Genomic DNA, 110,016 nt, shown 5'->3' with positions numbered 1-110,016 from the left:
CCCGCTACTTTACAAAACCAGTTTGACTTGTATTATCAACTTGGAAAACACAGATGTATGGGACATCAGACAACATGATTCCTGAAAAAAAGTTTTTTTTATTTTTGTTTATTTAAGCCCACGGGAGCCCTCCGAATTTACCTTTGAATTGAACCTTTTTTGATTTTCATATTTACATCAATAAATTTTACAGGCAAATAAAAAAAAAGGATTGCACTACAAAATGAAGTTTTTTGGGTAACGTTTCTTTTTTTGGTCACATCTGCAGGAATTCCAGGGGGTGCCTTCTATCGAGAATAATACACGCAGCACCCCCTCTCCCCTCTTCCGGAAAATCTTGCGGGTGCTTCAGCCTCCGCTTCCAAGTACCAGGGCCTCCTCTATATAATGTAGATGCTGCCTTTAATAAGTGCCCTTTTCCAGATGAGGGCTTCATTTAGACGATATTCTAAATATATATTGTCAAAACAAAATAAAGGGTTGGGCAACTTCGACAGGCCACCGTCATGTACACGAATTTATTTTATGCGATATAAAACAATGCTTTCTATGTTTTTTTTTTCAAGAGGAGAAAGTAAAGAGGCTTTACTGTGTGTAGTATAGAAATGTATCTTTCTTCCGAATGGGCTCTGAAAATATTTAAATTTAACATAGAGTGGAAGCAATAACGGGGTTTGGGTATTATAGAGCTTACGTGTGGCTTCTTTTTTTCAATGTACTACAGCTCTTCTACATGTCAATTGTAGATTATTTTCTCCTCAATCTATTCCAAGATATCAATACAAACAAAAGTAATCTTTTAAGAGTTCTAAAGACAATAAACTATTTTTGAATACATAAAACCAAAAGGGAAAAGGATATCCTAGACATGCTCCTGTTGGGTATAGCCTTTACTGTGCTAGAACATTATTACAAACTGCGGAACAATAATAATGATAAAAATAATAACAATAATAATATTAATATAGATAAATATGAAATATAGATATAAAGTTGCTTTATCATACCAAAAACGCAACTTGCCTTGCCGGTGGCTTTTAAACACGATATTTTTTTTTTATTTAGTGTCGAAATACAGAGAGGGGATGGAGTAATTTCGGAGGGCTCCCGTGGACGTAGGCTTAAATAAAAAAAAAACTATCTTCAGGAAACATGTTAACTGATGTCTCATACATCTGTCTTTTCCAAGTCGATAATACAAGTCAAACTGGTTTTGTAAAGTAGCGGGAATGCCGCGGGGGAATGCAGTTTCGCCACTTCGGGATCTCCAAAAGACATATATTTTAACAAAGTTAATATATGGATTGAGGTGGGGTACATTCGTCATGATTCGTGTGCCAGAGCTTCATTTAAGCAGTAACCTGCAAAGCAATTTTCCTGTAAATTTTCCAAGAGAAACAAATTAGAAACAAAACAAAATTAATAGTGTTTTACCGATACAGAAATGCATTTTGCCCGTATGTATCATAGATTACGGTGTGGCAGACACACCAACAAAAGCGATACGAGAAGCCGATTGAAGCTATTGTGTTGAGATTGTGTTTTCTCGAATGACATACCATTGATCGCTTTATTGTCCGATTCGTGAGTGTGACTGTGACATAGAGGTTGTTTTGGTCTCGTTTTAGCGCAATATCACGTCATACATTTTAACATATTTGCCGTCTTTCTAAGCAAATTAAGACACTAATACTGTCATGAAGCATATCGATGTTTTCGCTATTATATTCTCTTTCATGTAGAATGTTCACATTTTGTATTAATTGCAGTTATTTATAAAACAGTTCAGGATTTTTGAAAAAAATACTCTGTTTTAAATTATAATTTGCATAATTTATGTAAATTAGGTAATAATAAACAAGGATATCCCAATTATTTTATGACAATTTTCTTCCCTGTCTTACCCTAAGTCTTTATTTTCCAATTTTAGGGCAGTTCTGGTGAAATATATATTCTGAATTACTTGTTTTTACATATCGACATAATATGCAAATTTATGCAAATTACTTGCTTATTTACATAGATACAGCGTGTCTCTTTGGATGAATCTTTTTCTTTTGACTCAAGGAACATTTGTGCCAAGTGGGACATTTGTACTCAAAAATGCAGCGTTCACCCCTTTTTTTGCAGTTAACAAGTCTACTAATATAGCAAAATGGATATTTATTATTCAGCTGGCATGTAAATGAGCACTCGCAACGCACTCTGAATAAACTCTTACGAAACTCGCTGTAACTCGGGGTGCTCGAGCTAAAGTCGCGTTAATCTCGTGGGCACCTCCACTTGACTCGTAAAAACGATCGCAATGCTCGTATCTCGCTCTAGAGAACTCGGAACGCACTCGCGTATACTCAGATGTGGCGAGTTATTACGAGTTATTACGAGTTTATCTCGAGTTTTTTACGAGTAATTGCGAGTTCTGCGAGTATATAACGAGTTTAGGTGAGTTCAGCACGAGTTACAGCCTGTTAGCAAAATTTTTGAACATATTCAAAAATTTTGAAACTGCTCACGACTTCAAGGAGAGTTGTCCCGAGCTTGAACGAGCTCCGCCGAGCCATGCCGAGTTGTTGCGAGTTATCCCGAGTTTTATGCGAGTTATCGCGAGTGCCTCATTTTGGCAACTCGCTATAACTCGCCATAACTCGCGATGTTAACTCGCCAAAGTGGAAACCTTGCTTTTCGTCGTGAACTTGTCGTGAACTATGCGTGAACAAGTCGTAAACAGTGCGGGAGCCTCCCAGTTCGTGCCCCAAAATGGCACGACTTGCCACGACAAAATCGTGGCCAAAAGTCGTGCAAGTGTCAGCCTGGCTTTAGAAAGAAGTGTCTGCACTCCCTTCTAGTGATATTAGCGATCTCCGACCTTAACGGAGGAAGGATACAAGAGAGAATGACTTGAAAGAGGTTCCACCTCAAAAAAGGCGACGGCCCTGAATATACAGAGTATAATATTATGCGAAAATTATACAAAACTAGGCCATACGAATAAAAATTGTTGAATAGAATCCTTGTCCACTGTGTATGGTTTAGCTAGATCAGTAGAATGTGCTGTATTAAATGTATTTTATGTATTTTATGTCCACCATGTCCTTGCCTACTATTTCAAATATAATAGACATTTCAAAACTAATATAAAGGCGATTTCCTAAATTTCCCAATTTGTATGCTTTTCGAATCATTGATCATCTAATATCGTGTAATTCTTTCGTGACTGTCCATATTGTATAGACATATAGGCACTTTTCCAGAAAGATATTGTCACGAAATGGGTTTTATTTCGTGTTAAGAAATTCTCTTTGGTTGATTTATAAGGTTTTTGTCGTAGCTGGCGATATTACATGCATGTTTCTACACTAATAATGACGTAGATATGAACATGAAAGTTATGCATGTTTTGAACCGTTTTTGTAGAATAACAATTTCCTGGAGATGTTTAACTGATTATTATGGTTATCACTAGCTTGATCTAAATAAATTCTTTAATTTGATATGTCATTCATGCATATCCGGTTTTGGTGAGCAAAGTTATAGCTGTTCTAAGATTGTAACAGAGGTTAATTATAACAGATATTGTATAATTAATGGATAAGTACAGTAAGTTGGCAGACATTGGCGCAACTAGTCCATATCGACTGAGGAGCCCTACTCAAATCTCCTCCTCCATTGGCGATCCCGAAAAAATACTTAGGCTCCTAAATTCTTGATACCCTGGCGTCCAAAATGCACTGGTCCGTTTCGTTCAAAGAACGAAACGCTTCCAAAAAGAATAATTCGATAGCAGGTTTTTCTTTTATCCGTGACGGAAAGAGAGAAGTATATATATCTGATTAGTATCTAATTACTTATTTGTACATGTAGATACATATGTTTGTATACATATCATTTATATGAGTATGATGACCACATAAGATGATGGTCTTTGTTCAGTTTAGTTTTAGAATAAGATATATCTCTCTTCTCTCTAGGTTATATGCCTTGTATTCAGTAGAGTTTATTATCCATTTTGAGAAAGAAAAAAAAGAAAGACAAAGGAAAGAAAGAGAAAAGGAAAAGGAGAGGAAGGATGAAAAAGGAAAAGCAAAAAAAAAGAATGGGGGGGCAAAAGCCGCAAAATCATTAACGTTCCAAAGGCGCTCGATCGTACAAGACACCCATCCACACACACCCTCACACACACACCCACACACACATACATATATATATATATATACATATATATAGGCCTATATATATATAAGACTCATGAGACACGCATCTCACCAACAAATTAATGCGAGCGCGAAGCGCGAACTGATTCTTTTTTTTAGCATACTGACAGGAAAAGCATGCCTGTTTAGGGCTGTTTGTAACTCATGAGGAGGATATACATATCTCACTACACAGATAGTACGAATGCCGAGAGTGAACTGAGATTTCTTTATAATATATTTTATTCTGACCTGAAAGCTTGATATTCTAAGCATTTTGGTATTAATGATTAAGATTGGTATCTAAAAGAAGAATAAATGCGAGTGCGAAGCGCGAGCTGAAAATTTTGATATTTCGATCTGAAAAAATGACAGTTTAATGGAAGTTTTTGATAAAGAACAAGATATATATCCAAGAAAAAATTATTGCAAATCGAAGTAGGAGTTCTTTGGAAGCTTAAAACTGAAAATGGGACATTTACATTCACCTATTTAATCATGAAAAGTATGGGTTCTTACTACAGAAATGATGCGAGCGCGAAGCGCGAGCTACAAAATTTTTAAATTCCAATCTGAAAAGCGGACATTTTGAACACGATTTTAAATAAAGAACGAGTTGTGTATCTTACTCTCGCTTGCTGAACATTACAATCTTCTTTTTTTTTGGTATATCCGGAATTATTGGGGGGGGGCAAAATGATATGTTTGCCCCCCCAATATTTTCATTGGTGGGGCGATCGCCCCCCCCCCCGATCGACGCTTCTGGGTATATATGATTCTTTTTCTTTATCGTGGACTCCACAGTTTTCACGGATCTATCGAGATTAATCAATATCGAATTTGTTGAAATCATAAAAGCTCTCGGATTAATGGGATTGGATTATCTATACGGATTCATTAAAATGTACTGAAACAGATATTGGATTGAATTTACTGATATCGGATCTATAAGAACAAACACACTGAATCATGTAGAAGCCTTTGTTTCACGTGTTTTTGTTTGTCGACCTATTAAAGCAACATGGTGTAAACAAGTTCAGAGTGGTGTTGAATGTTGATAAAGTACACGTCCCTATTCAGATTCTGAATATACCAGATTTTGATTGTAAGCAATTTGAAAAGGAAAAACATTCTCACGCCAAATAAAGCCAGATTCAATACCCTTCTAATGTAAATTCTCTATCACAAAACTTCTTGTTTTGACTCGGGTAACTATTCCTGAATAATAGGTGTTTGTTACGCATTTGGCATTCTAAAGAAATCAGACTCATGAAATCTCTCAAAGCTACTGGTCTGTGACCGTCTTAGAGTTCATGATAGGCACATCCCTTTCAAGAACAATGTCACATTCACTAGTCACATTGGCGTACATAGCCCCAAGTTTGGGTCTCCTTTCCAAATTTGGTGTATTCGACTGAACTCCAGCAGCATTGATATATCACGAAGTGGAATTTTGTTGGATCAAATATGGGTAAGAGAACTGTCTGATATATTCATGCCATTAACATATTATAAAAGACTGTTCCATTTGTCGACCAAATCTGTGAAACCCTCAAAATTGCACCCCACAATGATAATAATAATAATAGTAATAATAATAATGATGATGCACCATTATTATTATTATTATTATTACTATTATTATTATTATTATGATAATAATAATAAAAGAGCATTTATATTGCGCAGCTAAATAGTAAAATAATATATCCTGCCGCGCATAACAAAATGAATGATACAAATTATAATGCTAAAATTTGTCCTGAAAATTGAACATTCTTGACATTGTTTGTGATCCTGAACATGATTTGTATGTAACTAAATACTTATATGAGCGCGAAGCGCGAGCAGAAATTTTTAATATACGTTCTAGTTCTGATCGAAATGGGACCTGTCAAGGACAGTTTGCCGTTAGCCATAAAGATGATGCATATTTAAACAGTCAAATAATGCGAGCGTGAAGCGCGAGCTGAAATGTTTGACAGACCCGACCTGAAATAATGGACATTCTAGGCACTTATTATAATCATGAACAGAATCGGTATATGCTAGGGCGAAGCGCGAACGGAACATAAATGAGAGCTAGACCTATAAACAGACATTTTGTAAATCATGAAAAGGATGAGTAAAAGGATACTTTTCTCATGGCCGATTTCAACACCGATATATCTATGCCTTACACTACACTGGGCCAACAGTTTATCAATATATTTTTATCATTTTCTTTGAAATCTTTCGAATGACAAGTACAATACACACACAATTCTTGATAATATATTTTCCAATGTATGTCTTTTAAATAATAACAATAACGACGGAATAATTTCCTGTGACATTTCAGATCATTTACCCATATATCTAGATGATAAACTTTTACCAAAACAACAAAAAGAAGCTAAACGTAACAAAGTATCTCTGAAAACTAAAATGAGTAGAAGAGGGCTGGGAAGATGTTTACAGAGAAGACAAAGTCAATCGTATGAAATAATTTTAAATAAACTTTTTCCCTACTATGGCAAAAATGTACTTCTGACAAGAATCAACCCCCCCCCCCCCCTCCCCCCAGAAAAACCAACCATGGACCTTGCATCCAAAATTCCATCTAATGCTAATGACGTTTCAAATTATTTGGGTATAACCTTAATGTGCATTACGCTAAAGTCCATGGCCCGTATTCTGAAGTCAGGTTTAACTTAGACCATGGTCTAACTCTATGCTAAAATTATGGGGAGCCAAATATTCAAAAATTCTTTTCACATTGTATATTTCTTATGTTAAATATTTTATTTCCTTTTGTATTGATATTGAAGAAAAATACCTCAATATAGTTCATTTATCATTCCCAGGTAGTTTGAGTGTCGTCTGAGTTAATTAATTGGATGTGTACTGTTAGGGATTTGTGTCCAAATCGGCTTTTCATAGTTAAACCACAACTTTAAACCAGGAATTAATTTAAACCCGACTTCAGAAGATTTTGGTTATATTAAACAGTGTTAAATTCGTGGGCAGTGTAATATCTACATGTGGATCCGATGTAACACACTGCGTTATTCAAAATGTCATCCAGATTCAAAGTAGGCCGTAGAAACAGCCGTCCAAACCAATTTGGGTAAAAGGTGCGTGCAGGCATTGGCGGCGGAAGCAAAAAATTTTAGGAGGGGACAAGAAAAAAAAAATTGACAAGCAAAAAAAAAAAAGGTTCTCAACCCAAAAATTCTTAGGGGGGACGTAGGAAAATAAATTGACAAGCAAAAAAAAAAAAAAAAGGTCATCATCAACAAATTTAGTTCTGATCGAAATGGGACGATGCATATTTAAACAGTCAGATAATGCGAGCGTGAAGCGCGAGCTGAAATGTTTGACAGACCCAACCTAAAATAATGGACATTCTAGGCACTTATTATAATCCTGAACAGAATCGGTATATGCTAGGGCGAAGTGCGAACAGAACATAAATGAGAGCTAGACCTATAAACGAGACATTTTGTAAATCATGAAAAGGATGAGTAATTGGTATCTTCCTACATTGATAATGCGAGCGCGAAGCGTGAGCAAAAAAATGTCCGATCTGAAACTGGATGATTTAAGCATGTTTTGAATAAAGAATATGCTGCGTATATCCATAAACATGAGTGCGCGTGTTTTAGGTTCTAAATCACTCTTAATACATTCTTTTTATCATGGAAATAAAAAAAACGAGCGCGAACCGCGAACTGAAAATATTTTATATTCCATTCTGAAAAAGGGTCAATTTAAACAATATTTTAAAAACCCTGTGTAAGAAAATTGTGAAGTGAAGATGGGTCGCACCTAATAAATGATGCGAAGTGCAAGCTGATACTTTTTTTTATCATTTAGACCTAGGACCGAGACATTCTACGGACATTTTGTCATCATATGAAAATGGTGACTATCTTCCTATTCCTCTTCCTAAGCGAATGATGAAAGTAGACGAGATTCCATTCAGAATTAGACACATTTTAAATATAAGCAATTTAGGAAAATGTTATTATCTTCTTTATTAATCTAATGAGCCAAATGAGAGCGCGAAATTTGTTGATTAAGGCCTGAAAATTTGAAGTTTCAAGCACTTTTGCTCGTATGCATAGGATGCATGGGTTAGTATCTTTTTAACAATACGAGCGCAATTTTTGATCAACTTTTATTAAAAGGGATTTTAAGTAGTAGTTTTTGTTTTGTTTTTTTTTGAGAGCGATATACATATCTCGCCAATCAAAATGCGCACGCGCCGTGCTAGCAGTTACGTTTTGACAATCAAACCCTTTGATCAAACCTGAAAATGGATATTTTGAGAACTTTATGGAATACATGATAGGAATATGTACTTGACAAATCAAATAATGCGGAGCGCGAGCCGACACTGTTGATAGGCCTACTCATACCTGACTCAGACGGAATATTTACAGAGCACTTTTGTAAAATCAATTTGTAATTCAAACAAAATAATGAACGCTCGATGTCCGAGCTGAAATATTTTTTGTATATTGACTTCAAGACTTGATATTTTAAGCTCCATATCAGCCTATTGAGCAAGATATGTATCTCATCGAACATGCTATGTGAGCGCGAAGCGCGAGTGAAAATTTTAAATAGTGACAGAAAATATTTTTTTCCAAGTCTTCCCCTCACCTTTTTTATTAACCCGTCTTCCTCGTTTTTTCTTTCCCCTCTTTTTCTTTATGCTTAGCAAATAGGCAGGGCGGGCCCCTGGGGCCTCCTGGATATCTTTTACATTTGCTGTATAGGATTTCGTAAAAAAAAAAAACATACTGCATACCACTTTGATATTTATTTATAAAGTGACATCTACAATTGACAATTTTTATTTACAAAAAAATCAAATATTTTCTTATAAATCTCCAACGCCTTATTTTTGCAAGATTTTCTGCATTTATTGGATTTAATATACAAGATAAATTTACAATGCACGAACATATATCATAAAGTACATATTACAAAGTGACAATAGAGTTAAACATAAATACACAGTAGTGGCGAGCCACCTTAGTGTAAAGGGGGGAAATGCAGTGTCAAACTATATGAGCAAAATTTTGCTTGAACTTATAGCAGCCAAAAATGGAACGGCTACATGGAAACCTTTCAAAGTTGTTGGGTCTGAAAGAAAAACAAAAATTTAATGTCACAAATCATCAAAAGAGTAATAAAACTATAGATTGAAAAATGAAGTGTGTGCTAGTAGGTGCGAGAGATTATAAATATCTGAATACAAGCGGGTTTTTTTCAAAGAAGCTATAAAAGTAAAGATAGAAGCAGCGATTTTAATATGATTGGGTAAACCGTTCTATATATACATACATATTATGATATATTGGCCATGTGTCTTATTGTTTTCTGTTCTAACATTATTTTCGAGTTTGTTTAATGAAAATCTGAGGAGTGACGTGTAGGATATGAATGAATGTCGCTTTTGTAAGTAAAAATGTTTTGGAAGGATGTAGGTATAGTATCAGTGGGGAATTTGTACACTGTTTAAAAAAAAACGTGATTTTACAGAAAATAAACAGAAGATTTTGCAGAAAGCAATACCAGAATCATTCTGTAAATTCATAAAACAGGAATTTTTCTGCAATTTAACAGAACAAGTCTGTTTAAAAAGGGGAAAAGGGTGTTTTATTCAAGGAAATTTGTAAAATTCCATACACCAAATACCAATTTCCTGTAAGATTAAGCAATTCGGTAAGATTACAGGTGTTCGCGAGACTCTGCTGCAGGAACTTCCTTTATTTTAAGGATAAATTTTCTTACAGTGTACATGAAGGCGGCAGTTTGGAGAGTAGAATATCGTTTCCTTTAACCATATCTAGGCCGGGGTATTTTGGGAGTTCCTATGGCCGTCGACCGCGCGATCGCGCCGAAAATTGGCACACGGGTTGCCTGGGACATAATCTACAAGATTGTATAGAAATTTATTTCATGCGAATCGCTATTAAGTGATTATGCTAATTTATGCGTAATTAGTATGCGAAATCATACTTTTTCCTCTAACTCCCTAAATAAAGCTCCAAATGTACTAATTTTTGGTATAGAAACTCTTTGTGGTGTCCTTAGCAAGAGTACATGAAAAAAATTGTGATATCAAATCATTTTCTTATGTATTATATTGTATTTTGCAATTTCTTATGTATTTCTTTGTTGTTTTTTTTACCTTTTGTTTTTCATTGTTTTTTCAATGAAATTTTTTGGGGACTCTTCTGTGATCATAAGAAGCAAAAAAATGAATACATTTAATAGACTAGCAAAACTAGAAATAATCATACATTTATGAAATTTGGTTGAAAACACAATTTGCATTGACTTTGTACACGAAATCACGTTTTTGAGCAATTTTCGGTCTGACATGCACTTACATAATGTTGCGTAATTTCGGAACCACATACCCGGGTGACGCAAAATTGGTCTCAAAAGTTGCGCACGACTTGAAAGTAAAAACTCAGCGAGCGGCGCGGTAAAAAAAATTCGCACGGCGAAAATATCGCGCGATTCGTTGAGGGAGGGCCTCCGAGGCCCCCCGGCCTAGATAGGGTTAAATGTTTTGAAGTTCTGAAAATAGGATCAGTACGCGCTAGATATTGTAAGTGAGAGCAAATATGGACAGCCTTTTTTTTGGGAGGCGCAAAATAGAGTCCATTTTCATTTCATTGCTATTACCCCACGAAATATTGCAATATGATATATGTAATAAAATAAAAGAATTATTCAACATAAATGGTGATCTTTAGGGAAGACAATATTTCAGTTTATATAATATAATTACCAATACCTCTGGCAACTAGTGTGTCAACATTATGAATGTGGCTGTTCCAAGTTAAATTAGAATAAATTAATACCCCTAAAAATGTTGTTTCTTGTTTTTCAACGAGACGTTTGTTATTGATGGTAATGGAAACACGAAATATATGTTTAGAATTAATGTGTTGAACGTATCTAAAATTTGTTTTGTTAATGTTTGAGGAGAGTTTATTCGATTTAAACCACATGAACAGTTTTTTAATTCGTGATTGGGTATTGTTACAAGCAAGTCTAAGTTTTTTGTGAGAATGAAATGCATTAGTTTCATCTGCAAAATAAACATATGTAAATAAAGGTGATGCATTAATAATATTATTCATATGAATAAAGAATAACAAAGGACCTACGATGAAGCCCTGTAGTACTCCACACTTAACGGTAAAAGCTTTGGATGATTTAGAATTACAACACACGTATTGCCATTAGTTGGATAAATAAAAAAAAAACTCTGATTCCAAAGTCTTTAAAGGACTTGTCCACCCCCAACAAAAAGTTGATTTGAAAAAAGGAGAAAAATCCAACAACCAAAACACTGAAAACTTCATCAAAATCGGATGTAAAATAAGAAAGTTATGACATTTTAAAGTTTCGCTTTATTTCACAAAAAAGTTATATACACATCCTGGTCGGTATGCAAATTGGCAGACTGATGACATCACCTCCTCGCCATTTATTTTTTTTTTATTATATGAAATATGAAATATTCTAATTTTCTCCTCCTTGTCAAGTGCAACAAATTTTTATTTCTCCCTAAACATGTGGAATTACCATTATTTTAACAGTTTATGTTTAAGTTAAGTTCATCCTTATTTACAAATCTGTAAAAATTCTTATATTGTATTATTCAAACAATAAAAGAAAACAAAAGAAATAGTGAGTGATGGACATCATCGACTCTCTCATTTGCATATAACTGTTTTGTGAAAAATAAGCGAAACTTTAAAAATGTCATAACTTTCTTATTTTACATCCGAGTTCGATGAAATTTGCAGCCTTATGTTTGTTTGATTTTTCTCTATCGATTCAAAATCAACAATTGTCTGGGATGGACTTGACCTTTAATTTACCCAATATGATATGGTGATCCACAGTATCAAAAGCCTTCGATAGATCCATAGAACCCCCAAACGTGTGCTCTTTTTTGGAAAGTGAATCTGATTTTTTCCTTTAATTGTAAGATTGCATAGTCAGATCAATGTTTTTTTCTAATTAAAGTCGTATTGATTGGGAATCAATAGTTTATTTGTGTAAAGAAAGGAATACAGTCTGTTATAAACGATTTTTATTCAAGTATTTTGGATATGCTGGGTAGTAATGAAATGGGACGGTAGATAGAAATTAGGCAAGGGTCTTCTTTTTTGTAAATAGGAATCATTTTGCAAGTTTGAAATGATCAGGGAAAATTCTATTTGAGAGAGATAAATTGAAAATATATAATAGCGGAGAAGCCAAAAAAACTTTTAAAGTAAATGTATGCTGATACCGACATGGCCACTATATTTAGTATATTTAAAAGATCGAACAATTTCCAAAATTTCATGAATAGAAGTAGGATTATAAAATAAAGAATGTTCGGCAAGGTTATACTTACCCAAATAATTTGAAACGTCATTAGCATTAGATGGAATTTCGGATGCAAGGTCCATGGTTGGTTTTTCTGGGGGTGATTCTTGTCAAAAGTACATTTTTACCATAGTAGGGAAGAAGTTTATTTAAAATTATTTCATACGATTGACTTTGTCTTCTCTGTAAACATCTTCCCAGCCCTCTTTTACTCATTTCGGTTTTCATAGATTCTATGTTACGTTTGGCTTCTTTTTGTTGTTTTGGTAAATGTTTATCATCTCGATATATGGGTAAATGATCTGAAATGTCATAGGAAATTATTCCGTCGTTATTGTTATTATTTAAAAGACATACATTGGAAAATATATTATCAAGAGTTGTGTGTGTATTGTTCTTGTTATTCGAAAGATTTAAAAGAAAATGATGAAAATATATTGATAAACTGTTGGCCCAGTGTAGTGTAAGGCATAGATATATCGATGTTGAAATCGGCCATGAAAAAAGTATCCTTGTTTCCATTGGAAATAATTTGGAGGCAAGATTCCAATTTATCAACAAACAAGTTGGCATTGCTATTACACCGACCATTTCATTTTTTTTATTATCGATTATTTCTATGAAAATAGATTCTATACCTTGAAGTTGAATATCACTTCTTATTTCGAAATGTAAATCACTGTGAATGCAAAAAGCTTCCACCTCCCATTTCACGTTTGCGATCACTAAATTTGAATGTATAATTATCAATATTGAAAATGCTATGCGAAATGTGAACAGTGTCACCATGTTTCTGACATGGCGATTACAGAAAAGGGAAATGCATTGAGTACGGAATAAAACTCACTGAATGTGTCAAAACTCCTTTGCAAGCTTTTGATGTTAATGTGCATTACGCTAAAGTCCATGGCCCGTATTCTGAAGTCAGGTTTAACTTAGACCATGGTCTAACTCTATGCTAAAATTATGGGGAGCCAAAAATTCAAAAATTCTTTTCACATTGTATATTTCTTATGTTAAATATTTTATATCCTTTTGTATTGATATTGAAGAAAAATACCTCTATATAGTTCATTTATCATTCCCAGGTAGTTTGAGTGTCGTCTGCGTTAATAAATTGGATGTGTACTGTTAGGGATTTGTGTCCAAATCGGCTCTCCATAGTTAAACCACAACTTTAAACCAGGAATTAATTTAAACCCGACTTCAGAAGTTATTGGTTATATTAAACAGTGTGTTAAATTCGTGGGCAGTGTAATATCTACATGTGGATCCGATGTAACACACTGCGTTATTCAAAATGTCATCCAGGTTCATAGTAGGCCGTAGAATTAGCCGTCCAAACCGATTTGGGTAAAAGGTGCGTGCAGGTGCGAGTGTATGTTCATAGTGGGTGTGTCTGATGGCGTGCGCGTACAAGTGTGACGAACGGACTCCGGGCTCATTTATTTTTTTTTTGTTACAAAAAAGGGGGTCACCCGGGATTTGTTATTCATGCACATTGGGTACAGATACTAATCGAAACCATTGGTCTTTGTGCATCAGCTTTGACTAACAAAAACATGAAATCAAAGTGCCGGGCAAATAAAGGAAATCCTCATACTGAGCATGTAAATGAAACTTAGCCTAATTGGATTCAATAAATGCATTGGATCGTAACATCATACCGGTAATTGAAATTTACATCTGAACAAGAGTATTGTGGAATGTAAGAGCCTGGAGAGTGAAATTGCTAACGACTTTTGGATATTCTGACGATAATAGACCTCATTAGAAAAGGTATTTGCGGCAAGGGTCATGTATCCAGGTTAAAACCTCGGTCACATTTGCTCTACGGCGACCGTACGGCGAGTCGGAAACAATAATTTTATTCATTTTATCCAAACCAATTATGTAGCTCACACAAAAATGTTAAAACAGCTGTTTTTGACTCGCCATACGGCCACTGTAGAGCAAATGTGACCGAGGTATAACCTGTTTTGGAAACTGCGATAACAGACATGTACGATTACAAAAATGTTAAAGGGGAATCCAACCCAAATAAAGACTTGTTTTTATAAAAAAAAGAAGAATCAGACAAGTTAATAGGTAAAAGTTTGAACAATATTGGACAGACAACAGGAAAGTTATGAATTTTTAAAAGTTGTAAATATTGGTAATCACTATACCCATGGAGACTTCAAATTGGCCGCATATGGGATGTCATAGTGATGTAAGGCAAGGACTACTCTTCCATGTACTCCAATACATATTATAGCTAAAATGTCATTTTTCCCTAAAGTTTTATTTCAAATTATATTTTTCTTTCATGAGGACATAAAACAATATACTACCAGGATTATATTTAGATTACTGCCCCAGGGACAAGGGCGCCGGAAGCGGGGGGGGGGGCAGGGGGGGCACTTGCCCCCCAAAGAAAATTTTTGGGGGGCAAAACGAGATTTTGCCCCCCCCCCCCCCCCAATGTGCCCCCCTAAAAGTAGAAAAATGATATTATTTAAGGACAAAAGTAAACGATGAAGGCACTTTTCTGCTTAAGAATTGTCATTTCTTTTGTCAAAAATGAAAAAAATTTCGCCCCTAACGGGGCAATTACACATCATAACAAGCCTTGCGTCTTTTGACGAACATGTCCCTCTGTGAAACATACCTTTGATAAGCCCTTTTCCATCTTATTACAGTGTGATAAACCCCCATTCCACAGAGAACAAGACCGCTGAAAGACCTTTGAAAGACCATGAATTTTGGTTGATCTTTCAGAGGTCTCTCAATGAACCTACAATGGTCTTTGAGGTCTTACACGAGTCCTGACCTATCTTTCAGTGGTCTTCGTGGTCTTCATGGGCTCCAAAACTTTTTGAAACGGTTCAAAACAGTCTTACAACGGTCTTACAGGAAAATTGTCTTTCAGTGGTCTTTCGATGAACTTTCAAAGGTCTTCATAGTCTTTCATTGATCTTTCAGCAGTCTCTCAAGATTTTTGAGGAGATCACTGTAAGACTCCGGAGAGATCATTGAAAGACCAGGCAAAGTCCATGGAAAGAATTCTGAAAGATCACTTATTGCATAAAAATCTCTGAAAGATCTCGAGAGGACTAGTCTAAGACCAGTACGACAAGAAATATCCAACATTCTTTCAGAGTTCTTTGAGGGGTCTTTCTGAGCCATTCCACAGAGACGACAAATTTCACTGATCTTGAAGACCGCTGTAAGACCTCACCAATTTTAAGTCTTTCAGTGGTCTTTCAATGGTCTCCGTTCTGTGGAATGGGGGCCTATTAGTATTAATGAATACATTTCAGACTAAAACCGAATGGCAAATTTGCATGCTGGCTGTGTCGGCTAACAAACGCGCGGTCGCCCAGAAACGCTCAGACCGGGGTGGTGTTTCATCAATATTTTCGTCCGACAAGTTGTAAGATCTAACAACTTTCCTGTATTCTGATTGGTTGAGAAGCATTGTTACCATAGTAACTGTCGGATAAAACGTCCTACAAGTCCTTTCATGAAACGCTCCCCGGCCTTTCATGAAAGCCCCCCCCCCCCCCCCCCCCGATATCACCAACGCGCGTGAACGCTAGTTACTCGAGCAACATATGGAATCTGAAAATGTAAAACTAAAAAGGTTAAAGAGTTATAGAGGATTGAGTAGTTGCTTATTGGATAAATGAGAAGATGCTAGCTTGATTCGGCGAATGGAGTGCAGAGCAGGAGTACTCATCTATCAACTAATCAAGCCTCTTCTTCAATCTTTTCTGGTATACTGTCTTTATCAGGACTACGCTCATTTGAACAAAACATTACTCGACTATCAACTGTCTACTTTCTCCTATCAATTTCACTTCTTCCTCTATCCACTTTTTTTTTCGAAAACTCCACATGGTGTACCGTCAACCACATCCGCTGTTGGAATGTAATTGTTTTCTTCTTAATAATGTTACATAATGTACATTATGAACTGCCGTAGTTTGTTAGTTCATGATTATTTACCAATGAATATTTCCAGGAATTTGATATTCATCATTTCCTAGTTATGGTCACATTTTCCCCAGAAAATATGTAAAGAAAAAAGAAGATTTTGAAGGGGTCATCCAAAAGTGCTTCCCAGCCATAAAAAACATGCCAAAGGAAACACATAAATCGAGTAATGTTTTAAATTTTCAGAAAAGTTTTAAATTGTTAGACAATAATTAAGCAGGTCATATTTCTTTTTCCTCCAGTTACAAAATATGAAACGTTTTGCCTATGTATGGATAATCAGGGACTCTCTCCAATGCTGAGGTCAGAAATGATTTAAATAGAAAGGGTATTTAAGCGCTTATCGTCGTCTGCCACGTCAGAACAGCCGCCATTTTGAATTTAAGAAGACATTCATTAGAATGTATTTTGTTTCTGTTGTTACGCTTCTTCTGCGTAATGCACTCCTTGAAACTTATGATAATTGTGCTCTCTCGCGTCGTCCGTGTATGTAAATGTACATAAGTAAATATTTATGAAAGGATATTGCATGAAAAATGCAATTTCTGGTATTTTGAGTCAATATAAGCGTATTACGTAATTTAATTGATCAGACACGAAAACCACATTCCGAATTAAGCGATCGTTTTGCGCGTAGATTTCATAGGTTCTCATAAACTCTGAGAATAGTCTTTCGTAGTGAATTCTATGTTTAATTCTCAAGAAATTTATTTTTGAATTTTCTTAGAAACGTAACTTTTAAACTCCATTTTTACACAAAGTCCTTACCGTGGGGGGGAGGTCCCACGCCCTCTCCCGCTTAATCGTTTCGGTAACTCACGCTGTCAAAAATATTGTGCCCCCTTCGGGATTTTGCCCCCCCCAAAAAAAAAAAAAAAAAAACTGAAAGTGTTCCGGCGCGCCTGCCCAGGGAAATAGGTACTTAGGAGAAAACCACAAATCCCTGATAATAAAGTACATGGCCTATGGGAAAGTTGTCCTTGCCCCTTGTCATAATTTACTTACCCAGTTGCCAATTTGAAATCTACATACTATTAGTGATCTCAATTTTAAAGCAGCTATAATCTTATCGCTTGTCCGATTTCTTTCAAACTTTCGCCATTCTGTTTAATTCATTTTTCTTCTTCCCAACACAACATTTTTATGGCCAAGGCTGGATTCCCCTTTAAGGTTGAAATCAAATTGTGTAGCTCACACAATCCAGCGGGTTCAGGCTAATCCCAACACCAAGCAGTTTGGACCATGCTTTGAATCTACCCCTGCTCTTTTTGTAGAGTCGGTCCTTTTTCTACCTCCGGGGCGTATTAGCAGCAACATAAAAGCCCAATTACATACGCTTATTCTATACTACTTACGCAACCTCCACACAACTCGTCAAAACGTACTTCATCAGTGGCGGATCCAGAGGGGGGCGCCCCGGGCGCGCGCCCCCCCCCCCCCCCCCCCTATTTTCGCCGGATTTTTTTTTTTTTTTGATGGATATATTTACTGGATTGGTACAATGTAGTCAATTTCAAGGGCTAGATCTAGTCAAAACTATATTTTAACTTACGCTCATGGCCTTTGTGTTCGCACAAATGCACCTCTGTCATACTGTATTGCAATATGTAAATTCCGGAATTCCAGGGAGCGCAAGTCGATTGGTTGGAAAGTTGCACCACTTGTAATCGGGAGTTGCAGTGCGGTGACCAGTGTGAAGATGTTGGATTGGATATCATTTTTTCCCGAAATTTTGTGTTTTTTGTAACATGCGTTTGTCCGTCTTTATGGCAAATACATGTAAATTGTAAGTAACAGATCGCGAGAGAAAGTGTCAACGATGCGAATGATAATGTCTATCCCCGAGATTATTCTTCACTCAAAGATGAAGCCCTATCTCGGGCGCCACGTGCGCAGCATTATCATTCTGCCTTGGTCATGTACGTTTTCACTGAAATGTATAGGTCAGACATATTTGTATTTAATGTAAACTAACTTTTGCATTTTCTGGTAGATTCAGAGGCATATTATCCAGGGCGCCCCAACTAAGTTTCGCCGAAGCAATCATTCCAACGAATTATCAAGGAGCAAAATTGTATATTCTCAATCACCATTTGACCCCACTCCGCGTTTGCTGTGTATAGGCAGCTATATGTCAGCGTAAGGAGCGAAAATTTATGTGCCGGGGGGGGGGGTTGGGGGTTGGGGGAGAATAAAAATACTTTCGTGCTGGGGAAAAACGTCCCGAGGACACATTGCGTATTGTTAAAAAGTAGAAATTGTGACATTAACCCCCCCCCCCCTTATCCCATTTTTAATGTTTGATAATCTATAGGTTTGCTGATTACAATATATCTTTAAAAAAATTGCCAGCAAAATCGAAAAAATATAGTTTTAATACATAAAGTGCACCAGAAACATCAAAACATTGGTCATCGGGCATGGTTCATTGGTTTGTTGACAGTTGGCGCTTAGTACACATTCAGTGGTCCTTCTTCATGTTTTACAAGCGTAAAATCCCCCATTTTCCTAAACCCACGGGCCGATTTGTAAGTCCTAAACGTTATTCCTATTCCGTAACCCTAATGCAAAACCATTATCTTGCAACCCAGACCAAAAAAAGTCACAATTTTCTCTAAGATGGTATGAATAAATGAAATAGAAGTCTGCAGACTAAATAACTATTTACCGCTACACCATATGAAAAAAAAATCATTATCTCTTTTTCAGAAACTAAATTTGTACCAGCGATTACGCAAAAAAAAAATCACCACTGAACAGACACAAACCTAGCTGAAAGCAATCACAACATTGTAATGATGATGAACTAGTTAAGTATGCAGTATCTTAACACAATATAATTATGACAAAATGGGAGGATACGGTATTAAATCTAAAGCGGGACATTCTCATAACATTCCTCCAATCGCGCTTTATACGTGATAATGCATTGTACGGCAAAACTTCCTTGAATTAATCATGCATGTCATAGAAATACATTTGGGTGTGATATTCGTTATTAAATTATTTACTGAAGTATTTCACTTACGAAAAACGTATATAATATTTTGTGGCTATGCCCACAGAACCTCGAGACTTGCACAGGCAGCAAACGGGATCTATAGTGCAGAGCTTTAAAAGTATATCCCTTTTTATTATAGTGTGAGTAATTAAATTCCACTATTTCGTCTGTTCTTCGTTTGTCTTGCCATAAATAAACTTTCCATATTTTCATCTTAAAAAAATAAAAGTCATAATTAAGCTCAAACTTGGCAGGAATAGCTTTGCCCAACAGAAGGCAATCAATACAGTTTACAACATTTACTTTGTTGGTTGGAAAGCTAGTATACATTGATTCAACATGTAGAAAAAACATCAAATTGGAAGCCTATATGAATTCATGGTCTAAACAAGTTGTAATTTCATAAATGAAAAGCTTACAAAATGCCTTCTGAACTCTGTATACCGAAGACGACCTCGGTTTATTTTACATTTTCTGCCACTGATAGTTATAACTTATACAATTATGGACTGGATATCAAAGCTCCTTACATGTATTTTCTAGCATTTTATCATTGACCTTATTTAATCATTTGTGGCATAGTTTTAACAAGTGCTTCGTAAAAATTGATTATCTTATGTTAAAATAAATATAAATACAATTTCATCCTGGCTGGTCATAAGTTAAGATGGCAACGCGATGAGAGACTTTGAACGTAAACAATAAAAATGATGAGAATCCCCTTAAGAAGCATTATATTACTTTGAGGTTGTGCAGAATGACTGGATTATTGAAGATGATTTGAAAATAATACATGGGAAAAGGTTCATTACCAGAAGATGATGTCGTTTTTTCTGTAGTTTGTAACAATTTACTGTGCATTTTGGGGAAAAAAGAACCAAATTTTATGCATGTTGCCATACGACTAAACAATTCTCGTTTGAAACACACAATTTAAATACACAAATGACAATAAACAGAATGGATTATTCGGAACTTATCGATTACAAGTCTCAGTTTCGTATCATTTAAATTTGACGTTTCAATCACACGATGCAAGCAAGTGAAGAGCCTTTGCCGAATGTATGTTTTGAATGACCGCTTATACGGTGTGTGCCTGGAAACCAGCTCCTAAATGAGTCAGTATGTGTCTTTTATTCATGAAGTTACAGTGATTTAAGTGTGCATTTTTCTTCTAAAGGTGCTCTCAAAATACGACTTTTGGACATGATTTTTTGAAAAAGTCCTTGCCGTCGGAGGGGGGTATCCCCCCTCCCACACCCTCCCCCCGCTCGGTCGCTTCGCTCCCTCGCCGCTGGCCCCCCCCCCCCCTATTTCAAAATCCTGGATCCGCCCCTGTTCATGATTGCATCTACTAGAGCCTTAAATGAATAGCGGCCCTTCCAACGGCGCCGTTGATCTCCGACCTTAGCGGAGGAAAGAGAGAGAGAGGTTGATGGAAACAACACAAATGGACGAGTGGAAACCATCCGCGACCCCCAAAAACCACGTAAAAAGGATGTCTTTTTCAAGATAGGGCACGTTACGTACTTACTGTAATAAAGGGCGTCAAAAACAATAAAATTATGAAAAAGGGGTATCTATTTCGCTAGGAAAGCTATGTGTTTAGGGTTAAATTTGCGAGGCTATAAAAAGACTTAAAATTCTTATAAAAAGATGTACTTTCTGCCCCAATAGTCAACACTACGTGTTTAGAGTACGAATTGCGCGAGGTGTGGGAAGTGGGGCCGTACTATTGATGTAGGCAAAAGGTAAAACCGACGACCGACGTCGGTGACATAACAATTAAAATATCGCTGTACTTGTTTAGGAGTTCAATTCAGGGGATATTTCCAGTAGTATCGTTTTGTTTCCAATATTTGATAAGATTAGTGTTTCATATGCCAATACCTGTTAAGATGTGCATTTTCAGAATATGGAAAATACTTCTTTAAGGTGCTTTTTCGCGTGGTCGCGCATGGCATCCACTCGTCAATGGAAGTGGCCCCCGGGGAGAAGGCAAATTTGACAATGAAAACCTCCCATATTATCGCAACAGTAATTTTAACAAAAGTTGAACAAACGGTGATGCAAACACCCAACATTGAGTGTATGCAGACGATTAAAACAGTGAGGGAAAGACACCCTAGTGCAAAGCATTGATACGATCAGACTAGTTATTAAAGTTATTTAGCAACAAGATTACGACTGTACCAAAAGATGTAATTTCAAATGATACTGTCATTCAAAGAGTGCGATCTACTAAATTTTTGGGACTGATCATTGACGAAAAACTTTCTTGGAAAGCACATATTGATAATATTTGTAAAATCATTGCTCGCAACATTGGTGTCATTAGAAAATTAAGTTCCTTCTTACCCCATTATATTTTGTTATCATTGTATTCAACCTTAATTTTACCTTACTTGAATTATGGAGTTGTTGCATGGGGTAACGCAGCGAATTCTCAAATTAATAGACTTTTTATTCTACAAAAAAGAGTAATTCGTATTATTAATCATGCAGAATTCAGGGCACATACAAATATTCTGTTTTTGAGAAATAAAGTCTTGAAGGTTAAAGATTTATATTCTTTTCAACTCGGACAGTTAATGTGCAAGTTTATCAATAAACAATTACTATTACCTTTTAATGATATGTTTGTAAAAAAGGATACAATCCATAAGCACTTCACTCGCCAGGCGAGTTCCTTTCATTTACCTCTAACTAGAACATCTTTTGCACAGAAGACATTTGTTTTTATTGTTCTAAAATTATGGAATTCTTTTTTCAAATGATATTATACAATGTAATTCAATACAAAATTTCAAAGGAAAGCTTAAAAAATATCTTCTGAATTCATATTAGATTATCGGTTCTTCATAAAGTAATGTAATTCAGAACTTAACATGTAAATATGTTTATTAATTTCTTCTTGTATATATGTTTAATCGTTTTATGATTTCTGTATACAGTGTATACTTATTCATTTATTTTTATTATTTATTTATTTTTATTTGTTCATTTCTTATTACATATATATAGAAATTGTTTATTCTCTTTTTTATCTTATTCTTATTCATAAAATGTACTTATGAAAGGGGACCTTCACCCTACAAGCTCTGCTTTTTAGTTGGTCTCCTTCTCTTTCGATTTCATAGTATTATTGTATTATAAAAACTGATTTAAATGTTATATTTTGTAAATATGTATATTGAACTATCATTGTCAATGTAAAAAGATTGAAAGAGAAAATAAATGAATTGAATTGAATTGAAATGTAGCTTCAAAAGGCGGTTATACATCTCCAATGAAGTGAGATCATTTTGTAGGTCAGCAATTCGAGACTGGTTGGTCGTAAATTTCAAGATAATAACCTTCTCGATCTTGATAACTTTTTCCCCATTGAACTCAACAGCTACTTCTATGTCATTTAAGGCATGGTCACACCGCCCGAGCGTTGTTGGAGCGGTCATGGAGCGGTAGGGAAAGAGGGCCGATTTTCGCTCACAAAATTGGGGGAAAAAATCGAAAACAAAAAAAGAACAATAGAAATCGAAAATGGTGAACGGGAACGAGCGGTGATGTTTTTTTCCGCTCCGCTCCACGACCGCTCCAACAACGCTCGGGCGGTTTGACCATGCCTTTACCTTCGTTTTGATACCCACAATATCCGCTGTAAGATAGCCCAGCTTTTTTTTGAACGATTCCATGTTTTTGTTCACATCCATAGGTGATACCCATGGGCATTATAGGAACTATCAGTCGCTGTTCTTTTTTTGCGGGTACCAGGAGCGTGGCTTCGCTATTTTTTTAACAAGTGCACACCTAATTTCCAATAATGTACATAGCATTTCCATTTATTTGAAAGCAGGATGAAAGAGCAATGTAGATTAAATGCCTTGCTCACGGGCATAGGTGCCGCCACCGGGGATCGAACCTCGGACTTTGCATGTATAGCGAGGTGCCTTAGACCACTCGGCCACGGCGCTAAAGGCTCATTGGTCTTAGGGTTCGATTGCGAGTGTAGGTCACGAGGCATTATACATTATGCTGGTCTCTCCAATGTCCTCAAAAAACAGAAAATGAATGAGGACTGGAATACCAAGGCAAAGTTCATGAACTGTTAAAATCCGGAATATAATTAAGATACAGGTGATATTGGAAGTAAAATAAAACAAATCAGCCCAGAGCTGTCGAAGTAGTTGTTCACACATTCAACGCCATCCATGTATCGTTCTATACAATATGGCTTTGAAAAGAAAAGGATATCTTATACTTGACATCTTCTTTGGGTTATTTCAAGATTTGTTTCGATATTTTTGATACAAGTTTGTCTCTTTTAGCACTTATTTTTCTTCGATGCGAAATCCTGAGTATATGGAGAATGCGAGGTTGTTTTTTCCGATTTAATTACTTTTTTTCATTTCCCCACTTATGTCTTCATATAACTAATGAACGTTTTCATGCATTGTACGTTTTCATCAAGGTTCTATCATACACTGCAAAAAACGCTGGTGTTATTTTAACACCAACCTTGTATCTATATCGGTCCACACCAGAGAGGTGGAGAAACAACACCGGCTTGGCGATAGGCCAACACCAATTTGACATTAAAGCAACACCAATTAGTGTTCAACCAATATCTGTTTGATTTTTTCAACGCCTCTGTGGTATGCCAGGCTGGTGTGAACACCGGCGTTTTCGCAGTATATATATATATATATATATGTGTGTGTGTGTGTGTGTGTGTGTGTGTGTGAGGCTATACATGTACAACAGCTTTCAGCTTTGTCAACTCTTTTATTTTAAATATTGTGTAAAGAAATGGATGAAGAGAACAATGGTAGGCGTAGCTTCAATCAAGGTTCCCCAGAGCTATCTACCCTTTTGGAAAAATTGGTGATGCCGAAAAAATGTCTCTGCCGGGAATCGAACCCGGGACCCCAGCTTTGAACGCCGGTGCCTTAACCACTAGACCACAGAGACGGGTTAATGGTTAGGGCGAGCCTGATCCAATTGACCGTCAGATAGACAGATTTTCGACACCAATTAAAATTTCCTTTGTCGGCATCACCAATTTTTCCAAAAGGGTAGATAGCTCTGGGGAACCTTGATTGAAGCTACGCCTACCATTGTTCTCTTCATCCATTTCTTTACACTATATATATATGATTATTACGAAAATCAACAAGTTTCCATATTTGTTTGTTTTTCACTCTCTAGATCAACCAGCTCATGATAATTCTGACATCCCAGGACATGGACACCAGAAGCGCAAGCGCACTAAAGACATCACCAAAGGTTCAAAGCGATGGGTCATCCTGGTTGCTGTATTTTTTGTCTCCTTCTTCGAAAACGGTATAGTGAGAGCGGTCTCACTAATTATCAACGATCTCACCAGAGAATTTGATGTCAGTGCTGCCTACATAGGCTCCAATCTAGGACTATCCTTCAGTCTTGCATATTTCTGTGGTAACCAAAATATCTCTTTTTAAAACAACCTCAGCTTTCTCATGGAGGGGGCAAATTGATAAACACTCACCGTTTTTTATTGATATTTAGTGATCCTTTGATAGAATTAGACATATTTGACAAAAGTTAGTTACCAATTAGATTTGATACCCCTTAAACATCAGTAGGCTTAAACAGTGGATTTTCACAGCGCTTGTTGGAACTGATTTTTTTCCGTTTCGCCAGCTTACCGGTCTTGGCTTAAACACCACAAGCGGGCAAAGCACAATTTAAAAAAAACTATGACTCTAGCTAGTCAGGGTTGCAGTATACTGATCACTTTAATTTCGAAATAAATTGATAAATCATGATAATTTAATTTTATTGTATATCCATGCAGGATTTTTCAATATCCTTCTGCTTCGGCGATTCTCGGTTCGACAGCTGGTTATGTTTGGTGGAACGATTTCGAGCATGGGACTTCTAATTTCATCCCTTGCTCAAACAAGTTTCCAGTTTTCGGCTGCCTATGTAACGTATGGTAAGTATAATTACCAGATCTAGGATCTGTGGAATTCGACTTTATTAATAGCAAGCGACTTCTTTTTTCTTTTTAATAGAGCCCGCCCCAACCCCCTTATTTCATGTAGAGTTGGGCTTATCTGGTCGGCAGCAATCTCGACATCGGCAATATCTTTTGTTACCTGATAAAACACATAACCTATTTTAACCAAATAACACTAAACAGACAATCATTCTTCAAATCATGTTTTCTAGTCATGGCGAGTGCCATGACCGCAGAAAATATGAATACAAAACATTTCCGATTTTCGACAGTAGGCCTCAGTATTCGATCATGATTGTTTGGGCCTGTAATAGGTCATTACATATGAAGCAAGTGTTCGATCATAATTGTTTGGGCTTGTAGTGGGTCATTACATTTGAGAAAAAATGTTGGATCATAATTGTTTTATGTTTGTAATGGGTTATTGCCTGTGCTACACGTGTTCAGTCGCAATCGATTGGCCTTATAATGATTCCTTACCAATGTATTACATTAAATTGTTTCAACAGGTATAGGCAAAATCTTCGTCATTCTTCCAACAAGCACATGCCCCAAGGATTATTTTCCCGATCGTCTACCAATAGCTACAGGAACGATTCTCTCAGGAGGAAGCGCTGGGATCATCACGGTACCCTGGTTATTTGAGAACCTCCTCCGTTGGTACGGCTGGAGGGGTTCTCTCTTAATCCTAGCTGGGTTGAACTGCCATATAGTGGCCATTGGTGCCCTTTTGGAACCATTACGGAGCAAGGTTGATGATGGCAAGAATGTATCTGAAGGTGAAGACGTGGTTCTAACTAATGTTGATTTGGAAATCGACGACGAAGAATATGCAAGCGTTAATGATCAGGAAGGCGGAAAAGGACGCTCGGACGCAGACGGGCAGGACCAATTTACGGTGATCCAAGACGATTCATATAGCTATACCGAATCTCAAGCTTCTGTTGTGACTGGATACATTGTGGAGAGCGGGTCTGAAACCGAAATCAAGTCAGCAACATGTCCAAACTGCCTTTTTAAAACCCTGCGTTTACTGGGGTTCAGCGTCTTTAAAGATCGGCCATTAATGGTCCTTTGCTTTATCGAAGGGTTTTTGTTCTTCTATTCTTACAACACTTGGATTTCATACGAGATCCCAAACGCATTAGCCAAGGGTCTTTCCCCACAAGAAGCAGTGCTTGTGTCTGTCACAGGTGGTGTCGCCAACTTCATCGGTCGTCTAGGAATAGGCTTCCTTTGGTCATTGCCAGGGATCAGGTTTGATCTCTGGTACTCACTTATCTTTCTCCTCTCGGCAGCTGCATTCTGGACCAATTACGTCGCGGAAACCTTTAATTTTGTTGTGACACTATCCGCCTGTTTTGGCTTATTAATGGGAGCCAAAGTGACGTCACAGATACAGTCGATATACCTTGTTGTGGGCGAAAGCTATTATAAGGCTGGTGTGTCCATGTTTTTCATTGGTGTGGGACTAAGCTTTCCGATATCAGGAGCAGTCATTGGTAAGTTCCAATTGTCTAAACACAAACTTAAATGCAAAAACTTAAGAATATAGCTTACGTTTTATTTCAAAATGGGTCGATTTGATTATCATTCATATTCATGGCTGAAAATACCCTTTATTTCGTTTTCATATTAATCTACAATTTTCTTTTTATAAAGGGGGTACGTGTCAGTGCTTGGTGTTTTCACGTAAATGTGTTACAAAAATAAAATCCTTGATATTCTGATGAACGATTCTAGTTTAATTTATTTTCTAGATATTACAGTAAAGCTGTTGCCCATCTTTATAATCATTTTATTTCAAAAAAATAACAAAATGGTCTTTTTTTTAAATAAAGTAAGTTATCCGTGCGCAGGGACCTGGCTATGGAGGATTATTCTATTGTTAGTGGGGGTGTTAAGCATTGTCACAGCACATCCAGTAACAATAGACAATCCTCCGTGACCAGGTCTATTTCTGTGCAGTCTCGTCAGGTTTTTTTGTTTGGAAACTGACCTTAATTCTAACATTTTTGAAATATAATGAATATTCCTTCTATTCTGCAGGGCGTCTGTACGACCTCACAGAGTCTTACGATATAGCATTTGTGATTATTGCGGCTGTAGATGTCACGGTTGTTCTCCTCAACGGTGCCAAACTTTGCTGGAATCGATATCGAAGGAGCCCACCAGGAGAATGAGCACGTCAACAAATGAATGTACAATATGGAATTAATTTATAATATGTCATGTTAAATAATAACAATTATTGCATTAAAGCACAATCAGCACAATAACTTGAAAGAGGACGCGCCTAAAAAAAAGCTACGGTCATGAATATATAGGCCCGTATTCTGAAGTCAGGTTTAACTTAAACTCAGGTTTAACGTTGTGGTTTAAGTATGGGAAGGCAAAAGTATCAATTTTTATTTAAGTTGTACGTTTCTTATGTTTACTGTGCTCTTTTCTGATTCATTGATGGTGAAGACAATAATCTATATATATTTCCTAGACAATTATGAATGATTTGAGAGCCTAATGAGCTGAGATATAATATCTCTACCGTTAGTGATTTATGTAACAATTGGCTTCCCATACTTAAACCACAACTTAAACCTGAGTTTAAGTAAAACCCGACTTCAGAATACGGGCCAGTGAGTATACTATTTATACGAAAATTATTCAAAAGCAAGGCCACAAGAATGAAAATTGTGAACTGATGATAATGCTGTCATTGTTGAATAGAATCCTTTTTTTGTCCACCTGTAGTAGGCGTATCCCGCCACAAGCATGTGCTTCTAGGGACATACGCCTTCCTCTGTACACATAAATTGTTTATATTTATATTCTTTATAGAAATTGATTTGAAATAAATTCTTGTTAACCAAAATGAAGCAATTTTGTAAAATGGAGGAAAGTAAATGTTTATTTGAATTGAATAGAATCCTTGACCACTGTGTATGACTTAGATCAGTAGAATGTGCTGTATTGAATGTATTTTATGTCCACCATTTTATGTCCTTGCTTTTAGAATGATCAGCAGAGCGTGCTGTATGAAAAAATGCTGAACATGCCTAGTTGCCTACTATTTCGAATATAATAGACATTTCAAAACTAATATAAAGGCGATTTCCTAACTTTCTCAATTTGTATACGTTTTAGAATCATTGATCATCTAATATCGTGTAATTCTTTCGTGACTGTATAGACATATAGGCCCTAGTCCAGAAAGATATTTATCATCTGATTTCAAGAAACCCGTATCTGATGATTGATAAATCAGTGAAATAACTCTTAAATTTTTTAGATGGGACATGGCCAATTAAGGCTAATGTGGTTTCAGTTATTGTATATATTTTTTAGTCTTTTTGTTTAATTCAGGAAACAAAATGAATACTTAGCCTATCAAAATATTTATCTATATAGTTAACAGATAGATGAGTTATGCTGTGTCCCAATTAAACATTGATATATTCGGGTTCTAGAAGTGTAAGTTTTCATACTTTATCACAAGCAATTGCACAGATGCAACTAATCAAAGTTGTTTGATTCTTACATTGTATAATTTTGACGTGTACATGACCTTTCAGCACACACACAAAAAAAAAGTATTGATACTGTCATGAAAGAGTCGCTCTGTATAAAATAAAGAAATTTATGAAAATTAAACGCAGCCGTGAAATGGACCAGTTCGTAGTTACCTCATGTACAATTTCAGTCAAATGACCTTTCATTTATTTCATTATGATAGGCAGATTTCAAAGCAAGATATTACGTTATTACGTAAGCATACCTCACATAGCAGGATGAAGAAATTGAATAGACCAGGTGACTAGAATAGCACATCAAAGAACACTCTATGAAGATATTTGTTGCATTTCTACTTTGAATGCATATTATAGCATGTTGTACAATTTGCAAAGTGTGAAATTCCAGTCGTTCGACGACGCATTGTTGTTTTTGTGGATGTAAATGAATTATACAATTAAAAAAATATAAGAATAATAAAGACATCGAAGTTGGCGCTTGTCTCATTAAATTTTAAACCACCATGTCACTTTAGTACCAATCATCTTCCTCTGATCATACACACAGTGGAACTACGAACTGGTGTATTCTGAAAGAATACTTTCTTTCAGAATTTGATGAAAACTTCAAACCAAGAAAGGGGACCTTTCCCTCTGAGTGGCTCTCACCCGGTCCTACTTCCTTAGGTTTGTATTCTGAATGTTGATCTATATATTCTATACTTCGAATGTCTTCCGACTTGTTAAACGTTCGGGTCGTGTGGTCCAGCGGTTAGAGCATTGGACTTATAATCGCAAGGTTGTGAGATTGAATCCCCACTCTGCCATTGTCTCCACTTTGATAAAAGGCCCGAGAGTAATACCTCGGTCACATTTGCTCTACGGCGGCCGTACGGAGAGTCGAAAACAGCCATTTTATTCATTTTTATTCAAACCACCTATATGTACCCGGTACAAAAACAAAATTTAAACTGCTATTGTCGACTCGCCGTAGAGCAAATGTGACCAAGGTATTACAACTGTCGTCTTTAAGGTCAGCCATTATGACTGATTAACCTAGAGATAAAATGTTTCCTAGGTAAATGGTTATATACCAGCTTGTTGTTTACCAGCAACATGCTGTCCTGCTGAGTTCCTATACGGGAGTAACCATAAACAGAATGTAAAATCGCAACAAGAACGGAAAGACTACAGAGTTTCAAACCTCGATCCCAACTGCGGGACACTCTCTTTATCCTTTGACTCTACAGCAAGAAAAGAACAAAAGAAGCCGGTAATTCAAATGAATACAAAATTCAAAGCTCTATAAATCAATAATTATATTTAATCGGCAGATTATTCATATTCAAACGAATATTCGTTATTCAAAGTGTACTTCTTAAATACAATTGCGTTGTGTTGAATCAAATGTCCGATTTCTGTAGTCATAGCACGTGTCAAATCTGGGGGGGGGGTTCAGGTGTCCTTTTCTTGAAGCTTGTTCTCATTGAAAGAATCACGTGACTTCAAACCAATCAAATGAAAGCTGTGGATAACCTTTCTGATATTTCTTGGAGATTATCACGAGGCACATATCCGGGGCACGTAATATATGGATGGATCTATCCAACATCCTATCGTTCATATACATTATGTTTTGATTTTATCAATTCCTATGCATTATTGCAGTCATCGTCTGAGTCAAAATTGTCTTTTAAAATTATTTAGATTGGCAGAATCACTTAGATCCGACGGATTTCCAGATCCGACCAATCATCGATAGCTGTGGATAACCGTTTCATTCTCGTTGGCGAGTATCGCGAATCGCATAACCGGGAACCGCATTGGATCGATGTATTCGTATCTGTGTTCGTCGTCCCCTTGCGCATGCGTAGTCGTCCTTATTGGTTTGGGCTTTCGGCATGATTTCGTCAAGCTGGCGGTGGCGATAGGCATCAGATAGCCATCATCCTGCTGTTAAAGGAAAATTATGGATATTTGATTTAAATATAAAAAAAAATGTTTGGCTATCCAGAGCCCTTAAACATCGGGACGTCTCCTGGTTAGCTTTAGAGCGGGATTGGGCATGATGACCAAAAGTGAACATTTTCTAATGTTTAATAACATACATGTTAATGGTAAAGTATGTATTTATTTAGGTGATAGTTAGGCATTAAAGCAATTAATGTCTCTCTCATTTCTGTCCATTTTCCAACTTTTTTTTTGTTCGTCTGCCTTGAGTATTTTTGTCATGTTTGTATAAAGGTATATGAAGAACTGACAAGTATACAGGCTTGTACACAATTTTAGGCGGTTTTTATCATTTCTGAGTTAAAATTACCAGGACTCGAGTATCTGTTGGATCCAAACTCCTATGTTGGTTAACTTTAGACCCTGAATATTCAAGAGGTGACACTGAAAAGAGTAATTATAACCACAAATTGGGTCATTTTCACCCTTTGTTTGGGGCCATTTATTAACACTATATTCGGTTCAAAACTAACCCAGATATTCAAAAGTGCGTTAACATGGTTAAGCAATCCTATTTATAATGAAACTGTACTCATATTGTGTTTTATAGGAATTACCAATAACTTGGTGCCATTTCCTTTGAGATCACTGACGCGCGCTGACGGGCGAGAGAAAGCCACAGTATCCCTCAGCGTTGATAACTCATCAGTCTTCTGCGCACGCGCTCTTCTGCGGAATCGTGCCACGCCCACAAATAGACCCGCCAATAGGAGAAGCCCGACGAACACACCCATGATGCTCAGGCCGACCTTTGGTCCGTGGATATCGTTCCGGCCGGAAAGGAGAGCTGAAAACCGACAGAAAAAGCGGAATGCCTCATATATTTTGCAGGAATGATAAAATAATGAGACGAAAATACAGCGCAGGTATTTAAATCAATGGTAATTTGGATCCATAGTGACTGTAAAGAAACGTGGGTATTTTTTTATTCAAGCTAATAAACAGAACGAATTTATTAGAGGCGTTTAATTAGGACAAACTTATTGGATGTTTTTAATTACTTGTGAGGAAATAACTAAGCTTTATGATTCATGAATCGTTTGTAAAAAAATAGTTCAATTACATCAATACACTCATTTATTCTAGAGTCTATTTAACACACTGTAAGATTATTATGAGTATTCCATTATGATTTGGATGGTGATGATGATGATGATGATAGTAATGATGATGATGAGGATGAGGAGGATGATGGTGATGAAAGTGATGATGAGGAGGAGGATGATATTGATAGTGATGATAATGATGATTGTAATGATGATGATAATGATGACAATGGTGATGAGGATAACATAATCATTTCTTATGATAATGAATTATGTATTTACCATGACAACTAGTTATGATTATTCAAATCATCAAACATCTTAGATCAGCTGAATTCGATCGCTACTTTGTGTTTAATTCGGTCATGTCAGAAGGCATTATTAAAACCGGGGAGCGTTTCATTAAATTACTTTCTCTGTCATATCCAAAAGTTACCTACCCGCCCTTTCAAACAGTAAAAATAATCGTAATTTAAATGGTGATTCCAGTGAAAAATAATTCTCATGACGAATTTTTAGCACGTGTGAAACCGAACTACAGTGCGTATCAAAAAAAAGTTTACACTTAGAAAAAATCCTGTAAAATTATATATTTGTAATATCCTAAAGATTTTTCCTCATTTTAGCATTGGTACAGATCCATTTAAGCAAATGACGATATAACTGTGGAAAAATATTTCCGCTTGAGTGAGCACCACTTACTTTTGAAAAGTTGGTGAAAAATGATTTGCGCAGAACTTTGAAATAGTTATGCGAATAAAAGTAGACCTTAATCATGAAGAACACGTGGAAATTAGTTAGTAAAATTGATTTGAAGATATCTTTTACCTTTTAAACTTGTTTCCCAGCCCAAAACACTTCGAAGAGTGCATTGCGCCTCGCCCCACTCCCCCACACACCGAGGCCATCGTGACGATATTTGCTTTACACTGAGCTGTGATTTACATGAAATGGCTTAGGCTTGATTTTCATTTCGTTAATCATTGTCAAGCTGGGGAAAGTGTGGAGAAACAAGTATTAAATGAAAAACGAAATGTAAACCAACTTTAAATGATAAAAACTTAGTGAAAAATGCTGGAGATGTCTGATATAAACTTTTGTTCAGATTCAGTTATGTCCTCAGATCCAGCTGGCACAAAAAGGGTAAAGGTTGTGCTTACTAAGTGTTGAAATTTCAAATTTGGGCGGCAAAATGGTTACAAAATGCTTGAATGCATCCGTTTTATGTCAATTGGCTAAAAGTGCTAGGAAAATTTATGAGAAATGCTTCGCAGGGTAAGTTTGATTTCGCCCTTTCCCCTTGACACAGCGTGAAAACAAGCATTTCTGCGCAAACAGATTTCTGCGAGCTTTACAAAAATGGACAGTGCTCACTCAAGTGTAACATTCTGTCAAAATTTTTACTTTCATTGGATAGATGAGACCCAAAATTATAATTATGTGTGAAAAAAATTGCCCACATGTTGTATATTTGTTAATTCCCATGGCTTTTTAAAAGTGTAAACTTTTTTTGATACGCACTGTAGAATCACAAATGCTAATCACAATCACGAATTCATATTCTTCTCCAGAGGTGAATTCTATGGTGGCCCTGAAGGACATCGTAAATAGACAAAATCGCGAATATTGGCGACGAAATTCAAGATGTCGTGAATTTCGTCGCCAATTTCGTCGTCAATATTCAAATTGGCGACGTCGTGAATAATCCGGGGTCAATGATTTTAGACCATGTTGGGGGAATCAACATCAAAATCTTAACCTACGGTTAAGTTTTTGAAATGTCATCATAACTTTAAAAATATATGGACCTAGTTGATGAAACTTAAACATAAGGTTAATCAAGTATCACTTAACATCCTGCATGAGTTTCTCGTCACATGACCAAGGTCAAAGGTCATTTAGGGTCAATGACCTTTGGCCGAATTGGGGGTATCTGTTGAATTACCATCATAACTTTGAAAGTTTATGGATCTGATTCATGAAACTTAGACATAAAAGTAATCAAGTATCACTCAACATCCTGTGCAAATTTCAGTTCACATGATTAAGGTCAAAGGTTATGTTAGGTCAATGAACTTTGGCCACTTTTGGGGGTATTTGTTGAATTACCATCATATCTCTGTAAGTGTATTGGTCTAGTTCATAAAACGTGGAAATAAGAGTAACCAAGTATCACTGAACATCTTTTGCAAGTTATAGTAGTTTTCAAAGTCAGCACTGCTGCTATATTGAATCGCGTGATGCAGGTGAGACCGCCAGAGTCATTCCACTTGTTTAATATTATGACATTGATAATAGTTATGATGATAAACATATTTTGATCACATTATGGTATAATGATTACAATTAAGTAAATCAATTCACATCATACAGGAATGATAATAGCAATGCACAGCAAAAACTGTGGTGTTAACAGGTGTACATAGAGGACCACACCAGTTATTTTACACCGGTGTTAAATTGGTGGTGTTAGTTTTACCCCTGTAGGTGTTATTACAACGCCTTTTGTTGTTACATTTACACTCTTTGGTGTTATGTTTAATCTCTAGGGTGTAATTTTAACACCTCAGGATGTGGTCCTCTATTAACACCAATTGGTGTCAGTTTTAACACCGCAGTTATGACAGTGTGGTAATAATGCTGATGATGGTGGTGGTGATGTTAGTGCTGCTAATGGAAAATAAAATAATGATGATGATAATGATCAATAAAATAATGATGATAATAACGATGATGATGACGATGATATATTGCATATATACTACCTGGTGGATCCTCTTGTGTTGAGAGAATAACTGGATCGCACCAATCACCAGCTCCTACATCGTTGACCGTTCTAACCTATAACCAATACAATAATATGATAGAATTTAAATCTAGCGCGCGTTTCACGAAAACTTACACTTATAACTTTGACATTATTCTATCATGGAAGCCTTGATTTTGATTGGCTGCCGAGCCTTGTTACCATGGTAGTTGCCACGATGGCATGTTTAACATAGTTGAACGTCGTTAAGAAACGGAACCCTGTACTGCAAAAACTAAGCGTTATAAATATGCAACCGGTGTTAAAACTTTACCTTCGGTGTTTAACCATACAGAGCATTTTACACGGGTGTTACATCCACGGTGTTAGCGAACACGTTTTGGGTTCGGGTTTTTATTTCACTCCTAACATCCACCTTTTCACCTGTGTACTTTATTTCTTTTTACTTTTTTTTACCTGCATATTTCTGAATTTCACTATGCTACCTTATTTGGAGAAAGGAATTTTATTTTGTACTTTTTAAGGGCTATGGAACGAAATTTGCCCTTGAATTCGAATTTGAATTTTTAAAAGAACGTCTCACCTTGAACGAATATGAACGGTTGGCCACAAGACCGTTTAATTCGTATTTCATCTCTTTCGATGAATTGTTGATTTGGATGGAGTAAGGTTTAGCAGTATCATCGTTTCCGGTTGCCCAAGACTTATACTGAAGGTCAAAAAATCTATTTCAAGGAAAAATCAAAACAAAGTTGTGAATAATGACATTGCTTTACAGGGCGCTGTGTAAGAGCACGTTAAATTACAAATGAGCGTAAGTGCCGAAATGAGGCGTAATCCTTTGATTAAACGCAAATTTGTGGAATATTTTTGGTTCCACTTCAACTGAACTTTCTTTAACCGCCTCATTACACTTAACTTCACGACTCGCGCTGGGTTTTGCAATTGAACGGAAGTAACGTGTAGCGCCCCCCTAAGATGAGAAGAATTAGAGTTTGCAATTGGTTCAACGCAAAATTTAGATGACAAATTTTGTAGATCAGCCAATAATCAAGACTAATGCATAATGATCTTGCAGAGGCTTTTATAGCTGTTCGCCACTTACACATCTTTTTTATTCATTATAAAAACTAACCTTATTTTCCCATTAATGTTTGCTGGCGAAGGAGTTTCCCAAGAGATCAGGGCGATTTCTTTGGTCGGTCGTTGAACGGTCAAATGGATAGGTGGAGGAGGAACTGAATAAAAAAAGAACAGTAGATAATAGGCACTGAAATAAAACAATTACTCACTTTTATCATAAGAGAACTATTGCTGGGCATGCGTAGGCCTTACGAGCGTCTTTTGATGGTTTGTGCCATCAGTATATTACTATTTTAATCGTAAATTTTGTCATCCCTATTTATTAGCAGAAGTAGTTGTAGGTTTTTTATCAACGTCCGTGGCTCTTATCTTGAATCACACCAATGAAAATGCTCTATGCATAAGTGGAAAAAATGTGTGCTTATTTTATTTTTAAGAAACGACCGAAAATTCCAAATTTGAATTCTAATGGCTGAAAAAAAAAATTAATGGCAACTTCACTTTAACAATGTTGGAGTATTATATGAGATCGAGTCTAATTCAAATCACTGATTCTTGGAAAAGGCCCTCTACTGGCCATAAGTTAACCCCTGATGTTAGACCACGTTATAATGGAGTGCCTGCTCCCAAAATATTCACCAAATGATGAATGTGCTCATACTACACTAATAGGACTCAAAAATTGCAATAAAACGAGGAGAAAATAACTTTTAAGCATTCTTTGATATGTCAAATAATGTTATGATATATGATATATACAATGGGAAGTTCAACAAAATGACCGTTAGAATTGTTTGGCTCAGACTCTATGATCTGATTAACTCATTTGTGGAACTCAAAACTCCATAACTCAAATGTGGAATTACAGATTCCCTGAACACAATTAATGACTCACTTTCTTGTGGAGAGTAAATTGTTACTTCTTCGCTTCTTTCCCCCTCCCCTGCTTCATTTGATAAACTTATGCTGAGAAGGTAGTTTGTGTAGACGTGTAGTCCAGTCACCACTTGATTGGTGACTGTGGGATCGAATATACGAAGTGTCCCCGTTTCGCTGTGTGCCGAGTCTATATCTCGATAATAGATATTGAATCCTACCACACCAGATGGACAGCGTATGACTGATTGGTCTGGAATCTGCACATAGCAAAATAATATTAAACCGTTTTCATATAAGTTTTGGATGAAAAAAGAAATCGGAAAAGTAAATATTGAAGAGTGAAGAAAAAGCATATTTGGAAAATATTCATCCATACAAACTGATAACACCTTTTAAACTAGGATTTGAAACACGAACCATTTCACAAGAGCAATTTAAAGCCTGTAAGTACATCATAAGTGATATTGATGTATCATAGGCTTGCTCGTAATTTAGGTTCCCGCACTTTGTTGTCCGCGTCTTGTCTACTGGAGTTACCCCGGTCAAACAATTAAATCATTTTACTTTTCTTTTATTTCATATACTATTTGCATTATTATACAGTTTGTTCTTCTTTTCGTTGTAAAATTACCGATTGTGTAATTCAAATCAAATTAATTTATACCTGCCATGCGACCGAGAGCTGTCGAGGAAACTTAATATCGCTGGATGGTAGGGGAGTTGTCGATCGACTCGGCACTGTATTAAAAAGTAAACCCAAAATTCACATCAAGTCTTTATTCATTGAGCAGAAGCCTGCAACTAAGACGCTTATCACTGTGTTTTTTCTTTTTATTTTTATGATTTCGTATCAGTTCATTTTCTTTTTAGTCAATATTTTCGTTTGCATTTCAAATGACTCATAACGAGGACAAATCTGGTTCGTTGCAATTTCAATATCTGAAAAGAAAGAAAGAATGAATGAATCAAAGAAAGAAAGAAAGAAAGAAAGAAGGAAAAAACGATGAAGACAGACACAGTAAGAAAGAGGAATAGAAGGACAAAGCATGCGCAAATTTTTCTATGCGATTAAAAAACTTTTAGCTCTAAAACTTTGTAGTTTAATGTTATAAGAAATTTTCGACATGACCCTTTTTCAATTGTGACCGTTTGGGTGCATAATACACTCACCCTGACAGAGAGTCCGCACAGTAGTCCAAGGGCTGGGTAACCCTTCACCTCCTAACCCCTCCCTTATTCCCGCCACACTGACGTCATACCATGTGTGGGGTCGAAGGTCAAGCTGCGTTGCCGATGTGCGCGTCGCCGGGACGCGATCACCCTTCATCCACGCGCGGCTTCCGTTCTGGCGGTAGAGCACGACGTATGCGACGATGGGAGGTTCTCCGATCCGATCCTGCCCAGCGTCACCCCATGATTGCCATCGCAGAGATATGCTGGTGGCTGTTTGCTCCGTTATAACAGGCGGGTTCTTCATCTCTGGTAGAACTGTAATATTATTGAAAGTGAAATTAAAGTTATTAGTTTTCTGTGTATTTGATTCATGTCCACTAAATATGTTTCAAATTATACAAGACCAAGTATAAGACAGGATAACTACCGACTCGAAATCAAACTACGGTAAACATTTATTTCAGGGGAGTTAGTTCAAGCCAAATGTATCTGCCCTATTATGGAATACTGGTCGGGGGCATTTCGTGAAAGAATATGTCGGACATTTTATGCAACAAGTCCTGTTTTATCCGACAATTACCATACTAACATTGCCTCTCAGCCAATCAAAATGTAAGAAAGTGGTCAGATCTGACGAATTGTCAGAGAAATATGAAGATGAAATGCTCCGTAACACAAAGATTAGCGATCAATCACCAAATAAACTGACCAATCATTATCAATGTTACACACGCATTAGGTTTAACATATTGACAATGGACCAATCAGTGCGGTTCTTTCATATTTGCGATTCATCGCAAACTTTTGTGTTACGGAGCTCTGGAGTTTACATTCAAGAAAATGTAGTCAAATTATAGGACGTTGGCTTCATCGAACACACAAATCCAAGCATATTGTAGTTCTGGGCAGTGGGATACCAATCCCAACCCATTGTAATGTTTTTCATGACATAACATTTAAAAAAATAGCGTCTGCTCCGTAAATGTGACAGAAATGTGCTCTCTACAGAATCATTGCCTGATTTTGCATCGCGACGCAGAACGCTTTCAGAAAGATAGAAATGTATTTTCAAATGCCCTTCACGGGCAACCAAGAAGTCTTCGTCGAAAATTTGTGAAACAAAACAGGAGTTTCTTCCCGGACTCTGTGATTTTGATAGATTTTCTTTTGTGAAATTCATATGCTTTGACTTACTGTATGCCTCCGCAGGAATCTCTCTTTGTGCCAGAACCTCTCCATTGGCACCGCTAACAACGCATCGAATTGTCTCGTCGGGGCGTATCCCATCCACACCGAACATGACAGTCTCACTGCCGGGCTCCACCACGGTTCCTAGCCGGAGCACCCCCGTCGTCTGTGTCTCGCCACCGGAGATACGGTAGAGGAGGACGGTGGATGCTGATGGAAGAATGGCAGATGGGTTTCTCGTCAACGACGCCGACGACGATGACGACGAGGATGCCAAGGGTGATTTTGACGATGTGATGGTGCAGTTGAAGGTGGCCGTTTGTCCCGTGTTCACTCTGGTTGTCGTCAAGCTCGAGATACCTTGAGTATAATCAAAATAAATGATGTTGGGAAGGCATATACCTTATAAGAAGGTCTAAAAACAATAAATGCTATTAATAATCATTTGCGCCAGTAAAATGTTTGAAACGAAATGATCTAGAATATCACCGTTTTCAACTACTAAGTATATGGTTTTATATATTTCATGTATCTATAAGTTTTAGTCCTTTGAGCCAATACAAGAGTTCTACTTTTACGGAATTAAAATCTTATTTATTCATCGTATGGTACTCAAGGGTGGCATTGTTGTTACTTTTCTAGGAGAAGAGGCAAAATGACCTTAATTTGGTTGTGAATTCCTTTTCTCAATCATACAACTGTATACTAGGGATATTAGATTAAACTCATTGGTTTCTCTTTTCAATTCTCTTCTTTCCTCTTTTCTTCCCCTTTTCTTTGTTTTCCATTCTCTCTTTATTTGTAGCACTTGGAAATTATAAGGGCGGTCAACCCTGCCCCCCTCCCTCCCATAGCAACACCCCTGATATAAAGTAGAAAGCCCTGATCTTCCCCTTTGTAAGGCTTGTAAAGGAAACAGCATGCCAATTACTAATGGAGCTACCCTACTAAAGAAAGACTTATGAATAAATAAATGAATAAATACCTGCTTGGCATGTAGGCTTAATGAACTGATCAAAACATCTCCCATTGCATTCCCCCGTCTCCGGGTGACATGCATCGTCATGGCATGGACAGCTCTCTGAGCAATCGATCCCAAATGCACCAGGGCGGCAACCTATTTCAGAATAATGATTTCATGACGTTTACGTTACATAACGTTACATGTTTCTTTAATCGATACAATTTCTTTTGTTACTCTTGGTGTTTATCCTAGTTTATGCCACTTTCGTCATTCTTTCAATGAGGAATTTTATTTCCATTAACGAAGTCTTCTACAACACCGGCTTCCGCGAAATAACCACCACCCTGCAAAATGAACACATTCATGTCTAATCGAATGACTGAAATACTCTTGTAATTATAACATCGAAGATCATAGGTTAATACCCGATGGCTAGAGATCCGGGGATGTACATTTTACTTTCAAGGAACACAGTTCAAATTTGCTATTCCCTTTGCACTCGCTTCAAACACTCGCTTTTTTATCTTCAAATATATTTGCACCCCTCCTCTTTCTCTCTCTCTCTCTCTCTCACGCACACACATACGCACACCCTCACACACATTACATACACACAACATACATGTAGAAGAGTGTGGGAAATAGAATGGGCCTTACCCGAGCAATGCTGACCACCGTCATACACAGTATACCCAAGGGCGCATTTACTCTGAGGACATTTTCCGTTTACCTTGTCACAAGCCGCGTTGTCTTTACAGTAACACTTACTGAGGCATGCTGGTCCATAATATCCATGTGGACAGTTATCAGGAACTAAAAGTAGTGATAAAAACGAAACAAACGAAATGGTAGATTTAGTTATATTCTAACCGAATGAAAATGTAGATAATATTTTTGCGAATAAAGTAACGTGGCTTCCTTTCTACTGTTCTATTTTGACATAATATTAAAGAATTGCTATTGCTGCTGCTACTACTAATTCTATTACCATTACTAGTTCTCATCCTCTTCTTCCAATTTGTCCTACTCCTGCTGATATTATTTTTCTCCTGCAACATCTATACCAAGGCATCACACCACCTTTAGCTATTGTGCGATGTGCTCGCGAACAAGAGCCTATCACCGGATTCGCTCTTGAGCACGCTGACAACGTTATTGTAAAATCTGTCCTTATTTCGCGAGTTATCTGTTCGATATAAATTATGAAATTTTAAAGGTAAGTCCACAGTGACGCCATCTTTCTCCCTGTGTAAAGTAAAATGGACTGTTTACTCTTACGAACCTTGACAATTCACTCCTGACCAACCACGAGAGCAACCGGAAGGTAATCCGAGACATTGACCAGTGAAACGGTCACACTGACCAGAGGCACAATGGCATGTTTGGAGACATCCTGCGCCATATTGACCAGCATCACAATCTGAGAAAAAGAAAATAGATAAAAACGGGGAGAGAGTCAAAATTCTTGTTTGAATACATTCATAGAATGGTGTTTTTTCGTCACTACTCATCCGATTTGATCACGTCTCAATCCAAGTCTATTTGAGTAGGATTATTTCTATAGCATTGTCTTTTATGTATGAGACTCTTTTCAGTGAGCTTATTATGTCAACACCCTCTCGACTAATGTACAAATGTCATGTTCAACACCCAGCCTTGTTGTGATATCTCCTCACTCACCCTCTCTTGTTACAATAGTATCATCTTTGTTAAACTGTCTTGTGGTAGTGATATTCTTTCGCAACCCGCTTTTGTTGTAGAGGCATCTTCTTCGTCACCCTTTCTTGTTGAAATTTTTATCACCCGCGTCACCCTGAGTTGTTGCAGTTACTAGTATTTTACATTTGTCACCCCTCCTGCAGTGGTATCAACTTTCGCACCCTGTATTTATGTATATGACTCCGTCACACTGTCTTGTTGTAAAGATATCATCTTCGTCACACTCTCTTATCTTATGCATATCGGTATAGCCACTCTGTCTTGTTGTAGTGATATCACCTTCGTCATTCTGTCTTGTGGTAGTGATATCACCTTCGTCATCATGTCTTGTTGTAGTGATATCACCTTCGTCACCCTGTCTTGTTGTAGTGATATCACCTTCGTCACCCTGTCTTGTTGTAGTGATATCACCTTCGTCACCCTGTCTTGTTGTAGTGATATCACTTTCGTCACCCTGTCTTGTTGTAGTGATATCACCTTCGTCACCCTGTCTTGTTGTAGTGATATCACTTTCGTCACCCTGTCTCGTAGTAGTGATATCACCTTCGTCACCCTGTCTTGTTGGAGTGATATCACCTTCGTCACCCTGTCTTGTTGTAGTGATATCACCTTCGTCACCCTGTCTTGTTGGAGTGATATCACCTTCGTCACCCTGTCTTGTTGTAGTGATATCACTTTCGTCACCCTGTCTTGTTGTAGTGATATCACCTTCGTCACCCTGTCTTGTTGGAGTGATATCACCTTCGTCACCCTGTCTCGTTGTAGTGATATCACCTTTGTCACCTTGTCCTGTTGGAGGGATATCACCTTCGGCACCCTGTCTTGATAGAGGGATATCACCTTCGTCACCCTGCCTTCGTCTAGTGATATCACCTTCGTCACCTTGTCTTGTTATAGTCCCTTTCGTCACCCTGTCTTGTTGTAGTGATATCACCTTCGTCACCATGTCTGGTTTGAGTGATATCATCTTCGTCACCATGTCTGGTTGGAGTGATATCACCTTCGTCACCCTGTATTGTTGTAGAGATATCACCTTCGTCACCTGTCTTGTTGTAGTGATATCACTTTCGTCACCATGTCTTGTTTTAGTAGTATCATCTTCGTCATCCGGTCTTGTTGTAGTGATATCACCTTGTCACCCTGTCTTGTTGTAGAGAAATCACCTTCGTCACCCTGTCTTGTTGTAGTGATATCACTTTCGTCACCTTGTCTTGTTAGGATATCACCTTCGGCACCCTGTCTTGATGGAGGGATATCACTTTCGTCACCCAGTCTTGTTGTAGTCCCTTTCGTCACCATGTCTTGTTGTAGTGATATCACCTTCGTCACCCAGTCTTGTTGGAGTGATTTTACCTTCGTCACCCTGTCTTGTTGTAGTGATATCACTTTCGTCACCCTGTCTTGTTGTAGTGATATCGCCTTCGGCACCCTGTCTTGATGGAGGGATCTCACCTTCGTCACCCTGCCTTCGTGTAGTGATATAACCTTCGTCACCCAGTCTTGTTGGGTGATATTACCTTCGTCACCCTCTCTTGTTGTAGTGATATCACCTTCGTCACCTGTCTTGTTGAAGTGATATTACCTTCGTCACCCTGTCTCGTTGTAGTGATATCACCTTCGTCACCTTGTCTTGTTGGAGGGATATCACCTTCGGCACCCTGTCTTGACGGAGGGATATCACCTTCGTCACCCTGCCTTCGTGTAGTGATATCACCTTCGTCACCCTGTCTTGTTGTAGTGATATCACCTTCGTCACCCTGTCTTGTTGTAGTGATATCACCTTCGTCACCCTGTCTTGTTGGAGCGATATCACCTTCGGCACCCTGTCTTGACGGAGGGATATCACCTTCGTCACCCTGCCTTCGTGTAGTGATATCACCCTCGTCACCCTGTCTTGTTGTAGTGATATCACCTTCGTCACCCTGTCTTGTTGAAGTGATATCATCTTCGTCCCCTGTCTTGTTGTAGTGATACCACCTTCGTCACCCTGTCTTGTTGTTGCAAACATCCTCCGTATTCCTTAAAAAATTCGAGTAATTCCATCTTTGTCATTAATTTTTATCAGAAACCGATTTTCTGCCAAACCTTACCTTTACAAAATTATAGCAATAATATATATCCCTTTCTAATGCGAGCAAACATATCCTTTTTAGTATACGGATCTGACTTACCAGTTTCACATCGAAGCCCCTTAAATCCAGCATTACAGGTGCATCCAAAAGGATCTGGAAGACAAAACTGAACACCTCGGCATGAGGCAGACTCGTCCACCGATGATGTGCACCGATAATCACAAGAATATCCAAATCGATTGAAACCGCATGCTGAAAATTTGAATATTTAGTATACAAATTGATAAGCCTAGCATGAAACTCTTGTTTAAACTGATTAGATAAAATTTCATCTTAATTAAATTTACTTTTTAATGTCAATCTGGTTATTCGAATGCAGAAAAGGCATTTTATTTCCTAAGAATAAAGACAAATTGTAGCACCAGATTATATGAATGCCCCATCATGCCTATCCCTTATCAGCACGTATCATTCAGATCAAAACAGAATGATGGCTAGTTGAATGTTTTCGGGAAGATTTGGAAAGGTATTCAAATTGAAAGGATGCTTGTGATGTTAACGCGATACTGACTGACCTCCCAACAAAATACGATACTGTTGAAGGACACTTGCAACCTCACCCCCCCCCCACGAAAAAAAATGTTTTAGATGATGTTGGACCCCTTACGGATATTTGACAGTACATCCTACGTACACTCATTCGATACCATTACACATTTTCCCGTTCCGAGTTAATGGTTGATTATAACAGTATCACCAAAAATAAAAAGACAGTCCTGACAAAGTTGAGATATGTGTCACTCGATGCTGATACTAATTTTCACCACAGTATAAGTACAATCCATTTGTGTTTCGTTTTGATAAATGATTACAGAATGTTAAACTGAAAAGCCAAACATCTGCCCGTAAATATATCTTATTTCTTGTTCGGGGTAAAATTCATGTATGCCTAAGTGGTGAGAAATGATGACCTTCTTCACAGTGATCTCCAGAGAAACCTGGTGGGCAGAAACACCTTCCCGTCACATGGTCACACAAACCACCGTTATAGCAAGCATCACATATCCCAGTACAACGAGGAGGGTTCCACCGACCGGCCGGGCAATCTGGAGAGTGTATTCCATGAAATGAATTGTTACAAGCTACTAGAAACCCTTGCATCTGATTGGTCGAGAGCAAATTAGGTAGTGAGTATCACTGACTAAACTTTTAATAATAATGATAATAGTAATAATAATAACAATAATAATAATAATAATACTTATGACGCCGGGTACTCATTTACTACACATGGGGGCCTGTTCCATATAGAGTTGCAACTGTTGCAATTTTGTCATTATGGCAGCTACCATGGTAACCTTGATTTTGATTTGCTGCTGAGACCTGTTGCCATGGTTGTCGCTATAATCGCAAAGTTACAATAGTTGCAACTCTTTATGAAATAGGCCTCTGGTTGGAGAGTGGCAAATTTAGATAACCGCCTTGCCAAAGGACGAGAGTGCTGCTGTGGGATTTGAGCCCCTTGTGGTTCGAAGACTTATCCACTGAGCCACACTACCTCTACACGACACTCTTCATTAAAAGCTTTTCTTTGGGTTCGGGGGATAGTATTTGGGATCAGTAATATTCTTTAGAGAACAGACTTAACACTTATTAACATCATAAATTCCTTTTTTATAATGGTTATCTCGAGAGAGAAATCCAGAAGAAAAAAAAAATGGCTTGTAAAAAATGTTTAAATAATATACCTAAAACTTTACATGGTTTTCAACTACAGTAGATGATCGAGTGATATAAGTACAATGATGATGATTTTTAATTGCGTAAGTAAGCGTTCGTGTTGATATTCTGAATCAATCTAGTTCCCTTACGTAGGCTATAAACACAGATCGCATACAGCAGCTCTGCTAAAGGTAGGACGTCTTATAAATCACGAGCTTCAAAAAGTGGTAAATTGCCATGTAAAATGAAATTAAATTGACGTGACATCAAATGCCATACAATCTGTCCGTCATGTATATTTGTGATCACGACACAGGTATTTTGTCAGCTTGTGGATGTGACTAGATGGGTTACTGTTAGTACCAAGTCAATAACGCGGGGGGCAGGCCAGAATGAAAAACAAAATGGTGATCTAAAATCAGTGTCATGTATGGGACCTGTATTTTTTCTCCTTATAATCAATACTTTATGTTAAACCGGAAACATATTGGTTTTCTTTTTGACGTTAATGCGTAAAGTGTTTACAAAGAAAAAAATCAAAGTGAAGAAAATAGTTGTTTATGATTAAGACTAAGAATATAGTGTCTCAATTGTCTTTAATTAAAATATTCGTCTTCCCTACATCGTAAAGTGTAAATCTGCATAATCATACCTCGCACGATGAGCCTCATTATACCATGACGAGCTTGATTCCTCTCATTAGCATAGTAGCATTCGTACACGCCAGCAACCGCATCGGTGATTGGTCGTCTGAATGTTACACTGGCCAATCCCGACATGTGTTCTAAAGCCTCTTGGCCATTCTTCCTCCATTGAATCTGATTGGTCGATACGTCGGCAGAGCTGCGAAGGGTCATTGCTATGGTAACATCAACGTCGCCAATGCTCACCGTTTTCGTAAATCTTCCATCAGTGGGAATTATTTTAGCTGAAAGAAAAAAAAGAAATGGATACCTATATGATTAAATTGTATATCCTAATCAATTTTGGATCCACCATGAAATTGAAATGTATCTGTTTAATATTTTTGAATCTATTTCTATTCAATTATTTTATATTCCACTCTCGAATCGAATTTTTATACTTGCAATGGTGATAGCGTCCTCATAGCAAAATAAATGCACATTTGATTTGATTTGATTTGATTTATTGTTTTCTTCTGCATCCATAACATTTTTATAATACATTTTTCATAACATAATAAACATAATATGTTAGCATTTTTGGTATAAATTTTAAATAAAGATTACTAAAAAGATAATTCCAGACAAAAATGATTAACTATATGATGTTCACAATTTGCAGGAGAAGGATTGTCATCATAAGCAGATTGCTTGAAAAAAATGACAAATTATAAATTTCATTTATAAAGAATTAATAATTACTTTTTTATGAATTTTTAATGAATTTGCACGATTGCATGCTTTATACAATTAATTAATGAGTAGAGAGAACGAAACGATAGTAGGCCTAACGCAATTTATTGCGGGACGCATCATCTAATATCATGTACATCATGTAGTGTTTTAGGAGAAAATATGCATTTTTTTCAGTTTGAGAAATCAATCATAAATCACTCTTAAAGCTTCCCCGTGAACAGTGTACTGAAACAGTTTGCTAACATTGATCAGACTGTGGGCCTTTTCACACGTGAATCTTGAATCATCATTGTAATGATGATTGTAATGATTGCAATTCGTCTTTAGGATCATCGGACCTTTCACACGGAAATTTCGTTCCGCAATTTAAGTGAAACTGAAGTGGAATTCACCTCCGGAGTAGAATTTGAATTTCGTGATTGTGCTAAGCGTTCGTGATTTTTGTTTGGTTTTACACGCGCTAAAAATTCGTCACTAGCCGTACATTTTTACTGGAATCATCATTCAATTACAATTTCTTTTTATCGTGTGAAAGGGCAGTAAAAGTCATCAAGAATTCATGGAATGTGACGCTGCAGTAATGGTTTTAGATGGGTGGAAATTTTCAGCATGAAAGAATGAAGGCATAGGCAGAACTATGGGTCTCATGATACTCAAATTGGAAGCTTGGAAAATTATTTATTGGACAGGAATCCATCTGAGTATGAATAAGCTTTCTCAACATTTAGGAAAAAACAAGCTTGTCTTTTTTCTCTCTCAATCATAAAATCTCAAAATATTCAATAAAAGGTGGGATATTGAACATAGGAACTAACAGGACAACACTTTTAGTAAAGAGTTACCTATTGTGTTTTTAAATTCTAACCTATTTTACTTGTTCAAATCAAAAGCAATAATATTATTGTCACATTTTTTGCTAAATCATTGAAATAAACGGGAAAAATTCCATATCGAGGGCCTGAATATCGTGATTATTTTTTTAATCTCATGTTTGAGCATTTATTTAATTAGGTGATTTATTCTGGAAATCTGAATCTTTGCTTTATATCTTGACATATTTGAGGTCGTAAATAGATTTATTGCTGAATGTATATTCCTTGCCAATTTCGATCAGTCATCAAGTAAGGTAATTGAATAATTGGTTACTTTTGGGGTGTATTAGATATCATATTTTAAGAAAAATCTTCCACAGTCGTTCATCTTTTTCTTTCTAACCGATTGAGTATAATTTTATTGGATGTTAATTTTATCGGTATTTTCCAGTTTTTTCTTCAGATTTTAATTATCTCCAAAGAAGTACAAATACTTCTGCTCCTTCTCTTTCAATCAGGTGTTGCTCTAATTTGAAAACGAAGAATAACTTTGAACTTTCGTTACCTCCTACACACTGCCTTTAAAAGGTTAGCTCCACTTTTATCATAGTGTTTCATGTTCAGAGGTGCAGCAAGGACTTAGATAGAATAAGGGTGTTGCTCATGCTGGAATGTTCCCCAGGGAGTGGGGAATGTGGACTGATCTTATGTGGGGAAACCAGTATACTATGTTCAAGCCTATAATATGTCCGTAAACTCTTAGGCACTGCCAGCGTATTAACTGCAGATTATCATTATTATCAAATTTGTTATATTTATTATTATTGCAACAATCTCGTTATCATCATTGTCTTTTCTATTGATAAGTAATTGATTCTACTATCAATATTATCATTGTTATTATTATCATTATTGTTATCGTTATCATATTCATTTAGGGCTAGGCATCCTTACTCTGCTCTTGGCGAACAGATATCGTTTTATAAGAATGATTAACGAGCTATGTTTGGAAATGAGAATACAATAATACAATATTTTGACAATCATGCAATGCCCGGATACGGAAATGAAAATCCTCCGAAAACAGAAAGGCAAATATTACTTCCTTTAACGTCAACGAAATATGAACCTGAGGGTGAACTTTAAGCAAAACAATTTATTTCTACAAGTGCAGTGCACCATTTACATCGTGACAGATATTTTTCAATGTCTTTTTTTTTTTTAATTTGATTTCAATTAACATGTAAATACCTCCATATAATTAAATCAAAAGAAACCTCTTTTAATCATATTTTATACATAATATAAAACAAAAACAAAGAAAGTCGATACATGCTGATATACAGAGAGGTATACACGTATGCATCCACAACCCAACATACACATCACCCCCCACACACACACACACACACACACACACACACAAACACACGCACATATACATACACATACACCCCACACTTTCGCACCCACCACACTTTTTTTACAAGTGCACACCTAGTTACCAATAATGCATATAGCATTTCCATTTATTTGAAAGCAGGATAAAAGAGCATTGTAGATTAAATGCCTTGCTCACGGGCATAGGCGCCGCGGCCGGGGATCGAACCCTGGACTTTCAATGTATAGCCAGGCGCCTTAGGCCACTCGGCCACGGCACATACATCTTCAACATTCAACATCCACACACACATACAAAGGTCAACTATCCGCTGGTTGACAGAAGACTGACGACAATAATGTTCACTTTTAATTTAAAAAAAATAATATGTCCACTTTATCACGATGTGTTTATAGTCCCTCTAGTTTCTATCGTGAAAATTCCATTAATCATCGTTTCACGAAAGTCCTTATTCGTCATGGAAAATGTTACTAAATTTATAAAAAGTCAATGTATTGTTAAACAGACCAATGTGTGGCAAAGGGAAAGGGAAAGGAAAGGGAATTTCGAGAATAAAAAAATGGGTTGATAGAATTCACTGAGCCTCAAATACAGGAATGGAAATTTCATAGTTTTATTGTTGGTGTCAAGAGGCACTGTATTAGTACTTCTGCTGCTAATGCTGATGAAGATGATGATGGCGACGGTGGTGGTGGAGGTGGTGATGGTGATGATGTTGATGATGATCATGATGATGATGATCATGATGATGATGATAATGATGATGATCATCATCATCATCATGATCATGATCATGGTGGTGGTTATGATGATGATGATGATGATGGTGATGATGATGATGATGGTGATGATGGTGTTGATGATGATGATGATGATGATGAAGATGACGATGATGACGATGATGATGATGATGGTGATGATGGTGATGATGGTGATGATGGTGATGATGATGATGATGATGGTGATGATGGTGATGATGGTGATGATGACGATGATGATAATGATGATGATGACGATGATGATGGTGATGGTGGTGATGGTTATGATGGTGATGATGATGGTGATGATAATGATGATGATGAAATTAATGATGATTAGATTATGATGGTAATAAATCTGCAAAATTGGGGTGTGCCCCCCCAAAAAAAAAATATATATATATATAATATATTTTTAATAGATATCATTTTCCAGATTTTCTTTTCAGAACATGACATTCATGTACTCATGTGATACATGAAAACATAATGGTCACACGATAGATTTTAGAAACAATTTTTTATAAAAATGCACCGTCTTTGGGTCTTATTGAACCATTACTCTACCGATAGCCAGAAGTTTCCCACAACATTAGAGGAGTGGGCGCAAGTCGACACCAGTTTTAGGAGCCAGAAAGGGGTTTTAGTTAACACTTTCAACATTTTTATGACTCAATTGTAAGTTTTAACAGCTGGAAATCGTAGTTACATTCAATATTTGAATTGTTCAAAATGTTTATGAAGGCTGTAAATGCTTATAAACACAGGAAAGGAAATGAATAGATTAGAAAGCTCGATATGATTCAAGGCTTTGGATGACGTACAGGTAAGATGATAGATCATGGCCCACGCATTATGTATACAAGGGGTGGTTGGAAGCGTTCAAGATGATGCGATTATTTCATAGTTGTGATTTGAAGGGAGGAAAATCAGAATTAGGTATACCCGAAGAGGTTTGGTTAATACCTCGCTCCCACTGTCGTACGATACGTTGTAAACGCCACGATTGATCTTCCGTAGCTGATCGCCAAAAATTGTAAACTGTTCAGTACTTCGTTCCCGCTGTCGTGCGATCCTCTACGAAAGCCCCGATTGGCCTTTCCTAATTAATCGCAAAAAGCAATGAATTGAACCATTCAAAAATTTTCCACGATCAATGCGATTGCCTCGATTGAACTTGTATGATCTGATGCGATCTGATAAAGTTATTACGATTACTCCGAACGCCCCGATTGGCCTTTCTTTACTGATCGCGAAAATTTTGGAGCCATTCAAATTTTTTCTACGTCCAATGCAATTGCCGCGATTAATCTGATATGATCTTATACGATCTGATAAGATCACTACGATTACTCTACGATTAAGTACGCCGTTTGAATCATGGCTTAAATCGTGACAGTGGGAACCAGGTATAAATTCAATTGCCACGACAGATTTTATAAAGTCCGATACGATCTGATACGATCACTACAATCATTCCACGATTAAAACCACAGTTTCAATCGTGACAAGAATGATGACTTTGAGAAGGTATAAAGATGTATTAAGACCTCAATATAAGGAGATTGCATGAATATGTGGCTTTATTCTTGATGTGTTTTTGTTATCTCTCTTTCTCTCAGCAGGGGGGGTTGGCGGCCGCATCAGACCAAAATACGATAAAAGATGGGAGTTGCTGCTGCCCTGTTTGGCGTGAATGAAATGCTACCGTAGTTTCAGACATATTTAATTAAATCCACTGCTTTTTGTTAATGTTAGTTAACAGTTATACACAAAGCTAGAGACTACAAGGAATTTGGGCTTGTTTAAACGCTGAAATTGGGTAAAAGTATAATTTTGACTCACGATTGGATGTCAGAAAGACCCCGATCACTGTGGTGAGATCCTTGCCGGGCTGCGAACCCTGGCAGTAGTAGGTCCCAAATCCACCTGTCCCGCTGGAATTCAAGTTCACTGCCATCCCATGACCTCCTAGATGACGCCCTTCTGGGGGAGACCACTCCCCTGCCGCGCCCCCGTCTCTGGTCTGGGAATATCTGCCTGCAAGCAAAGGAGCCATTATGATAAATTAAGTAAGTTGTTTCAATCGGATGTACAATCTCATATTTTTGTTGACGGAATCGACCCCCAAAGATAAATAATACGATCACAAAAACATGAAAAATTTGATTGAAATCGGAATCATTATGAAGTTTGTAATAGTATTTAATAAAATAGTGATATTTAATGATGTCATAAAAATATTTATTATTAATCACAAGAAGAAAAGGAAATACTAAAAGCAAATGGAAGAAAAGAGAAAATAAAGTAGTAGCGAGGTATAGCTTATCAATCAGAAAAAGACAATTTCGAAAGGCAGGAAAGAGAATTTTAAAGAGATAGATTCAAAAAAAGAAATAGCACAATTGGTGATACCTATTGATAGAGATGATCTTCCCACATCAGGCTGGCTAAGATAACAACCAAATGATGAGTGGCCTTGGTCCACGCCAATAGGGTTCACCAACGTCATCGTCATACGAACATAATGATCCGGGCTTAGAGTGGGACTCAACGTAGTCAAGACAGGTTCTTTTCCTTATAATTAATTATGATTTATTGACAAGTTATTATATTGTTCGACTATTTGGGAGATGTGAGAAACAATTAACACGAACAATTGGGAATCAAGCCTTAATCACAAGGATTGAGTGTAATTTGATCAGTTGCAACCGAACGCAAATCAACTAGAAATTCGCGTTTAATCATAGGGTTTGTACATACTTTTGGAACTAAAGCTTTATTTGTAATTAAATGTTAGTTTCCTGTAACGCCCCATATATAAGTTGTTTATTAATCGAATGAGTACGTTATTGATTCAGACATGCAAGAGAGGAAAGAGTGAAACCTAAATGGTAATTTTATCGTGAGATCAGGTTGATTCGAATTTAAGCAAAACATTGAGAGAAACATACTTAAAGGTCAAGTCCGCCGCAGAAAAATGTTGACTTGGATAAATAGAGAAAAATAAAACTAGCATAGTGCTGAAAAATTCATCAAAATCGGATGTAAAATAAGAAAGTTATGACATTTTAAAGTTTCGCTTATTTTTCACAAAACAGTGATATGCAAAACTATAGGTGAGACAGTAGATGATGTCCATCACTCACTATTTCTTTTGTTTTTTATTGTTTGAATTATAGAATATTTCATTTCTTATAGATTTGACAGTAAGGACCAACTTGACTGAACCATATAGTATTAAACAATGCTAATTCCACATGTCCAGGGAGGAATTAATCATTGCATCACTTGGCAATGAGGAGAAAATTAGAATATTTCATATAACAAAATACAAAAGGAATAGTTAGTGGATGACGTCATCGTCACCTCATTTGCATACTAGCAAGGATGTGCATATAACTGTTTTGTGAAATTAAGTGAAACTTTAAAATGTCATAACTTTCTTATTTTACATCCGATTTTGATGAAATTTTCAGTGTTGGGCTTGTTGAATTTTTCTATTTTTATTCAAATCAAGTTTTTGCTGGGGTGGACTTGTCCTTTAAATTACAATTTTAGGTAAATCCGTTATGATTTGTTTTTTAAATTTTGCATATGTCATATCATATACCTGACATGCGAATATATCCTTCGTGATGTAGATTAAAGTGATCATTTCACTTTGGTATTTAAAAACGGGCTAAACAAGAGGCTTATAGTGTAAAAATACCATCCCAAAAGTTTATAGTTTCATATATACAGGAATTTTTTTAAAACTTTGGAGATGTAAACCAAAGTTTGAAATTAATTTGGGGTTGGTTTCAATAACTATGTGTATACATGACCTTCGTATAGTGTTCAATGTGGACACTAACTGTACAGTACAGCTAATAGTAGTGTGTGACTGTGTGTAGATGAGATACACACAGCAAAAGGCAGTCAACACAGCCAATTCACTTTTTGAATTGGAGAAAACTGGAGACATAAGCTGAACCCGTCTACCAGACGGTTCTCAAAATCAGGCTAATAAATTGCTTCTAGTATCTAAAAGGCCACCGCACACCTTACGACCGTTCGTGATCCGATTTTGGAACAAATCGCATTTTGCTCATTTTCTGAAAATGTGAATTGAACATATCATTTTATTTGAGGTTAAAATTAATTGAAAGAGTACTAGTATAACCGTTTTGAAAGATCGCTAGCCTTTATTTTGGAGTAAAGGCCAAATTGGTTTCAAATCGTAGCCAATCGTTCGACTGCTATGACGTCATTGCGACTAGATAATATATTCGCTTTTATTCTAATAAGGATGAGAGCATAGTCACAGATTTGAACATATGAATTCGTACGATTATTTAGAACATTACACAGTAAGATATTCCAAGTCTCAATATTACCATCGAATTCTACTACATTTTATTCTGAAATCGGGTCGCAGACCGTGAATCGCAAGGTGTGCGGTCGCCTTAAATGGTCTGCTTCAAGGTTTAAGGTCAAATACAGGCACTCATCCATATGTTTCATCTCAGTTTGATATTTTTTTAATCAGCTGCTTACAAAGTGAAACGATTCCTTTCATATACGTTTATCTGCTAATATTTACAACCTTTCATGAATGAATAAACAGAGAAAATATAATAAAGAAATACAACTATAATTACGAAGATATAACTCTGCCGTTCTAATCAACCAAATCTGACACAAATATAGCCTAGATGCGTTTGATAATAGAATTAACGTCCACGTGGTTATAATTGAAATGTAGGAAATGGCAATGAGCCATTATGGTGCAGCTCACTAAAATCAATTTCGATTGTTTTGAGAGATCAGAGATTCCCACAATAATAGATGACGAATGATTATGTTTTCAAGCTTATATGTGAGATCGAAACTTGGAATATAACTCCAATGACTCACTCGACTTCACATGGGTAACAGTGACTCCACCAGTTGGCCCTACCGGAAGAAGAACCTGGCGTTGTGTTGGCTGGACCGGAAGTGCAACCTCTGTATGCGTCTCGTCAACGGCAGGTTGTGGGATGACGTAGGGAGAGTTGGGGAACGGGAAAACGGGTTCGGGGTTCGCTGGTTCCGGAAATACATAGCTTTGAATGTAGTCATGACTGGGCATAGGGTCAGGCTCAGCGAAAGATGAACCCTGGGCCCATGGAAAGTCTGTGACCAATCAGTGAGAGATAAACATATGTAATGTTATGTAATCTATCTGCTTTAGTTATTACTGTTGTCAATTTGTATTTGTATCGTATATGCAAACTCATGATTTTTATTGCGCTTTCTCGAATACCTAGCTATTTTACATCGAAATAATCTGTGAAATTTTTTAGCTGGGAATTTCTTTCCCTGTAAAAATCCTATCACCCCACCAAGCCCCACCCCCACCTCCTTCGGTGGTTTCCTTTTTATTTCCGTTCGCATGTTTTCATATAATTTCCGTTTTCCGTTTATTGATTTGCTAAAAGCAACCCCGGCTTAACTGATTAAACAATTTTTTTAAGTCTTTGTATTTTTTGTTTGCTCTTCAGAATTATAAGAAAATCATTTGAAAAATCCAAAGAACTTAGCTTTCGGATCGCTTACAGAATAAACGAAGTCGAACTTGAGGTTCCTCGATCAAAGTTAAAAAAACTTTTTTATTATGTTCAGTGTAAACTTTTTCACCATCTCATTAGCAATATCAATTCTTCGCTTTCTCCAACGACGAACGAAATGAGAAAGATTTCAATTTTGGGTTTTTTTTTCTTTATTTTCGCACAATATCACTTGACTTTGAAAAAACATTTTTTCTAAAACCTATACACGGAGAAATGAGTCACGAAATTTCAATCTGGTGGGAAAACTCTCGGAGAGTCCAAAACAAAGAAAGAAGAATTTCACATGGTTAATAAGGTTTCGAGGTCATTCGACAGTTAAATTCATCCGAAACCAATCCGTCGTTTCCTTGATTTCCTTCAGGTTTGATAATGACTTTCTCTAAAAAGATTTCCGGTGTGCCTTTCACGAAAAGTTTTGTCAGTGTTTTTTTACTGACCACTTTGCTCTCAGCCAATCAGACACTATGATTTACAGTAGCTTATAACAATTGTCAGTACAGTTCACCGAGTATTTTGTTACATGAATGCTCCCCAGGTCTCTATATGGTATGGCATCTATTTGAATGGAGCAGAAATAAAAACTGAATCAAAGATTGAAATACTTGGTGCTAGCTAAAAGTGAAATCTACACCTAACGAAATTTAAAAGTCAAAGAAGCGTTTAGCTGAAAAATGTGACATTCATGATATTTTTTTAAATAGTTAGGGTTTTATTATATGCACAACACAGGCAACGCCTGAATGTGGGGGCCGATGACATAACTCACCTTTCCTTTTGTAAAAATATGGCTTATTTGATTTTTTGACGTTATGCTGTGAACAAGGTGGACATTCCCAGCGGGGAGGGGGAGCGCTCCCCCCTCCCCCTATTTCTAACTTTGTACAACAATATAAAATAATCCAACAAAATCATCGCGCATGGTATGAGACATGGTTTTATTCATCTTGGGAATATGTGGAATCTACATTTTTGCGACATGTGATTAATACTTTGAATCACTGATGTCCCTGATGACGACGGATAACTTTACGGGTAGATGGTATACACAAGCAATATATATTTTAATAATAAATAACTAATATAGTATTTGTACAGCGCATGTATCCACCTTGTTAGGTGCTCAAGGCGCTCCTACATTGCCCCGGCTAGCTATAGCTAGTCTACCGATTCTGGTGCGCACAGCTTTTTGAGGAATTACTTCCTGCCGGTACCCATTTACATCACCTGGGTCGAGTGCAGCACAGTGTGGATAAATTTCTTGCTGAAGGAAAACACGCCATGGCTAGGATTCGAACTCACGACCCTCTGTTTGAAAGGCGAGAGTTAAAACCATAAGACCACGACGCGCCCATAAATAATATCAATTAATCTTGAATAAAGATGAGGATTACCATTACCATCAATATCATTACTATCAACATGTACTTTGATTAATACATTTAGGGAATACAAAAATAATTTTCAAGGGGATGTATAATTACTCATTCGTAAATTTTACAGAGGTCTAGACCTGATTTGATAGTTGCTTTTAAAATTATATCACCCCATCTAAACATTTCACTTAGCTTATAATTGCCTCATCAAATACAAAGTTTTATTGGCAATATATTTGAAAATATGTTTCCTTCTGGACTATTAAAGCAAATAAAGGTACCTACCCTGTGCCTGAGCGTGTTGGCTCCCCATCGAAATGAGACAAAAGAATATTATCATTCCCGATGGCGTCATATCTAGCTGATCTTTCAAACAATCAAGGAGTTCTCTTCTTTATGAAGTTACAGCACGAGACTATGTCACGAGAGATTGGGCGAAAATTGCCTCTTGAAACGCGAAAATAAAAAAGTAAGTTCCGCAACACCGAGACCGATGGAATGAACTTGAGTCGCGTGTCAAAGTCACGAGGTCATATACTGCCTCTCGAAGTGGAAGGAGGATAAACTACTTCTCAAAAATTTGGTATCACGAGTAAAGTCTCAAAGTGCTGGGATATTTCGTCTCCTACCTGGAATAGTTAAGTTTGTCAAATGCTGAGACGCAATGACGCTTCTAAGTTTCGAAATGGAAAATAGGCTATTTGACTGTTAATGTCAAAGCGGTCACATCTATAAAAATTTAAGATAATGAATTTAATCCGTGCATGATTGAGAATATAAAAAAAACTCGGTGATCTCGCTTGTCATCAATCTGTGCTGAAACTCCGGGAGCATCGAAAGTGTAATTAATAAGCGTCCAATTAGCATATCTATACCCACTGTCACGGACGAGAGTTGAAAAACACACAGTTGACGGACGGATAATGTGTGACTATACCTTGAGATACACCGAGCAGATACATAATCGGTTTACACCGTGCGGTTTATAATAATGACTATTGACTGTCAAGGGCAGTCACACCAACGACAGTGCTCTATACCGACCGATGGTCTGCCATTGGTTATAAGGGGATATCCTTTGTCGGTTTGATATCGGTCTTGTCAGTATGACTTTAATCAGAATACCTGTTCGGTTGGTCTCTTCGCTGGCTTGTTGGGAGAACCGGGGACTATCGCGATTGGATCTTGGAGTTTTATCTTCAGTGCGTGCAAGCCCAGTCAATAAAGAGTTCTCGATTCCAGAACACACGACAAATTCAAGAACATAGAAAATGTATTGTCGAATGTCCTTCATGACAAAGCACAACCAATTGCGAAAACTCACTATTATGAGAATGAGATCGTTCAAAGGGGGTATATAGCCAGGATACGCCACACTGAACTAAACAACTGGTTATCATCAGGATGTATCAGGGGTCGTAGAGTGTGTCACAATGTGATATTAAACATATAACAATAGAAAAGCAATTCAACAAAAAAGAGAGAGGGAGAGAGAAACGTTGAGAGAGATAGAAACGGAGAGCGAAGGAGAGAGAGATCGGTAGACAAAATAACAGAGGTGGAAAGAGAGAGATGGAGATTGGGAGAGAGAAAAGAGAGAAAGATTAAAGGTATTGTTTAACTTTATGAGCAGTCGATTTAAAAAATTCTCAAACCAAGATGAAACATGTGTACAAGTGCATGTATTAGAACTAATAAACCCTGAAAACAACCATTATTGAGAATGAAAAGCTAAAACTACGAGGCAAACCCCGATTTTGTAAATAGGCGTCTTATAGACACCTAAATAGTACACATAAGTGTATGGTTCGAAATTAAGATGGTGTTTCCGGTCACTTTATATTTCAATTTTTGAAGCACTAAATTATTATTTTCTAACGCAATTTTTTCTGGGCTTCATTTTTGTAACATATCACAGACACGACACAGGTGACAAGTATGACCTTCTAGCTCATATTTTTAAAAAGTCAAACCAATGTTAACCAATCACTTTAAGATTAAAGCAACATAAAAAGAATACGTCTTTATTGAATGAAGTCAGAGTAATAATTAAAACACTTCAATAACATTAAGCTGGGATTATTTGAATAAAGTCAACTGTTCAAACGGTTTCAGGAAAGCATTCAACAAAGTTATTCAAAAGACTCATTTTTGAAACAATTTAATTATTATCTTTTATCTTATAAAGTTACTGAGGAAATTATTGCAAAAAAAGAAAAACAAACTCAATAAACACAATGTAAAATGGCAAAACATAAACAATTATTTTTACATTGCATAAATTGTAACCACTGTAGATTCATAATTTGTGTTAATCGTCTTTTTGTGAGTTTGTTTTGTCGTCTGTTCATGTTGTAGTGGTGTTTCTTATGTCATACTTTTGGTCATTAAAATATCATATATTTTGGGGGTTGCGCTGTACCCCGGCGATACCGCCAAGACGACAGTGGACCGATGGGTATTACCGTACATTTTTCTTTTTCGGTTAATGAGTCGTCCTGTCGGCAGGACTTGGGTACAAGTTGCTATTCTGAGTACACAATTTATTTAGGATATGTTGTATGTACTTATACACAGTTTGTATCAATGCTCTGTTTATTGAAGACATTGCAACGATATGTTTTGTATACTTTGATTGTTTTTGTGACGAATAAAAACTGCAAAGATAAAAAAAAAGACTCATTCCATTAGATTTTACAAAAAAAAAAGAGAAAGAACAAACAAGAGTAAGGCTGAAAATTTCGCCAAAACAAATGTAAGATAAGAAACTTTTGACATTTTAAAAATTTGATTATTTTTCAAAACACAGTGACATGCACAACACAGTGGCATGCAATGAGAGCGTAGATGGCGTGTGTGACACAATTTCACTATCTATTTTCTACTTTTAACTATGAAACAGTTAACAGTTCTTTTATAGCGCATTTTACATTATGATTATAATGAATTACATAATATTTCAATATTCACAGATTTGACAGTAAGGGAACTCTAAATTGAATCACAATAGGTTATAACAATGTTAATTTCATTTAGGGAGGAATCCAACTGTGATTCACTGTTCAGTGAGGGAAAATAGTTGAGTATCATCTATTTTTGATGATTTAGTAAAACAAATTTCTGGAAAACAATCATAAACTATCTTGATAAAATTGAATAGAGACTCTGGATAAACACTGGATAAACAGACCACCACAGGCAGCAAACTTTGTGACTGATCATTTGGCTTGAGAAAGTCCACAGGAGTGGACGAAAGCTCATCCCATATAAAGTAGAGGTTGGTTAAAGGTTAACATTTATTTAATTAATCATCCTAACTAATACAAGTTTTCTGTACTATCTTAATATCACTATATTTACAACACGCGAGTGTTGTAAATTTTTCTTTCTTACACACCCCAATTTTTCTTCATTTGCGCTTACAAAATTTATATATATATATATATAAACCCAACTTCACCTGACAAAGGATATTATAATTTGTATGGTGTCGAAAATCTATCTATCTGACGGTCAATTGGATCAGGGTCGCCCTAGCCACTAACCCGTCTCTGTGGTCTAATGGTTAAGGCACCGGCGTTCAAAGCTGGGGGGCCGGGTTCGATTCCCGGCAGAGACATTTTTTCGGCATCACCAATTTTTCCAAAGGGTAGATAGCTCTGGGAACCTTGATTTAAGCTACGCCTACCATTGTTCTCTTCAACCATTTCTTTACACAATATATATATATATATATATATATATATACAGATCAATTCCCTTTTTTATTATTATTCAGTGGTGATCAAGCATTGAATAAATAGACATAACAAGGACACAATATTTTTATGGCAGCTGATGGGACGAATAGCTAGAATAGAGATTATATATCATCACTTGGAAATTTAAAGAACGAAAACCAATTTGTTTATTCTCTGAAAAAAGAAATTAGGAGGAAAGATAGAAGAATAAAACAAGGAAGCGAAATAAGGAAACAAGATGTATCAGATGACGGGGGAAATGAATAGTGTCAAGTTAATACATGTACGTCTTTTTCTTCTATGGGATATGTTTAGAATAAAAAATAACATCGTTATATTTTGTTGGTGATCAAGAAGATTAATAGAAAATAATAAGAAGAAAATTAGGAGAAAAGGCGAGGAAACGAACTTGTGGCACTCAAGGATTCGAATAAAGACATACTTAACATGTGTAAAAATTACTTTTAAACATTGCGGAGGCAAATGTGACAAATGTGTTACGTTTCCTTGTTAAAGCTGCACTCACTCAAAAATAACATCCACAAAGGATAGTTCGTTAAAGGACAAGTCCACCCCAACAAAAACTTGATTTGAATAAAAAGAGAAAAATTCAACAAGCATAACACTGAAAATTTCATCAAAATCGGATGTAAATAAGAAAGTTATGACATTTCAAAGTTTCGCTTCATTTCACAAAAACAGTTATATGAACGAGCCAGCTACATCCAAATGAGAGAGTCGATGATGTCATTCACTCACTATTTCTTTTGTTTTTTATTGTTTGAAATATGAAATATTTTGATTTTATCGTCATTGTCATGTGAAATGAAGTTTCATTCCTCCCTGAACACGTGGAATTCAATTATTTTAACATTTTGTGCTTCAGGCAAGGAGGTCCCAATCTTCAAATTCGTAAAAATTGAAATATTGTATAATTCAAATAATAAAAAAACAAAAGAAATAGTGAGTGAGTGACATCATCAACTCTCTCATTTGGATGTAACTGGCTCGTTCATATAACTATTTTGTTAAAAATAAGCGAAACTTTGAAATGTCATAACTTTCTTATTTTACATCCGATTTTGATGAAATCTTCAGCATTGTGCTTGTCTGATTTTTCTCTATGGATTCAAATCAACATTTTTCTGAGGTGGACTTGACCTTTAAAGCACAAGAATTCCTTTTAGATTAAAATGTTTTAGGTTTACATATTATTTTGATAATACGTTATGATGTAATGCTGCTTTGTTTGTATTCATGTTTTGTGATGCATGCAATCTAAGAAAAAGGGTTTACCCAACATTGGGTAAAATGGGAACATGCATGTTTTGTACATTTTACCAAATGTTACGTTGAAATTACCCTTAAAACATGCATTTTATTGCCCAATGTGAGTTAAAAAAAATACCCCAAAAAACATGCATGATCCCTTTTACCAAATATTGAGTAAAATTTTACTCAGTGTTTTTAGAGTGTGGTTTGTATGATTCATGAGGTCTCACGGGCCTAATCACTAGTGGCAGGCCCTAGATATTCATTCGAGCCAACCCATTGCTATTTTTTTTTATTTTGATATGGCTGATTGACAAAGTGTATGCATATGATTGTCCATCTAACACTGATTCTATTTTTGGTAATTACTGAACTTCCTTTTCCCTAATTGGGAAGAAATATCACCAATTTTGGACTATATTTTGACTGGCGGAAGGATTACGGCTATTTTGCTGTTTGAGTTGATGGAATCTGCTCCCCCCGACGGTGTCTTCAAACACGCCAATTTATTTTTAAAATGAGCCGATCGAGGTACCCTTTTCTGGTCAGATATGGATTGCCAGATATAAATCCTATCCACTGGTAGTAAACATTCGACCCCCGAATTTCATCCTTATTTTTTATGAATTTTTTAAAGTGCAAATTTAACACATGAGTCTATATGGGGAATGAATTAGGCCTGTGAGACCATGAATGAAAATGAATAAAAGAACAGAGCAAACAGCGCCACCAACGCCCCCTCCATCCGATCGGTGCGCTGTCCTCTATACTGTGGGTCAAATGACGAAAAGTTGAAAATTTTGGTCTCAAAAGAAAGAGTGAGTTCTCCTGAAGAGATTGATACCTTGCATTCAATACCTAATCTGACTAAACGTGTAAAAGAAAAGAAAACGTCTCATTAGACACCCCTCAATTTAATGTAAAAAATGCAGTGTTCCATTCATATATTTTGTGCGCTTCCTATGGTATTGCAGCTACAAGTTCTACTTGCTTGATGTCCATCAATGGGCTAAATATGTATTGTGTGGATTTACAACTTCTTGTTTACATGTTTAATTTCGTTCGAGGTGATTTATTACCTATGTATTCGCATAAGAATAAACAAAGTAAATAAAAGAAAATTGATAACAAACAAAGATTGTAAGCATTTCTTTTGCTCATTTCGCCTCTCTTCCCTATTATAACCGTTAATTTGGAGGAAGAAAGGGGGGGGGGGTGTTATAGGCATCAACCCCGCCCTGCTTACAAGCCAGGAGGATGGGGGTATGTACCCCGACTCAGCACCCCCCCCCCTCCTGTAGCTTTCAACGAAGTGAATAGTATTCAAGTGCGCAATCTATGATGTTTTACATCTGACTGAGACAAGTTTATGTATTTTAATATTTTGTTCATCTTTCTTTCTCTGCGTGCTCTAAATATTGAAAATAGGAATCCTGATGATAATTAGAAGTTATTTACCATTTTGAAGTTACTACTAGTACTTGTTTCATTTCACACTCTCAAACCAACCAGATCTCCTATTGGCAGTAGAAACTCGCATTTCTGCATGATAAATGATAAGCATTGAATATACATTTGAAAGCGTCATTTAAGCAGCGTAGTCGATAAATGCATGCACTAAATGCCGAGTTACATACTTATCAAATGTTGTTAAACATAACCTATCACTTTGCATGAAACTGTTTGAAGCATTCTCACCACCGATTTCTAGCAGACGACGCCCAGCCATAGCAACGACAGTGTAGAAGTGTAGTCGCGATATAGGGCACACATGAGTATTACAGACCCCCATTCACTCACGTGTTATATCATAGCTCATCAAAAAATCATTAAAAATCAATCCCTCGATAGATCTTGCTTTAATTCACTGACTTTAGTCACAATTAACAGTACATAAAGACTTGATATGTTAATCAGGTACTTGTCCAGCTCAATCAAAAGTTAAATGGCCTGAAATAAGACTAACCATAATTTCGGCCAGTTCATCGCCAGAAAAAACAGAACTGCATTGTGGGTAATAATGATTAAAATGAAATACAAAAATGCAGTCTAGCCTTCCCAAACGCCTTGATTATGAAAGAGTATGAACATAGCATTATGTCTATCGTTTTTCTTTTGATATACAAACATTTGATCTATTTTTAATGAATTATTTTAATCAATAAAGTCATGTGATCTTTACTTACGCCTGTCCGGCATGCTTTGCGCGCGGTTGAATTACTCTCATGTGCCCTATAGGGCACACATGAGTATTACAGACCCCCATTCACTCACGTGTTATATCATAGCTCATCAAAAAATCATTAAAAATCAATCCCTCGATAGATTTTGCTTTAATTCACTGACATTAGTCACAATTAACAGTACATTAAGACTTGATATGTTAATCAGGTACTTGACCAGCTCAATCAAAAGTTAAATGGCCTGAAATAAGACTAACCATAATTTCGGCCAGTTCATTGCCACAAAAACCAGAACTGCATTGTGGGTAATAATAATTAAAATGAAATACAAAAATGCAGTCTAGCCTCCCCAAACGCCTTGATTATGAAAGAGTATGAACATAGCATTTTCTCTATCGTTTTTCTTTTGATATACAAACATTTAATCTATTTTTAATGAATTATTTTAATCAATAAAGTCATGTGATCTTTACTTACGCCTGTCCGGCATGCTTTGCGCGCGGTTGAATTACTCTCATGTGCCCTATAGAAACTAAAAGTATTTGTTTGGAAATACACCGCTGATGGAGAGATGCGAGTGGATCACCAATATTACGGGAATAGTTTTCTTCATTATATCAAACTGCCACAACCACAATGACCATGAACAACTTTTTTTTACTTTGAAAGTTCTCAACCATATCCAGATTCTCACTTTCGAGCACAGGAGTGAGGGACAAATAGTTAAGAATTAAGATTAGTAAATTAATTACTGAAGTTTTTTTTTTTACTTATACATGTAGTCCATATAGTGTTTCAAAGTACGGAAATAATCTCTCTCAGGCCTGTGATATTCGGCAGAAGGGAAAATATTAACCAATGAAAATGAAGCTTCTTTAAACCATGCGTATAATGCTCCAATGGGAGAACTCGATTGATTGTAAGGTAACACTGATTGGTTGTTCCACTTGTTAAAGTAGCGATAAATAAGGGGGAACTTTGAGAAATCATACTCATTCTAAGGTGCTTCATGTTCCTTTACTAACCAGCAGAAGGTATTAAATGCAAGTTTTTTTGCGTTCTACATTGCTGACAGAAGAGTTTGGACAGCACCAACGAACGTTGTAAGTCATCGTACACTCTTTATACTCTAAAAAATATAGTGGGTAAAAGTGCTCCATGGGGGTAATTATGCGGTGTCCAGGCAACATTGGGCATTTAAATTTAACCGGTGTGATGAAAATTTCGCCCATTCCAAAGTAATTGCTGCCTTTTTGTAACCTTACTGGACAATATGCTTCCTGCATGGGATAAAATACTGCCTCAACTTGGTTGGACACATAATTACCCTCATGGTGGTAAAAATGTTACCCAATATTTTTACAGTGTATGCTTTGTCTTAATTGTACATTATGATCCAATTCATTAATGTTCTTTATCAGAAGTGAATAGATATATAACTTTTTTGAGAAAGTGTATTGTTGAAAGTCGTGAGAAGCTAGGCTTGTACTTTCGTATTTTTTTTTCATTTCCTTCTTCCTCCCTTACACCAACATTAAAACAGTAAATAATACTCTGCTAAAACTTCACATTTTCTGATTAATATTAATTTCAGACATCATGATTCCTGCACACATCAAGGCGAGACAAGCCGTCTATCCCAGATCGAAGGTGGAGAGGTTCCCGGTACCAGACGATAAGGTTTCATGGGGTGTTGAATGGCCGGAGTACAGCCCTGTCAGATATACAGCGGATAAACTCAAAGCTGGCCCTGCCTGGGCAGATCCTGATATCATGTAAGGATTATTTGATCTCTATTTCATCTATATATATTTTCTTTTACTTATTCAGCTATATTTATCCACCTATTCAGCTATCAATTTATGCATTCATTCCATCTTTCTTACATTCATTCACTCATTCACAACCGCGGAGCGAGGATTCAATTTGCCAATACTTTATGTCTACATGCGCGAAGCGCGCCGCTGTCTAGGGGTGGGTGTAGGAGCGGGGCTTTAGTGTCTTAGTGCGTGTTTCATTAAGACTGAGGAAGGAAGAGGATTCCTGTTCCCTCGTGAAGCGACGAAAGTTTTGGGATTTGCAGAATTAAATTAAAAAAGAGACATTCTAGTCTAGAATTAGACGAGCAAAAGAGTGGAAGGAATGTATGTGGGTGGGTCCAATACTTGCAGGAACAATGTTTATTTTTAAATTCAAAGCGATTTTAACATGATAAAATGTTAATCTAAAGCGTTTTTTTTTATTTGTTGCATTATTTTCAGGCAAAAGAATTGTCCCTCGTTGAAGTTTAACTGCGTGGATGGGAATGTGAATTGCATAAGCTACACAGGAGATTATGATGTAGTGAAGGTATACCAAGGTATGTATTCACTTAAAAGGAAATGAAACTGAACAACAATACTTTTCCTAGAATTTTCTAGCCGGCATCATGATGGCTTTTTTTTGTAGGTCTGTCCATGGGTTCATGGTCTATCCAACTCTCAGACGCTTTCTCTTATACCTCGGTCACATTTGCTTGCTCTATGGCGGCCATGATTAATATTGATTTTTATTGTAATAGCTATATACTAGGTGGTTTGAACAAAAATGAATAAAACGACTGTTTTCGACTCGCGTACGTCCACCGTTGAGCAAATGTGGCTGAGGTATTATACTCTTGTAAATTATAACACGACACTCTCTCCGTGCTTTATTTCGTCTAAGATATAAGGTTATGGTTGCAATATGGTTTAGTGTTAGGTTTAGAATAGGGTACATCGTGAAATCCAGCACTGAAGTTAGTCATTCCATTGGTGTGTGGTATTCACGGCGGAGCAATTGTCACAGAATCCTTGTAAATGCATTCATGTCGATTCGTAGATAGTGTTCAGTTTTGTAATTCTCTTTTGTTTATTACTGGTATATTCAGGAGAAAAATCTCTTTAACATATCTAGGCCTAGAATTCGTTGGTGGTTGTTTTCTTTTAAACATAAAATTTGAATTTTGGGGTTAAGGCATAATTCCTCACTACTAGCACTAGGTCCCTCGGAGAGGACCTTAAGCCGTCGGTCTTCTGGTTGCTTGCTCACAAGCATTCGTGCTTTGGGGTCCAAACCATGCAGCTGATCCGATAGTTACCAGGTAATGTCAATGCAAGTACCAATATTGGTCGTTATTGAGATCAAAATGTCCCCATTTCTGAATGCACCGTAAAGCGAGCCCGACGGCGGCGGAGATCAACATCAAATTTTAACCAAGGTTAAGATTTTGAAATAATCTTCATAACTTTGAAAGTTTAAGGACCTATTTCGCGAAATGGATATGAGGTTGTCAGTAATCATTTGGCAGGAGCATCAGGTCATTAATTAAGGCCAAATTTCAAAGACAGTTTTAGCATTTAAATCCTCATTACCAGGTCCGTCAGAGAGGACATTACGTCATGTACGTGTTCGCTCCTCTGGTTACTTGCATACAAGCATTCACTCATCCTTAATAATTAAGTGATAATGACCACCATTACATTAAAATTAATCGATGAGATTTGTAACGCGTCACTCATCAGAGTGGTCAAGGTCATTTTACATAAATTGACCTGGATGAAAGTTTGTATTTTTTTCATCATTTTTTAACATTTTTAATCAAATGTAACCGTTCTGTGATGTCTTTTTTGGATATTATAATTTTATTATTAACTTTTAGATGGAAGAGAGGTCAATCCGGAGAGAAATTACTGCACTCTTGCTCAGGCAAACCGATACTTCAATTCATTTCAATCAGGAGGGCAGATTCAGGAGAGTAGGCCATTCCAGGTGTAAATTGTTGGTCCATTTATTTTTCTTTCTCCCTCTACTTATCCTCCTCCTCATCAACATCATCCTGCTTCGTCTCCTTAAATAAGAATAAAAGGAAGTAGTAAAAGAAGAAAAAGAATTATGAAGAAGAAGAAAAATTTTCTTCTTCTTCATAATTCTTTTTCTTCTTTTACTACTTCCTCTTATTCATATTTTAATTCTTCTTCTTTTGTTTTTTTTCTTCTTATTATTATTATTTTCTTTTTCCTCCTACCCCTCCTCCTCCTTCTTCTTCTTCAATCTTCTTCTTTCCTCATCTTCCTTCTTACTCTTCTTTCCTTCGTCGTTCCTTCTTCTGCTTTTTCTTCCTTTTCTCTTCTAGCTTTTAACTCGCCACAGTTGTTCTTTCAAAACACTGAGTAATTTTTTCACCCAAGAAAGGGAACATGCATGTTTGCTGGGTATTATTTTTACCCTATATTGGGCAACATGCATGTTTAAGGGGTTAATTTCAACGTAGCATTGGGCAAAATTTACACAATATTTGGTATCTTTTTCCCCAACCAACATGCATGTTCCCATTTTACCGAATATTGGGTAAACCTTTTGGGGCGGTTAAGGGGATGCTTCGACCTTTGATCCGCCTATGCATTTTGCTATCTATTATTCTTCAAAGAGAATGTAGAATTATATATTGCTTTATACATTGTTGTACTCTTTTACTAGTTCAACCACTGCTGTCAAATAACCATCTTTATGATTCTTGCGAAAGCTCATGCAGAGAAGCCCTTAGACGATGCTGAGAAAAGAAATGTATTATTTTGTCTATATAATGTGTGTGGTTTTTTTTTTACAGGGAATGGTAGATGCCGGAGAGAAAGTGTCGCAAGCGTTAAAAAGAGAGTTTGGTGAAGAAGCCATGAACTCATTAGCACTAGAGGGTGAAGAACTGAGAGCTGTAGAGAAAGCAGTAGCTGATCTCTTCGAACACGGTGTTGAGGTGAGCGAGTGTACACTCTGGTGTTGACCGGTATACATACCGGACAACAGCATACATAATACTCTGGTGTTGTATTTGTGGCCATACGCATGGGTGATATTACAACACATTTTGGCTGTGTAATAAAATGATATTGAGTTTTCGTGGATGGCTATCTTGTATTTACATGACATTCATTTGTTAATTGATGGATCAAATATATTTTTGCACAAAAGTAAGTCGATGAATGTAAAGAAACCCTCCGCTGCTTTTTTTTAATTTGTTATTTTTTTGTTCAAACTTATTTCGCTGTAGTATATTCAGAGATAGCCTTTATTATGCAAGCAGATGACATATTTCAACGATTTAAGGCGCACAATCGTCGTTCGGCAAGATAAAGACAATTGTGGCAGATACAGTCGAAAATGTCACTTTGCGATTTGGGGTTTTCTTGTGTGTTTTTGTTTTTCTTTTACATTCGCTGTTAGAGTATTTTACTAAAGAAAAATGTAATCGACAGTGTTATATTGCCTTTTTGCTTGCCGAACGATGGGGGTAATGGGGTGAGGAATATGAAATAAAGACCAAATAATGTCAGGCAAAAAAGCGAACAGAACAATTCATGATTTACTGATTTGAAGAGTAAATGGTAATAACACTTATTTAGGCCTACCCAGTGTAGCCACTTCAGCTGTAAGCTGTTCTTCCAGGGGGCCCTGCATAACATAATAATTATGTTATTGTTACCCTCCTCCATTCCCATACGTCGAGCGCCTGACAAGAAGGCAGAAGGTGCCATGTTTAAAGTCTTTGGAATGGCTCGGCCGGGGATCGAACCCACGACCTCCCGTTCATGAGACGGGCGCTCTACCACTGAGCCACCATGCCCGGTTAATAATAATGATAATAATCCGCTTTTTTATATAGCGCTTAATACATCGAAACGATGTGTCTAAGCGCTTTACAGATATATTATTACCCCGGTCATCGGATTCAATCAGTCATTCCCCGGGGGGGGGGGCACTCAGTATATAATGCATAGTGGGTAGGTGCCGCGGAGGGGACCCCCATTTTACACTCAAATTTCCGTTCCAAGTCATAGCATTTTTGCCTTGTTGAGAAAAAGAACAAAGAAAGGTGCTCCAAGGCATAGCATTTTCTTCTTATCGAGAAAAAAGAAGAGAGAAATCCTCTCCAAAGCTTCGCATATTTTTCGTCACGCCGCGCCGCTCCGATCGCGTTGAATGAGCTGCAATTTTGGTGAAAAGCGGCCGCAGAGCTCCCCGGCGCCGGAGGCCGCGCTAGCTGCATCATGCACGCATGACCGTTTCGTAGGGATGCATACCACTGATCTCTATAAAAAAATCACGCGCTCACACGCTGGCGATCCGTTCCAAGGACCCCCGTTTTCACAAACATTTGTCGTCCCGAAGCCCGTTCCGAGGACCCTCCTTTTTACAATAAGCCCGCTCCAAGGCCCCCTTTTTTTGTCTCGCCCGCGGCACACCCCCACCACTTTTTTGGTCGAGTGCCCCCCCCCCCGGGTCATTCCCGCACACCATGTGTGCACATCCTCCACTCCCTGGGGAGTATTCCAGTCAGTCGCCGATGAGGCGCACACATTACTGCATGGACAAGCTACAATGACTTTCACATCCTACCGGGTACCCATTTGGCACCTGGGTCGAGAGTGGCAAAGTGTACATTAACGCCTTGCCAAAGGACGCCAGACAGCGGTGGGATTCGAACACACGACCCTCTGTTTACAAGGCGAGAGTCAGAACCACTACACCAGTCAGTCGCCGATGAGGCGCACACAGTAGTGCATGGACAAGCTACAATGACTTTCACATCCTACCGGGTACCCATTTAGCACCTGGGTCGAGAGTGGCAAAGTGTGGATTAACGCCTTGCCAAAGGACGCCAGACAGCGGTGGGATTCGAACACACGACCCTCTGTTTACAAGGCGAGAGTCAGAACCACTACACCACGGCTCCTCCGGTTAATCATGACCATTCTCATTTTTTGTTTTGAAGGTATTCCGAGGCTACGTCGACGACCCGAGAAAAACAGACAATGCTTGGATGGAAACTATGGCCGTTAATTTCCATGACGACGATGGTAACAGCGTCGCTAAGTTCCCTCTTCACGCCGGTGACGATGCCGCCGCCGTCCATTGGCACGACGTGGGATCCGACATCAAACTCTATGCCAGTCACTCCTCTTTCATTCAATTGGTTGCAGGGAGATTGGGGGCTCACTGGCATCTTTGCTACGGAAGCTTTTAGGTGCTATCGACTTGTACACATAGGCGGCGGAAGCGGTGGGACGAGGGGACGTGCCCCCCTAAATTTGAGGTGAGGGGCGATCCCCCCTAAATTTTTAGTTGATAACATTTTTTTTTTTGCTTTTCAATTTTGTTTCCTGCGTCCCCCCTAAATTTTTGGGTTGATGATTTTTTTTTTTGCTTGTCAAAAAATGTTGGTGGTCCCCCCCCCCCTTACTTTTTTGGCTTCCGCCGCCCATGCTTGTACAAGTCCACATACAAAACGTTGTATGCCAAGTTGTTATACTATACGAAAAGCTTTAAAGTACGGAAGCTTAAAAGTGCCTTCGACTTGTAGAGATGGCGAGATGTATATTTAATCAAGCCGACAGTATGTCCGTGGACCTACTACTAGGTCCATGTTATATCAACATGGCGAGACACCAAGGCCCCGTCTTACAAAGAGTTACAATGATTCAATCAATCACAGCTCTGGAAAGCCAGCAACGTCACATCTAAAATGCATGTTTATTAAAAATATTTTCAAGATATGATGTAAAGTCATATATTCCTATTTATTTCTCTGAAAATTCAGGTTGCTTTTTTTTTGCTTACAAAGAACATTGTGCAAATTTCCTGGATAAAAAAATAAGACATTGTTGGATTTCCATAAAGTTTATGTTGAAGGTATCGATCGTAACTCTTTGTAAGACGTGACCCTAATCTCACCAATACGATGGCACTTTAAAGCTTTCTTGCTTTGCATTAATGCAATGATCACAATAATTCATTTCAAGGGTGCATATGGCGGATAGAGCAGAGGTTACTAAAGCATACGGGCGAGCAAAGCAAGAGCAACAACAACAAAAAAAGCTTGGGTCCCCTTTTCATACAAAAATCTTACTTTTTAAAGATATTTAAATAATATTCAGAAAATTATATAATATTTCAGTCTTTCCCATTCCTTTTGTTTCCCTTTCTCCGTTTCTTTTTTATTTTCGTGAAAATATATATTTTTTTTCTTGGGAGGGGGGGTCACGACCCACTAGACCCCCACCATCTGTATATACGCCAGTTGATTTTCGTCTACTTTTAAAAGATGTGTAGAGGATATTGTCAAAGGACTTTATCCGTTGAGTTAAATCGTGTTTAGTTATGTTTCATAAACAACTCTAAATTAAAAATTCAATGACTTCGTAATTTATTATCAGAATTTGATGTTATTCTTATTGCTTTACTCAATGAATTTTAATCTTTTCATTTAGATGTAAATATTATCAATCCGAAGTATCCCTTTCAGCTAGTGTTCATTACTCAGTACCTTCACAGAATGTAGTAATCATGATAATGGTGTCTGCTCTGTATATGACAAATGAATTCTCACAATTATGTAGTTATGTTAGATAGTTAAGTTAGTTAAGTAGGTTTTATATTGTGAAGTGCTAAGGCTCTATATAAATATCGAATATTACAGATTTATTTATTTATCTATCTATTTATTATATACTTGGTATATTTCATTGCCTTGTTAGTATGTGTCTTTTGTACAATATAAAATGCTGTTTATAATTTCAAGCACGTTGTTTAAGTCCGTCACTCTAACAACTATTTTTTGAAGTTACAAACAAGTTGTTTAAAAGTTTGAACAACCTGTTGTTATAGCATGGACCTGTGACGTGCTTAAACAAAATGATGTTTCTTTCTTCCGAAAATCATTTAATAAACAGACGGCTCAAAGTCGTCGGGCAAACTCTATCGTATCCCATTGAATAATAATGATGTGTGTTTCTTTTCTTATGTCTATAAAAAGGGGTGGGTCACCCTAAAAAATGCCCAAATAATGATGAATAATGGGTACCGTCTGCCGCTGGCTGTATAGCAGGAAGCACAAATTGTATTATATTACCCTACTGGTAAAGCGAAGAAAAACCAGTGATAAAGCCCCCATCACACTTATTCGGAATCAGCAGGAATCAAGCAGAAGCTGGAACAAAAAAAATATTCAAAAAATCTAGAAATTTTTTAAAGGAACTTATTTATTCACCAAAGTGGAGTTGAAATTCAGTAAATTGACCAGGTGAATCATCATACACTAGTCAAAATGAACCGCAATGGAGTCGGATTGATAATTCATGCTACATTCTTGGACATTCTAGGCTCATTCTAAATATTCTGACTGCAGTCTGTGTCCATTCGAAATATTTTTGTCATTTCTTTTGGCCGTCCCGAAGGTTTTGGTCATGTTCAAAACATTCGAGGGGTAATTTCAAACGGTGTTCGAAGTAGATTTAATGACCAACTGTTGTTCAAACAATAGTCCTTTCAATTTCAATTTCAATTCAATTTTATTTATTTCACTTCCATAAAACAAAAACAAATTGTATACCATATATATAAAAAATAAGTATTTGTATCCATTGCAAAGAAACAAAAATAATAATACATATGTTGTGAAAAAAAAACTTACACGATTTGGGCAACACATTGGAGGTTTTAATTTAGGAATACTATTTTTCAATAGAAATTAAATTAAGATGGAAATTCATTCCGGCCAATTCTGCTTGATTCGGAAAAGGTGTGATAGGGGCTAAGTTTGGTCAAGAGGGTACGATACATGCAGGTAAAGTGTTGACAATAGACCGAGATTTTTTTATTTAGTTTGAAAGTTCGTTTGACTTCTTGCCCTTGATATGTTTTCTGGGTCAAACTCAGAGTCCTGGGCCCCGTCTTACAAAGAGTTATGATTGATCCGATCAATCGTAACTCTGTGGAAATCCATCAGTGTCATAATTTTTTCTACAGGAAATTTGCAAAATGTCCTTTGTAAACAAAGGAGAACACACCAAATTGTCCAGAAATCAATGAATCTATATATAGATATGCATTCATATCTAGATTTTTTTTTAACAAACATGCATTTTTTATGTTGACTTTGCTGGCTTTCCATAGTTGTGATTGATTGGATCAATCGTATCTCTTTGTAAGACGCGACCCTGGTGTGAATGGGTGACAATGTGAACGTTTGTTGCATGCTTGGAGCAAGAGGCGAAGATTCGGGGGCAGCGGGCGATCGATTCCCCCCCCCCAAAAAAAAAAAAAAAAAAAAAAAACGAAATATGTTTAATATACAGTGCAACTAAAAGAGCGGTGGTAAGAGATAAATTCATCGAACTTGGCATTAATCATGTTAATAACATATCGATGTTTCGAAGTTCTATATTATGATTTGGCGTAGACGTTTTTTTTTTTACTTTTGCCCCCCCCCCCCCCCCCCCCCGTCCAAAAAAATGGATAAACGAACCTGGATATAGCCAGTGTATATCGACTATGCATGCCGACGTGTAGTATGACAAGCAATGTTCTTATGTAACAGTTTAATACCATGTTAAAAAATGTAATGTGTTAACAGCATAAAATTATTGTTTGATATAAAGGATTTTCTTTCATAATATTTTGTATTGTTAATAAAAGGCAATTCTTCTTATCAAGAATTGCATGTTATTATCAATAAATGGTATTGATTGAGAAAACGGAGAAAAACTATGCGTCGGCAAATACGCTGACTGCAAATGTCGGTAAATTGCCAATTCGTCTTCTGCCAACTCGTCCACTCACCACATGGTCTATAATTTCACTTAGTCTAATGCCATTCTATCCATCAACATTTCGTCTAACAACCATTTGCTCCAATCATTACTTCGTCTAATCACCATTTCATCTATGACCATTTCTTCTTAATGGTCTAATATCCATTTCATTTTCATTCATTTTGCACAAATAAAACTTGGTCCACTTAGACCAAATTGCATATGGACTAAATGGCTATTGGACCAACTGGTTATAATATAATTCAGTAATGAAAAAATATTTTCACTCCCGCTAGAATTAAGCAGTTAAATTACCAAAGCACCGCCTCTTCCGGTACAAACTTTACTATTCAAATCAACCTAAGCTAAACATATAATTGGATTATATAATAATGATTAATATAGTGATCACTGTATTTTTTTCACTCTAAAACTATTCCTCATTAACTCCTTGGCTCTATCCGCTTGATATAAAAGCACATCGTCTAACACCATGATTACTAAAAACCATCTGGTCTTCTTTTTAAGTTGATCTTGGTTCAGAGTAAGAGGTCCATGTTCCAAACATCACTTGGTCTGGCTGCTATGCCTCGATGGTTCAATTTCCTCTTGCATCTGATAATATTTTGCACTTTGTCAAATGAAAATTGGGTATATAGGCCCTAACTAGTTCACCTGTAAAAGAAAAAATAAGTAAAGTAACAAGATTGCCCTCTGGCTGTGACTTGTTTTGGCATGATCACCCGCCCCTCCCACCCCCCCCCCCCACACACACGCACTTTCGGCATAGCACCACACCCCCTCACTCACATACACACACTCACCCACCAACACACACACACACTTTAAAAACCCTCTGCCTCGTCCCCTGGTGTAAAGATGCAATTTTCCGTAATACAAAGATAAGTCTTGCTTGACTGATCTCAGTCAATAAAGCCTGGGTAGAATGGAATTAATGACTCCGAGCTCACAACAAATAATCGGACAGAACTTACTAATCATTTTAGAAGTTAGTCGCAAACACCTGTTCCAGCCACCGAGTACTGTAAGTACATACGACATTTTACTTATATTTCACACAATATTGACTTCCGTGTAAGGATTTAAGCTATAAAAATATTAATATTTGTATTGCATAATGGGAGTTAGATATCTATTTTAGATTTGTTACGTGGTGTCTTTGGTAGTGCATTACAATGGTTGTTCGTACTATGTGTGGTATCGTTGCGTAATTTTAAACCCATGCCGAGCCAAAAATAATGATAATAATAGTGTATATTTGTAGAGCGCACACACCGTCAGTAGACGCTCATGGCGCTAGCCGAGCAACAGTTCTCTTTTACAATGTAAAAATTTGATTTTATAGAAATTTATTTAAATACTACACAAGAACCATGGACAAGTACAATGTAAGAATAATAATTTCACATCTGCTTCATTCACCCCAACCCATCCATCAGCCCATCATCATGCGGAACCCAGTGCCCTCTAGCTGCCCCGTTCACTGACAATTTAAGGGGTAAACCCAGTCAGTACATAACTCACAGGAGCTCTAGCAATCTGAGGACACCGGGTCCCACATGAACAGCCAGTGAACGGGAAGGGATGAATCATCTTTCTTTTAAATAATCATAAATTATGATGATCAGCCGAAAAAGGGATTAGTAAAAAAACTAACTTTGTACAATTGATTTTAACATATATTCTAATCGATGTCCTTTTCCCTTAAATACAGCAGTTTATGTATTTGATATGGAGTCACCTTTATTATAAATCACTACCCCCACCAAAAAAAGAAAATTATTGGCGCCTGCATTAAAAACAAAACAAAGGATGTTTTGCGTTTAATACTAATAGGCTATGATCAGTGCAAAAAAAAATAATTTTTCGATATTGTGTTTCCCCCCAAAAAAATCCAATTCCAATTTTCAATAAGACAAGAATTTACACCGAAAACGTAATGACCCAATTTATTTGAAGAGAAAAGAGCGGGAATTTGCAAGATATTCAACCTATTCATAATGTTAAAATTAAATGCAACTCAAGTTATGTTAATTGTATCACTGATCATGTCAGCTTTGAAATAAATCATCAAGTCCACTGGATCGATATTTTTTATTTCTTGCTATCTCGTCAGTACAGAGGAATGTATTTATTTCATATTAGTTGATGTATCTCGAATGCCGCAAAATCTATACAAAATAATCTCGTCTATGATTGGACAAGATTTGATTTTAACTGCATTTATCGAGAGGACTTTAGCCTTTAACTATTTGATCTATTGGCCCTATAAAATATAATTATCACTCTATATATGACCAGGTGGGTGTTTCATAAAGCTGTTTGTAAGTTAAGAGCGACTTTAAGAACGACTGGTGATCCTTCTTGCGGTAAGTGGTATATTTAATTGGCGATGGTTTAGCGCGTAAGTAAGGATCACCAGTCGTTCTTAAAGTCGCTCTTAACTTATGAACAGCTTTATGAAACGGCTCCCATCACAAACCGACTGCGTTTACACATTTCATTACACTTATCTAAATAAGATATTCGATCTTTGACGATATTTGACGATTGTTATGGGGTAATAAAAAAATCGATAAAAAATGTATGTTTGTTAATGGAAGCATGCCGAGACAGTCTTGTTATTGGAAATATTCTGTCGACAAAAATATTGCCGACAAAATATTGCCGACAAAAGATGGAGTCTTTCAATATACTGTGTATTCAAGCAAATTCAAAGAAACTATTTATGTAAATCGAAGATAATTTGGAGTTGTAAGCCTGGGAATATATTTTTTTCACATACCGAAAAGGAAATACCCTAGTTACTCATTTGGTGGTTAATTCTATTCGAGGGACCGTGATCCTGTTTTGTATTTAAAACAAAGTATGCACTTGTCTGGTAATTTTTATATATAAAAAAGTATATAATTATTTAGGGGATAAAAACATTATTAGCCCAAATGTGGCACAATACTGGTCACTCACTTTAAAAGAAAGCTCGATTTGGTAAAATATCAGGAAAGATATTGTTCTACTTTTGATAAATTTCGCTGAATCAAACTTACAATTTTGCTCTGAACTATTGAAGTCAAATCTGCTCGGAATAAAATTGGCAAACTTACCACTTTTCGTTTAAGTGTTAAATGTAAAAATTATTTATCATTTATTTTGCGACTGCCATTATTACATACCTTTTGGGGTTAAATTCCGTATATTTTTTATGAAATTGTTATCAATATGGAAAATGGTTATATACGTTGTAGAGACGTTGAGACTGGTAGAAAAAAAGTAAAATGGACAAAATCATTCTTCATTTTATATATTGCTTCATATATCTTTATATCATTTTCTCTTTACCAACCAATTTCCCTTTACTTCGTACTCCCCTCTATCTTTCTCTCTCCTCGCTTACCCCCCCCCCCTTCTCTCTGCGCTCTCTCTCTCTTCTTTAATATGTCTCTTCAGTTTCACTTTATTATTAATTTCTTGACCTCATGGCGACAAGCAACAACATTCCTGATTTAGAATTTGAACCTGACGTTCTATCCAGCGAAGTCCTTCGACATCGGCCTGTGTACGAAGGTGTTACCTTCCCGCCAGCAGTAAGGATCGAAGCCCTCAAAGAACTCAAAACTTTCCAGATTCGACAAGATGATATCTTCATCGTTACTTTTCCTAAAAGTGGTAACTGTTCCGTGCTCTCGTCCTTTTCTGGTTTAGGTTAGATTATTAAGTGGCATTATATTTTGGGTTTTCAACAAATTGATTTTAAAAAGTAAACTCGGTTAGCAAATTGTACTGCAGCTGCACGATGTGGGAGGGAGGGAGGGCTAAATGAAGAAACGAATGTATGATTAAATAAATACATTAATAAATGTATGTGATATTGACATAATTATCAAATAAATGAATAAATAAATAAATAAATGAATGAATAAATACATAAATGAATGAATAAATAAATAAATAAATAAATAGATAAATAAATAAATAAATGAATAAATAAACGAACGAATGAATGAATGAATGAATGAATGAATAAATAAATAAATAAATAAATAAATAAATAAATAAATATGTTATATGCAGGTACCCACTGGGTGAATGAGATCGTCAGTCTCCTAGTAGCTGAAGGAGACTTAGAGAGGGTAAATAGACGCACAACTCTCGCTCATCTTGAGTTCGCTCTTATTGATGACGTAGGCAAGGATGGCTCCAGGTACTGTTACATGTACAAGGTAAATAATAACATTTCAGGGAAAGGGTATGAAACAGGGGGGTGCTCATACTGCCCCTACGATTTTTTTTAAATAGTGCGAGGGGAAGGGAAGGGAGAAAACAAAAAGAAGAATATGAAAATATACGAAAAGGATATTTCTGAGCAGAACTATGAAAATTGCCACCATGCCACCCCAACACCCATAAAGAAACATAGTCATTTTTTTAATAAAACATCTAAATTATTTTTAAGTTCAGACATCACCCTATAAAAGAATCTATCATTTTTATCGGGACTATGTTGCCTTATGTCATAACTTTCAACAGATTTATTTATATTTTCGTATATTGACCCTTTCAGCTTGTGCTGCTGGTAAATTTTTATGTGCATATATACCAATAAATAAATAAATATTTTAATTTATTCAATTTCCTGTTCTCTCCCTGATGAAGATGTTACAAAAGGCCGATTCCCCACGTGTCATTTCAACTCATCTACCATATAGATTCCTCCCTGAACAGATGGATGAGAAAAAACCAAAGGTTTGTTTGTTTGTTTTAATCATCGTTGATATTATTGTGATATTTCGGAATAAGTATGATAATCTGGTCATTTTATAAGGGTTCCATGAAATTTACTCTTGCGACAATTGCTCCGATGAAAATAATAACAATAACAATTCTATACCGCAAATTCGCAAATTGCCTCTAAGCAGTTAAGAGAAAAGAAATGTGAAGTATAAAGGAAATAGAAATACTTTGCACAACAAAATGTATAAAAACTAATATTACAATTTACAACTTTTTCTGACACGATCATGAATAAAGAAAGACCATCAATGGGCCAACAAACATATGATATGATCAATTTAAGATTTAAAAAGATGAGTTTTAATCATAAATTTAAATGTGTTAACACAGCATTGTGAATTTGCAGGGGGAGGTTGTTCCAAGGAAATGAAGCTGCGTAAGAGAAAGAACGCTGACCGCAGTGGCGCACCTATAGGATTTTCAACAGGGGAGGGCAATATCGGTTGCCAAAAAATTGACAAAAAAGTTGTGACTCGTCAGCATGGTCAGGGAGGTAGTCTGCCCCCCCCCCCTGCCCCTCCCCCCCCCGTAGGTACGCTAGTGGTTGACCGTATTGTTTGTAAGAAGTATGGGATCGAGAAAGAAGAGATTGAGAACTGGAGCCAAACGAAAACCTAACCTCACAACAAAATAACCCTTTATCCTTATAGTTATATCTTTGCATCATCCTGAACCAAAACACCTTATTGCACTCCTAACTCTAATAACCCTTTGCCCTATAATGACCGGAGCAAATGTAACAGGAGCTAATGCATCATGTCACACAAGGAGGCACTAAAGAAATAAATTGTAGCGTGTGTTTTTTTTTACATGGGCTCACATGAGTATTGCAGACCCCCATTCACTCACGTGTTATATCATAGCTCATCAAAAAAATCATTAATGCCTTGGTCACATTTGTTTTACGGCGAGTCGAAAACAGCCGTTTTAACAATTTTTGGTACCAGCTACATATAGGCGGTTTGAATAAAAATGAATAAAACGCCTGTTTTCGACTCGCCGTACGGCCGCCGTAGAACAAATGTGACCAAGGTATTAGAATCAATCCCTCGATAGATTTTGCTTTAATTCACTGACATTAGTCACAATTAACAGTATATTAAGACTTGATATGTTTATCAGGTACTTGCCCAGCTCAATCAAAAGTTAAATGGCCTGAAATAAGACTAACCATACATGACAAAACTAGACAAAACAAAATATATCATATGACTGTTTGTTTAATTTGGGTTTAATTTAAAGGAATCACTTGTAAGTGGCAAGAAGATGGTGTTTAATTTTAGCCTTAAATGAGATAACGGTGGTCATTATTTTAAGCAGTGGGTTAAGACTGTTCCAAAATAGAGCCCCTTTGTGTTTAATAGAGATTGTCTGTCGTTATTTTAAGCGTGAATATGGCACAAATATATTGTTTTTCTGTCTTCACTATGTATTTTATCAACCGTAAGAAAATAATTTTTGAAAATAGCTGGTAACATGTTATTCATATATCGGAACATAAAAAGTGCTGCCTTTATTTTTATAGTATCAGTTAAATTGGCAGTGTTGAACGTTTTAAATAGAGGTGGAGTATAGGCAAGATAATGCGTGTTAGACCATAGACGAATTGCTTTCTTTTGAAGTACAATCAATCTGTTTAAATAACATGAGCTGGCCCCTCCCCAGACAAGACTACAATAATCCAAATGGGGCAAGAAAATGGCATTATACAAAGTAAAGAGGGTTTTAAGTGGGAGCATATTACGTAATTTATACCAACGCACATACCAACTTTTCCATGGATGTGATCTATATGGTTCACCCAAGAGAGCTTGTCATCTATCTCTACGCCTAAAAAGTTTATAGTATTTACCTTGTCTATTGCATCATTGTCTAGTTTTATTGAAACATTTAACTGAGATCGATAACTGTGATTAGAACAGAAGAACATGTATTTGGTCTTATCAGTGTTAATAAAAAGTTTATTCGCTTTGAACCAGGTAGAAACCTTTTTTTAATTTAGTGTTTGCATAATTTTGATGGTGTGTTTTATCAGAATGTGAAATAAATGTTTTAGTATCATCTGCATATACAGTGCGTATCAAAAAGTTTACACTTTGAAAAAATCCTGTAAAATTATACATTTCTAATATCCTGAAGATTGTTCCACATTTTAACATTGGTACAGGTCCATTAAAGCAAATGATGATATAACTGTCGAAAAATATTTCTGCTTGAGTGAGCACCACTTACTTTTCAAAAGTTAGTGAAAATTGATTTGCGCAGAAATTTGAAATAGTTATGCGAATAAAAGTAGACCTTAATCATGAAGAACACATGGAATTTAGCTAGTAAAATTGATTTGAAGATATCTTCTACATTGTTTGACTTGTTACCTTGCCCAAAACACTTCGAAGAGTGCATTTCGCCCCACCCCACTCCCCCACACACCGAGGCCATCGTGACGAAATTTGCTTTACATTGAGCTGTGATTTGCATGGAATGGCTTAAGCTTGATTTTCATTTTGTTAATCATTGCTAAGCTTGGGAAAAGTGTGCAGAAACAAGTATTAAATGAAGAATGAAATGTAAACCAACTTTCAATGATAAAAACTGAGTAAAAAATGCTGGAGATCTGATATAAACTTTTTTTCAGATTCAGTTATGTCCTCAGATCCAGCTGGCACAAATAGGGAAAAGGTTGTGCTTATTAAGTGTTGAAATTTCAATTTGGGTGGCAAAATCGTCACAAAATGCTTGAATTTATCCGTTTTATTCCAATTGACTAAAAATGCAAGGGAAATGTATGAAAAATCTTCCGTAGTGTAAGTTTGATTTCGTCCTTTTCCCTTGACACAGCATGAAAACGAGCATTTCTGCGCAAACAGATTTCTGCGAGCTTTACAGAAATGGACAGTGCTCACTCAAGTGTAGCATTCTGACAAAACTTTTACTTTCATTGGATAGATGAGACCCGAACCAAAGATTATATGTGAAAAAATTACCCGCATGTTGTATATTTTTTAATTCCCAGGGCTTTTTCAAAGTGTAAACTTTTTTTTGATACACACTGTAGAATGAAATGTAATATTTTTGAAGTATTTAATATATCATTTACATATATAAAGAAAAGCAAGGGACCAATTATGCTACCTTGCGCAATTCCACAGGTCACAGGCATGGTTTCAATTGTATCAATATGAGCTTTTATTTTATCACGGGATATATTGTCAAAATCATGATGGAATGTAGTCCAGATTGGACCTTGTTGCTTGGAAATGCCCTTTCCCAAAAGCTAACATAGAGGGCACATGTCTCCCAATCTCTAATCAGCGCCAATCCACTCATCTTCGCTCCCCAGATGGATTGGCGCTGATTAGAGATTGGGAGACATGTGCCCTCTATGTTAGCTTTTGGGAAAGGGCATTTCCAAACAACAAGGTCCAATCTGGACTAGATGGAATGAGGATGAGAATCCAAACGGAACATTGATGCCCCATCCACCGCTTGAGATTAGGACACTCTACTTAAAGGGAAAGTTTAGCCTGAAGAAAACTTTGTTGTAAAAATAGCAGAAAAAATAATAAACTATATTGGTGAAGGTTTGAGGAAAATCCGTTATTTTAAGAGTAAGAAAGTTATTAGAGTTCAAAATTTTGGATTTGTGACGTCATAAACGAGCAGCTGCCCCATGTGTTTTGTGATATAAAATGTATGAATTTCAAATTTTGTATGGTTCCTGATGACTTAATTTTGTTTTCTTTTCATGATCTGGTGTGAAATGATTTGTCTATTGATATACAACAGTTACAGTGAAACCATTTTCAATTTTCTGAGAAAATGACATTTCATTGATTTTTTTACCATTCGCTATGTAGGAATGCTGCTCGCATATGACGTCACAAATCAAATAATTGAAATTCTAATAACTTTTTAATTATTTGATGATTTTTTTCTCAAACCTTCGGCAATATTTTTTATTATTTTTTCTGCTATTTTTACAATAAACTTTTTGTCAGGGTAAACTTCCCCTTTAAAGTTGATAGATCACACGGCCTCAATATTAATATTACATTAATAATAAATAATATAAAAATAATTCGTGAAAATGGAAAAAAAATCATTTGAAGAAAAAGAAAGAATCTATCATTTTTGACAAGATGTAGTAATGTAGGAACCTTGAAATATTTCTCGTGTTATAAAGAAATTGGAAAGTAATGATTAGAAGGCTTTAGATTGACGAAATGGGGAATTTCAAGTATAATGTGAAGAAAAAATTCTTAGATCTCTGTTTTTAACCAACATTTTTTTAATAGATCATCTACGTCGCACGAAATCCAAAGGACGTGTTCACATCTTGGTTTCATTTCAGAAAACGTGACCCTCGGTTTGGAGACCTACCCTGGGAAGAATACTTTAATGGTGCAATATCGGGCAAATGTAAGTATATTTTGTGCTATTCACTGACAGTAGAGGAACGCTGTCCTTAGCATGGGCGCGCCCGGGCGGTGCTATACGGTCATGGAATGGGGCAGGGGGGTAACTACCCCTCTGATGATTTTATTTTTTTTTAGTAATGAAGAGACGGGAGAAAAGCTCGATGATTTCTTTTATTCGTTTATTTAATCAAAATATACGAAATCGGGTGTCGTCGAGTCTGCTGTGCAAACCCGTCACTCGAGTAAAGGGTCTGAATTTGCAGCCTACTTATGCCTTGTGTACTGAAGGCCCTCTCGAATTGAAACAGAAAGTTTTGTATGTGCTAGTCTTTGTGTGGAGACACACTTGTTGATCAAAGTTTCAATTAGGGTCTGCCTGCAGACTAGGTGTCGTCAGACGAAATCGGGTGTCGTCAGAAAATAGCTGGAATCAAACTAACCAACGTCTTGTTCGTTCTAGCGCCATCTCTCGATCTATCTGAACACTCATATTGATCGATTTTTTTCATTTTAAAAATGCAAGTTCACCGTGCATGTTGTAGGGATTCCTTTCGTTAATCTTCCTCTGGCTTTATTTATTATTTCTCTCCAAGTATACGTGAAGCTGGTGCTATAGGGGGAAAGGACGGATATTTCACGTCGTCAGTGAAAATTAGGAGTTTTTTTCAAAAGGGACAAGAGGAAGATTATCAACGAGAGAGTTAATTTAGGCTCTTTCTATAATTTATCCATGTTATTCGATTGAGAAAAAAATAGCTACTCTCACTGGCGTACAGATGGGACGGGATTTCAGGGACCATTACCCCCCCCCCCTCCTCTCCCATGTTTAAAGACCAAGCACAAAAGAAAAAAAAGAAGAAAGGGAAAGAGAAAAGGGCGAAATTATAATAATAATTTTTAGTGTTATGTCAAAATCTATCACAAAAATATAAATTTTTGTATAAAAAATAATTGCTCGCTCGCTTCGCTGATTTATTGCTTTCGTCCCATATAGCCCCCTCAAAAAATTGTTTGTATCACACCTCTGGGTCCTTCTATTCCCCCATTTAAAATACCCTTGCGTCGCCCTTGTATGTACATAAAATTATATTCACGTCCTCCTGTACATTTCCATTCTTTATCTAAATTTCATTTGTTTTGTTTTTTTTTTTTTTTAAAGATGTTTATGGATCATGGTTTGATCATGTCTTGGAGTACTGGAATAAGAGGGAGAAAGGAAATGTTCTTTTCTTGAAATATGAAGACATCAAAATGGTGAGCTTTCTTTTCAGAAAACATTATTTTTCAGTTCGAGATGGAAGTTGTACCATCATATGTGTTATTCTTGTGTTTGATACTATATAGAATAAGTTCCTCTTTTTCTTCTTCCATCTCCTCCTCCTCTTCTTCTTTTTTTTCTTCTTCTTCTCCTTCTTCTCCTTTTCCTTCTTATTTTCTCCTTCTTCTCCTCATCCTCCTCCTTCTTCTTCTTCTTGATCATTTAATCAGAACGCCCGAGAGACTGTTGTTTCCATCGCCAAGCATCTCAATCTAACCCCCAGTGATGACGTCATTGATAGAGTGGTCCATAGTAGTAGTTTAGATGAAATGAAGAAGATGTATCAACGAATCAAAACAGACAACCAAGGTCCTTTCAATAATCATTATGGGAACGCTTATGGATCCAACAGTTACATCAGGAAGGGTAGGCTTTATCTATTTCATCAGTTCTGAACAAGCACGGAAAAGGTGGTGGTGGGCTTAAATAAATTAGACTGAAATTGTCATATTGCCCTGTAAAAAAGTATTTATTTGGTACAAAGCGTTAGTGTTCTAATGTCAGCAAAATGTCTCATGTCAGGTCCGTGATGCCTTACCCCTGGTTGGTTTGAACATGGACCTATCGGTCCATGGTTTGAATAATCATGTATTGTGTTGTTTTATTTTCCCTTTTTAATCCGTCACTCACACTGGCGGATCCAGGGGGGGGGCACGAGCCAGCTGTGCCCCTGTGAGAGGCACAATTAAAATTTGTAATGTAAAAATGCCGTTAAAACACAAGTGCGCCTCACCCCCTGAAAGTGAAGACCTTCTTTTTTTTTGCTGCTTGTCAATTTTTTTCCTCTGGGAAAATGACCCCCCCCCCCCCTCTTCGTAAACATCCTGGATCCGCCCCTGTTCACTCATCCATCGACTTCTTCTGTTGTTGAATTTCGAATGAATTCACGCACAGTGTCAGCAAAGTTCCAGACTCGAGAACAACTTTAATCTTACATGGTGTAAAATTACAGAAAATTGGTGTCTGGGTATTAAGCCCAAATAATTCCTATGATATAAAAATTATATTCCGTAAGAAAATTTCCCTAAAAGCAAAAAAAAATATGATCTTCAATAGATTTTATTAATTTGCATTTTTCCCCCTTATTTGTTTTACTTTTTAGGAAAGATTGGAGATTGGAGGGATCATTTCTCAGTGGCGGAAAACGAGGAATTTGACCGAGTATTCCAGGAGAAAATGAAGGACAGTGGACTAACATTTGCATTTGAATAATACATATTGCTCAAATATAACATTTATAGGTCTTCAAAGGGATGGTCCAGGCTGGAGATATTCATATCTCAATACATTGAGAACAATTCACAATTTAAACAAAATGCTGAAAATGGGATCAAAATCGGATAATAAATATCAAAGTAATTGTGTTTAATTAAACATTTGCATTATTCCGATGAAACAGAATTTTTTCTACCAAGAACTAAAACAATCGGATTGACAACTGATTAAGTGCATTAGTTATTTACTTCCGCAATTTATTCATCATAATGGAGACACATCATTTACACATGTATGAAAAAAATGAAACATTTATGATTTCATGTAATAACATAAGAAAAGGAAAGAGGGGATGTGACATCATCAGCCCACCTAATGAATATTCATGACGACGTGGATGTTTTTACAAAATATTGATTAACTTTAAAATTCAATTACTTTGTTTTAGTTTTCCGATTTGATGAAATTTTAAGCATTTTTCTCTGTGAATTTAACTCTATTTATTTAATATTTTCAGCTCGGACCATCCCTCCAATAATAATAATATTATTCTTATTAAAAACATAGATATTTTTTCATGATAAAGATAGCAGCTATCCCTCACTGAAGTTATGTTATTTTCACCTAAAACAATAAAAGCTACTCTATAATTTCTAATTAAGAGGTAATTTAATCACGCCTTTATAATACTTTGTAATGGAAATTAATGAAAATATCGTATGATGAATTTACATGCGATCTATTCCACTTTGCCTGATTAAAAAAAGGAACGAGACATATATATATATATATATATATATATATATATATATATATATATATATATATATATATATATTATATGATAAACAAAACATATATATATAATGTAACTTTGTAAATATTATCATCTTTATTTTCAGATTGTTTTTCATAATGAAATCTACTTAAGACCTCCTATATGCTTCATCTAGTAAATTACAAGTGTCTTTACCCGTCTTTATTAGTTATTTGCAGGCGCGGATCCAGGGGGAGGGCGCACAGGGGGCACGTGTCCCCCCCCCCCCCTTTGAGAAAAGCTGAATTGAAAATTTGTAAATGTAAAAATGCCATTAAAACAGAAATGTGTCCGCTCTTTTTTTTTTTGCTTGCCAATTTTTTTCAGGTACGAAATATCCTTAATTTGTGGTTGAAAACCTTTTTGAGGAGGCTTGTCAAAATTTTCCTCCGAAAAATTTGAAAATTCCTGGATCCGCCCCTGGTTATTTGCTCATTCTCCTCCAAGAATTTTCAAATGAGATTAATAGACTTGAATGAGAAATCAATCTCTATTGATCCTAAATAATTGATTATATTCATGATTTTATCATTAATCTATTTTTTGGAAAGTCATGTTGGAATTAAATATATTTTTCAAATCAGTCTTGACGATTGGACGTACAACATTCATGGCCAAATGCAGTCATTTTATGGGGGGGGGGCATGATGCATTAAAAATCAAAAGAACTAGAAAGCAAGGGATTCAAGTGACCAAGCTTTTGTCATTATGTCGATTTTACTTTCAAAGTGAAATAAGATTTTAACACATTTTTAGTGAATTTTGTGGGTTGTTTTAGTAAATGGAAATAAGTTTTCAAAATTCTGGGGAAGGTGACAACTGCCCCCCCCCCACTGCTTACAGTCATGACAACATGTATATTTTTGCAACTACCACCACCAACATCATCATCACTATCATCATATCAGTTATCATCACCATCATCATCAATCATCACCATCATCATCATCACCACCATCATCATCATCATCACTAATCATCATCACCATCATCATGATCATCGTCATCATAATCAATACCATCATCATCATCATCACCATCATCATCGTCATCATCATCATCACCATCATCATCACCATCTTTATCATCACCATCTTTATCATCACCATCCTCATCACAATCATCATCGTCATCATCATCATTATTATCATCATCATCATCACTTTTCGCTTCTCGATAAATTACAACATATCCAAAATTCTGCTGCAAGACTAATAACTCGAAAAGGAAAGTTTGAACACTTTACCCCTATCTTATCTGACCTTCACTGGCTACCCATTCGATCAAGGATCAAAATATAAACTCATATTAACATTCAAATGTATTCATGGTATTGCCCCTGTTTATCTTCAAGAACTTGTCCAAATTCATAAACCCAAGCGTAATCATTCTCCGTTCTGGCTCACAAAATCTTCTCTGAAATTACAGTCAAGACCAAATCATTCTCTACCACCAACATTAAGAAATATTACCCAGCTTGAGAAATTCAAAGTTCAATAAAAAAACCCAACCTCTTTCAGATGTTTAATTTAATCACATGTAGGTCCAATCCATGTTTAATATTATTTGATCTTATGTACAATTATTTGATGTCTGATTTTTCAAATTACAATTCTAACCACATTTCTCGCTTTCCTCGCGCATAGAGACCTGTAGGTGTTATGCGTATATAAGAACTGTACTATTATTATTATTATCACCATCATCATCATCATCACCATCATCATCACTATCATCATCACCACCAACATCATCATCGTCATCATCATCTCCATCACCATCATCGTCATCACCATCATCATTATCACCATCATCACCATCATCATCACCATCATCATCAATCATCATCAACAATAATCATCACCACCACCACCACCATCATAATCATCAATCATCATCATCAACATCATCATTATCATCATCATCAATCATCATCGCTATCATCATCAATCATCATCGATAATCATCATCACCACCAACATCATCATCAATCATCATCAACATCATCATCATCAATCATCATCAACATCATCATCATCAATCATCATCAACATCATCATCATCAATCATCATCGCTATCATCATCAATCATCATCATCACCACCAATATCATCATCACCATCATCGTCATCATCTCCATCACCATCATCGTCATCACCATCATTATTATCACCATCAACACCAACATCATCATCATCACCATCATCATCAATCATCAACAATAATCATCACCACCACCATCATAATCATCAATCAACATCATCATCATCATCAATCATCATCAATCATCATCAATAATCATCATCATCATCATCACTATCATCATCATCACCACCATCATCATCATTACCATCATCATTATCTTCACCATCATCATCATTACCACCATCATCATCATTACCACCATCATCATCATTATCACCATCTCCATTACCACACCACCACCATCATCATCCCCATCTTCATGATTGCATCATCACCGCCAGTAGTAGATATTAGATACCAGTGAGTAAAATAAAACACATGCATTCAAACTTGTTCATATTTTGCTTCATTTATTCTATTGACAATACAGAAGCAGCATCATAATTTTGTCATAGCTCTATCTACCATTTCCATCAAACCCCACTGACCATAAATAAGAATATCGAGATGGCAAGGAAATAACATTTCCATTTTCATAATCAAGAGGTCATCTTCTGCTTGAACCAAAAAGACTCAAGATATGTATAATTTGGAGCTGATTTGCTACTTATATTACTTTTGTATGAAAATATCACATCACACTTAAGTATTCTACTCAAATAAAGCTCTGTATTTACATAATATACATTTTCAAACATATGTCATACAATAGTGGCAGGAAAAATGTGCCAGTTTACACTGTATTGAGTTGATTATTGAAGTACTTTTTTCGACAAACGTAAGCAGAACAAAATCTAAAAACTCTATTTATCAAAGCGAAGCAGGCACAGTATCGATCCTTACACAACGAAATGTACTCCAAATGACGCGACATTTGACATAACATTTATACAAATGACAGAAAAAATAATAGGAACTCAAACATAAATACCTGCAAAAGTAAACTTTCATACAAAAGAGATTCATCTTTTATCAGTGACATGCTTGTATACAACAATGATTTTTTAAATTTTCAAATAAGCATGTATTAACCTACATTTCAAGTAAACCTTACACTGCAAAAACTCCAGCCCGGAATCTATATATGTCCACACTAGAGCGCTAGAAGTATTGAAACAACACCAGTTTGGAATCAAACCAATGCTGTTTTAATACTAATTGGTGCTGTATAAACACCTACATGTATCTGGTGTTAGACTAATAACAAAACCAGTGTTGTTTAACACTTCTCTGGTGTAGACATATATACTGTAGATTCCGGGCTGGTGTTAAATCAACACCGAAGTTTTTGTAGTGTATTGCATGTAGTTCATTGCAGTTGAGCAATGTTGGATAATACAAAAAATACACTTCTTTTGTCAACTACATGTACATGGCATGACAGTGTCATCCACTATACCTTGTTGTTTTGTATGTATGATTATATTATATCAACCAAGCAGAACAATTATAATACTGAATGCTGTCAACAGTTTATCATGTGTTGTTCATACAGACAAGCATAACTTTCGCTTGTGAGAATGAACTCGTGGAGAGAATACCCAAAAGTGATTGGAAAATATTGATTACTATGCAGTAAAAGCTCCCAAGAATTGGTTGTGCGGCAAGATTGCTGAATCGCCCAAATTACCAGAAAATTATGTGAGTCACAAGTGAGCGGGGACTGAACACGAATGTTCTGCCCAAGGTTGTCGGCAAGCCTTATTACAAATATACTTATTTAATGCATAAATTAGGACTGTCAATACAAAGCTGAAGATAAATACTGCTTCCATACCAATCTGTTACAATGGATAAGCTTTAACAATTCAGTAAATGGGGATTTTCCAGGGCATTTTTTTTTTTGGGGGGGTGAAATCCCCTCAAAAATCCCCTCAAAGAGCCCCCATGTAATGTTTTCGTTAATCCATGCCAAGTCAGCAGTATGCATAAAATGATTATGAAAGGTTGAATAAAAAAGGGCAATACAAATTACTCTTGATGGTATTTTCCCCCAATGCTAAACTGATTCTTAGTTTAAAACAATCAATGCCTGAAGGTGTACGCCTACTTTACTTGCAACAAAGGGCTATAATCAGATCTGCATACAGACCTTGGATTTGGATTTGCATAAAGTTTAAAGGTTACACAACTGAATCCTGTGTTGGAAGACCCAAGCTAGACACATACATGTGTCCACAATAGTATTACACCATGACGTGATGCCCTGTTTCTAAGCTGTTTTCAACTTTAAGTACGCCTTTGTGTGGGGTGAATACAATTACAAGGAGTTCAGAATATAATTGTCCTTTTAGAATATAGCAATTGGCTGACCCCCTGAGTCTGATGCACAGTAAAGAGTGAAGAGTTTGGCCATTGTCCTCTCACATATTCATAACAAAAGGTTCACTCAATCGATAGGTATTTGGAGAGAGGCCTCTGTATTTAAAGCCATGCGATTAATACATGGTGTGACAAAATGGGTTGGCAAACAATATGATTTCCTTTGTATTTTCATTTTTCCTTTTCTTGTTTTTTTTTTATTTGTAGCAAGGGATGTTTGTCTCTCAGGAAAGTCCCCTGGAAAGATGCCAATATCTGCAAGTTTAATAATAGGCCTCCTAAGTTGGCTTTGTAATTCTATCAGCCTATTAAGAGAACCAATGAAGAGCATCAAATCACAAGTACAATGTAGCTGAAATGAAATAATAATTGCTGGTAGATAATTGAACAGTCGGGGGTGGGGGGGGGGGTAGATTATTGTATAAAGATGCATCTACACAAAAATTATATCAATAGGCTTGAATATAAGCCCAGATGCAAGTACATTCTTATACCATGGACCTACATTGGGCCTACATCAACCATGCTTTATATACCAAGAACTGAGGAATGGTTGAACCTCCCACTTCCCTGGTTCATCCAAACATACTGTAGCCACAACATACAGTAAATACCAATGTCTCATGCAATTTCAATACACCAGATGGTTATAGTTTGAACATATGGTTTCAGAACTCGATATCCCACACAGACTTCCACTGTGCATAACCTGGTATTAAACATTTCACATGATTTACTTGGCATATGGAAATACATGTACAGCCAGAATAGATAATACCAAGGAGATATCACCTATCTCCTTGATAATACCATGTAGGTGTATACTCCCACATATTGACTGCATATAGGCCTACTTGTATAAACGGTATAAAAAAGGCCATCTGGATTCATAACCTAAGATGACATGAAAATCAGGTGGAATAGATTGCATCAGCACATGCAGACAAATTAAAGTAGGAAGCCAAAGTGTGCTTGAAGCCTTAACATTTGAACTTCACACATCTGCAATGAATATTACATGTAAGAGTATCTCCTGAGATTTGCAGTTCTAGAGCAAATGACTTCCACTTGCATGTGTCTGGGGAACTAATCTATACACTTTGCTAACAAGTTCAATGCAATGGCCCTTGTCAAGCATTAGCACACGATGATTGAAAAATATAAAAAGAAACTTTTTTTAAGAGGATAAAAGCTCATTACTTGAAGATTCAAAAGAAAGAGTTCTATGTAAATGCATTAAATATAACGAAAGTAAATGCATTCAATGTAGTATTTCAAATTTCAACTGTACTCTGTTGTACTAAACAAAAAATGGTTTCTATCAATAAAAGTGAACAAACTTTTATCAATTGGATCACACGTGATATGGTGTGATAGTAGCAGCTTCATCAATTCAGACAAAATAGTTATTCTACCTGAAATTGGAGGGTCAAAAGTTGTTCAGGTCCAGTGCATGTACATGTATATCAGCCCACTTCAAGATAGATATAAGTACTTGGTAAATATTTGAACAGAGTCAGACAGACAACTTTATCAGTTTGAGAATCATGGACTGTCGATGAACTCTTTAAAGTGCTTTCATGTACCTTGTTCTCATAGTCACAATATGATAAGATATTGTTGTTACCCTGTAAATAAAACTAATCTGGAAATCTTGAGTTTCTAACCCCCCCCCCACAAAAAAACAGTGTCTACATAGGACAGTAGTGGGTCTACATACATGTATTAGTAAGGAAATATACTCCATACTTCAAAACACAGCTTTGGAAAATTCATATAGCACAATATACAATTTTACGCTTCTCTGACGATCGGTCGCAGACTTTATATTTCATCTCGCTTCAAAGGAGTTGAAGTACAGTGTACCTGGCAAATATTTGAACAGTTATCAATTTCAGAATCATGCGATTTAAAGAGAGTTCATGTACCTCAAGTCTTATCATCACAATATGATTAGAGCGATAAACTGCCTTTGTTCATCCCTAATGACAATCAGTAACCATGTATGATGTCAATGACATTGATACAATTCTTTGTAATTAGTTGCCTTTGGTATCGTTGGAAAATCCTTGCATTGTACATGTACATGTAGATAAAATATGATAGATAAAACAATTAATGTCATTTAGACTACATGTATTTTGAATCATCTCTCTATGTGGGCCCCTTAAGGAAACATCATAATATTTCAATTTTTAATTGGATCAATGACTAAATACAGATAGATACTAATGAGCAGATAATTTGCAGCATTTTTTTTTTAACTTTGGTGTGATTTGATTTAATTAATCTCTCTCTCTAGTTTGCAGGCAGGCCCCTACAAGATTCATGACATTTTTATTTCTTTAAACACATCAACTACGTGAAAATGCTCATTACATACAGGTACTGTTTGAAGCAGATTTTTGCAGCATTTTAAGTAGGAACTTTTGTGTGTATGTCTTCCTATACTATCGATGTTGAGTCTACCAAATAATTATTTTGAAACGAAAATACGGTGATTCCAATGGATTCATTGTACTGGTAATATTACACCTCTTTTAGGCTTCCCTGGTCTACTGGAAGCCTTCAGAACATATCTCTTGCCTTGCTTCAGAAACATGGATCATACTTATTCTCTTGGGATCCAAGCCTGGAATGTTAGTTTGACCCATGGGGTCAGGGAGATAGCATTGAATGTACGAAACCTTATAACATGAATACACATTAAATGGCATTGAAAGTATGCTCAGTTGCTGGCCTGGGGATACCAAAAAATTTATCAAACCTTGGAGGAACTTCTTGGGTTTCTCCAAGATTGAAAAACAAGGGGAAGGAAAAAAAAAAGTTGGTTCTGAAATTTAAAGGGGAAGTTCACCCTGAAGAAAACTTTGTTGTAAAAATAGCAGAAAAATTAGTAAAAAATATTGGTGAAGGTTTCAGGAAAATCCGTTAAAAAGTAAGAAAGTTATTAGAGTTCAAAGTTTTGGATTTGTGACGTCATAGACGAGCAGCTGCCCCATGTGTTATGTAATATAAAATGCATGAATTTCAAATTTTGTATGGTTCCTGATGACTTAATTTTGTTTTCTATTCATGATCAGGTTTGAAATGATTTGTCTATTGATATACAAAAGGTACAGTGAAAACCATTTTCAATTTTCTGAGAAAATGACATTTATTTGATTTTTTACCATTCGCTATGTATGAATGCTGCTCGCATATGACGTCACAAATCAAATAATTGAAATTCTAATAACTTTTTAATTATTTGATGAATTTTTCTCAAACCTTCGGCAATATTTTTTATTATTTTTTCTGCTATTTTTACCATAAACTTTTTGTCAGGGTGAACTTCCCCTTTAAGAAGCGATGAATCCCTGGTACATACATGTACACACAGGTAACACAGTTAGGATCATACAGGTACAGTGCAGGGGCTGCGGAAGTGGGGGGGAGGGGGCTTCACCCCTCCATTTTTTTCCCAAAATCAAGTACAAAAACCTAAAGACCATATGATTGTGATTTTTTGCATGGTCAGCCCCCCCCCCATTTTCAAAACCGTTCCACGGCCCCTGCAGTGTATTCTGCAAACCATACATGTGTACATGACTATGTAATACTAATATACTAGATTCCTAATTTGGAGTACAAGTTCTCTCTCTAGATTCTCCAATTTTTCTGCTAACTCCAATTTGAATAGCATGATAAAGCATGGAGATGTGTCTGTATGGTTAGAGCATGGACTTGAGTTCAAAATGACAGCCTAAAAAATTATGATTTATGAGTGGGCGGACAGGCGAGGGAAGGAAGTTTCATCCAGTTTCAGGAAGGAGGCCTTGAACCCCTGACCCATTAATCCACCCACTGGGTCTAGTCATGTGACCTTAGCAACAATCAACGCTGAACTAAGCACTCTGGAGGATAGATTGTAAAAGGGATAATTTTGAAGTATAAAAACAGCTGCAATACCCTGTATTTCCTATCACAGCATAGAAATTTCATAATTTGTTTGTGAATCATTGGAGTGGGTGTTTTGGGAAATGGGAAAAACTGGAATAATATAATATAAAAAGTCTACCAAGAAATAGTACAGGACTAGAGGAGGAAGCCAAATGTCTATATATAACAATATATTTTTACAAATCAAATTACCTGTCATTTTCATCAGCTCTTTGTAATGTAACCATTTTATTTTGTTTGTACTTTTGTACTTTCTTGTACTTTGTACATTTTTTGAGTGGTTTGAATAAATTCAATTCAATTCAAATTTACAATATTTGTTGCTTTTTTTCTTCTATTTTTCTAAATGTTATGTGTTACTTTCTTTTGATAGTGATAAGATTGTCTAACAGCAACAACCAATACAGACACAAATCACAAAATGAACACAAGCCAAAGACAGAGAGTAATCAATGACTAAAGTTTGTACATTGTACCTGTAACCTGGTAAAAGAGTTTGAGAACAATGTTCAATTCTATTTCAAAAACAAAAGAAGGGGGATGTGCATATTATTAAAGGTTTCTGGCCACCCTCTACAATTGTGCCAGCAGGCCTACATCATCATATTGTAAAACTTGAAAGAATACGGTACGGTACCAATGACTGGGAATGGTATATACTAGTATGCCTAGTAACATGGACACAGGGTCCATGCTGGTAGCCGGTAGTCACCACTCCATCCACCAGGCTTTGAAAGCATGCTTTCTGACCTCATAAGGTTGGGGTCAAAAAGAGGAAGAAAGCCAGAGCTTGCAGTCTATTACTATGCTATTACACTGTTCAAATACAGTTAACGGAAATTGCCCGGGCCTTTGTGAATTTGCCTGGTCTCCTTTGGATGTAGTATGTGTGTAGTGGCAATGGTGAACAATAAACATGTGCATACTGCATTCAATCAAGGCAGGTTTGCTACCTGGAATCTGGATAAAAATCCAGTTTTAAATGAAAGCCTACTTAAAAAATAATCATAATTCATATATTTGGCAATACTGTAGACATGATAAATCTGCTGAATAATCTTACAAACATGACTTGGTGCTTGTAATTTGTATGAATTGCAGAAAAATATTTAGGAACGATGCAGAATTATTATAGCATTTTGAGATTTGGAATCTCAGCATTCTAAGCATATTTAGGCCTCATATTTTTTGAATGGGAGCTACATGTACATGGTTATAAAAAGGTTGTTCGCAGGTAAAATACCAATAAAACAAGAAAAACTGAAATGCTGGTTTGTGCACAAGGAGTTTTTCACCAAAAGGTGAAAGTAGGTCACTTGCTAAATTGTTCTCAAAAGTATGAGGGAAAACAGGAAATATGAAGGCTACTGGAGAATGCATTCCCTGATTTCCCTCACTGACATCTGGAAATGTTCATTTTTTTTAATCAACAGTCATCACCCCTTCCTGTCATGCTGTATCAGTAGTCCATAGCATGCACTATATCAATATAAGCAGCTTTTAAAATATTGAAATTATGGTATGAGGTGCTTTCATTTCAAACCAAGGACTGAAAAAATGAACCTTGACTTCCTTACAGGCCAAGTCTACTCCAAAAAGAAGTTGATTTGAAATAAAAAGAGAAAAATCCAACAAGCATAACACTGAAAATTTCATCAAAATCGCATGGAAAATAAGAAAGTTATCATGACATTTTTAAATTTCGCTCAATTTCACAAAATGGTTAAATTCACATCTTAATCGGTAGGCAATGAGGGGACTGATAACACCTTTCACTATGAAAAATGAAATATTCAAATTTTCTCCCCATTGTCCAGAGAAACGATTTTTTTTCCTTCCTGATCAAGTGGTTTTTCAATTGTTTTCAAATTTTATGGTTCAGTCAAGTTGGACCTGACTTTCAAATCTGTAAAAATAGAAATATTGTATTATTTAAAAAACCAATAGAAATAGTGAGTGAGGGACATCATTGACTGTCTAATTTGCATGTCACTGAGTTGTGTATATAACTGTTTTGTGAAAAATAAGCAAAACTTTAAGTTGTCATAACTTTCTTATTTTATATCCGATTTCCATAAAATGTTTAGCTTTATGCTTGTTTGATTTTTCTCTATTAATTAAAATCAACATTTTCTGGGGGTGGACTTGACCTTTAATACAGGAATGATGAATGCACTTGCACTTGAACTCTGCCACAAGCCCACAATCAATCCCCCATAAATTGAAGACTATTCTGACTCAAGTTATTTGAGTCATAAAATAATAATGAAATAAAATCCCCCTTTGATGCGACTCATTCATAAAATGTCATAAATATAATAAACCCACAATGCAAGGGTGCATACTGTAGAGTATAGGATCTGCAAGATATTTTCACCTACTGAAAAGGTACAGTTTTCATATTACATGTACTACATTAGGTCTAACGACACCTACACGTTCACATGGCTTGATTGCTGCAAATAAATTGAACCTTTATATTTGACCTACATGTATAAAGAGCATTTCATATGCCTCCAGTTTCTCTTTATAACTCTCTACACGATGTAATGCATAACTCCGGCCTGGAAATGGTCAATTTCTCCATCTTACCAGCTGAACCCCTCAACTTTGAGTCTGGAGGTGGAAGCAGGGTGCCTCATTGAATTAATCTCAAATAAAAGGCAAGTTAAGGGAACATGCCCCAGAGGAATGAAATGATTCATGTATCCTTGATACTGAAGCAGAGTCAAAGTCAGGCATTGTCAGCTAATGACTGTCATATCCCCTGACATCAAGTTATGGGCTTCATGCCAAGTATGCTAAATATATTTTGTTTCTGAGGGTGAGATCATGAACTAGGACGGGGAAGGGGAGAGGGACTGGCCGTGAAAAACACAGTGACTCATCAACACATGGATATGATACAACCCAGCCCAGTAAGACAAAAGCTTGCGACCGATTGCAAATTGGAAAGAACAATTCGGGTGTGTGTTTCATTAAGATGTTCATAAGTTAAGAGCGTTTTTTAAGAATGACTGGCAAACAATTCTTATTTTACAAGTATGTACTAATCTCAAATTAACATTTATGGTATAATTTACCACAAGGACCAGAAGTAAGGTTCACCAGTTGTTCTTTAAGTCACTCTTAAACTTATGAAAAGCTTTATGAAACAGCCCCCTGATCAGTTACCAGTCCTTTTCTAGCAAAAGGTGTAATTGCCATTTTGTGATTGATAGCATTTTTTGTGTTAAAGGACCCAGAGGCACAACTTTACAGCTCTTGTTCCATTCTCGTTGCAATACATCCAAGGTTTTTTTCTTTGTTCAAAATTGGTAAGATGGCAAGTTAGCAAATAATGTAGGCCTAATACAATTAACATAGTGAATGCTGGTTTGGCAATGGCATATTCATAGAGCTTTTAACACCTAAAAAAAGCCTTACATGTAGGCCTACATTTATGTTACATTTCACATTGGACTTACTAAAATATTTGAAAAACTTAAATACATAGTTCTCTCAGAAGTTGTTTCTTTTTGGTTCAAGAATATCATCTCATTCAACATTTTCATTTTTCAAAATAAGGCCAATCAAAGAAAAAAATAATGCAAGAAAGAATTTAGTACTAAGTATTATGTGCAAGTGTTATATTCACCCAATTTTTAACCACAATACTTATTTGGCGAATGAGGTTGAAAAATTTACCAATGATCTAACATATCCGGCCAATGCATCGACTGGCATAAACAAGCATAAATATGTTTACCGCTACTCAAGTAACAAAACCTTCATCTCAAAATAAGTAATATACATTTTGATAGAGTGGATGTTTAACCCTGTATCCTCTTATTTGGCTGGGCACAGTGGTTCAATCTTTCTGGGAGAGATCCAAGACAAAGAAATCATTCAATATACTAGCTTGTCATTATAACAAGAAGATATTAAAGCATTCAGAAGTTCTGAACACAACACAATGTACATATGTAGCGGTATCAATGAGAAAGAGATAAAGAAACTTGTCACCCCTCCCCTCAAAAATACCCTGTGGTCTAGTATCAACATGTAGTTACATGTAGCTCCATGGTTAGATACATCCATATTGCACGATGAATATAATGTAATGTACTCTACAACTGGCTTCAGTACTCCTACATGTACTACTAGTAGTACATGCAACCCCTGAAGTTTCACTGCAAACATGAAACCATTTCTAAGCTGCTCTCATATTTGGAAGACATTCTTTATCATGGTGCACAATACTCAAGAATTAAATATTCCATTTTTGGAAGAAAAATAAGTCTATTAATGTACACATTCCTTATCATCTACAATTACATTTTTTTTTTAATATTCTAAACTTAATGTGCTGATAATTTTTCATTTTCCCAAAGTGCACATGACTTTATTTCATGAATTCAGCAGCCATGGAAATAATCTTCAAAATTAAATTTCCAAATGAAACTTTGAGCTCTCCACTCCAGTTGACATTTGAAGACCAATCTTTTCATTCCCAAAGCTCAAGATCCTTAGTTCTTCGGCAGGTTTTCTCACTCTCGTCAGCATACCTCAGGCAAACATACTGCTGCTCCGGAGTTAGGTCATGGACGACAAAGAAATACAGGTAGTTACACATCGTCCACTTAGTACTGAACAAGGCAAAGCGGGGCGTGTCAACAAGGCCGACTCCCAAGTCCTCTGCAAGGACTCCCATGTAGGCATCCTCGACCGGGAATGGGTGATGGTACGATGTCCGTTTGGCGATTTTGTGGACAACATCGGAGGAGAGCAGGTATCCTGTTCCACTGGCATACCATGGGTAGGAATCTCTGGGGTAGTCCTTCCAGGAAACGTACCACTTGCTTTCCGGGTCTCGCACCACTTCTCGACTCCTCATCTTGTGGCCGACATATAAGTTTTTTGTTTGATGGTTATGTCTTGTAAGAAACTCCACCAGACCTTTGGTGTTTACGAAGCAATCATCATCCGTCTTCAGAACATACTGCGATTGGCAAGAGTCAGCTGCCCACATCATCCCATGCTGGACTTTGTACGTAAGGTTCCGATAACTGTCAACATAATCTCCAATGAGGATATCTTTGTGCTTTTCACTCTCATCTTCAATCTGCTCATTTAGTAAAGAAGAAGTTTTACCAATTAAAAATACGGTCTTGAAATGAGTTGTATTCAAAACGTTGGGGTCTCTATATCGTGCCCATGTATGTCTTATTGCTGTCCTCCTTTTGACATTTTCAGGTGCTGATGTAACAATTAACAGGAGGAGTGGTTCGACGGTACAATCAGGCCCAGCTGTGAAGACATCCGCTAACTTTTGCACATCCCATTCTGGTTTCATGAACTGATCAGCCGTACCTTCGTCTTGCTCCCACTCGAGTTTGTGTCGGCCTTTCACGGAAGACCGATCATTCAAAGTTGGCAACGTTCTTGAGATTCCGTGGCCGCTGTCAAGATCGATGCTGGCCCGCAACCGGTTTTCCTGGAAGATTTCAGAGTCTATGACGGCAAGAAGGAGCAGGAGGGATATGCTAAAGCCTGTGGCGACCAGAACTGAGGTTGTCCCAAGAAGTTTCATGAATACTATTCTCAGGACTCGCAAGAGGATTGGTGACATGTTCAAATGGACTGGCATTTTGTCAAAAGTTTGTGAGCCTACATGTAGTAGTGATGATGGCAATTCACCAGCTTTGTGCTTCAAATTAAGAAATCCAGGTTAAAATGAAAAGTGACAAATTTTGTTCAGCATGTTCAGCTAGCTTGTACACTTAAGAAGACGTCCATAGACATGGAATATGATGAGACAATCCATGATGTGTGAATAAACCTTGTACTTTTGCTGTAACTCCCAGCAAACAATGATTAATCGCAACACAAATCTCTTATTCAGCCAACTTCAGAATTTCAGGATCCCTGCAGTTGCAGTTCAGTTGCAATTGCACCGGCCGGCCTGGTCTCATCTGCTGAGCAGGTCGAGAAGTATCCAATATTTGGTGACAATATTATCAGCTTCTAAGTTCTTCTGAACAGAAGTGAGTAAAAGTGAGGCATATTGTTGTCAGCTCAGTCATCTTGCCTTCCCAATTGGCACTGTCCATGGTCATGTGTCAATGAGCCACATTATGCCGGGTTTGTTTACAAATGAGTCCAATCCATAGATCAGCATAAAATCATGACCGGTGGCGGTGCAGTATAGCAACTTTCTCGTGTCTTGTGTAAGATGTCGAGTTTGATGTCTCGCAAAGGCTAAGCCTAACTAACTACTGTCACTTCTCCCTCTAATTTTATATTAGTTCACGGATGAATTAAGAACTGATGGAATCCGTCCAATTGTTCTCCAGTTCAACACTAACAAGACATGTTTAGAAAGGTCGCGGATCCACATCATCAACATCCGACTGGCGCCTCGCGCTGATGATGAATGCAGTGCCGTGCATGCAGTGTGTATCGATCGAGTGGCTTCAATTCATTCAATACGTGTGTGTATTTCGCTTTAGCTGATTGGCCATGCGTAGGGGCTCGGCAGAGGAGAAGCTGGGTCGACAAACTTTTTCCGTAAAGCCGCGTAATCAAGGTGAACAAACTTTTCCAAAAGTAGTTTACAAAATCAGACCTTGTAATATTTTATCAATGTTATTAGGATGAAAAACACCGCGAAATCAACTAAACTTATTCCATGTGTGTACTGTACTGACTATTCTCTAAGATTTCGATTGCTCAATAGAATTTTATGTACACCAGGCAAAGATAAATACGAAATTAAGAAATCATTTTTTGTAAAGTGTTAAGATTAGGATTTCGAATGAGACTAAGAAATTCGGACGATGAGGAGCTGTAAAAGTTTGTTCACCCGATTTCCTTGCGCTTTGCATAAATTACTTTTTCCTATATCGATTAATTGTGGCTCGGCCGAATAGATGAAAACAAATTGGGATGCTCCATCTCCTAACTGGGTGTATGTACAAGCTCGAATCACAGGCAGTCCATGACGAGACACAACGCAAATGAATATTTTATAATTTTAATTTTAAATGTGGAGTCTGTAAATCGCAATTTGCATGGAACCTGGAAAAGTGCGCTCTCCTGCAAATTATATAGAGATCCAAAAAATGGCTACTATACACTGGCACTAGTGTGACAAAGAGATTGTTGTATTAATCATTATTAATTTTATAAACTTTTGGTTCATGTACCGGTAGGCCTATATGTAAAGTGTTGAGTCTAGATATTCTCCAGCTAAGCAGTCAAATGAATAACCTTTCATTTTCTATACATTTGAAGTTAAGATCGAGCATGCATGGGCTATACTTTACAAATCAGTGCCCTGTTGCATACAAATTTATGTCATAATGACGTAAATTTCGATCATGACATAAAATCATGCATAGCTCATGTCGTTGACATAAATTTTTATGCAACAGGGCCCAGAAATGTTAATTGGCCCGGGGTAATTGGCTCATGTAGGCATGTGGAATACCCGGTGGAATAATCCCGGGAATAATTCCGGGGAATAATTTGTTCCTCCATGAATTCAGCCCATAAGATTTTTTTAAGTTTACCCCTATGCTGCCAACAGTTAGGTGCCTAATTCATTTACTCTTTAGCTAGGGTAATATTCAATTGTTATGAATTAAACAAAGGTGTTTAGGAGACTGGGTTGGGGTGTTGCGGCTGGCCATCTTATACGGGTCTGGATTTAAGAGACTATCGTTTATTTCCTCCGCGCGACGAAAAAGGAAAGCTGATCGAGGTCGACAAACTTTCTCCATGATTACGGAAACAGACAACGAAAGAGTAAACATTGATGACGTCAGCGTTTAGCCGACTCGTACGCTATGCATGCGATGTAAAAATATCTTGATGTCCATATATGCGTTTATCAGATTAAGAGGATACAGAAGGCATATTCTTGAAGGCATATTTTAGTATGAAATGTCAGTGTTGAAGGAAAAATATAATTTCGTCTGTAACTTCTTCCTCTTCCTTATGAATTCATTATCATTTTGCCCTCTTCGTCTTCATCCATTCTGCAGGAACAATCAAGATACATAATTATAATAATTGTAGACAGTTATTAATAATTTATCTTGATTGTTCATGTAACGTACCGGTATTCAGTATTTTTATGACATATTGTACTTTTTATCTTTGCACATACTTTGAAAACCGAATTTCTTTGTATTCGTACATTAATTGACCAATAAAAGAATGTTGAATCTTCTTTTACATATCACCCTTTCATCATCCGTCTTCATTTTCATCATCTAATTCATCCTTCTCCACCTTCTTTCTTCTTTTTGTCCATCCCCTTCTCACTTCCCTAATATTCTCCTCATTTCCTTTTAATTCTCCCTTTTTCTTTAGTCATCTTTTCATCTATTTCAAGTGAGATCAAACGAATAATACTACTAATAATGATCTATTTTCTTCTAATACATTTTTTTTTAATTCTCCCCCTTTTTCCTCTTTTTTTTCCATCCACACCCACTCCAACTTCTTCCATTCCTGCACCCCCACCCCTCACGATTTATGTTTCTCCTACATTCTCTCTGACCAAGGTTAGTGTGTATTTCCCTTTTAAAGGGAAATTTCTCACTGACATCAAGTTTTGTCTCATAAAATACAGAAATATGTGAGAAATGTTTTTCAAAAAATTAAAAATTAAATAGTTTTTATGTTTTTTATTATTATTAACTTGTAAGAAATACCATTCAATTCAAGAAAGTTAGAGTAATTCATTTATCTTAAGTTTTTACTTCTGATGTCACATGCCACAGTTTTTTTATTTCTAAATTATCTGCCATTTATGGAAATTATTATAAGCAAATCGACACCAATATAATCAAAATTTGAACATTTCTACCCATTATCTATTGATGGGTTTTGGCCAAACCTTCATTTGATAAATATTTCTCCCCCCTTTTTTTGTAGACTTGATCAAAGTCAAGTTGGCATCAAGGTGGCGCTTCCATTTTAAAAACAAGATATGGGAAATTCTTTTAAATTCATCTCATAGGAATATAATAAGTCAATACCATTGGAAATGGCAAATATGAAAGTAACAAATTTACATGTAATTGAATTTGTAATTTGAATTTTACAAGTATTTGAATTTCACGTGTAAATAATTTGAGATAAGGGGGATGATTAACTATTTTCTCAATTTCATAAGAGTAACAAAACAATGGAAAATAAAGAATCAATATAATAACATGAACACATAAAATGTACACTTTAGACTGCAATTATAACCCGAAATAGTTTATTCATTTTCCATTGACTAAGCAGTAAGGAAATCTGTACATTGTTCACATACATGACTATGTAAAATATCATAATAATAAATCATCCACATGAACATGACAAATAAAATACAGTCTAGCATAGCAGTTATATGGTATGGTCCCCCTAAGTCTGCGCAGTGCCCCTTGTCTGCGCATACGCATATCAGCGCGTATCTGCAAGATTCTAGTAAAAGAAGAAATGCGAAGACTGGAAAATTTACACATGCAATATAGAGAAAGACATTCGTTTAAAAATCCGACTCAAAATGGTGGAAAATTCATGAATTTTGGGCATTTCAAGAGACGACCTCAAAATGCAGCCTTTCTCATCAAAATCGCTGAATCTCGTGTAAAGTGAATGGGTGCGCAGACATGGGGTACCATCTTTTTGTTCCATTTGAAAATGACTGGCCAAGGTGTTTTCCAGGAAAATCATACATTTCTCATACATACATTAGGAATATCAACTGCATTTTTTTGAAAAATGAAAAGAAAATCATGATCAATTGAAGCCAAATTGTTACTTAGGTGTGCAGACAGCCCCCCCCTCCCCTTATACATGCACATCCTCATAGAGAACATGTATATCAAGATGACAACATACTAAAACCTTAAGAAATAAACAAAATGAACTATTCTTATGTAAAAAGATATAAAGTAAACAAATAACAAAAAATCTCCATCTACTGCTTGAATTATTACCACACTATTATAAACTAAAGTATAATATGCAAAACAGTTCTATGGAAATTGAAAAAAAAAATGTGATAGATAGGGGAGACCGGGGTTAGTTGGAACATGGGGTAAGTTGAAACATTGTAATTTTCCTTAATGCCTGTAAAATAAATTTATGCAATACTGTCCTCAATTTATTGCTATTAATAATACAACAGTGTTGAATTATTATTGCAATAAATTGAGGGCAGTATTGCATAAATTTATTTTACAGGCGTTAAAGAAAATTACAATATTTCAACTTACCCCATGTTCCAACTAACCCCGGTCTCCCCTATACAAGTATCTGATATTACACACTTTGGTGAGACTACACAATGATTAATATCACAAAAAGAACAAATATTTATTTCAGCTCTCAACAAATACTATTCTCTTACACATATAATATAAACAAATGTCTAAACCCAACTTCCCTAAAATCTGAAAAATTAATTATCATAATACTAAATAATTGCATTATTGTTAAGAATGTCTAAATTTTGAATTAGATTCCGTAAAACTATAAGACCATGTCATGCTAAAACACTGATATATCAAGGTAAATTAAATGACAAAAAGTCTTTATTTCCAAGTGCTTGAAATTTTCCTTTTTATATTTGGAATGCTTAACGCTAATCAGTGATGGAATTCTAGGGAAGTACCGGTAAATCATTACAAATATGTAATGGTATTGTACACATACATGTACATGTAATTGAGGTGGAACTTGATTTTTGAAATGCATGTGGTTCCACGTCTCAAAATATCCCAAATCTGACAGCGACACGACGTTTGCTCCAGCGACAATTGCTCTGGTCTCACTATCTCAGAAGGCCTAGGGTAAGCGTAAGGATTGTAATAGTGTTTCTGGTTCAGAATAAAAAGTGGAAGATAAGGATTAGGGTTTATTTAATTTGGAAGTTAGGTTTTAGTCATTTTATGTTTTATTTAACATACAGATTTTCCGGGTGAGCAATTGTCGCCGGAGGAAATTCACCCGGACAGCACCACTGGAAACAGGAATGTTAGGGTGTTATCATTTTAACATCTTATATTTCATTTGAACATTGAGCTCTTAAGTTCTTTGTCACTCAACCTTAAAGTGATTGGTTAACATTGGTTTAGGCGTCTATAAGACACCCATTTACAAAATCGGGGTTTGCCTTGTAGTTTTAGCTTTTCATTCCCAATAATGGTTGTTTTCAGGGTTTATTAGTTCTAATACATGCACTTGTACACATGTTTCTTCTTGGTTTGAGAATTTTTTAAATCGGCTGCTCACAAAGTTAAACAATACCTTTAAATCACATTATTGCTACAGGTTAATTCACTTTTATACCTCGTCACATTTGCTCTAAGGCAGTCGTACGGCAAGTCAAAAACAGCTGTTTTATTCATTTTTATTCAAACCAACGATATTTAGCTGGTACAAAAATGTTAAAACGGCCGTTTTTGACCCGCCGTACGGCCGCCGTAGAACAAATGTGACCGAGGTATTATTTTGACAGTGCAACACACTTCTTTCTCTACAGTTCAATCCGCCTATATCTCATTTACCGCTGAACAATAGAAAAGCTTTACATTTACAGCAAGAAATAGAACATTCTAATGGTAACTTGTTATTCCAAAGAAAATAAATAATACCAAGACACAACAAGACTTGCAAGAACAATAGTAACTTAAAAGAAGGCATGAACAAATCCTAGTCTATCCTAATGCATTTTATGCAAAGTGTTTCAGAAATGAAGACAAAAAAATCTTTTAAATACACCAATGTACAATTTAAATCTCAAGTACATAAAGTAGTAGGTACTTTACAAGGAGTTTAGCATCTCTCCTTTTTTCAATAAGGTTAAAAATGCATATCCAAGACTTGGTGCTGACAACAAAAACCAGGCTGCTGCAGGTAGCAGACTTTTGACTTTTAAAACGATATTTAATATATTAAAAAAAAAAAAGCTCAACACCAATACATGCCAATCCTAACACCAACCCCCCCCCCTTCAAATCGGGTGTTGCACTTGGTGTTCGACTTACCCACAACAAAACACCAGAGTCCTACACTTTATTTTAAATAACACATTGAAAATTCAAATTAAATTTTACTTGAGAATGAAGTGTATCTGCGTATCAACACAAAAAGGCTACTTATTCAATAATCATTTACACACTGTTCCTGAATCCATATAACAAGATATTTTACAATAAAAGCAATAAAACAGAAAAAAGTAAAAGAATAAAATCCTGCTAAAGAATGGAATGATGGATAATGTCACGGTAAATGCTAGTAATGAATTCTTTCTTGCATTCCTCTTTCACAAACACCAAAAAAAAAACACTACATCATATTGGCTCTTTTGATGGCTGTAGCCTGGAGGTGAAAATCTCATGAAAAATACGGGCATATCATTCTCTAGATAAAAATACCTGCACATTACAAATACCAGCAAGTATCTAAGAGTATAAACGAATCTGATGAAATTTGACACTAACACAAATAATGACTTCCTGTTGGCACACCGTAATAAAAATATATTAACGATCATATATACATATTTATACGATCTTATACACTATTACATATACCAGTAAACTATAGATATATAGTTTCATCACTAATTTACTATTATGCTACAAAAATGGAAGTAAGAGGAAATTCCACAGAAAATCCAGTAGATATGAAAGACATTGGAATATAATATCACATCTAATTGTAAAAAACAATTCTATGAAATTATTTCAAGAAAATATCCTGTTTTGTCATTATGTATTTGTTTTAGAGTAAATCTATTTACAATATGACTTGCAAGGAAATATCCTTAATATGTCAGTTGTTTTTAAGATTAACCCTTCCGGTGCGGCAGGCCCAAACACGGCCCACTCGCTCAGACGGCAGGCCCATATACATGTATGGCCCATTCGTTTGTAGCAGAGAATTTAAATAATGACTGAATTTTCCAATGGGAAAAACAATATCCTATTTACAATGGGAGTTTAATCCACCAAGTATTCTTCACAACATTTTAAATCCAATTATTGAATACACAAAGAGAATAATAAATATACTCCACTTTTGTTTCCCTTTCTCCTCTGTTTTGTGTCTGTCAACTATACACAAGAAAAAAATATCTTCCAAAACATTTTGTTTACATAATTTCCCCCTTTAATGACAAGGAAACATCTTTTGTCATACATGTACTTGTCATTTAATAATCCAGTAAATTGAAAATACTAAAATACTGATTACAAAATCATACTCTGCTTACAATTGACTTCTTTCTCAAGAGTTTCACACTTTCTATCATAATGATTAGGCCATTACCTCCCGATACATATTCTATTCAAATACACAATGTTGGGCATCTAAAAACAAAATTTAACAAGATTTAAGAAAAGGTACCTCTATATGCTTAAGGAAAAAAATGTATCTTATATTCATATCAACCAATGCTTCATTGAATATCTATGTTTCTACACAGTTTAATATAACAAGGTTAATGGTGTTTTATTTTCTATAAAAAGAGAAAAAAAATCAACATCAATTCTAAGGCCTGTATTTAATTTAAACCCTGGTTTAAGGTTGTGGTTTAATTATGAAAAGCCAATCGTGACATAAATCTCCAATATTCGAGGTTCAAAGTATCAGCTAATTTGACTCTCAAATCATTCTTAACTGTCTGGGAAAGATTAATAAGATAATTGTCTATACCAGAATACAGGCCAATTACTTCTGATATTTTCTGAGTGTACTTTTTTAATTTGCCTAGCAAACCCATGGAGTTGTTTTACAATATTAAGCTGAGATTTTTCTGCACAAGTATTTTAAAGTATTTTTGCTAAATAACCATACCACAGAAATTCTGTTGCAGATCTAAAGCGGCCCATTAGGTTTCTGACATGAATTTCCACAGACTAATAATAACTTAAGAAATTTACTTTCTTACGAATTGTTCCATAGAACATGAGCTATTATAAATATACATTTTTCATGAAGACCAGGGGTTCATTTCACAAAGTCTTACATGGGATTACCATGGTAACAGGGCTCAGTAGCCAATCACAATCAAGGTTACAATAGTAGTTGCCGGAAGGGTAAAGTTACCTGAATTATAATCCTTCGCGAGACAGGCCCCTGGATCTGAAACTCATTATTCTGTCATGAACACATTTTGTTGACTGTATTCTTTTTTTTTAAAGAAAGAGGAATCAACAGTTAAACCAT

The 110,016-nt window shown here is 36.4% G+C and overlaps 5 protein-coding genes and 1 non-coding gene across 7 annotated transcripts; 3 read left to right on the top strand and 3 right to left on the bottom strand.

Annotated features, from left to right (window-relative positions):
• The first annotated feature begins 5,469 nt into the window (after positions 1-5,469).
• Positions 5,470-27,930, top strand: LOC121424224 (monocarboxylate transporter 7-like). Its single transcript, XM_041619832.1, has 5 exons — positions 5,470-5,661; positions 24,769-25,017; positions 25,397-25,537; positions 26,071-27,063; positions 27,611-27,930. Exons 1-5 carry the CDS (start codon positions 5,658-5,660, stop codon positions 27,742-27,744), a joined length of 1,521 nt encoding a protein of 506 aa, XP_041475766.1. The 5' UTR covers positions 5,470-5,657; the 3' UTR covers positions 27,745-27,930.
• Positions 27,931-30,229: 2,299 nt separating this feature from the next.
• LOC121424502 (tyrosine-protein kinase receptor Tie-1-like) lies at positions 30,230-58,250 on the bottom strand. The gene is made up of 19 exons (XM_041620217.1): positions 57,297-58,250; positions 54,944-55,201; positions 52,460-52,621; positions 51,890-52,084; positions 46,346-46,621; positions 44,943-45,077; positions 44,071-44,223; positions 41,463-41,600; positions 40,838-40,993; positions 40,202-40,333; positions 39,223-39,576; positions 38,026-38,343; positions 37,520-37,593; positions 36,872-37,112; positions 36,029-36,131; positions 35,477-35,618; positions 34,892-34,967; positions 31,638-31,867; positions 30,230-31,023 (listed from the first exon to the last, which is right to left on the bottom strand). Exons 1-19 carry the CDS (start codon positions 57,364-57,366, stop codon positions 30,823-30,825), a joined length of 3,414 nt encoding a protein of 1,137 aa, XP_041476151.1. The 5' UTR covers positions 57,367-58,250; the 3' UTR covers positions 30,230-30,822.
• A 7,555-nt stretch (positions 58,251-65,805) lies between these two features.
• LOC121423539 (ADP-ribose pyrophosphatase, mitochondrial-like) lies at positions 65,806-71,245 on the top strand. Its single transcript, XM_041618893.1, is given in 7 exon segments — positions 65,806-65,981; positions 66,468-66,555; positions 67,021-67,045; positions 67,249-67,327; positions 67,886-67,997; positions 68,834-68,977; positions 70,994-71,245. Coding segments are annotated over 7 exon segments (876 nt in total).
• Positions 69,773-69,844, bottom strand: TRNAM-CAU. The gene has a single exon. It is a non-coding gene; the product is annotated as a tRNA-Met (tRNA).
• Positions 71,246-75,750: 4,505 nt separating the features above from the next.
• LOC121424549 (sulfotransferase family cytosolic 1B member 1-like) lies at positions 75,751-86,658 on the top strand. 2 transcript variants are annotated; one of them, XM_041620273.1, is made up of 8 exons: positions 75,751-75,855; positions 78,279-78,497; positions 78,903-79,051; positions 79,485-79,574; positions 83,918-84,041; positions 85,200-85,294; positions 85,529-85,724; positions 86,461-86,658. In XM_041620273.1, exons 2-8 carry the CDS (start codon positions 78,308-78,310, stop codon positions 86,568-86,570), a joined length of 954 nt encoding a protein of 317 aa, XP_041476207.1. In that variant the 5' UTR covers positions 75,751-75,855; positions 78,279-78,307; the 3' UTR covers positions 86,571-86,658. The 2 variants fall into 2 exon arrangements, with proteins under 2 accessions (XP_041476207.1, XP_041476206.1); XM_041620272.1 differs by having other exon boundaries at positions 78,279-78,533.
• Positions 86,659-100,156: 13,498 nt separating this feature from the next.
• Positions 100,157-101,534, bottom strand: LOC121423738 (beta-1,3-galactosyltransferase 5-like). Its single transcript, XM_041619209.1, has one exon. The coding sequence runs from the start codon at positions 101,426-101,428 to the stop codon at positions 100,286-100,288; it is 1,143 nt and encodes a 380-aa protein (XP_041475143.1). The 5' UTR covers positions 101,429-101,534; the 3' UTR covers positions 100,157-100,285.
• Between the last annotated feature and the right edge of the window lie 8,482 nt (positions 101,535-110,016).

The sequence above is a fragment of the Lytechinus variegatus genome, chromosome 11 (genome assembly GCF_018143015.1).
Source record: "Lytechinus variegatus isolate NC3 chromosome 11, Lvar_3.0, whole genome shotgun sequence".
In the NCBI taxonomy this organism is placed as follows: Eukaryota; Metazoa; Echinodermata; class Echinoidea; order Temnopleuroida; family Toxopneustidae; genus Lytechinus; species Lytechinus variegatus.
Note: the sequence above shows the minus strand (reverse complement) of the source record. Positions and strands in the feature narration are given on the sequence as shown.

Bases quoted from the DNA above. Each gene is read 5' to 3' on its own strand.
- LOC121423738 (XM_041619209.1), bottom strand. From the start codon at position 101,428: ATGCCAGTCCATTTGAACATGTCACCAATCCTCTTGCGAGTCCTGAGA.
- LOC121424224 (XM_041619832.1), top strand. The intron at 25,018-25,396 runs GTAACCAAAATA...ATATCCATGCAG, and splicing joins CAGTCTTGCATATTTCTGTG to GATTTTTCAATATCCTTCTG. The intron at 27,064-27,610 runs GTAAGTTCCAAT...TCTATTCTGCAG, and splicing joins GATATCAGGAGCAGTCATTG to GGCGTCTGTACGACCTCACA.
- LOC121424502 (XM_041620217.1), bottom strand. From the start codon at position 57,366: ATGACGCCATCGGGAATGATAATATTCTTTTGTCTCATTTCGATGGGG. The intron at 41,601-44,070 runs GTAAGTCAGATC...TCTTTTTCTCAG, and splicing joins GGGGCTTCGATGTGAAACTG to ATTGTGATGCTGGTCAATAT. The intron at 34,968-35,476 runs GTGAGACGTTCT...TATTGGTTATAG, and splicing joins ACCGTTCATATTCGTTCAAG to GTTAGAACGGTCAACGATGT.
- LOC121424549 (XM_041620272.1), top strand. From the start codon at position 78,308: ATGGCGACAAGCAACAACATTCCTGATTTAGAATTTGAACCTGACGTT. The intron at 78,534-78,902 runs GTTAGATTATTA...TGTTATATGCAG, and splicing joins CTCGTCCTTTTCTGGTTTAG to GTACCCACTGGGTGAATGAG. The intron at 85,725-86,460 runs GTAGGCTTTATC...TTTACTTTTTAG, and splicing joins CAACAGTTACATCAGGAAGG to GAAAGATTGGAGATTGGAGG.